The following is a 129,114-nucleotide window of genomic DNA, read 5'->3' on the forward strand; positions in this document are numbered from 1 at the left end:
TTAGTTCCGCTTTGGGGATAACTCACATCATAGTGACAAATCCCTTGCTGACAAATTCTTAGAACACAAAGCAGGTGGTCACAAGACAAAGGATGGAATGTTGAAGATTCTTGATACTTGAAATTGCCTCCTCTTAATGGAAAGCAATTTACACATCCATTACTTTGAACCCATGTTAAATTGTTATATGTATCCACCATTAAGTGAGAAAAGTATGGTCATGAGCCGATGAAAGTCTAAGAAATATAATAGTTATAGGCAGTGTGTTGAAGAGAAGGTTGCATTTCGTTAAGGTTAGGCTTTGTTGGTGCAAACGTCGCATTAACTTAAGTTGAAGAAATCACGGATCTTAAATAAAGAAAATGAGCTTTGGATAGTTCAACAAGTCTATGATATCTTTCTTCAAGAGTGAGGTTCTTCGAAAAGTATGCAGAATCAATGGAGTCAACTAGGATGAGTTTCACATGAAAATCATAGGTTTTAGCAAGGATAGAAGAAATAAACATGCAAATGAGAATGGGCAATGTTGCCTGATAGGAAATTGGTATATGAAAGGAGGTTCTAGGAGCCATTTGAATTTTTTTTTTAATGAAAGAAGACTGCCAGAGCTTGTATATTTATATGGTTGATTGTCAAATATATTTTTGCAATATCTGCATTTAGTGGACTTTTTGATGTTGTAGAAATGGTAAGATAATAATTGAAATCTGATGCAGAATCATGTTATTTATTTATTTATTTTTTGTCATTATCACTGACACTAAGAGAGATCAAATAGTCATTCCAAAAATTGTAACAAGTGGATCAAACTTTACTTTTGACTGACCACTTTTAAAATCTAAACTTTTATTCAAAACTTTTCTTTTTCTTAAAAAGCACTTTAGCCAAATGTAATGGATTATGGCTAAGTTATAATGCAGAGTCAAGAACAGTATAACATGTATTTACAGATTTAATAATAAAAACATTTTAATATATACATATATTGTATTTACATGGATCGATTGAACCATTCAAATTTGACATTAAGAGATTAAAGCATGTTGTCTGATTATAAAAACCCCAGTTCCAAACTTGAAAAAAAAAACTAAATATAGTCTCTTCTCTTTGTCTCTAAATCTGAACCTGCAAACCCTTCAAAAAAGTCAATTAAATTCACATGATTTTATGCTTCAATTAGTCTATATCTCTTATATTTTTCTTTTGAAAAAACAAAAAAAAATAATTTCGCATTGGCTCTAGATGTAACCCGCTTGTAACTCTTTAGGCAAATTTTTTTACCAACTTAATTTCAAGACAAAGCCAGCTTGTTTTGTTGTTAACGCTGAAGGTGAGATCTATGTTGTTGTTGCTGTTCTTTTATCCTTTTGAAATATTTGCTAATACTGATTTCTTGGGGCTCTAGGAACCTTGACTTTGATTTTGTTTTATGGTTTCTTCTAAATGAGATTGCAAAGGAACAATTATAATGAAATAACATTTAATACAATATTTCAGGCAAGATAAAGATGGTCGTGCTCATGGTATATTATAATGAGACAAATTTATATAAATTTATTAATTGTAACGACATTGGTCTGGTGCGAAAGACACTCTTCTTGCTGCAACATCAAACAAGAAGTAGTGATTTGCTTGTTGAAAGGCCCTCAGTACGCTTGGTTCATCGGCATGGTTGACAGACATTATTAGCATGCATAATCCTTCAGCATAACTGAAGAAAAGATTGTTTGGCCCTATGATAAGGCTATCTCCTTCAAAATGAAATGTTATGGATGGTAAGGGATAGTTTCTGCCTCGTTGAGGAGGATGAGTATCAGTATAGCAAAGCTTAACATGATAATTTGGCATCGATCGCCAACCGTAACGCCATTGAAAATATTAAACCATTTCTTCCCTTAGAGTCACATATGTAGATGTAGCAAGATAAGTTTGAGGACTTCCAGAATCCATACCAAACCCGTCTGTGCCATTTGGATTCAACTGAAAAACTGCAGGATTTATGTTCAGTCTCCTTCCTTCAATACTAATTCCCAACATATTCACATAGTATAGAGCTGATCTTCGCAGCATCATCCGTGTACTCTGAACCCTGCTTAAAAGATCTCCTCTAAAGATTGCATTGTTGCCAAAACATATGTATGTATATGTTCTGTTTGGTTCTTTCCAAGATGGTAGACAGTAGGCAAACCGTAATCCTGTATATTGCCTTAGTTGGTTCAGAATGGATCTTGGTCCATAGCCTAAACCCATTATCTCTGCTGTCACATTGTTAGGTGTCTCATCTCCAAATGAAATATTTCTATCATCAAAACCGCATCCGAATACAGCAGGAAACCTTTCAGAGGTTTTAGTACCACTTGAGAATATAAATGTGTCATGCGCAAACCAACCCCTAGTGCCGCTTTCGGGATAACTCACATCATAGTGACAGATCTCCTGCTGGCAAATTTTTGGAATACAAAGTGGGTGATCACAAGACAAAGGATGGAATATTGAAGATTCTCGATACTTGAAATTACCTCCCCTTAATGGAAAGCAATTTACTCATCCATCACCTTGAATCCATGTTAAATCGCTACTTGCATCCACCAATAAGTGAGGAGGGTATGCTTGTGAGCCAATGAAAACCTGAGTAATATAATAGTTATAGTTAGTACGTTGAAGAGAATATTGCATTTCATTAAGGCTAGGCTTCATTGGCCCAAATGTCGCATTGACTTGAGTTGTAGAAATCATGGATCTTAGATGAAGAAGATGAGTTTTGGATAGTTCAATAAGTTTATGATACCTTTCTTCAAAAGTGAGGTTCTCGGAAAAGTATGCAGAATCAATGGAGTCAATTGGGATGACCTTCACATGAAAATCATTGGTTTTATCAAGGATAGAAGAAATAAGCATGCCAATGAGAATGGGCAATGTTGCCTAATAGGAGATTGTTATATGAAAGGAGGTTTTAGGAGCCATTTAATTTTTTTAAATGAAAGAAGACTGCTAGAGCTAGTATATTTATATGGCTGGTTGTAGATTATATTTATGCAATATCTACATTCAGTGGATTTCTTGATTGAAATCTGATGCAGAATCATGTTATTAATTTGTTTTGTCATTATTACTGACACTAAGAGAGATCAAATAGTCCTTCCTAGAACTGTAACAAGTGTATCAAACTTTACTTTTGACTGATCATCTTTAAAATCTAAACTTTTATTCAAAATTTTGCTTTTTCTAGGAAAGTATCTCAGATTTAAGCCAAATGTAATGAATTTTGGCTAAGAATTTATAATGTACAGTCATGGACACTACAACATGTATTTACAGATTTAATAATGAAAACAGTTTAACATATACATATATTATATGTATATCGATTGTTTAAACCATTCAAATTTTGATCTTGAAATCCCCAGTTCCAAACTTGAAATAAAAAATCCAATCAAATTCCCCTTTTTTTTAATCTCTAAATCTGATCCTGCAAACCCTTAAAAAACTATCATTCAATTCACATGATTTTAAGCTTCAAGTAACCTATATCTCATTTTATTTGAAGAAAAAAAAAGTTTTTCCTTCACATTGCTTTCGGACATAACCTGCTTGTAGTTCCTTAGTCAAAATTTTCTGGCAACTTAATTTCAAGACAAAGCCAACCTGTTTTGTTGTTAATGATAAAGGTAAGTCTATACCGTTGTTGCCATTCTTTTTTCCTTTTGAAATATTTTGCTGTATACTGATTTCTTGAGGCTCTAGGAACCTTGACTTGGATTTTGTTCTATGGTTTCTTCTAAATGATATTGCAAAGGAACAATTATAATGAAATAACAGTTAATGCAATATTTCAGACAAGATCAGGACAGTCATGACCATAATGTATTATATTTGTTAATTTTGATTACAATTATCTGGTGCAAAAGTAATTATTCTAGCCCCAACATCAAACAAGAATCATTATTTGCTTGCTGAGATGCCCCTACTAAGTTTAGTCCCGGTTCTGCCATAGGCATTATAACCCAGCACAATCTATCAGAAATTCTTTTAGAACTTTGCCCCAGGAAATAATTATCTCCTTTAAATTGATATGTAATGGATGGTCACGAAAATTTTCTCCATGAAGAAGCTATAACAGAGGTCATTTGGCCCTCTTGGCAGGGGATGAATACCATAATGGTGCTGAACATATCAAATTGTTTATGCTTTCAGAGATCTATATGCAGGTTCAACAAGATAAGTAAAAGAACTTTCGAAATCAGTAAGAAACAAACACAACTTCAAGTAAGATGGCCATTACCTTTTCCTTCTTCATTATTTAGTATCATATAGTTCACATAAGACTATCTATCTTTCACTCTAATCCATTTACTTCATATTTTCTCCTCTTTTGGATTTCAGATTATCATAGAAGAAAATTTAAGAATTCTTAGGCAGATAATAGGTCATGGCAGTGGGATGTCAAAGAGCTTCAACTTTAGTAAATTCAGAAAGTTTAGAACTTTTTTTTTTTTTTCCATTATAAGATTTATAGGAAAGGTAGTGATTATACGGAGTCCTTTCTTTTTGGATGAAGTTGATGATGAAACCAAATTTACAGGAAAAGGGCAATGATAGATCCATAAATAAAGTTTGAAGAAGTGAAGGTTGAAGAAAAGTAAAATATAGAGAGATCAGTTAAAATTTTATGGGTTATATTGATATTTTCAGTATATTTAGACTAATGAACCCAAGGGAGGTCAACTGACCACATTTTAACCCCTTGGGTGCACCACTGAAAAGGGTGATTTCCGTGTTTGAATGTAGTTGATGGTGGAAGCATGAGTTCATCAAGTAGCTGAAACCATGAGTTCTAAAGGCTAGTGTCGGGTGTTACAAAAAGTATGCAATTGAAAAAGATCACTAAACCCATGTATATATGGGAATAATGTAGGTTATAAGTTTTAGTTTCATTGATGCTTGTGACTTCATTATGTAGAATATGTTCTTCTGGTAACTTTTTTGAGTAAGAGCTGAAAGCTTGAATCTTTAACGTACTTTTGACAGTTAAAAATAAGGGTGCAATTATATAGCAAACTTTAGTTCTTTCTCTTCATCTATAGAAAGCCAAAAAAAACATAACCTTTCTGCATTTTTTCTTATCTTTTTCTTTGTACATCCAATTTTTTTCATTATGTTAGAAGACTGCAATAAATCTATATATTTTACATTAATTATTTAACTCCTCTACCCCCAACCAAATAAAAAGGTTCAAAAGTTCAACCAATTGCCTAAAAGGATTTATTATGTCTGGTGTACAACTTTATTGTTCTTCAATGTGACTGTGATGTGAACTGACAAAAGCAGAAGCTTAACATTTTAATCAATCCAAAATGGTATTACTGAAGACATTTTCATCAGCTGTTACAAAAAAAAATTGATAGAGGTCACTACAACATAAACAAACTGTAGATTAGGTACAAAGGAGACATGGGAATAATTAATGTGTCTAATTCTTATGAGGTAGTACATGGAGAAACTGGAACATATTGAATGGAAAACTGATCTGATCAGAAGTTTCAGGAAGAACTATAATCAATACTAGACCAAAATGAATTTGATTTGGGTGGGAAAAGAACAGCTTTATGATTCTGAAACACTTTAAATTAATTAGGGAAGTTATGTCAAACTTTGGTTTAGTGAAACCTCCATTTTATACAATATTGTCTTTGATGAATTTCTAAAGAAAGTAATTACCATAACCTGAAGACAGGAAAAAACACTTAAAGCTCAAAACATAAAAGAAAGCAATCATGGAGAGAATTCATTAAAGGAAAGGAGATTTATTGCAATTGCTTCATGGGAAAGCTTATTTTACAACTGATATCAGAAGCAAGTCATTAACACAGCTTAGGCGTAAGGACAGACAGCTTATTTATATAATACACACACACACACACACACATATATATATAGAGAGAGAGAGAAGAAAACAGGCCCTGATAGACTTACAAGCCATGACATAATAAGATAATTCAAGTATTTAATATTACTTTCACAGTAATGTGCCTTTGTACCTCCTTGCAGCCTCCCTGCTATCAATGGTGTTTGTGAATTTCTCTTCAGGATAAGATGGTGAATTGAAGTTGCCATATCGCCTTGCAGCCTCCCGGCTGTCAATGGTTTCAACATAGTCATCTCTTTTTGGCCCTGGTGATATAGGCACCGAGACCCTGGAATGTGGAGAAGTGGAGGAATATGGAGATGTAGTGGAATATGGAGAAGTGGTGGTTGTAGTAGGTTTGGAAACTTCTTTCAAATACTCCATGGCTGTATTGATGTCAGTTGTCGATTTGGAGAGTGAAGAATCTGGTGGAGATGCCCATCCTGTACGATTTGGCCTTGCCCATCCACCCTCAGTGATTATAGTTGGCTGTGTCATATCACCATTTTTCCTGTGATAGCTATCATATTTCTCATTCCAGTTATCACCATAGCCAGTATCCCCATGATGACCTGTGGTAGGAGTCTGGCGCCAATGCGAAGCACTCAGGGGGGCAGACCTTGGCTGACTAGCCTCAGTTTGCACCTTGGTGAGGAATTCCTCCACCTTTTGTGGGCGATCATGAACAGGCCTTGAAGGCTTTTGCCATATATCCACACCATATCCATAATCAGTTGAAGGCTTATGCCACTTATTCTCACCATAGCTGTAATCAGTTGAAGGCTTCTGATATTTATTCTCATCATAACCGTACTCTTTCACCGGTTCATACTCAAACTTTGTCGGAGAGCTATGTTTGTGGTCACTGAGGAAAGGTGAATGAACCTGCTGCACAACTGTTTCAGTTTTCACAATACTGTAACCTGTACTACTATTGGGATTGAAAACAATAGGATGCTTCCTCCCCTCAGCATCAATAATGACTGGCTTACAGACATGATCTGAGGCATAGCTGTTTGGCTTGCTCCGTGAATCAGTCTGAGGCCCTAAACCATCGTACCTGGAGTACCATCTGTAACTCTGACCATTGCCTAACATTGCTTAGCCTAGAGTAGGAAACTTGTTCTCTATGTAAAGAACTCTGGGACTTCTTTTTCCACATCTCATAGTTGTTACACTTCTCCTTTATATAGAAATATGAAGTCCACTTTCACTTACATGATAAAAGATTTAGATGCATTCATTGCGTGTCTCAGACATATCATACCTTCTGGCATCCTCTTTGAGATTCCCTTTATTTTCTGGAAAACATAGCTGAATGAATCATATTCTGGTTCTTCAAAAGATTGTGACTGCCACTATCTGTTATGACCACACAGCAGATCAAGGGTCATCTTGAAAAGTAACGTAAATTTAAAGCTAATATAATATACACAAATCAGATACAAAGTCAGATATGACAGAAGATAGAAATTACAGTAACCCATGAATTTCATGCATTCATATATCTTCACAAATAATAAAGAAAAATAAGAAATAAAATCATCCTTGGCTACAAAGTTATAATAATGATCCTTTTGCTGCAGGATCTACCAGTAAACTTCTTGACGAACTGAAATATGGTTGTAACTTAATCACATAATAGCACTGGAAGGGGAAAGAAGAACTGGTACTAAAACTTCAGCGGTATCTGACTCTGTCCACAAAACTAGTGGGATCAAGAATCAAGATGGCTGTTCTCCCATGTCACTGTTAATGGCTATAACTTGGCTCAAAATTTCTACTTCACGAAGAGATTCATACAGGGTCATATTCCACCCCTTTTTTCCCCAACATTGATACTCTTACCATTAAATTAAAGTCTGAAGAACTAAATTCTTTCTGGACTGTGACCTCCATTACCTAACTAGTGAATTCCCTCCACTGAAATTGTCTTCTTCATCATTCTCACGATTTGTAATAGAATCAAGAAAAAGTATGCAAGTTGATTTGTCAAATCAGGCTTCAGATTGGTCACTACAAAAAGAAATACGGAAGCACCACAGAAAGCTAATGCAATAAATTATAAAAAATACCGACTGTATCTTCCATGGCTATTCTCTTCCCTAGCTGATCTGAGAGACAATTGCAGTTTCATGTATATAATGTATGACACTTATAATAGTACCTTTACTAGTTTTCAGTCATCAAAAACTTCCCCAGAATCATAGAGGCTACTGCCCACCTTGCTAGCTAATCAGTTTCAATCCCTTTTTTGAGGCAAAAATGGAAATGCTCACAAAGTGTGAAGAGACTACCAATTGATAAGCTGATACTCATGTTCCCAGAATACCGTGGCAGCTACTTCTATATAGACACGGCAATTTTTTTTTTCTATCTTCCATGTATAATGTCCATTTCATGTCTAGGAGAGACCCGGCATTAATTTGTGGTGCATAAAACTGAAAACCAGGGTGGCCTTCACATTGGCCTGACTGTATGTTTTGCTTTTAGTCATAGTACTACCAATCTACAGCACAAATCTGACAAATAGAGAACTCAAACTTCGAAATGTTTATTGCATTACATATAAACATACATATAATGTATTTGGAAAATTGCACTCTAATATTAAGGTAAATGACTAAGCAGATGTAATTCCTTCAAGATTCCACCCCTGATATCAAATTAGTATGTATTGCCTCCATGAAAATGTATAATTGATGTTATAAAAAAGAATATCTTTACAGGATGGTACATATTAGACCTTGAATACAACATTAGAATGAATATAACCTGCAGCACCATGGCTTTCTTGCATATACATGAATATAACTTGCATATACAGAATATCTTTGCAGATGTAATTCCTTCAAGATTCCACCCCTGATATCAAATTAGTATGTATTGCCTCCATGAAAATGCATAGTTGATGTTATAAAAAAGAATATCTTTACAGGATGGTACATATTAGACCTTGAATACAACATTAGAATGAATATAACCTGCAGCACCATGGCTTTCTTGCATATACATGATATTAAACGTCTGATATTCCAAAAAAGAGTGACTTTTGTAACATTAGGACCTTGAAGAATATACCTTGCAAATAATCTCTTTAAAGCTTAAATGTTGGAACATCGCGACCATACATCAGATTATATGTAGTTCTATCAATAATACTTCTGTAAGGATCTTCTTCTCGCTTCTTCAACAAGTAAGCAATATTACGTTCAACTTCAGATTTTACGTGCAAGTACAATTTATTCGCACTTTCTTTGTCACTCAATAATACTTCTCTTCCCTTTGTGTGAATAGGTTTACCAAACAGATAATAGAAGCGGCCAGGAATCTTCGGCAATAGACCTGGAACAAAAAGCGCTTGGTTGGCAACCTCTCCACTAGCTTCATCCCTACAACCAGAGAGCATATTCTTCATCAGTAGAAGTAATCATATGCTTGCAATGTACTTTTTGTGCTGATACAGATCTTTGCAGTCTTGTTTTAAAATTTCTCCTATGGCTGTCTCTTAATTAACCAGAATTTGTACAGATCACCAAATAGGAAACAGAAGGCTTTTTATAGAAAAGTGTAAGCTGTTCTTGAGTAATACAAATTTTGTGATACAATACAGGACAAAAAAATATATATAGCTAAAAGTAACTGATTACCTTATTTTCACAGACTTGCTAATTGTGTCCTTGATATTGTCACTAAGCACAGGGATTTTCATCAAGTCATTGTAATCGAGAACCAACTGCCACAAAGATTATATGCAGGCATAATATTAATTTGAAACACAATATCAAAATATTAATATTATTTATATATATGAATTACTTTATGGTTCATAAGAAAAAACAGGGGAGAGAGGCAGAGGATTAATGTTCGAAAAATCTTAAAGATTCTAAAATTATTCAGATCTACCCAGAAACCACTTCATATACTCATTCTAATCTAAAACAGCTTTTAGATCATTAAGCTACAATTCCTAAAAGAAAACTTTTAAACGAAATTTTCATCGAACAACTAATATATTTTGAAATTTAAAGACTTATCCCTCTTAATTAGTTTTCTTAATCCATTCAGTGACATATCAAACTATTTTCTTCACCTTACAGGAAGGGTTTTTACAAATTCACCTTTGAACTAAATGATTTTTTCCAGATTTTTACTCTTAGGGGTCACTTCTAAAGTAGACGCACTAGATTAATTTTTAACTTTGCAGAAGTCTAAGTTACATCATGCAATTACTGACCTTACACAATATATAGTCACTTAATTCTAATTAAGAAATTGCTCCATTCGTATCCACTTTTGGAATCCTAATTCTAAGACACTAGGTTACATTAAATACAGAAATTCAGTCCTTGCATTATATAAAGAATTTGAAAATATAAAAATAAGAACAGCTACAGAAAATGTGGAAGATAAGCTACAACCAGAATAAATACCAATCAGATTCAAAACTATATTTCAACATTAGTGAAAGACTCTTATTTAAATTTAAGAATTAGTTAGTGATAAGAGCGCAGGCTTACTTCCGCTATGTCATCTTCTCCTACGGCCCCAAAGGGTACAATTGTGGCCTCAAATCGTGTTGCCATTCTCACAAATTCTTGGTGATCAGGCCAAAATAGTTTATATTGTTCACCCTGGCAAATGCAGCACTAGAACTGTGAGGAACCAATACATAAAAAAGCCAATATATTATAAAAAAAGGACATTTTACCTATAAGCGCAAATAATCTATTGCATAAGTCCATACACAACCATATTACTAGGATCATTCAGCGTGAGGTTAAATGAGATACCATAAAGACGGTTGGAATTTCCTACACTGTTTTTGTATATTTAGTACACATCATTTCAAACTTTGCAGCTGCAATGCAGAAATTTTAAGGTATACTACAATGAAATCTCTAGTTTTTGTCCCCAGAGTGTTGCACCAATTTTAAATTGCCCCATGGAAAATGAAAAAAGATTTAATTATAAATGAATGGAAGGAACTAGACACACCTTGTAGTGAAGAGCCTCACGTGCACCACCAGGATAAAGCAAAACGTGTGAGTTTTTCGATAACAATTTAAACAGATTTCTACCAGTGACAGGTACAGCTCCCATAACTTTTAACCAATCAGTCAGAGAAAATTCATTAGATGAATCCTCAAGCCTTCCCAAAAATAACTCTGGATGAGCCATGCCATAAACCATAGTATTCTTCTCTCTCAAGAATTGTTCAACCAGTGGATAAAGTTCAAGTCCCATCAGCATGTGGTAACCAACTAATAAAACAGGACCTTCATTTGGAATCCCAGCAAGGCCTTTGACTATCTTTCCATCCTCTAATGTTGAGAACGTCACTGCACTAGCAGCAACATTAAATAATCTGCAATTCATGTGATTGTAATATCAGCTTCAGCCTCAGCTGCAGTAAAATGAGCAACAAATTGCAACTCAAATAGGCTAGTCTGAGTTGGCATCAACTGAGGTCCAGACATGAATAGGAAACTTAAGGGATTGCCTAATTTGATGGGGTAGAAAATCATCAAAAAAGAACATTTACATTATTGCAGCAACCAAGTCTCAGTCAATGTTACCACAACCAAGGATCAGGTTTCATTAAGTGGAAAATGAAGAAAATATGAATCCACCACATCTTTAGAACAAAAGTTTAATGTGCTCGTAAAAAGATTTGAGAAAAACAAATTTAACAGGGGTTTTTTGTGAGCCCAAATTTTTAACTATCATTCAAATTTAACATATTCATGGTAGAGCATGAGTAAGGTGTAGCTCAGTCTCTAGCAGCATCAGTTGATAAGATGCCTAAACGCAAATATGGTTCATGCATTGGAACAAGGCAGATTAAATCCATCAAAGAACACTGAAAAATATTATGTAAATAAGAATATGTTGCAAAGTGCTGTGATGAATTACCCAACTACTTGATCAAATGCATAATTGAATTCTGTCCTACTAGGAGGCAGAAAATCCAAGATGGAATCTATCTTCTTCGAACGACGGTATTTGCAGGTACCTTTTATGATAGTTAGTAAACTTAGGCTATCTTCCTGTAATATCACAACACAGAAGTCAGCTGTACTTGTAGTCCCTAGGAAAAACATTAGTAGGCGTAATATTTTCTTTTCACCGAATAAAACATTTACAAACATAAATGTGACTAAGGATACAAAATTGGTGCAACAAATGTGATTATATTCTGTAGCCACAGTGTCACATCAAGGGAAAAAAATCAAGGAACATTAAAAGCATAAACTTAGAGACCATAAAGTTTTTCATTTTCATTGTCCTGGAGCATATGGTGCAACAGTTAACAGACATTGCATGTATGATGGATTTGTCCTTTACTAAACTCCATCACAAAGTAGACCAATTTGTGTTTGGTTTTGACTTCTGCAAACTTGGTTATTGCAGCATTTGAAATAAGATTGCAACTGACAAAATAATAAAGCTATGATGTTAAAATTTATTTTGGTATTCTTTTATCCAAGAGATAATCTGTTAGGACCTAGGGGAGGGGGACACATGTCATAATTCTAGAGAATGTAGGGAGTTATTTTACTAGACTGAGTGCATAAGAAAGGGAATGGAGAGGAAATTGGAGGCAGGCAGAAATTAGGGAAACACTTGACAAGAGAGAGTGGCTGGCCTCATGAAAGCCAGACCAGGAGATGGGGAATTTGTGTCTCACTTTTGTAAGGAAAAGTTATTGCTCATACTGATTGTAAACAGTGGCTGAAATCAATATAGCATAGCCTATTTTTTCTCATTTCCATTGCTAATCTTGTGATTAATTTCTGTTTACTTCGTTTGTTGTTGAACTAGGCTGGGTGTCCTATCATAATCCAACACCAAAAATCCAATCAAGTTATATTTATGAAAAAAAAAGTCCTTTGAAAATTTAAATAAATTGATATTAGAGCTAGTTCCATACAGTTTTGGTCATTTAAAAGAAAGAGGATTAAGGACTGAGAACACCAAAACGCACTTAACAAACCAAAAAAAGAGAGAGAGAGTGAGACAATTAAAGTATAAGTATGTGATTAAAATCCAGTCCATCAGATAATGCAACCAATGACAATAGTAAAACAGGTGTAGTTGACCATTGTTTAAAGGACATATGTTGCCAATGTGCACCATAGGTTGCTGACTAGAATAGAAATCCATAACAACGAAAATGCATCTATTAAGTTACAGTATAATTGACCAATATAATTATAAGTATATAAAAATCATACTAAATTTGATTAAGATAGTAATTAAGTCAAACAATCTAAGATAAAGCTTAAAATGAAGCAGCACAACAAAATCTAACAGTACAGACTTACACTTCTCTAACCTACCATTAAAAGGGTGTGTCCATTGTCCTTGAAGTGACGAATTATGCAATTTTGCAAAGAACTCCTGAGGCGTTTTGCTTCATCTCCACTAGGAAGCATATTATCCTTCCCACTAAATAAAGCAAACACTCAACTTTAAAATACATCAAGAAGCTTATTTTGTTTAAAGAGATATACAAAGACACATAAACAAGCAAAATTATTTTTTGTTTTTCCAGATGCTTTATGTACTCCCTGTGAAGCTTATTTAAGATGGTTTTAAGCATTTAGTATCAGAAAACATCATAAACTCAATAGCAATAGCAATGTAACATGTATGATCTTCACAAAAAGTAATGACTTCATGCAACAATGATGCATTCTAAGTCCCAAACAAGATCAATAAATTAATGAAAGCACACAAAATACTAATTAATACTTCCAGCTTTTGCTCATGACTAACACTAGTTTGTTGGTTGGCCAATATGGGAAAATAAACTTTTGCCCTTAAATCCCAGTCATGATATGACTCCAAAATTCCTATTGGCTGCCATTCCTAAGTCAACTAAGGCTCAAAGTACTGTATAGTTCATGTTCACCAAGAACAGAATATTCAAAATATCTAATGACAGAATTAGACTTACCGATACAAAACACAATTGATAAAGTATTGGAGTTAAAAGGCAAAAACAAAGCTATGGATAATTTATGCCCAGCAAACTATAAGAAAAACCACGTTAACTCTTGAGAAAATAAACCTGGCAAGCACTAATACTTCAGCTTTGACAGCATGGAGCCGTGAATTTGCATATGCAGATGCTGATTTAAGCAACTTCAACCTCCAAAGAAGAGTATCCTTTGGTATAATATTAGTCATACCCTGAAAAATATTAAGTGAAAAAAAAAAAAAAAAGAAAGGATGTAAATAAGAATGTAGATGAATATATAGCCCTCAAAGGATACATCAGCAACTTCTCAGTCTGGAAATAAGACTAAAAAGAGATTTCAAAGGTCCAAAACATAGAAAAACCATTCATCAATTACTTGCAGTAGTGTATTCCTGAACTGTAATCGGTTAATACTACCAAATTACACTATGTACTTCATTTTTGTATGTATGAGGTTTCTTTTTTGGGAGAGGGTGGGTGCCGTTTATTAATGCATACTTCATTTTACATTTATTCCTTCCCATAACTTACAAAAAAGCAGCAAAGCATTCTAAAGGGGCACATCTGAATCACAATATTGCATATGTTTGATTTGTACAAGCAAAATGTATAAATTCTGCATTAGTTTGAACTTGAATTTTTTCCTTTTCATACAATCAGAAAAATTGTAGCCAAAAAGGGTTAATGAGGTGGCACTCTTAACCCAACTGCAGCATTAGCTATCCTTGTTTGAACATAATATTAACAATAACTAATCATTATAGATAGGAGGAACATAAATGATATGTTATTAATTCAAAAAGTCGATGTCTAGCCTAAATTTTCTTTCATTCAACACTTTTACAGGTTAAAAAAAAATGTTGGCAGCTATATATTGTAGAACCAAAATAAAAAAAAGTTTTTCATGTCCATAATCAGCTATATATTGAAGAACATCAGTCATCGGAGACTGTAGCAAGGACAGCACAACTCAAAAACAACTGAAACAAGAATACAAAAACCAATTCAAGTATAAAAGAATTTTTTATTTATAAAAGCAAAGTATTTAACACGTGCAAGAGCAAGCATGTCTTACAGAAAGACGTGGCAGTAAAGCAGTAAGGTTGGCAGACAATTGTTGAGATCTTAGTCTAGGAGGAAGCCTGTTGTCAATATTAACCATTGCCATCTTAGTTGGTTCTCCTGATGTAGAAATTGGAGAAATGTCTGAGAAGAATTTCAATTTTTCATAGGTGTAACAAGAACAATCACAAACTGCAACATGTGACAACTGATAATCACATGTATATCAAAACATCATTACCCATGATAGAGCTAAGAAGATATGGGACTGCAACATATAACTCATCAGGCAAAGCCTCTAAGATAGGGAACAAGGGTTGAAGCTGTGATCTGCCAAATGAAGTAGCTAAAATGGAAAGGCTAAGTATGTCAGTATTTATTGTAGTATCAAACATATACTTCAAAATAATAAAAATCAAAATTGGAAAACAGACCTGGGTTGACAAGTATGAGGACCAAGTCAATGTTTGGATTACGCGCAGCAACTGCTAGTGCTAAGCATCCTCCAAAGGAATCCCCCACCAAATAGATTGGTTTATTGGGAGATGAGGCATGTTCAAGCCTCACAGTTTTTTCAACAAATTGAAGCAATCCTTCATACAATAAATACCGTTAAGTTATTGATAAATCAAAGTATGCTATAAGTACAAAAGAATACACATAAGTTTTGATAAATCAAAGTGTGCTATAAGTATAAAATAAAATCACCAGATGGACGTGACATTTTAATTGGAATCAGAAGATATTCAATTACTGAATACAATTTCCAGGAAAGATAATAACATATCATAATTTTAGAAATCTTAAGAATATGTTGTGCAATGACCCTGTTTAATAGCCATGAACTCAGGTAACTACAGATCCAACTAGCCAACAATTTCAAATCAAATCACATTCTCACTTGCCAGCTATTTATAATAAATAAAATAAGATATATCATTCCCAAAAAAACTGAAAATTACAAAAGGCCAATAATATTTCATTTTTCCAGGTTCGTTGCGGTGTTCTTTCATTCCAAAGCAACTTATTGCACAAAATTCACTAACACAGTCTAAAATTCAACTTCTACTGATCAAATTGATGCACTTACTAAGTTGCAATAACTAAACACAGTATACTGTTAATAAAAGATAATTTCACAGGCTTTGGAAACTAAAGACCTTCAAATGGTGTTCGATCAGAAACGGGAATGTGGAGGCACCGAACTTCGAAGGCTCTGCATTCCAGAAATAACATCAAAATGAGAAATACAGGCTTATAAATGCCTGAAAAATGCCGATGCTAAATATGACTTTCAAGCACTTTGATATAACTATAGTATAACAAAAAATTGTCAGGAGGAATCATTTTGAGCAACAGAGATCTAATTTCCTCAATGTAACTTCGTTATTTATGCAATGGGAAATTGTAATTTAATTTACTTTCTCGATGTTGTCTATGCAAAATTAAATGGATTGAAAACGTTTGTCAACATCTTTCCCTTCAGAAGAACTTAAAACAATGAACATAAGTTTAGTTTTTATCATTTTGCCCAGCATTCAAAGCCAAACCCTCTGAAAATTTTATCAAGGAAATGATTCCAACGATAACAGAAGGGATTTAACTTAATCCAAAGTGGAATGGAACCATGTTTTATAATAATATAATATATGAGTAGGACCATCACCACAAAACTGACCATTTCCCAACGTGTGACGCTGAACCTGACCTTGTATCCAGATTTTAGAACAATATCTAAAATTTTGTGTTTCTACTTAAAATGAATAAATCTATAAGTTGCTAATCAAAAGGTCAACAGAAATATTCACACGGTCACTCTACCTATAAGACAGCAGAACAAAACTTACTTCCCAAGAGGTCTCTGGTGCAAAATAAGGCCTAACCCAAGCCCATCAAGTCCTGCATACATCAGGATATACAAATGCAAACATTCTTAGGATTGCATATATTCTACCATACTGTGATGTATTAAATTAAAGCAATAAATATGTTTTCTAGATTCAAGCCATCTTATGTCTTTTCATGCAAAAGACACATCAAAATTGAATAACAGGAGCTAAGCACCATTAATGGCAGCAACAATTACCAGGAAGAAACAGAAGAGTTGGAGAATCCTTCAATGGAGGCCCGCAGTCAACAGGACAGAACCACCGGGGTGGCCCTCCATCAGGCTTAATTATCTCTTTAGCTTCATCAAGATAATCTTTGACACTCTTAGTGCCATATCCATCCTCCCAAAGCACTGCTAAATCTTCTGAAACAGTGTCTTTAACCAACTTTTTCTCCTCAACTCTAGTCTTTATCCTCCCATTTCCTGAATGAACCAGGGCTCCATATTTCACTTTATCCCTAATTACGGAAGCACCATTCACAACTGATGAGTCATCATCACCTAAACTCTGAGCTCTCACTCTAAAACAAGGCTTATACACTGATTTTATTCCATGACTAGGTGATATCCTGAAAGTAACAACTGATGCCATGGTTTGTACTAGCAATGACATCAAAAGTTTGACAATTTTTCAAAATTTACCAACTGAACGACTTAAAAGCAGCCACTTTCAAGCTCTAGAAACTGATAAATAGGTCAAACTAAACTAAATTTTAGAAACTGTTCCCCAACTCACTCTAACAGAAACAATCACACCCTTTATGCTTTTACAGAAGTAATAACAACAAATATTCAATAAACATGAAAACCAAAGCAAACCCAGAGACCACAATACAACAACTAAATCTAAGAAAACCCCAGAAGGGAGAATGGAAAAAATATCTCCACAAACACACTTATATAGAGTTCTTATCAAAAATATCATTACTTAAATTAATATTCACTAAACCTTTTAAATAAAGAATAATGAGAAAAAAAATTTTCCAAGCAGAAAAAAACAATGAAAAAAGAAATAAAAAAAATAAATGAGTCAAGTAAAAGGCATTTTGGAATTTAGTAGAGCAGTTTGATGAGTGGCCTAGACATCTCCATTGTATCTAGTAAAGCAGAGGCCACACTTACCTAACCTTGACAAGTGGGTTAGCCGCGCAGTTTGCAGCGGTAAAAATTTGGTTTTTCTTGGTGGGTCAAGTGGGTGAAGAGCTGTCTTTTTACGGAAAAGAAACGGCTGGTGATTAGGGAAGAAACAGTGAAACAATAGAAAGTGATGGGCAATAATGGAGCGAGAAAGGTTCAAAGTTGCGTAATTAATACAACTATTGCATGGATTATATGCTATAAATGGCAGACAAGAAAGAACTGTATAGAATTCCAAAGATCTCTGTCCAAACTCCAAAGTCCAACAGCTTTCTTAACTACTTAAAACGACTAATGCTTTTTTCAACCTAATTTTATTTTTATATCTATCCAATACTAGATTTCAAACTTGATCAATCATAAATCCAAGAGACTTCATATATTATTCTTATAATTTGTTAGAATGTATTATCTTTTTTTGAGTGGTTTTATAATTGCAAGTGTTATTATGTAGTTATTCAAAGACAAATTTGACAGTAAATTTAATAAATAATGAATTATACTCTTAATCAACTATTTTGAGATGGATTTATGGCCCACTTTTCCATGAGTGTGAAATGAAATATTTATGGAAAAAGAAAGTGTGGGGAAGGCTGAAATGCATAGAATAAGCCCAGTAGAAACTAGTGGGGGGCCTGCATCTTTACTTGGATTTTGTCAGCATTTAACCAAAGTCTTAGAAATCAATGGCTTTCTTGGATGGCTTCATAGACGAATTATGTATATACTTCAAAGTGGCGCTATGTATCACCACTAAAAACAAAAATCAATTGTGAATGAACCCAGAAAGATTCTGGAGGTGACAATCCAATCCACCCACTTATTTTATCTAAAAGACTAACTTATCCTAAATTATTACTTTTAAGCTTTTTATTTGAATACGCTCTATAATGTGTTTAAAGAAGATGATAATAAAGTTTATTTGGGAATTCATAAATAAATAATTCATTATCATATTTCAAATCTCATTTTCAAACAGATAAAAATTTAAAATATAATTGAGGGTATTTTAGTCTTTTAGGTGAAAATGGGATGAATTAGTCACTTTTCAAAAACCTTGGATGTCTTTGTAGTTAACTCAGACCTCAACAGCCAAAAATTTTTATCTCTTTGAAAGATATAAGAAGTCATATTCATCAAAGCTTAAGAAAGAAAACAGGGACTTAAATGAATATAACAAAACACAGGGTGGCTCACAATTTGACGGAGATTTGCTTGTTGCCAATCAGTCCTACTCCTTTGAAGTGACCCCCCTAACCAATTTATTCTAAGTTTTTAGGTATGATTTTATGGCCCCTAAAAGATGGACGATTTTCTAAGAGAAGTGAAAATTTCAAATATTAAACAATTTCACATGAGCAAACTTAGTCATAATTTCCCAGATGATTATGAATGAGTGAATAACAAACAAGAAGCACAAAAAATTACTTTGTATTTTCTCTGGGAGGCAAGCGATTATTCAAAACACAATCAAGACACCAACAGGGGAAGTCCTTATCATCTTTAGTTCCATCCAAGTAGGTAATTTTTTTTCTCCATGGACCTCTTTGAGAACCCTCGGTAATTATTGATGGCAGGGAAATGGTTGAAAATTCAAATGGAGGATAGACGATGGAGTCATTTTCAGCATTAACATTCACCTCAATTCTTGATTGGGTAAGGGTTCTAGTAGTGATATCCTTGCCAGACAAAACATTCCCATTAGCAGAAGCTTGTGAAGCCACATTGTGCCTTCTTATGGCCAGCCAATGAGGCAATAAACCTTTTAAGTGTTTCACAAGCCAGACCAACCTGTGGATTGCACAAGTCAATGAAACAAGACTACTTCAACTCTAAATAGATTACAAACTTTTAGAAACTTTTTAAGTATTCTTTCAAGATAACTGAAAAATCTATATGATTAAAATTATCAAATCTAACTAATTCCAATAATAAGGGGAAGATTCTAGCAAGTTCAGGAACTATTGGAAGTTAACACTACACTTTTCTACTCAAGTTTATTTAGTAGCTGTACACACCTCTACATAATTGGTTACACACGACTTCAAATATGTGGTGCTGACCTTTGTTTGTTGACAAATATTAAGAAGCTACAGTTTCCCCCCTTACTATTACAATAAATTTGATTAAAAACAAGTATGTTTATTGTTCTGTGTATTGCCTGCTGCCATGGTCAACAAGATAGATGTTTACCTTATCATCCTCAGGTCTTCCAGCAATTTGAAGGGCTGCTGAATACATCTGTGCAGAGAAGCATTCTGGTGTGTCTAAATGAACAGACAAACTTCCAAGCCTAGTATCCACAGTGAACCATGCAGGAATAATTACCAGAAGCAAAAGGGGAAATCAACAGTGAGATTCAACATACACTTAAAAATAATATGCCTTTGACTGTTTAAAATTTCATGCTGCACTATTCCTGGGGTTCCAGAGTTGTAAAAGTTGGTTCTTTATAAACAGGAACCCATGAGAAGTTCAAACCAACAGTACCCAATAATCAAAGTGTGTTACATAATAATCATAAGAAATTCTCATCCAGGAAAAAACTGAATATTGGAAGGAAAAGCAATTCAGCCAGCACTTAAGGGGAATCAAATATGAGAAAATAGATGTTTATGAATCAACTATCAATCAACACGATAGCCATTTGAAACACTAAAACTATCCATGAGTCCAATTAATCTTCAGCAATCAACCCAAAAATGCACCATCAGTGATGGAAAATCCACAGGACGTACAACTTCAAAACTGGGATTTCTACTGGGAACACAAGAAATGACAACATGCAACAGCAACCATTGCACAATTAACAGAATAGTATACAATTACTTACAGGGCTAGATCCTTCCAAGGAAACCCTTGCCCTTGAAAATGACAAATTTCCAGCTAAGAATGAACCACCTTTTTGAAAGACCTTTTGAGGATTATGTCCTTCAGCTGGCCACGTATGAACCAAAGAATCAGTTGTTGCAGCCTGTATATTATCATCATGCAATGCTAATTGCAGAATGGGGTGTTCCCCTGTGCAAAGCAGAAGCGACTCTCTTGATGCCAAGTGTCAAGTATAACTGAGGAAAAATGCACAATTGAGTACCAAAGCTATACACTAGAAATTGATTAAAAAAAAAAAAATGAGGGATGATTTGCTTTTATAATGTCTTTTCACAAGTAAAGACACTTACAGAGAGGTCTCTCCCACTACCATAAACATGATTAAATGTTGGGGAGCTTGCAAGTGCCCAAACAAAATCTGTATGCACAGCATAAGAATGCACACATCGCTGTTGACCAAGATCCCATAACCTATGGAAATAATCCACACCAAGTAAAGAAAATTTTTTATGCAATTCCGTAATTGGGATAACATCAAAGCAACAAAAATGACAACCTACCTGATCATAGAGTCAAAAGATCCCGATAAGCAAAACCTGCAAGAATGAAAAGTAAATAAATAATTAGTCAATTATCAAACAAAACCCATTAAGCAATAACCCATAATCTTATTTCAAGAACAATACAAGAAAATTCTAACATTAAGTGGCATTGCCCATCAGCAACCCCTCTCTCATGTTACAACATGCATATGGAGTATATTATCAGCTCTTTGAAGATACTATTTGTGACAAAAAAGATCATATTACAATGAAATTCTGACCAGAACACCATCAAGTAAAACAGATATCATGTAGCCTATTCAGCCAACCTGCCAGTAGAATCTAGAAGCAGAGCTCTATGTACATTTAATGTATTTGGAAAATTGCACTCTAATATTAAGGTGAAGGACTCTTCAAATGATTGACGGTTAAGCAGATGTAATTCCTTCAAGATTCCACCCCTGATATCAAATTGTTATGTATTGCCTCCATGGAAATGTATAATTGATAAAATAAAAAAAGAGTATCTTTACAAGGTGGTACATTTTAGACCTTTAATACAACAGTAGGATGAACATAACCTGCAGCACCAAGGCTTTCTTGCATATACATGATATTATACATGTCTAATATTCCAAAAATGAATGACTTTTGTAACATTAGGACCTTGAAAAATATATCTTGCAAATGATCTCTTTAGAGCTTAAATGTTGGAACATCACGACCATACATCAAATTATATGCAGTTCTATCAATAATACTTCTATAAGGATCCTCTTCTCGCTTCTTCAACAAGTAGGAAAGATTACGTTCAACTTCAGATTTTATGTGCAAGTACAATTTGTTTGCGCTTTCTTTGTCCCTTAATAACACTTCTCTTCCCTTTGTGTGAATGGGTCTACCAAACAGAAAATAAAAGCGGCCAGGAATCTTCGGCAATAGGCCCGGAACAAAAATCGCTTGGTTGGCAACCTCTCCACTAATTTCATCCCTACAATCAGATAGCATATTCTTCATCAGTAGAAGAATCATATTCTTGCAATGTACTTTATGTGCTGCTGCAGATCATTGCAGTCTTGTTTTAAAACTTCTCCTATAGCTGTGTCTTAAGTAACTAGAATTCTTACTATTCTCCAAAAAGGAAACAGAAGGCTTTTTACAGAAAAGTGTAAGCTGTTCTTGAGTAATACAAATTTTGTGGTACAATACACGACAATGAAATAAATATTGCTAAAAGTAATTGATTACCTTACTTTCACAGACTGGTTATTTAAGTCCCTGATATTGTCACTAAGCACAGGGATTTTCATCAAGTCATTATAATCGAGAACCAACTGCCACAAAGATTAAATGCAAGCATAATGCTAATTTGAAACACATAATCAAAATATTAATATTATATATATATATATATATATATATATATATATATATATATATATATATATATGAATTACTTTATGGTTCATAAGAAAAAGGAGGGGAGAGAGGTAGAGGATTAAAGTTTGAAAAATCTTAAAGATTCAAAAATCATTCAGATCTACCAAGAAACAAACTTCATATACTACTTCTAATCTAAAAAATCTTTTAGATCATTAAGATAATATTCCTAAAAGGAAACTTTAAAATGAAATTTTGCTCAAACAACTATAATATTTTGAAATTTAAAGACGTATGCCTCTTAATTAGTTTTCTTAAACTATTCAATTACATATCGAAGTATTTTCTTCACTTTACAGGGGGTTTTTACAAATTCATCTCTGCACTAAATTAATTTTTTTCAGATTTTCCTCTTAAAGGTCAATTTTAAAGTAGACGTACTAAATTATATTTTAACTTTGCAAAAGTCTAAATTACATCATGCAATTACTGGCCTTACACAATATACAATCCCTGAATTCTAATTAAGATATTTCCCCATTCAAATCCAATTTTGGAATCCTAATTTTAAGAAACTAGGTTACATCACATCCAGAAATTCAGTTCTTGCATATTATAAAGAATTTGAAAATATAAAAATAAGAAAAGTGGCAGAAAATACGGGGGTGCAAAGCTACCACCGGACTAAATACCAATCAAAACCATATTTCAGCATCAGTGAAAGACTCCCTTATTGAAATTAAAGCATTAATTAGTTATACGGGCACAGGCTTACTTCCACTATGTCATCTTCTCCTATGACCCCAAAAGGTACAATTGTGGCTCCAAATCGTGCTGCCATTCTCACAAATTCTTGGTGATTAGGCCAAAATAGTTTATATTGTTCACCCTGGCAAATGCAGCACTACAACTGTGAGGAACCAATAAATACAAAAATCCAATATATTATAAATAAAGGACATTTTACCTACAGGTGCAAGTTATCTATTACATAAGCTTATACACGATCATATTATTAGTAGGATCATTGAGTGTGAAGTTAAATGAGATACCAGAAAGAAGATTAGAATTTCCTACACTGTTCTCATATATCGAGTACACATCATTTCAAACTTTGCAGCTGCAATGCAGAAATTTTAAGGAATACTACTACGAAATCTCTAGTTTTTGTCCCCACTGTGTAGCACCGACTTTATATTGCCCCATGGAAAATGAAATAAGATTTAATTATAAACGAATGGAAGGAACTAGACACACCTTGTAGTGGAGAGCCTCACGTATACCACCAGGATAAAGAAGAATGTGTGATTTTTTTGATAACAAATTAAACAGATTTCTACCAGTGACAGGTACAGCTATCATAACTTTTAACCAATCAATCAGAGAAAATTCATAAGATGGATCCTCAAGCCTTCCCAAAAAAATCTCTGGATGAGCCATGCCATAAAACCTAATATTTTTCTCTCTGAAGAATTGTTCAATCAGTGGATAAAGTTCAAGACCCAACAGCATGTGGTAACCAATTAATAAAACAGGACCTTCATTTGGAATCCCAGCAAGGCCTTTCACTATCTTTCCATCTTCCAATGTTGAGAACATCACTGCACTAGCAGCAGCATTTAATAACCTGCAAATCATATGATTGTAATATTAGCTTCAGCCCCAGCTGCAGTAAAATGAGCAAAAAATTGCAACTCAAGTGAGCTAGTTTGTGATGGCATCAACTGAAGTCCAGACATGAATAGGAAATTTAAGATACTGCCTAATTTGATTCATACCTATCTAGTTAATTATCAACTTGTAATTCATAAAGAAGTGGACATGTCCATAAGAGATTGGTATCCTCAATTTCAATATTTACCATTAATGGTGAGGACAAGTTAAAGCCATACAGACTGATTCAATGTCCACAGAATTTTGCTGGTTTTCGTAATTTACATAGAAACTTGTGATAATATTTTGGATATGAAAGATGAATGCAGAGGAGAGACAAGGTAGAATGTATACATTGATCACATATACCAAATCTCTAAGGAGCCAACTTTCTTCTACACTACAATGTTCTCAAAGATAGGGTAGAAAATCATCAAAAAATAAAATAAAATAACATTTTTGCAGCAACCAGGTCTTTGTCAATGTTACCACAACCAAGGATCAGGTTTCATTTAAGTGAAAAAATGAAGAAAATATGAATCTACGACATCTTTATAAAAAGGTTTAATGTGCTCTTAGAAAGATTTTCAGAAAAACAAATTTAAAAAGGGTTCTTTGTGAACCCAAATTTGTAACTATCATTCAAATTTAACATATTCGTGCTTGAGCATGAGTAAAGTGTAGTTCAGTCTCTAGCAGGATTAGTTGATAAGATGCCTAAATGGAAATATGTTCATGGATTGGGACAAGGCAGATTAAATCCATCAAAACACACTGAAAAATATAAAATAAATAAGAATATGTTGCAAAGTGCTGCGATGAATTACCCAACTACTTGATCAAATAGATAATTGAATTCCGTCCTACTAGGAGGCAGAAAATCCAAGATAGGATCTATCTTCCTGGAACGACGGTATTTGTAGGTACCTTTTATAATAGTTAGTAAACTTAAGTTATTTTCCTGTAATGTCACAACAACAAAAAAGTTAGTTATAATAACACTCCCTAAGAAAAATATTAGTAGGCATTATATTTTCTTTGCACCAAATAAAACATTTACAAACAAAAATGCGGCTAAGCATGCATAATTGGTGCTACAAATGTGATTATATTTTGTAGCCACAGAGTTACATCTGTGAAAAAAATAACGGAACATTAAAAGCATATACTAAGAGACCATAAAGTTTTTCAATGTGCTGGAGCATATGTGGTGCAATAGTTAACAGGCATTGCATGTATGATGGATTTGTTCATTACTAAACTCCATCACAAAGTAGACCAATTTGTATTTGGTTTTGCCATCTGCATTGAACTTGGTTATTGCAGCATTCAAAATGAGATGACAAAATGATAAAAAGCTATGATGTTAAAATTTCTATTGGTATTCTTGTATCCAAGAGATAATCTGTCAAGACCTAGGGAGAGGGGCACATGTCATAATTCTAGACGATGTAGGGAGATATTTTACTAGAGTGTATAAAAAAGGGAATGGAGAGGAAATTGGAGGCAGGTGGAAATTAGGGAAACATTTGACAAGGGAGAGTGGCTGGCCTCTTGAAAGCCAGACCAGGGGATGGGGGATTTTGTGTCTCTCTTTTGCAAGGAAAAGCTGTTGCTCATACTGGTAATAAACAGTGGCTGAAATTAATATAACATAGCCTATTTTTTCTCATTTCCATTGCTAATCTTGCAATTATTTTCTGTTTACCATTGTTTGTTGTTGAACGAAAATCTAATTAAGTTGTATTTATGAAAAAAAATTCATTTGAATTTTTGAATAAATTGACATTAGAGTTAGTTCCAAACAGTTTTGGTCATTTAAAAGAAACAGGACGGAGGACTGAGAACACCAAAATGTACTTAACAAACCAAAAAAAAAAAGAGAGAGAGAGAAAGAAGTACATGTTTGTGATTAAAATCCATCCATTAGACAAGGCAACAAATGACAATGGTAAAACAAGTGTAGTTGCCCATAGTTTAACAGACAAATATTGCCAATGTGTACCATCGATAGCTGACTAGAATAAAAATCAGTTTCAATGATAACATACTTGCCGAGTTATAGTATAATTGACAGATATAAATATAAGTATATAAAAACCATACTAAATTTGGTCAAGAAACCCATTTAGTCAAAAAATCTAAAATAAAGCTTAAAATGGAGCAGCACAACCAAATCTAATAGTATAGATCTAACCTACCAATAGAAGGGTGTGCCCATTGTCCTTGAATAAACGAATTGTGCAATTCTGCAAAGAACTCTTGAGGCGTTTTGCTTCATCTCCACTAGGAAATATATTATCCTTGCCACTAAATAAAGCAAATGGTCAACTTTAAAATTCATCGAAAAGCTTTATTTGTTTAAAGAGACATATAAAGACACATCAACAAGATTATTTTCATCAAGAAGCTTAATCAAGATGGTTTTAAGCATTTAATATCAGCAAACGTCATAGACTTAATCCCAATAGCAACGTAACGTGTATGATCTTCACAAAAAGTAATGACTTCATGCAATAATGATGCATTCTAAGTCCCAAACAAGATCAAGAAGTTAATGAAAGCACACAAAATGCTAATTAATACTTCCAGCTTTTGCTCATGACTATAATGCTTGTTCGTTGGTTGGACAATATGGAAAAAGAAATTTGCCCTTAAATCCCCATCATAATATGACTCCAAAATTCCTATCAGCTGCCATTCCTAGGTCAACTAAGGCTCAAAGTTACTGTATAGTTCATGTTCTTTGAGAACAGACAACTCAAAATATCTAATGACAGCATTAGACTTACAGATACAAACACAATTGATAAAGTGCTCAGCAAACTATAAGAAAAACCATTGAGAAAATAAGGACCTGGCAAGCACTAATACTTCAGCTTTAACAGCATGGAGACGTGAATTAGCATATGCAGAAGCTGATTTAAGCAACTTCAACTTCCAAAGAAGAGTATCCTTTGGTATAATATTAGCCATACCCTGAAAAATATTAAATGTCAGCAACTTGTCAGTCTGGAAATAAGATTTAACAAAGATTTCAAGGGTCCAAAACATTGAAAAACCATTCATCATTACTTGCAGTAGTGTCTTTTTGAATTGTAATTGGTAATACTACCACATTACTCTATGCACTTCATTTTTGTATGTATTAGGTTTCTTTTTTGGGAGAGGGTCGGTCTCATTTACTAGCGCGTACTTCATTGTACATTTCATTCTTTCTCATAACTTACAAAATAGCAGCCAGGAGTTCTAAAGGGGCACATCTGGAATACAATAATGCATGTGTTTGAATTGCACAAGCAAAAGGTTAAAATCTGCATAAGTTTGAACTTGAATTTTTTTCTTTTTCATAAATTGGAAAAATTGGAGCCAAATAGGATTAGTGGGGTGGGTAGGTGGCACTTCTAACCCAACTGCAGCATTAGGTAGCCTAGTTTGAACAGAACATTTGCAATAATTATTCATTATAGATAGGATAAACAGAAGTAATATGTTATTAATTCAAAAACTCACCATCTATCTTGAATTTTCTTTCATTCAATGCTTTTACAAGTTAAATAAAATGTTGGGAGTGATACATTGTTGAACCAAAAGAAAAGGTTTTCATGACTATAAATCAGCTATATATGGTAGAACTTCAGTCAATAGAGAATGTAGAATGGATAACACAAAACAACACAAAAACAACTGAAATTAGAATGCAAAAGCCAATTTAAGTATAAAAGAATTGTATATCAATAAAAACAAAGCATATAACATGTGCAAGAGCAAGCATCTCTTACAGAAAGATGTGGCAGTAAAGCAGTGAGGTTGGCAGACAATTGTTGAGATCTCAGTATAGGAGGGAGCCTTTTGTCAATATTAACCATTGCCATCTTAGTTGGTTCTCCTGATGTAGAAATTGGAGAAATGTCTGAGAAGATTTTCAATTTTTCATGGCTGTAACAAGAACAATCAAAAACTCCAACATGTGGCAACTGATAATCACATGTACAACAAAACATCATTACCCATGGTAAAGCTAAGAAGATATGGGACTGTAACATATAACTCATCAGGCAAAGCCTCTAAGATAGGGAACAAGAGCTGAAGCTGTGATCTGCCAAATGAAGTAGCTAAAATGGAAAGGCTAAGTATGTCAGTATGTATTGTAGTATCAAACACATATACTTCAAAACAATAAAAATCAAAATTGGAAAACAGACCTGGGTTGACAAGTATGAGGACCAAGTCAATGTTTGGATTACGAGCAGCAACTGCTAGTGCTAAGCATCCTCCAAGGGAATCCCCCACCAAATAAATTGGTTTATTGGGAGATGATGCATGCTCAAGCCTCACAGTTTTTTCAACAAATTGAAGCAATCCTTCATACAATAAATACCGTTAAGTTATTGATACGTCAAAGTATGCTATAAGTAAATGAAAGAAATCACCAGATGGACATCACATCTTAATTGGAGTCAGAAGACATTCAATTACTGAATATAATTTCAGGAAAGATAATAACATATCACAATTTCAGAAATCTTAAGTATATGTTGTGTAATGACCCTGTTTAATAGCCACGAATTCAGGAAACTACAGATCTAACTAGCCAACAATTTCATATCAAATCACATTCTCAGTTACCAGCCATTTATATAAATAAAATAAGATATATCATTCCCAAAAATACTGAAAATTACAAAAGGCCGATAATATATATATTTTTCCAGGTTCATTGCCATGTTCTTTCACTCCAAAGCAACTTATTGCACAAAATTCACTAACACAGTCTAAAATTTGCAAGTTCTATTGATCAAATTGATGCACTCACTAAGTTGTAATAACTAAACAAAGTATACTACTAATAAAAAATAATTTCACAGACTTTGGGAACTAGAGACCTTCAAATGGTGTTTGATCGGAAACAGGAATGTGGAGGCACTGAACTTCGAAGGCTCTGCATTCCAGATATAAAATCTAAATGAGAAATACAGGCTTGACTAATAGCAATGCTAAATATGACTTTCAAGCACTTTGATATGTGAGGGGAATCATTTTGAGCAACAGAGATCTAATTTCCTCAATTTAAATTCTTTATTTATGAAATAGGAAACTGTTAATTAATTTACTTTCCTGATGTCGTCTATGCAAAATTAAATGGATTAAAAACGCTTGTCAACAACTTTCTTTCCAGGAGAACTTAAAACAATGCACATAAGTTTAGTTTTTATCATTTTGGCCAGCAATCAAAGCCAAACTCTCTTAAAATTTTAATCAAGGAAATGATTCCAACAATAACAGAAGGGCTTTAACTTATTCCAAAGTAGAATGAAACCATGTTTTATAATATATAATAACCAAAAGGACTTATTCCCACCCAAGGTTTATTTTTTTCCTAAGTTTTCACTCATTATTTTTCAAAAACTCAAATATTCATCCGTCAGTTGATAAGTCTATTAGTCTTAAGGGTTAGGTAAAATCGTCATTTAATCAGTAATATTAAAAAATAAAATAAAATTTTATCTCATTTTCTCCCCTAAATTATAAAAATTAACAATTTTCCCCATGTCAAGTTTTAAAAGTAACATTTTCCCCCTTTGGGATTAATTTTCATTCTCCGATTGCTCCCTCCCGACACTTTCTTTTTCTTTGGCAATCTCTCTCTCCCTATCATTTCCCCCGACTAGCCATGCAACATCAAGAGACAAACCAAGGTCTTCATGTCTTGACGTTGCACGATCGACCAAAGGGAGAGATAGACCACTGAAGGGAGAGAGAGACAACCGGAGATGACACCAGAGGGAGAGGCCAGAGAATAAAAAATAAACTCTAAGGGGGAAATATTACTTTTTAAAACTTAGTCAGAGAAAAAATTATTAATTTTTAGGATCTAGGAGAAAAAAGGAATCAAAATTTTAAAACTAACGGATTTGGTTAACGTTAACAACTAACAAATAGGTATTTGGGTTTTTGAAAGATATGGATGAGAACTCAAAGAAAAAAGTAAACTTTGAGTGGGAATAATAAGTCTTTTGGCCCATATAATATAATATAATATATAAGTTGGACCATCACCACAAAACTGACCCTACATTTCCACATACGCTATGCTGAACCTGACCTTATATACAGATTTCAGAATAATATCTAAAATTTTGTGTTTCCACTTTATAAGAATAAATCTGGAACTTGCTAATCGAAGGTAAACAGAAATATTCACACAGTCATCCTACTTATAAGACAGCATAACAAAACTTACTTCCCAAGAGGTCTGTGGTGCAAAACAAGGCCTAACCCAAGCCCATCGATTCCTGCATACATTAGCATATACAAGTGCAAACATTCTTAGGCATGCATATATTTTACCGGCACTGTACAACTTACTGCAATATATTAAATTAAAGGAATAAACATGATTTCTAGATTCTAGCCATCTTATGTCTTTTCATACAAATGACACATCACAATTGAATACCGGGAGCTAGCAACCATTAATGGCAGCAAACATTACCGGGAAGAAACAGAAGAGTTGGAGAATCCTCCAATGGAGGCCCGCAGTCAACAGGACAGAACCACCGGGGTGGACCTCCATCAGGCTTAATTATCTCTTTAGCTTCATCAAGATAATCCGTGACACTCTTAGTGCCATATCCATCCTCCCAAAGCAGCGCTAAATCTTCTGAAACAGTATCTTTCACAGCTCTAGTCTTTGTCCTCCCATCTCCTGAATGAACCAAGGCTCCATATTTCACTTTATCCCTAATTACAGAAGCACCATTCGCCGCAACCGATTCAGATGACAGAACTGATGAATCACCATCACCTAAACTCCGAGCTTTCACTCTAAAATTAGGCTTATACACTGAATTTATTCTATAATTAGGTGACATTCTGAATGTAACAACTGATGCCATGGTATGTACTAGCGATGACATCAAAAGGTTCTACAATTTTTCAAAATTCACCAACTGAACTTCTTAAAAGCAGCCGCTTTCAAGCTCTAGACACTGATAAGAGCTCAAACTAAACTAAATTCTGGAAACTCTTCCCCAACTCACTCTAACAGAAACAATCACACCCTTAATGCTTTCACAAAAGAAATAACAACAAATATACACTAAACATGAAAACCAAAACAAACCCAGAGACCACAATACAACAACTAAAACTGAGAAAACCCCAGAAAGCAGAATGGAAACAATATCTCCATAAACAAACTTTTATAGAGTTCTTATCACAAATATCATTACTAATATCAATATTCACTTAACCCCTCAAGTAAAAAATAATGAGAAGCAAATTTTTCCAAGCATAGAAAAAAGAACAAAAAAGGAAAGAAAAGTACAAAATGAGTCAAGTAAATGACATTTTGGAATTTAGTAGAGCAATTTGATGAGTGGCCTAGACATCTCCATTGTATCTTGCAAAGCAGAGACCACACTTACCTAAACTTGGTAAGTGCTTGTATAAAGGTTATATGCTATAAATGGCAGACGAGAAAGAAACAAGCTGTATAAGGTTCCAAAGATTTGTGTCCAAACTCCAGAGTCCAACAGCTTTCTTAACTACTTGGAAAAACGACTCATGTTTTTTCAACTCAATTTTATTTTTATTTCTTTTCCATTCTAAATTACAAAGCTGATCAACCTCGAATCCAAGAATTGTATGAAACTTTAAAATATTATTCTTCCAATTTGTTAGTTGGTATTATATTTCTGAGTGGTTTTATATTTGCTAATGTTATTATGTAGTATTCAATATTTTCATTTTCTCTCGAAGTTTCGAATATCAAATTGGATATATATATAGTATCATTATGCGATATAATAATACATTATTACAGTTGAGTACTCAAAATAAGGCATACATAATTTTATTATTTATCCAAAAGACAAATTTGACAGTAAAATTTAACAAATTATCAACTATATTCTTAATGAAACAAGAAATGATATATTATTTTTATATAAATCAATAGTCTAGTTTCATGTGATTTTACGGTTAAAATATATATGTTAACAAGATATTGATAGTATGAAAATAAAGACGATGAATATCATATTAGAAGAAATACTTTCTAAAAATATGTTTTTAAATTACTTTTTATAGAATAAAATTTTACGTATAAATAAATTATATAAACTATTTTGAGATATTTATAAGAGTGATTGTGAGATATTAGCAACAACGTTGAGAGAGATTGATTATCTACTTTTTTCTGAGTGTGAAATGAAATATTTATGGAAGAAAGAAGTGTGGGGGAAGGCTGAAAATGCATTTGATAAGCCAAGCAGAAACTAGTGCAGGGCCTGGATCTTTTCTTGGCTTTTGTCAACACTGAACCAAATTAAACTAAAGTCTTGAAATGAATGGCTTTCTTGGATAGCTTCAAAGATGTATTATGCATATACTTCTAAGTGGCACTATATATCATTACTAGAAACGAAAATGAATGTTGAATATACCCAGAAAGATTCTGAAAATGACAATCCACCCACTTAAATTATCAAAAAGGCTAAATTATCCCAAGTTGTTAGTGTTAAGCTTTTTGGTTGAGTATGCTCTATAATGTGTTTAGTGAAGATGATAATAAACTTTATTTGGGACTTCATAAAAATAAATAAATAAATAATTCATTGTCATATTTCAAATCTCATTTTCAAACATATGAAAATTTAAAAATTTAAAATAATAATCTAGGGTGTTTTAGTCTTTTAGCTGAAAATGGAATGAATTTGTCACTTTTCAAAAGCCTTGGATGTATTTGTAGATTATTATTTTAAACCTTAACAACCAAAAATTTTAATCTCCTTAAAGATGTAGATTCTTCCATATGGCCAACGGGTGATAATATCAAAAGTCATATTCATCAAAGCTTTACAAAAGAAAACAGGGACTTAATTGAAAATAACAAAGCACATGGGTTGAGAATAAGGACAATCTAAATTTATTGGTATTGAGACATAAAATTTGGCTTTAGCTTGAAGAAAGGTAGACCAAGATCACTAGGATGCACTAATATATTGGGGGGCTGAAGTAAGTGTTGAAAAAAAACAGGGTGGCTCAAAATTTGAGTGAAGTTTGTCTTGTTACCAAACAGTCTTATTCGTTTGAAGCGACAGAAAACCAATTTATTTTAAGTTTTTACGTCTCCTTTAATGGCCCCAAAAAGATGAACAACTTTCTACAAGAAGTAAAAGTTCTACGTTTAGAGATTTCTTATATTTTGTAGGGGCATTTATTATTCTTTAAGAGGCTTTTCTGATAGACTTCTTCCCTGGAAGTTAGAGATTTAGCTGTTTCTCAAGGCATAAAACGTTTAAAACTTAAAAACTTCACCAACTCCTAAAGGACTTACAAAACTTGGCCATCTCTCAAGCTTGAAGAGTAGTAAAGACTCAATTGTCATGGTTGTCTTTATGATCCAATTAAGTCATGTTAAAATAAAATGACAATTTCATCCATTAGGTTCAGCTTAAGTAACACTTTTGTAAAAGTTTTTGTAATTTTTTGGTCCCTGTCACTAGCAATCCTCAGGTACCAAAAGTTACCAAAGACATACTCACTCAGGGACCAGATTGTCATTAGCCCTTTCTATGAGAAACTACAAATCATACACTTCCCTTACCATTATTTTCAGAACAAAATAATTTCCCTTTCATATTACATTAAAGCGAGAGCTTCATATTTTCCAACCATCACTGGATCTTATTGCAATCAATACCACTACGGAAAAAATTTAGATATTTATATATGATTATAAATATGTAAATGGACTAATTCAACACAAATGATATGAGTCTTATTGCCCAAAAAAAAAAAAAACTACTGGGGAAAAAAATGAATAAGAATATAAACCATGATTAACAGGGTTCCCATGACCCGGCATCGTATTCCACAATGCAAATCTACAAGCTTTCATCATCATCGCTCTAATATGATGATCCTCAGGAAAGTATTATTGCTATCCTAGAATTTTTTTCTCCAATCTATTCCCACATGCATATTCACTGTATAACAACTTTGCCAAGTCCATCAAAAGCTTGCATGTCATCCAGACAAAAATTAAAAAATTTTCACAATATCACCCCGCCTAACTAGGAAAATGAATGACCGGATCTTGGCAGGTTCCAGTAATGCCCCTAGACTCAGCAATCATTTCGTTTTTACCAAATTTACAAGGAGCCACTCACTAGATCACTTCAGATCATCAAAGGCAACCAGAAGAATCATTTAAATAACCCAGCATTTTACACCAGCATAAGGCCTCTGTCATATGAATAATCGAGCCTGCACTGACAATTATCAATAGCACAAACATTAAACATGGCAACCTAATATGAAATTAGCATGAACTCAGCACAGTCAAATTAGCAAACTTTGAAACCAACTGAATATGCAAAATTGTCTTTGAATTGGTTGGGTGGACTCAAGAATCCAATAGAAACTGAAATACACACACCTTCATCTTTCAATCATATGGAGTCACTTTCCCTGGATAACTCTGTAATTAAGAACCAAGTCCTCAGGTTTCTTCCATACATATGCCCTCACAGTAGCTAAACTCATCTCTGAAGATAATACCTGGAAATGTGGCTAAAATGGTTTAATCTTCATTGAAAGAGAAACAACTAGTCATATAGATAAAACGACAATGGATAGCATAAATATGACATTAAGAACAGCAGCAGTTTAAGCTAAAACAATGATTTCTCAGCCTACGGATATACAGGACTAGGAGAACTGTATCCAGTTGCAAGCTTCTTTCTCATTTTACTTAATGTATTGCTATCTTAAGTAAAGCCTCAGCACCACAAATCCAGGACTAAAGAAAAAATTGATAAAGCTTAAAATTATTCAACATCAAATATATAATTTACTTGCCTGATTATTGCACAAGATCTCTATTGAAGGTTTATTTTTTTGCCATGGCTTCAAACCAGATTGGAACGAATCTCCCACTGCTGAATGCTGTAATGGACCTCCAGCAAGACCAGGAAATTTTCCATCAGAATTTACACCATCTGATGGTTTGTCAAAAACCATCTTCTCCACGACATAATTAACAACCTACATTAACATAGCAGTAAAGCCAAGATGGTCATGGTCCCAGTAAAAATAACATGATGGTACAAGGGAATAGACAAATAACTTAACAAATCAGGGCATTATTTTATTTGATAATCCTTCAAGTTAAAGAATACTCCAAAACCTAATAGTAGAATATTAACAATTATGATATAAATAAGAACTTGTTCAAGCTTCACATGCAGTAGAACCATTTTATTACATGCTTGGAATTATTACACGTAGCCAAGCAGCCTCTCTGCTTCCTGGAGAATACCATTCTGCGTCATTTCTACTTAAGTTCCTCCATAGAATATCACATGTTGGGAGAGATAATATCAGGGGAAAAAGAAATAATTATGTTATAGCCAAAATAGACCAGCTCATCCACAACGATTGCCATAATAGGTTTAAGAACAAAATTAACACAATTCTTTTAAATATTAAATGAAAAAAGAGTAAGTAGCATATTTTCTCAGATAACAATGCAATGATAACACATACTTATGAAGCAGCAGTGTTGAAGAAAGTAAGAAACAAATAAAACTCGAAGCAAGTGCACTTACTTATCTTACAAGAAAGCCACATAAAAGTTTCTAGACTGTAAATGCCCCAATTTGAAACTAATTTACCTTGTGTATTCTCAATATTCGAGGTGCACTTAGTTTCCCCTGGCTCAGGACCTGCACAGCTGTACCTTCACATGGATGCAGGTAAAAGCTACACCTGAATAATCAAACACAAACTTTTACTAGAGGCAGAAGACCATGCTTAACCATAAACTGCTGATAAACAATATACAATAGCATGGTCACTAAGGTATCCTAATAGTCTAATTCCTTCTAGTAGCAGCAGAAGTCAAATCTTTCATGGCACAAAGAGTATGCATGTTGTCATCTATGACTTGTATTTACACGTTGTTGTCAGAGTCACAAAAGCAAACAAGGAGTCCATGACAGCAAATACAAAGTAGCCCTTCAGAAAGAAAGCTATACAACTATGTATGAGTAACTAGTATTACATTGAGTTCAATGTTTCCTTATAATAAAAAAATTCAAACGTGTAAGGAATCTCTGACTATCTAATCATTATGGACATGAAACTAGTCCTTACAACATAACCCTCCAAAAAAAGAATTAATTTGACAATCCCATCACAATTGAGCTGAATAAAAGGAAAGAGAACAAACTAAATGTCCCTTGAAGACTGCAACCACAATTTCACAGGACCAAACTTTATCATAATTTTCCAGATGAATATGAATGAGTGAATAACAAACAACAAGCACAAAAAATTACTTGGTATTTTCTCTGGGAGGCAAGCGATTATTCAAAACACAATCAAGACACCAATAAGGGAAGTCCTTATCATCTTCAGTTCCATCTAAGTCGGTAATTTTTTTTCTCCATGGACCTCCTTGAGAACCCTCAGTAATTATTGATGGCGGGGAAATGGTTGAAAATTCAAATGGAGGATAGACCATGGAATCATTTTCAGCATTAACATCCACCTCAATTCTTGAATGGGTAAAGCTTCTAGTAGTGATATCCTTGCCAGACAAAACATCCCCATTAGCAGAAGCTTGTGAACCCACTTTGTGCCTTCTTTTGGCCAGCCAATGAACCAATAAACCTTTAAGTGTTTCACGAGCCAGATTAACCTGTGGATTGCACAAGTCAATGAAACAAGACCACTTCAAACTCTAAATATATTACAAACATTCAAGATAACTGAAAAATCTATTCGATTAAAATTATCAAATCTAACTCATTCCAATATTAAGGGGGAGATTCTAGTAAGTTCAGGAACTATTGGAAGTTGACACTACACTTTTTTTTTAAGTTTATTTAGTAGCTGTACACTCCTCTACAAAATTGGTTACGCACGACATCAAAAATGTGGTGTTGACCTTTGTTCATTGACAAATCTAAAGGAGATACAGTATACCCCCTTATTATTACAATAAATTTGATTAAAAACAAGTATATTTATTGTTGTTTGTGTATTGCCTGAAGCCATTGTCAACAAGATAGATGTTTACCTTATCATCCTCAGGTTTTCCAGCAATTTGAAGGTCTGCTGAATACATCTCTGCAGAGAAGCATTGTGGTGTGTCTAAATGAATGGACAAACTTCCGAGCCTGGTATCCACAGTGAACCATGCAGGAATGCTTACCTGGAGCACAAAGGGAAATCAACAGTAAGATTCAACATATACTTAAAAAACTATGAGATAATTTCCCAGGAAAACACATTGCACCATAAAAGCAACATACTAAACATACCATCTCAAATAACTGTTCCTTTTTCTCCTCAAACGATACCTACAAAAATTATCACACATCAATGTAGCAGCAATACCACATACCAACAATCAGATAGTTCTAGTGAGACAAAAGAAAATAACGGAAAAATAAGAAGAAAATCTCCTGGTTACCTTTCCATAGTCCTCAACCACAATGCCTCGGGTGATTTCCCATAGCTTTACTGAACCAGCAGTATCCTATCAAATAGGCACAACATATCAGTTAGAGAAAAACCTAAATGCCACAGCTAGACTTTTAATTGAATATACAATATTCACCTTAGTCAAGACATGCCTTCGGTTGTTTAAAATTTCATGCTGCACTATTCCTGGGGTTCCAGGAATTGTAAAAGTTGGTTCTTTATAAACAGGAACCTATGAAAAGTTCAAACCAACAGTACCCAATAATCAAAGTGTGTTACATAATAATCATAAGAAATTCTCATCCAAGCAAAAACTGAATATTGAGAGGAAAAGCAATTCAGCCAGCACTTAAGGTGGATTGAATATGAAAAAACAGATGTTTATGAATCAACTATCAATCAACACAATAACCATTTGAGACACTAAAACTATCCCTGAGTCCAATTAATCCTCAGCTATCAACCCAAAAATGCACCATCAGTGATGGAAAATCCATGGGACGTACAACTTCAAAACTGGGATTTCTACTGGGAACACAAGAAATGACAACATGCAACAGCAACAATTGCACAATTAACAGACAAGTATACAATTACTTACCAGGGTAGATCCTTCCAAGGAAACCCTTGCCCTTGAAAATGACAAATTTCCAGCTAAGAATGAACCACCTCTTTGAAAGACTTGTTGAGGATTACGTCCTTCAGCCGGCCACCTATGAACCGATGAATCAGTCGTTGCAGCCCATATATTATCATCATGCAATGCTAATTGCAGAATGGGGTGTTCCCCTGTGCAAAGCAGAAGAGACTCTCTTGTTGCCAAGTCTGTCAAGTATAACTGAGGAAAAATGCACAATTGAGTACCAAAGCTATACACTAGAAACTGATTAAAAAACATGAGGGAAGATTTGCTTTTATAATGTCTTTTTACAAATAAAGACACTTACAGAGAGGTCTCTCCCACCACTATAAACATGATTAAATGTTGGGGTGCTTGCAAGTGCCCAAACAGAATCTGTATGCACAGCATAAGAATGCACACATCGCTGTTGACCAAGATCCCATAACCTATGGACATAATCCACATCAATTAAAGAAAATTTCTTATGCAAATAAAGCAACAAAAATGACAACCTACCTGATCATAGAGTCAGAGGATCCCGATAAGCAAAACCTGCAAGAATGAAAAGCAAATAAATAGAAACTCAATTATCAAACAAAACCCATTAAACAATAACCTATAATCTTATTTCAAGAGCAATACAAAAAAATTCTAACATTAAGCAGCATTGCCCATCAGCAACCCCCCTCTCATGTAACAACATGCATATGAAGTATATTATCAGCTCTTTGAAGATACTTGATGAATTTGAGACAAATATGATCAAATTACAATGAAATTCAGACCAGACCACTATCCAAGTAAAACAGATATCATGTAGCCAATGACTCTATGCAGCCAACCTGCCAGTAGAATCTAGAAGCAGAGCTCTAATGTTATCCGTATGCCCTCTTAGCTTCATAGTCTTCGAACCAGTTCTTGGGTCCCAAACACGAACAACCTAGAGGAAGCATGAAAACTAGATAAAATTTATCTCACTTACAAACATGACAACATCAGAATGCAAAAATGAAAATTATAATTAACTATACCTTCTCAGTTCCACCAGAGACAAGAAGAGTTCCACTATCATTCATAGCCAACGCATAGACAGACTCCTTATGGCCTTTTGCAGCAACAGGTACATATCCATGTGACTGACTTGTGTGCACAGAAATGCTGTTGCTCGAACTAATAGTTCGCAAACTTGTTATTGGTAAAGAATTCCCAAAACCATTGACACCATTTGAACAATCTTCTTCCATTGCATCACTTGGTTTTGAAAGTGGAGTAGCTGTAGCTTCAATATCCCATATGAAAACCTCCCCACCAAGACCACCAGAAGCAACAATATTGCTCTAAAATGCACGATACTAAAATAGGATCAGGAAAATGGCTTTGATAAATTAGCAATTTTTGCAAATAAATTGAATTAAAGCTTATACAGCAAGATTTCACTGACAGGAACCTTTCATCAAAGAAGTTAATAATACCCACGAAATTCGACATAGACATTACATTTTTTTCTGCCGCTGCGAGACAAGTAACATAGTCAGAGTGCTGACGCAGAGTCCTGGTACAAGTTCCATCAGAAAAGCAATTCCATGTCTGGAATATCTCAACCCAAAACACAACAAACTAATCAAAAAAAATTACAAAGATGGCAGACTACAAGAGCATCAAAATTTATGAATATCAACAAACCTTGAGGGTAGTATCTGAAGAGCAGGAAACAAGTGTATTATCACCTGCAAGTACAGCATCATTAACCTGCACAACCACAGACATTCAGCACGTGTTAAAGGAGGGCTAGCAGTTTATGCATTCAAATTAATAAGCATCAACCAAAACCCTGACTTATCATGCATAATGAAGAATTAGAACTAAATAGTAATAATCAAAAAAGGGTACCCAATCAACATGTGACTCCAAAGTAGCAGAGCAGCTAGCAGCATCTTCAGCCAGTGTCCATCTCTTTAATGTGCCATCTCGGCTTCCCGTGAATAGGTAATCGCAGCCATCAGTTGCCGATGCCTTTGATACAGCCAAACAGTTTATGCCAGCACAATGCTGGAAGATGAACATTCCCAACATATCAACATAAGGATCTATAAGGTCAATTACAACCTCTTTCCAGTAAAGACAAAGAAGCTCAAGGTTGAGAAGAAGGCAACAACTATAATAAACAATAAGCATGACACATGAATATGACTGATTTCAAAATATGGATGGGTCTCATAATTGAACTTCCAGTTATCTTCCCAGCATAAGAATAAAAAGCAAAAAATAAAAATAAAAACATAACTCAACTTGATTAAAAAAACTGCTCAAAAAATTTACTTTCTTATTGACCAACAACAACGTGATGTTAGAGTTTTATAGTGAATACATCATTAATTAATAAACTCAGAATTTTAGTAAGTACTCAACTTAATGATGCTCAAAATTAATCCTTAGTAAAAATGAATATAGCATCAATATCTTAACTATACAGAGATGGAGGTGTGTCTCACAAAATGGCAATCTGGCAAAAGAGAAAACAATAAACTTCAAAATTAATAAAAAAATCACTTCACCTTCGTGTGATCAGCATCATTTATCACATATGTCAACCTCCTCTCTTTACGGGGCCGAGTAGAATTGGTGTTGTTACTCGCACTACCCACCCGGTGCATCGCAATTCCTTAAACAAAAATAAATAAAAAATATGTCAATAACCAATCACATAAAAATTCATTTCAGCTGAGAAAATTAAGAATCAATATTTATGGTTTATCACTAGAACAACATACCCATCATAACCATGATGGTAACAAACATATAAATTATAAGGTCATGTGTCATCCTATATTTACTTCCACCATAAAGACGATCAACATCAATGAATTGTTAAATCATACTGCCAATGGCACTACTGGCAGTTTAACTTTAATCTTTCATTTATAACCACAATTTTGTTTCAGTACAGAAACAGTCTGGAATCAGCAACAAATGCATCCCCGTGCAGTGATTAAGAATACGGATTCTTTATCTTTCAGTCCTTTCACGCTAACTTCATAAGCTAAATCCAAATGAAAACCCTAAGCAAGAAAACAAAACATGCTAAAACAGATTGAAGCCATGTTGACCAAAATGCCCAGTAGAATAATCGTTACATAAAAATAAATAAATAACCAGAAGATGTAGTGAGAGACGTCAATCAGTAACCATCTAAAATCCCACTTAATTTGTCACTAAAAAAAAATGAAACGACAACCATGATAGCCACTATTATCGTCATCAACATGATTGAGGAAACTGCAAATCGAAACCCTAAAATTAGTGAGAAAACGAAAGGAATTAACGAACCTAATGCGAGGCAATGAAATCAAGTGAGAGCAATATATTGAATGATCGCTGAAAATTCAGTCATTCAAAAAATAATACCAACAATACAAACAAATTAAACAAAGAAATTAAAAATAAAAAGCTTACCAGTGTCGTGATATGTCAATCGAGGAACAAAATTCAAATATAAACCCTATAAATTGATATGTACTGATACGCTTGTGTGGGGGAGAAAGAAAAGAGATTGAAGACTACAAAAAAAAAAAAAAAATGAAAATGAAAATAAAAACAGATTGAAGAACTGAACGGGAAAGTAAAAAGTCAAAAGCCTCTCTTATCATGAAAAAATGATATTTAATGAAAATAAATAAAAAGGCCTCATCTATCTGTCCTTAGCACAGGGGAACGACGCCGTTTTTGCTTTTTAAAAAAATAAATGTATTGAATTTCTGACTTTTTCATCATATGTTTTTATTTTATTTGTAGTTGAAGCCTTGATCTAAGAGTTATAATTGATTATTTCGGTTTTCTCCCTTATATTTATTGAATTAAATGATAAAAAATTTTGATATTTTAAAAATAATTAAAAACAAAAACAAAATCAATAATTTACTACTTTTAATAATACTTAGTTTACATATAAATATCAAATTTTAAACTTATCTAGTTTAATAAGTATGAGATATATAACTGAATCTTGAATTTATTGATTTCTTTTAAATCTATCTCAGATAGATAATATTTTGTCAAAATATATAATATGATAAATTAATATTATGTATTCATAATTTGCCCTTTTGGGGCAACTTAATTTATTTTTATAACTTTAATATTGACATTATGGCATATGGTAGGTACCACATGGGGCATGCACGAAACAAACTTAAAAACACAATTATTTTTGATTAATTATGATTTATTTTAAGGGATTTGTAGCTTTTAAGAAGCAAATAAAGATTATAATCAAATAAATAGTATAGAGTATGAAGGATTTAATGTAACTTATCCCATTAATTACCAAATTAAATGAGAAGATAAGATTTGTTGGAAAAAAGGAAAATATCAAGCTCTAATGTGTAAGAAAGTTTGAAGGGTCAAACAAAAAAGCATCATAAATTACATCGAAAGGCCGGTTTGAAGATGTGGGCGGATTTATACTTGGGGAGGTAAAAAAGTTGTGATGAAATTTCACCTAATAAGCAAGCATAGTAGAAATAAACCCAACTATAGTTAATTTTTTCCTTTTTTTTCACCTCTCTTTTACTTCTCTTTATAGTCAATGGGTTGATAAGAAAAAAAAAAAAAGTTGAAAATGAATTGGAGGGATTTCAATTTTCTTTTTTAATGAATTGGTTGAGGTATTTTCTACCTCAATAATTTTTAATTAACAATATTTTTTTTAATTCAAAATACAATTTTATTCTCTAATATTATATACTTTATTGACAAACTGATATTGTAAAGTTGTATGTTTGATATATCATTTATTTAAATTTGTTTAAATTGTCTCTTTAAAGACATAATATAAAATATTTTATTTAAATTATTTATAATTTAAAATAATTCAATCATATTAAAATATATTTACGAATGGAGAAAGAGAGAGTTATAGACTATTTCAATTTAATTTTTTTTATCTTAATATATACAACCGATAAAACTTTTAAAATTTTCATAATATTAATGTATTTTATTGTTATTCAAGATTTGACCCACTAAATTTGATTTTTGATACTAGGTTTTAAAAGAAATTTGTCTATAACTTAAAGTTTAACATTTGATAAATCTTTAAATCTGTTTCAATAAGATTAAAATTCATCATTTTAAATAATGATGCATGTTTATTGTTTGCACAAGTCTTTCTTTTAAGTATTTAAAATATTAATTTTACCCTTAAATTAATAATCTTATTTATCGATTAACTCATCATTTTCTTATTATAGTTAGTGAATTAATTGGATCATTTTTTTTTTAGAATCTATCCAAATTTTGTGGGTTTTTTCTTTTTTTTTGTGTAAAAGGGTTTTCATCTATTGGTCGAAATCTATGTCATCAGCACAAGAAGTTGGAATATATTTTTTTTATTACGATTACATGATTATATTGAGACATGTATCACATTTAGTCATGGGCACTAACTTTATTTTTTGATAAATCCGATTTCAATGACGGTCAAGATTTTTTTCTAAGAGAATATTTCGGTAAGTACCATGAGAAAATTGACGGTTGATAATGACCAACCAATATTCTGGAATGCATCAAAAGAAATTTAAAAAGAAAAGTGAAGAAAGTACTATTTAAAAAAAAAAAGAAGATGGAAATTGCTTTAAGAATAAGAAGGTTCCACTGGACTTCTTAACTTTTTGCAAACCAATGGACCATAAATAATATAAACTTCAATTGTATTTTAAAATCCAACGGCCCAAAAAAGGCTCTCCACCCGCCATCTTACAGTTTTTACCGTTGACGGCAAGTCATCAGATTCCCTGTAAAACCGTTAAAAAAAATTAAAAGACAAGACCACTGTAAACTGTTCTCTCACCAATAGATTTTCACCACATCAGCGTCTCATCAAACAACGTGCCTCCCGTATTTGTTATACATATAGAACAATTTTTTAATTTTAAATTTAATTTCCCATAATTATGGTATGATTTTTAAAGATTTCGTGTCTATGCCTTTCAATTTAGTTTTTATTATTTGATTTTATAATATTAAAATTAAATATTAATAAAAATAATTTTTTATTTTATTATAACGGTTAAATATAATAATATATTTCAGGATCTAACCAAAATTTAAAAATACATTTGGACCAAACAATTATAATGACCCTACAAAATCTTATTTCAGAAACAAAATTCTTCTCAGGTAAACAAAAAAAATTCTTTTGTTAAGTATTAAAATGAGCCAAAAAATTAGGCAAAAGCACGTTGAACAAGCTGTTCGGTATAGTGCACGTGCAGTGCAGATGTTCAAAGTTCCAATTTACTTCCAGTCAAAGTTATTCCCAAAAAAAGAAAATTAAAAAACATAGGCAGATAATAATTAAAAAAAAAACTTACGCTATTCCATGAAAAGCACAGAACAAAACTTTTAAATCCACTTCTGCCCCTCCGCTCCTCCCGCTCCCTCTGAAAAAAATTGAACTTTGCAGTCCAACTTTAGATCTGGACCAACCATTTTATGGGAATCTTGCTATTTTATTTAATTATCGAATGAAAGTATTGGTTAAGTACGTTGTAGTCCCTGATCTTTAGCGTATAAACGATCGGACAAAATCTGGAGGTAACACCTAACCCTCATCAGTTAATGACTGTTTTATATATTTTTTTAACAAGTCTAAAATAATCCAAATCTTTTTTTTTTCTTGGTAAGAATAATCCAAATCTTGTTTTCGTAGAAAAACATTAGAATTATATAAAAAAAAAATGTCAACTGACTAGCAAATGGCTGTGATGTTAAAAATTTATAATGATTATGTTAATTATAAGAAAATAAAAAATTAATAAATTAATAATACTTTAAACACTAACTATTGTTAATTATAAGAAAAAAGAAAAAAGTATTTGGATATTGGTATTTTAGACTATAAATAAAAAATTATTAAATTAAATCAAAGTTAATAAAAATGATAGAATAATTAAACTTTCAAAGAAAAAATTTAAATTCAAACATATACAAGGCTTATAAAACCCCTATTTTATCGGATAAAGTAGTTATGAATCAGATTATTATACTCTAAATTCACCCATCTAACTAATTTGGATGGAATTTCTAGTTAAAAAAATCAAGTAGTGGAGGGCTAATATGGATTTAGTTGTCACATTTAGAGTTTACGGGATCTGATTGTACTTTTACAAAACTTTAGGGATTAAAAAAGTATGAAACGAATATACGAAAGCAATCAATTGTGTACATCAGCTTTCACCTCCTAATAATCAGAGTCCAAAGAGTGTTCAATCATTGAAACTATTTCCAACCCATATTGTTTCCTCTCCTCTCCTCTCCTCTCCTCTCCTCTTCTCTTCTAGGTTTCCAAAATCTTTATAGGGTTTTTGAATTATCTTTACTCCTTTTTGACTTCTTGATCCTCATAAAAAGTCTACATGTTTTTCTAGTATTTTTCTTTGTTTTATGTTCCTGTTACTGTTCAATGATCTTTGCTTGTAGCTTCATTTTTACTACATCTCTGTTGTTGTTAATGTTCTTCTTTTAAGGTTCTATATTTATGCGGTTCTGTTGAACGGAAGAAGCAATAGCTTGCTGCCAGCTTCATATTCTAATTTGGGAGAGTGTTTGGTGTTTGCTTTGTGTCAACATTTTGTTCTTTGAAAGGGGTGAGTTGGAGTTACTTTTATTAGCTTCTGAATGTTCATTTCAACTGAGGAAGAGCAGATCTCTTTGCATTTAGAGGATCCAAATGGGTCATTGCAGTTGAAGTCATCTCCAATGGGATCAAACCCTGATTCTCTTGTTGGGTTGCCACCTGTTTCTGATGTGTCTGATTCTTCGCCACCCCTTCCTTCCATTTACACTGATGTCAATGTTGTTCCTGAGCATCAAAAGAACGAGCTTGAAAGATCAATATCCAATCTTGAAGGTAGATTTTTTACCTACCATTTGCAGGAAAATGTGGTCCATAGGTCATTGTCTTTATCTAAGCAATGCAAAATGTCAGTTCAATTATGAAGTTGCAACAAATTTTGACATGTTGCTAATAATAAATATGGCTTCTATTATTAAATGAAATATAATTTCTATTGAATTGATTGTGTAGGAGAAATCTCACAATTAAGGTTGAAGAAGAGGTCGTTGGATGAGAAGAGAAGAGAAGCACTGAACCAGATTTTGGACATTAAAGGTACTACGATTGTTGTTGGTTTAATTATGCCTGAGACTTTAACTTTTTCTTAGTCCTTGTCTTAAAAATTGATTTTAATTTGCAGGTAGTATTAGAGTATTTTGTCGAGTCAGATCGTTTCAGTTGCCAGATAGAAGAATCCGTGAACCTATATTGATAGGGTTGGAGAAGATTGCCATTAGATCAGCTGGAATCAAGAAAGAATTCAGCTTTGATAAGGTGTTTAATCAAGAAGCTAGTCAAGGTTAGCATCTTTCATGTGCTTCATTCCAGTTTTAATTGCATATGTTTTATGTATCTGGCTCTCTAAGAGACCTTATTCTGCTTAAATCTCTGTAGAGGATGTTTTTGTTGAGGTTGAACCGATTCTTAGATCTGCACTTGATGGGCACAATGTATGTGTATTGGCTTATGGTCAGACTGGTACTGGAAAGACATATACAATGGTCAGTGCTTAAAATTTAGATGGTGCTGTTCTTGAATTCATATGGTTGAAACTTCAATTATTTTGCATATAATCTGCTGGGGCATGGTGATTTACAGGATGGCACCGGTGACCAGCTTGGAATTGTTCCTCGAGCTCTTGAAGAGCTTTTTCGTCAAGCCTCTTTTGATAATACAACTTCTGTTAGTTTTTCGATGAGCATGTTGGAGGTTTACATGGGTAACCTCAGAGACCTACTAGCTCCAAAACCAGTGTGTAAAGCATATGAAACTGTTACAAAATGGTAATTTTTTTCCCTCAATGCCCCCTTCAATTAGAGGTTTTTGAAGTCAAATGAAGGTGCACTAAATTTGCTTAAGGTGATTCGGGTAACTTTACTGCAGCAATCTCAACATTCAAACAGATTCAAAGGGAATGGTAGAAGTAGAAGGCCTGACAGAGGTGCCCATCCCAGATTTTGCAAAAGCCCGATGTTGGTACAACAAGGGAAGGCGAGTTAGATCAACGTCATGGACTAATGTTAATGAGGCATCCAGCAGGTCACACTGGTGGGTTTCAGGTCAAGTTCGATTTTGAATTTTGTCAATGAATTATTTGTTTTGATAATTACTTTATCTGTTTAGTTCATATATCTAGCTTAACGAGGATCACCATTTTCCGCCATTGGGAAGCTTTGGAAGCTAAACAAGAAGTAAGCAAAATTTGGTTGGTTGATCTTGGAGGCAGTGAGCGAGTTCTAAAAACAGGAGCCACAGGGCAAACACTCGATGAGGGCAGAGCTATTAATCTCTCTCTTTCTGCATTGGCTGATGTTATTGCAGCTTTAAGAAGAAAGAGAGGCCACGTTCCTTACAGGTAAGTTCTTAGTTGGTATTAGCTTTCATATCCCTTCCCTTTTCTAAACAAGACGAAGTGGGATGAGTTTACAAGTTAGGTAAGCTGTTGGGGAAACTCTCTTTAGTTATTGCTTGTTTTCTAATTCAACTTTAATTTCTTTGGTTGCAGAAATAGCAAGTTAACTCAGATTCTCAAAGACTCCTTGGGTAACAGCTCATTCTTTTTCCTTTTGGCTGTGAACTCTACTTTTGTGACAAACCCTGAATTATTTGTATTTTGACACTGCAAAATAAAGGATTATCCATCAACATTAGATTGCATTTGAAAGGAGTTTACATGGATCTATATGAAATATTTCTCTTTTTTGTTTCTATAGTGTTGGCTTCATCGTCACTGTGGATTTGTACTCTTTCTCATTACAATACTAAAGTAAACACTGTGGAAATAATCTCGCATTACGATACTGTGAAGCCATTTCAATATTTGGTAATGCTTCTCAATCCAATTTTTCTGTAGGTGATGGTTCAAAGGTGTTGATGCTAGTTCATGTAAGCCCTTGTGAAGAAGATGTGGGTGAGACAATTTGCTCCTTGAGCTTTGCAAAGCGAGCAAGAGGGATAGAGTCTAACAGAGAGCTACCAGAGGTACCAATCTTGAATTTCATCGTAATAGTTGGTATGCTATGCATTTAAAATTTGCAATGAATTTTGATACCTTTTCATTGTTTACAGGACTTGAAAAAGCTAAGGGAGAAAAAAATGGCACAGCTTGAGGAGGAGATGCGAGAAGCTGATGTTGAATGTCAGAAAGTCAGGAATCAAATTCAAGGGGTTGAGTTCCTACTGAGTGAAAAGAAAAAGCTTTTGTCAACCACTTATCAGCCTCTTGAAGCTGAAGATGTGACCCCTTTGAGTCCTAAAGAAAATCTCAAGGAAGCAGTTGCAACCCTGAAAGTATCTGATAAAATCATCAGAAGAAATACAGGCAATTCTCTCCCTCGGTTCATGACGTCTACTGTAGCAAGTCGACAAAGACAAAGTGCAGCAGAAAGGGACATTGGTACAAAGTCAAGAAGTTTGAGAACCATGTCAAGAAGTTCAGCACTATTCTCAGGTTCTCAATCTCTTAGCTTAATGGATTCTCGTTTAAAAGTAATCTTACGCAGTTCAAACAAAAAACCAAGACACACAGAAACAAATGCCCAAGCCACAGAGAGTCCAAGAAGCACTATCTTGGATTCGAAGACAACTTCCATGCCTCGAAGCAAGATGGTCACTTCTTCAGATCCAAACTTAAGAGTTAAACTCAGTCACCACCGAAGAAGGATGTCTGATTTTACCTAATGGCGAAACAATTTTGCTTGCCGAAAGGTGTGGTGTTAGTTTTCTTTGTCTTGCATTGTTTTTTCTTGCTTTCACTTGGGGTTGGGGATTAATTGTTCATGCTTTGATATGGTGGAGTTTTAGGAGTTTATATTCAAGTTTGTGATGATAAAGGGTTGATTTTCTTAGGCATGTTGGGATCTGTAAATTATGGTTTTGGCTTGTTTACATGATCCCATTAGAAAACAATGGTTTGTTTAGGTAAAATTTGTGACTGTTAACACTTCATTAACATGTTGCTGCTGTTGTAACCAAAAGGGTTTTTGTAACCAGTTATTAGTAAAAGTTCTTGAAGATTTCGGTCTTCTGGTGAGATGAGTACATGTATTCATGTACTAGAGGCTGTTCTGTAGCTTTCATCTTTCATATTAATCACTTGTTAGCCAACATTCCATCAAAGGTTTATTTAATTCCATCAAGAGTTCAATATAAGAGAAAAATGATTTTACTTTGAATCTATAATAAATAATTTAAAAGAATTATTAAAAAATTATTGATAAAATAAATAATATTATAAAAAGATAAATATTATCAATAATAAAATAAACTATCAATGATAAATTATCAAATCAATCTCAATATAAAATATTGAATTGAATCTCTCTTATTTGAGCTGAATAATAAATTTCAGCCAAACTGATTCGGATCGGATATATTTCTAATTCAAGCTCGGATCTAGTAGAATCCTCTCTCCACTCTTTGATCTCATCGAAAAAAAAAAAAAAAAAAGAGAAGGAACCAATCAAACGATGCTCGCCAACGACACAAAATTAATTTAAAAAAAAAAATACAAAACCCCCCTCGAGTCCAGCCCAGCGCGATACGACTGACGACACCAGCAAGCTCAGTCGAAACAGATAATCATCCTTCAAATTCATCAACGGGTCACCTCGCTTCTCCTCCGATCGAAACCAAACCAGAGCTCTAACTAGGCATACAAAAATGGCGTTAACGCAACAGAAGGGAATTGTAATAACCGTACCGGTTCTCATTCTCACGCTTTCCGTCGCGGCCATCTTCTTGTTCTTCCTTCTCTCCTCTCTCTCAACTTGCAACTGCCCTATCTCCGCCGCCTCAAACGCCGCTGTTTCTTCTTCCTCTGACGTGCCGCCGACGGATTATGGCTCTGGAGATCGGATATCGCCGACGAAAGACGATATTGAGTGGGTGAAGGATCAGATCTCTCGAAATGGACTTCATATGCAAGATAATGTGTTGAGGAAAGGTATCAATCCTCGCACTAGAGCTCAGCAACTTGAAGATCTCATCCAGTGAGTCTCAGTTTTATGGACTAGATTTTTTTACTAATTTGTAATTTAATTTTTAGTTAATTGATTACAGTTTTCCTTAGATTTAAAGAAATATATATATTTTGAATTTTTTAGTATATAAATGCTTAAATTGAAAGCTTTTTAGTTCATTTTAGTGAAACAGAAGTTTTCTATATCCTATTTGCTCGCCAGCATAGCAATTATAAATTTAGTCCTTTTGGTATGATTGTGAAGTGATTTGTGTGATTGTGTTTCAGATTCAAAGGCATATCACATTATGAAGAGCCTGAAGCGTACAACCACACAGCCCTCCCGTGCCCAGGTGAGCTCCTTGTGGAGGAGCATCACAGCAACTATGGGGAGCCCTGGGCGGGTGGGCGAGATGTGTTTGAGTTCCTTGCTGAGTCAAGTCACTTGACACCCAATTCACTTGTTCTTGAGATTGGATGTGGCACACTTCGAGTTGGCCTGCATTTTATTCGGTATCTAAGTCCAGAGCACTTTCATTGCCTTGAGAGGGATGAGCTCTCTTTGATGGCTGCGTTCAGATATGAACTTCCTTCTCAAGGTCTTTTAAATAAGAGGCCTTTGATTGTGCGAGGCGAGGATATGGATTTTACCAAGTTTGGTTCAAGAGTTGTGTATGATTTGATATATGCTAGTGCTGTGTTTCTCCACATGCCTGACAAACTTGTGTGGGTTGGACTGGAGAGGTTAGCGAATAAGTTGAAACCTTATGATGGGCGAATCTTTGTGTCGCATAACATAAAGTTTTGTTCTAGATTAGGAGGGGAGGAGTGCACGAAGAGGCTTAGAAGCTTGGGACTTGAATATGTTGTGAAGCATACACATGATAGCTTGCTTTTTAATCACTATGAGATCTGGTTTGAGTTTAGGCGGTCCAAGGCTTAGGGTTTCTTCGGCACTGCCATTTTGGGTTTAATTCGTTGTAATACTGAATTAACAGGTGAAGTTATAGCTTAAGCTGCCTCTCCACAAGTGTTGCGTTGCTTCTGATAATTCCCCCAGTGTTTTGGAAGGTTAACTTATGAGCTGTTGATAGATGGGGTGTGTAAGAGTTGATGATATCAAAGATTTTTATCAAAGTGGTCATCAATTTGTGTGCAACTCGTGATATTCTTTGTACTTTTCATTGAAAAGGATCTTGTGTAACTTAGAACTTTCAAGATTCAATACCGAATTGCTAAGGTGGGAGAGGTTCATGTTATTTATGACTGTCAAATTATGTAGTTTTGCATTCGAAATGCTGGTAGCACAACAAAATTTCTTTTGAGCAAACACTGTAAAGTAGGACGAAATCATAATGTGAATATATTTTTCATTGCACTTGGAGAAAACTTGAATATCTTGTCTTGAATGGTCATGATATTTTTGGTTTTTGTGCATTAACATTCCTCTTTGTTCAGAAACCAGTTGAAGAGCTTTAGCATTACTGGAATGTGATGCTGAGAGGATTCTAGAATCAAAGTTTTGTTATGTGCTAGTGTTGATATTTCCTTCTGTGATAACTTGAATGACCAGAACCTCGACCTGGGTGGCTTGACGTGCTGCTCAAGTCTTTGTGTTTTAAATCCTGGCTCTGTAGCCTTCATTTAAAGCACAGTAAAAGAGTCAGCGACTCACTGGAATATCGTTTTGTGTCTATTTCAAGTGGACAGAAGCCACTTAGAATGAAGTATTTGGTGAGCGTTCACTATAAAAGTACCTCAACAGTGTTCTTATTGTTAAAAAAAACCCCAATGGCACTCTGTAGAATCTTTTTCAAACATTTGTAAGTGGCTTAGGCTGAATACCCATTACCAAAAACACTCTGTAAAGCCATTTTCAAATATTTGTGCGAGGGAATTGAGGCTAAATACCCCCAGACAGTTTCTGTAAAGCCATTACCAAAACATTTGTAGTCGTAAGTAATTGAGGCGAATTATCCTAAAACACTTTCTGCACACCCATTTTCAAAAATATGTTAGTTAAAAAGCCCAAAAACATTCGTCTGTCAGAAGTGGGATTTGAACCCACGCCCTCTTTCGAAGACCAGAACTTGAGTCTGGCGCCTTAGACCACTCGGCCATCCTGACTCTTTACTGTTTAATAAGTTTTGAATCCATCATTAATTAAATAGAAGAGTTTCAAGATGGTCATCTCGTACTAACCTGAAAGGCTGAATGAAGCCCCTTAAAACACCCTACGGAAAGTGAACCTGATGACCATCTTCATCTCCAAACCTAAAACTTCACAATGCACTTCTCACGAATCTTGAGACACATTTATCAAAACCTCACCAAATTCTATCACAGCAACGTTCAGTCTTTGTCACGTTGCCACTTAAAATCTCATGGAAAGACACCGTCAAAGGCGTCTTCACCGGGAAGAAGTCATCCTCAGAAGACCCCAATATCACCTCTCAGTCTTTCTCTCTCCTTCGTAAATTCCCGTCATTCTTTGACTTATCTTAGAGAAAAAAAGGTGAACTTATGATAGTTTTGTTGTGAAAGTTTATTGATTTTGTTTGTTGAGTTTGCTGATGGGTTAAATAATGCAAGAAAGTTGGGTACTTCTAAGAATTACATATTGGGTAGAAGCAGTGAAGCCACGTTTGCTAATGCCTTTGAGAAACAGGAAGCCATTCTTCGGTATCTCGGTGATTTGATCCCAAAGGAGAGGTTTTTTTTTTAAATGATTTATTTACCGTAAAATACATATTGTACTCAGTCATTGTGTATTTTGGAGTTAGAGTCAATACCACTATGTAGTCTATTACAAATATGATTAAGCAGAAATGCAATGGTAATAAGAAGTTGTAATAACTCACACCAAACTAACTTTAATATTGAACTGAGAAGTTGTATTGAATAACAACCCTGGTTGTAACAAATTTGACACATCAAAATCAATTTAGCAATGTCTTATGTGGCGAAATCTGAACACATTCCCTCCTAGTATACCAGCTTCCATACTGCCTCACATACACTGCCCACATTTTGTGCTACAGAACGTCAGAATTCTCTTTCGATTATAATTTTACCTAGCAATTTTCGCACGTTTGGTGTTGCATATCATAAGCTGTGGATATCCATGTTAGAAACTTGGCATTGTGGTATGGATAGTGAATTTGAATCCTGGTTTGTCAATTTTCTGTGTCTTTTTCTAAATGTGACATGCATAGATACACTTATTGCATATGGTTGAGTGTCCTAATTATGGGTTTAGGTTTCTTGGTTTGTAGAAAATCCAAAGCAGTCAAAAGCTGTGAAGCAGTGTAATGCACAATAACTGATCTGAGAATGCCCTTGCTAATCTTACATGGGCTAAAGAATGTAGAGAATTTAAAGGCAGAAGGGAAACCAATGCCCAAGAGCAAGGCTGAGGTACCATAGCTTGCACTTCGCTTGGGTTCCTATATTTGTAAAATTGGCTTCCTGATAATGGATTCAAGAAATATTTTCTGGCATGGATGGTTCAATTGATTCCAAAGATGCCTCACTCTATTAATTATTTGAAGTTTTATCTCTGTTAAAAATATGTTTTGAAGCCTTATCTAGGCCGTCTATCAACATGTATAGCAAATCCTAGATCTATTGTAATGATCCTTATGTGAAGATGAACCTGTTAAATGATTTGCTGTGTGCAGTAGTTGGTTTTTTATTTTGTCTTGTTCAATGTTCATACAACTACTTTAATGCTTTTACCTTATTTGTGGGTATGAAGTGGTTTATGGTTTATGTTATGGCATTTAATGGTCTGAACTTGTTTATTAATTGCTAAAATCTCTGCATAAATTAAAATAATGGTTCTCAATTTTTTTAGGAATTCTTTCTAGAGCAGAATATTGGAAATTTTATTTACTGTAATTTGCATTCTTGTAGATTCAAAAGATGATGGGGTCAACTCCACTAGATGTTGCCAGGTCCAATTTGTCTAAGAGTGGGTGGATCAGTAGATATGCGCTCTGTCCTTGTGGTTCCAAGAAGAGATATTAACAGTAATTTTGCTACTCTGATTTTGGATCTACTATCTTCTGTAAATGCAAGAAAAACTCAAAAAACCAAAAGCTCCTTGTTTTTATAGCATTTTCTGATGATTAGATTCTGATGGAATATTGCTATTATAGAATGAATAAAGCCAAAATGGAATTACTATTTTAATCTCTTCTAATCTTTATGTCAATCTGCAAAATCATATATTCTGTGTACAAAGCTATGCAAATCTATACACCTTACCCGATCATATGAAAACTACTGAAGTAGCCAATTTTTTTGATAAAGGGGTAAATGAAACTAGGTGATGAAAATTTGATTTTTAGCTGAACTTTCAGAAGTGCAGAAAAAAAATGCATTCTTGATGTTTCCAACCAAAATATATGCTTAATTCTCAAAGATATGTCAAGTTAGTGAAAATGCTGAGTAGGTGAGCTTGTTCTTTCTTAACTCGGGTTACTTCCTGAGCAGTCCCGTCACCAAGATACCCACCTGTTAATCAACAAGTGAGTGCTCCATATTGTTAATTGTGCATTCTTTCGGCGAACCAAAGACTTTCACAAAGAAATTTTGTTGTCTCATCCCCATTACAGATGTACCTTGACAATTGAGATAAACATGAATCTCCATGTTATGCTCCAAAATACAAAGTATAAGACTTGAATCTAACATTATAAATTATGAGCTTCTAGTATAACATTTATATGGTTGTGGGCTCTCTAATTTTAATAACTAAATTTTGAAGTGTGGTTCTCTGAAGATTCATATAATTTAATATCAAAGTTATCATCAAGTCTTCTAGTGGGTTTTTCAATCTCAATAGCTAACTTTTGAAATGAGTTTTTCTCAAGGGTTATATCACTCCAATACTCAATATCTTGCCATGCACTTTCTGCGTGATTAAATATGTTTAGTTGTAGTGGTTATGCCACTTTGGAGACTTGACTTTCAGGAGTAATTTAACATCCTATACTCATAGTGATAGAATCGTTTTGTTGGAAATTATTTCCAAAGAATTTATGTTCTGTACCTTAACATTTAAGCTACCCGGAAAAACATAACCCAAGCCAGGTAAAATAGAAAGTGGAGAGCTTGAGAAATTGTTTTGTGTTTTCTCATTGCAGGTCTAATAAAATATTTTAAACATATCTAAGTTGGATAGGGTTCTGCAAGTTTCTTTTCTAAAAGATTAAAGATCTCCATATCTAAACCTTTACCAGACTATTCGTCTATAAAGAAGTAATATATTTTTCTAAATTGACTCCAAAGTCTCCAACCAAGAATAAAATTGATTAACATCATTAGTTTAATATGGCCATTATGTAAAACTGCCTAAATTCTGCATCATAGAGCATGGCATATACATTCTCTTCTTTTATGCAATTAAGAACAAAAAAGAAAACATAAATTATCATGGGAAGGTTCTTCCACTGCTATATAAAGCCACAGAACAGATCAGATCATAGCATATAAAAACTATAGTAGTACTATTAAAATATGGCTAAACTTTCTGGTATATGCTTCTTATTGCTTGTTCTCATTGTCTTCACAGGTGGTATATGTATAACTCTGATGTTCTTTTTAGTTCTACTTGGAATGATTTCTTCTGTGTTTCTATGCTTTGTTAATTATCATGTGTTTAGCATATCGACCTTTTCAATTCATTGAGCCAGTCTTTAATGGTGATTTTAAATTTGCAGATGAGATATTGGTGCCTGTGGCAGATGCAAAAGACTGCAACAAGGTGTGGAACTGTAAAGGCGGCACACGTTGCTGGAATGACTGTAAAAACCGTTACAATGGCACGGGGCTCTGTGATTTATATACTGCACCTGGTGTTCCTAAACAATGCTTTTGTGCCTACAAGTGTTGATAATCATCTCAAGTCTTCATCAACATCTACTTAATTATATATATTAATCTAGCTAAATAACCAACTTTCTTGTGAATTATGTTTCTATATGGTTTGATGTATTGATACAAGTTATGAATGTAGTAGCTGTGTCTGTTGTAACATTAAACTCAGTCATTCTGTAAAATAATGTTGCTATGCAGTTTGCAGATTATACATGTTTGGAATTTATCCTGATTCCTAAGATACCATGATTAACATTTAAGAGATTACAAGATCTTCATGAACAAAATAGATTGGTTCGGTTTGAGATTTTGTCAAACCGGTTTTTTTTAAATTTAGTTTGAAAATTTTTCTTCATCGAACCAAACCAAACCAAAAACACTCTATCTCAGTTTGGAGTTTAAATAAATTGTTAAACATGCTTCTCATTAATGACACAAATCTACTTCCCACTTATGCTTTAAACATTCTGATTTACTTTGGTAATACAAAACTACAATTATTAACCTTCCAGAAGGAATCCCACCATTAATTTACTTGAATTGACTTTATGGACATTTCTACTCCTATAAATACAGGCACTCACTGAACCAGCATGTACAGAATTAACCATTTGCATAATTCTAAATATGGCGAAGCTTCAGCTATCGTCCTCTTGCTTTTCCTAATCAGCTTCACTTGTGGTACATCCCTTTTTTTCGTCCAAATTACTTAAAATTTCTTATTAAAAAAAAAACAAGTTCAAACTATAAAACCCAAATGAGCCGTTTGAAATTCATAGATTAGTTTGATTTGGGTTAAAAAGCAATTTGGTTTGGATTAGAAAATTCAAAAAAAAAGAACTCTGATTTGAGTTATAGTTTGAACAGTTTTTAAATTGAATCAAATTGTAAATTGTTATATATATATATATATATATATATACATATATATATATATATATATATATATATTTGATATATTTGACTTGAGATTTTGTTAAACCGGTTTTTTTAGTCTGGTTTGAAAATTTGTTTAAATCGAATCAAATTGAACTATACATATCCTATATTTAAGATGCAAGTGTGTGTGTATATATAATTAAACTATGTGTATATATTTTTGGTACATAAATAAATACACACATAAATATGTCATAATATATTTGTTGATTTTGAATTAATTATAAAATAACACTAAATTATATGATAACATACACACACACACACACATATATATTTGTGTTTTAAAAGTGTCTGTATAACATTGCTTATATATGTGTGTGTGTGTGAGAGAGAGTCTATGTTTTATCACATGAAGATGCATTCATAAGTGTGTCTATTTGTGTATTAAAAGTGTTTTATATATGTAGAGGACTTATTCCCACCCAAGGTTTGTTGAATTCCCAAATTGGTATTCGCTAAACATTGAAATGTCAAAGTTTCATTTGTGGTATTAAAATTAACAGAATTAGTTAATTTCAAAGGTAAAATTATTATTTAATCAGTAATATATTAAAAATACTTTATTTCATTTTTCTCTCATGATTTAAAAAGCTAACAAATTTCTCTTATAATTAAACTTTAAAAAATTTTATTTTCCCCTTGTTAGGTTTCCATTTTTTTGATGAAATTTCTCTGGCATTTTCTCTCTCTAATGATTGGACTCGCCCTTCTCCCTCCTCTCTCTCTTCTCTAGACCTCCTCCTTTTTTAGCGTCTTCATCAATGGTGGATCTAGGAGAGATTGTGCTAGGAGGGAGACCGTCAATAGCATAGAAAAAAAGGTTACAATTAGATTCCAATTGTCGAAGAAGGATGGGTTGAAAATGAAAGCTAGGAGGGGAATGTGATTTTTCAAAACTTAATTCTAAGAGAAATTGTTAGTTTTTTAAACTAAGAGGGGAAATTGATATAAACTTTTGCATTTTTTAATATTAATGGTTAAATAACGATTTTACCCGTAAAACTAAGGAATTTTGTTAATTTTAATAGTCCACAAATGACAGTTTGACTTTTCAATATTTAATGGATATTAATTTGAGAATTCAACAAACCTTGGATAGGAATAAGTCTTTTAGCCTCTATAAATGAAAAACAAATTTCTTTGTTAATACACAAATGGGTACACATATAAATGTGTCATCATGTGATATGTTTAAGTATAAATAAAAAGTTGTTAATGAGAAACAAATTTATTTGTTAATACACAAATGAATACACGTATAAATTAGGGGTGTTCAAAATTATCCAGTAACCGAATCGAACCTATTTTTAAACCGAAAATCGAACCGAAAAATAGGTTATTTGAAAAATCGGTTAGGATACCGGTTCAAAAATATATATAAATCGAATTTTCAATTCGGTTACTGGTTTGCCTAATTTTGAAACCGGTTAACCGGGCCAAACCGGTTTTTAAAAAATTGAGTAAAAAATTGAATATATTTCCAAAAAATTAGAAAAAAATAATAAAATATGGTAATTTTTTAAAATTCGGCTCAAAAATCGGTTAACTGAAATTTCGGTTCGGTTTAAAATCGGTTAATCTTTAAATCGATTCAGTTTTGGTTCATGATTTTTTCCAAACCGAAAATTCGGTTTGGTTCAAAATATTGGCAAAGCGGTTCGGTTAACCGGTTTTGAACACCCTTAGTATAAATATGTCATCATGTGATATGTTTAAGCATAAATAGAAAGTTGTTAAAAATAGCTTTCTATTTATACTTAAACATATCACATGATGACACATTCATACGTGTATTCATTTATATATTAACAAAAAATTCTGTTTACAGTTAATGAGACAAAACAACTTTCCATTTAAGCTTAAATAGTGTCATTAGTTCTTTCCACTTATACTTAAACATTCATTTTCTTACTAATAGTATAAAACTACAATTATCAACTTTTCCAAAGGAATCCTATCATTTGCTTGAACAGACTTTTTTGGATAATTTTAAACAACTTTCTATTTATACTTAAACATATTGCATGATGACACATTTATACGTATACCCATTTGCGTATTAACAAAAAAATATATTTCTAGTTAATGAGACAAAACAACTTTCCATTTAAGCTTAAACAGTGTCATTAGTTCTTTTCACTTATACTTAAACATTCATTTACTTACCAATAGTATAAAACTACAATTATCAACCTTTCCAAAAAGAATCCTACCATTTGCTTGAATAGATTTTTTTGGACAATTTTAAATAGCTTTCTATTTATACTAAAACATATCACATGATGACACATTTATACGTGTATCCATTTGTGTATTAACAAAAAAATCCGTTTCTGATTAATAAGACAAAACATCTTTCCATTTATGCTTAAATAGTGTCATTAGTTCTTTCCACTTATACTTCAACATTCATTTACTTGCTATTATTATAAAACTACAATTATCAACCTTTCCAAAAGGAATTCTACCATTTGCTTTGAATAGACTTTTCTGGACAATTTTACTCCTATAAATACAGGCACTCACTGAACCAGCATTTACAGAATTAACCATTTGTATAATCCTAACTATGGCAAAGCTTTCTGCAATCATCTTCTTGCTTTTCCTCATCAGCCTCACCTGTGGTACATCCCTGTTCATTTCTCCTATTTACTTAAGCTTATTACTTCTTCATGAATCTCTTCTGTTTTAAGCCAACTGGTTTTTACTTCTTTATTATGTAATGTAGCTGTTTTTATTATTATTTTTAAATATATAGTCACCTCAAATCATATCTCAAAATTGGGTGCACATAGTTTACTCTAATGAAAAAGAAAAGAACAGACAATAATGCGTTTACAATGACTTAACTTTGCAGATGAAACTCTGGTGCCCATGGCTGAAGCAAAAAAGTGCAACGACGCCTGGGATTGCCGCGGTGAAGATCGATGCAGGGATGACTGTACAAAGCGTCACAATGGCGAAGGGATATGTGATTTATTCACCGCACCCGGCGTCCCTAAGCAATGTTTCTGTGTCTACAACTGTTGATCATGCATCAACAGAATATCTCCTTATTAAATGCAGTACTTTGTGTAATAAGAAGTTTAAATAAGCCTATCTGACACAGATATATTGGGATGGATTTGATGAAGACATTACTGACAGTAGCTGACATGGGGACTATTAGTTATGATTTTCTGCCATATCCATCCAAAGAAATCTCTGCCCATTAATGTCACAAATGTGTTTTATATGTATGCCTCAACTTCCTATTAATAATATGACAATCAGAGTGTTAAGTCTCTGTCAATGCCTCTTTCAAACTATAAACAGCTAGCTTACTTCTCTGTATTCCAAACATGGCAAAGCTCAGTTTTCTGTATTTTTTCGCTTCTCCTCCTAGTCTGAATGTTGCATCGGCAGGATTGATATAACTTATGAATGCTAGATTGAAGAAGCCAACATGCTGAGAAAATGTCTAAAACAACATACTTTGTTGTTTTTTTATGTAAACTAAATTTTGTTTGACTTTTTTATTAAATGTTTGACTATTTGAATTTGGTAATTTTAATATAAATGAGTTTTAATATTAAGGGGATATTTGGTTAGGAGGGCTTAAAAATTATTTTGGTAATATATTTTTTATTATTTATATTATTTTATTTGATTTATAAATAATAAGAGATTTTGCTAATTTTTTATTACCCTTGAGGATGTTGTAGGTAATATAAAATATACCACTTTCATTTTAGTTATTAAAAAATTAATAAGAAAATTTTGATTTTATTATAATTATATATTTATTTATTAATTTTTTAGGAAAAAAATAATCATATTTTCAATTAATATAACAAATAATATAAAAATATTTAAAAATAATTATATCTAAAGGTATTTAAGTAAAATAATATACTAATATTATTTTATTATTTTTAACCTATTATACTAATTATTCATAACTACCAAATTTTATTAAACATATTAATAATTTATATTCAATAATTTTTAAAATAGTTTATTTTTACGATTATTTTTTAATTTTAATAATAAAACATTTTCCGAACTAAAGACCTCTTAATTGAGTTTTGTTTAATCTGGATAAATTTTGATTATTTAGGTAGATTTTATGGGTCTATTAATCTTTATTGTTCTTTCCGTTTGAATATTGAATTGGATAAGAGATTTCCTCGGATACAAAGATATGCACACTTCTATTGATGTACAATTGGGGGCTGCTACAAATGCCACAACCTTCCGGCTAAATTACTATCGATTTTGAATCCCAAATTTTACATAAATATTGTAGTTTCATATATATGAGATGAAGTATAAACAAGTCCTACTGGATTAAGAGGTCAAGGAAGCTTGACTCGATTGCATTTAATAATATAATTTATTTTTTAATTTAAAATTATTTAATTATATAATAATGTATTATTTATATATTTAAATTATATAAAAATATTAAATACGTGTTACTTTATTTTATTGGTAAAAATTATTTGTCAAGCAGCCAAAAACATACCTTCTAATCAAAAGTAATCAATCATGAACTTCAGACATCAAGTCTCCATCTTGTTTGGTGTAAGAATTAACCTTCGGCCAATTAAATTGACTCATACAAGTGTGCACATATCACTATCTTGGTCTCGCATGCACACTATTGAATTGACCTTTCAGAACCCAGTAAGATCTTGCCACGTTGCCAGATGCCCCAAAAATCTTCGCACAGAAAAAGTTTTTCAGTACAGAAACTAGTCGGCTAAGACAATTTCCCTTCTCTCGTAAGTTTCAAACATGTAAAGCCAGTTCTTCAGTGCTTAACTGTCCATATAAATTTCATAGCAAAAGTATGGTCAAGTCCTTTAAAAAGCATATACATAATTAGAAGAGTCATCTTTTCTTTCACTTTCACTTTCACTGTCTTCTGCATTTTTATTTTGAAACTTCGAAGTTCTTTCACTATATATACTGAGATCACTCAAATAGGTTCTCGTAGTTTCATCTCTATCTCATTAAAGTTCTCAAATTCTTACTGCCCGTTTCGGGTTTTGAGGTTTTCAACAAAGGTATGTTCTTGAAATCCATTTTGTGGATTTTCTGTGTAATTTAGATTGTACTTAACCGTATTATATTTTGTTATTTTTATCCCCATTTGTTCTATCTTGTTTGTAATCGTGTTCTCTTGTTCCGGTTTATAGTAATAATAATCACGAGCTTGTTCAACTTTTTGCCGATTCTACTTGGACGTCTGTTACATATTGCAATCATTGAACAATTTGTCATTTATATGCTGTTTATGGTATTGTTTTATATGGATTCTTATAGAAATTCTTGTTATGGTAAAATGGTTCAATACTATTCCTGGTTGTTTATCATCATGTATTAATTTGAAAGCTTTTTCTTTTATTAATGTCCATTTTAATGGGGTTAATGAACTTCACTATTTCAAGATAACTTTTTTTAGCAGTTTTTGTTGTTTTTGGCTATGACATTTATTTACTGATGTAACATAAGCTGCAGTGTAGATTCTATATTTTGATGACCTACCAGTCCTGTAAATATGGAACCATCCCTTTTGTTGTTAATTTGATTAATAGAAGGGATATTTGAAGACTAATGTCATGTACCAATTATGTTGCTGGGTACTTTGTATCGAATGTAAGCTGTATTTACTTTTCTTGTGTTTGTTTGGAATTTCAGGGTTTCATTTTATTCATATCAGTTTAATCATGAGCAAAGTCAATAGAGATAGTTGGGATGATGAATGCTCTGTCATAGGAGATAAAGGAGAGATCGGATTTATTGATTTTGAGGATGATCAATCAGTCTTAAGTTATGATGCAGATGGAGAGGGTCCAGTTATTATATCCATTCCATTTCAATTTATTCAAGGGAAACCTCAATCTATTTTAATAGGAGAAACTTCAAGGTGTTCAATAACTATAAGGAACAGTACTAGTGACCCTATAGATATTTGGGGAATTAAAATATTTTGCTCCAATCCTGCAGACTCTTTTACCTTATCTCTTATGGAACCATTGTCGGCCTCAGAAAATACTCGAGGCTTTTTGGAGGGATTTTCTATCGAGGACAGAGTGCTTCAACCTCTTCAGACTTTAACAATTTGGTTATCCTGCAAACCCAAGGATGTGGGTTTGCACACAACTGTGGTGCACTTTGATATAGGAGATGATAGGATCGAACGTGTGGTATTTCTATTGGCAGAAGACAAAATCTCTCAATCTCTGGCTTCTAATAAACCATATGCAAGACAACCTAGAAAGAAGCAATTTGCTGTTAATCAATATGTTGTCTCCTCACGTCCAGCTAGGGCAACGAAGCAAGGTTTCAAGTCTAGGCTCCCAGAATATCCAATCCCAAAGGATGTTCGAGAGTTGCTGATGAATAAGCAAGTCCCTGAAGTCATAGCACAAAGTTTAGTGGGGAAGAACTATGTTGATTTCTTCAATACATTGCTGATCATGGAAGAGCTATATTTGGAGGTAATTGTTAATGCTTGATCAGTTAATTAAGTATTCCAAACAGATTGTTGATTGTTTGGATCTAAAATTGGTTACTTTTGTTTCAGGAACAAATGCAGGCCCATAATATGGAGTCTGTAAGAATGAGGAGAAAAGGGGCTCAATTCCTGGCTCTTGAAGTCCCTGGGTTGGCTGAGAGGAGGCCTTCACTTGTACATGGAGATTATGTTTTTGTGAAGCTTTCTGCTGGCAGCTCATGTGATGAAATCGTGTATCAGGTCTGTTCCTTGTTTTAAATGAATTATATTTTCTCTCAAAAGATTTGGTGCATCTTGCAGTGCATGAAACGTCAAGGAAATTTGATGCTGATGCATGTTAGTACCATGGATGATGCAAGCTGAAATATTTGATGTTTTGTGTACTTCCTAATCTGTACAGTGAAAATAACGTTTCTGTTTGAATAATTTCTGCCACACTGATTTTATTGTTTGAGTGGTATTATAAATATAATTTAGATCCTAAACTAAAGGAAAGAAATAGGAAACAAACAAAAAGCAAGTATGCAATCAATACAAATATTGTACAATCCTAAATTTAAAAAAAAAAAAATTTACAATCAGGGTGAAGCCTTCCAAACTGGGGGCTAATCTCCAACATGTAGCTTTAGAGCATGGAGAATTGACGTGAACAAGCACATTTATTACGGATATTTGTAATTGAGTGCAGTGTGGCACATGCACTTCATACAGTGTATTCTCTTAACTATGTTTTCAATTATGTTTCGTAATTATGAATGTATCAATAGAAGTGGCATTTTTTGGATGGAGAACTATTATATTTTTGAGTTCATCTTATTTCTCCCCTGATGAATAGCTGATTATATTTTCTTTCATATAATAACCTTGATTAGTATATCCTTGGGAATGCATTGATGCTAGCACTCAGTTTTGAATATTTTAATCTCTCTTTCAAATTTTAACTTGTGTTTTTCAGGGTTACATCCACCGTGTTGAAGCTGATGAAGTGCTTCTGAATTTTGCGCAAGAAGTCCATGCTAGTCACAGAAATGAGAGTTTATACGATGTCAAGTTCTCATATAATAGGATAACCATGAGGAGGTTGTATCAAGCTGTTGAAGCTGCAGAAAATTTAGAATCTGATCTTCTCTTTCCAGAAAATTCAACCAAAAGGAGATTGGTTAAAGCTAATCCTTTTGTGCCATTTACAAGTCTGAATGAAGAGCAGATGCGTTCTGTTGAAATAATTCTTGGTTGCAAAGGTGCTCCTCCGTATGTAATTTACGGGCCTCCTGGTACGGGCAAAACTATGACTTTGGTGGAAGCAATCTTGCAAGTTTATGCCACAAAAAAGAATGGTCGGATTCTTATATGTGCGGCTTCAAACAGCGCTGCAGATCATATATTAGAGAGGCTCTTGGGTAATGAGACGATTAAAGTGAAAGAGACTGAGATATTTAGGCTTAATGCTACAAGCCGTGATTACGAGGATATTTCTCCTGATTATATTCGCTTTTGCTATTTTGAGGAATCCGTTTTCAAATGTCCTCCGCTTCAGGCATTGAACCGTTACAGGATCATCATTTCTACTTACATGAGTTCAGCTCTACTTACTGCAGAAGGTATCAGGCGAGGTCATTTTTCTCATATCTTCTTAGATGAGGCTGGCCAAGCTTCAGAGCCAGAAAGCATGATTCCTATAGCCAACCTTTGTCGTAGAGAAACAGTTGTTGTTCTTGCAGGAGATCCAAAGCAACTAGGTCCTGTCATATATTCTAAAGATGCTGAGGTTTCTGGATTAGGAAAATCTTATCTTCAAAGGCTTTTTGAGTGTGAGTTTTACCATAATGAGGATGAAGGTTATGTGAAAAAGTTAGTGAGAAATTATCGGTGTCATCCAGCGATTCTAGACCTCCCATCAAAGCTTTTCTATAGGGGAGACTTACTTGCATGTAAAGAAGATACCTCTTCCTCCATTAGCGCTAAGGTGGACTTCCTTCCTAATAAAGAATTTCCTATACTGTTCTTTGGCATTCAAGGCTGTGATGAGAGAGAAGGTAACAATCCGTCTTGGTTTAACCGATTTGAGGCTAGCAAGGTTGTTGATATCATCAATAAGCTGAGAGAAAGTACTAGTCTCTGTGAAGCAGATATTGGGGTTATAACACCGTATCGCCAGCAGGTTCTCAAGATCAGAAAAGTACTTGAAACTTGGGACATGCCAGATGTTAGAGTTGGGAGTGTTGAACAATTTCAGGGACAAGAGAAAGAGGTTATTATTGTATCGACTGTCAGGTCAACAGTTAAACACAATCAGTTTGACAGAACTTACTGTCTAGGATTTCTTAGCAATCCAAGGAGATTCAATGTTGCAATTACCCGTGCCAAATCACTGCTTATCATTATCGGGAATCCACACATAGTCTGTCAGGTATTTCCTTGTATTTTGCTGATTACTTTCCCAACTGATGTATTTTGCTTTACTGAATTCTGTGCTGAACCATCTTTTGTCGAATATCAAACAATTGATTTAATGTTCTCAATGATATCATCATTAAAGGATGTTAGAAATATGTTAAAACATCTTATTAGAATTAAAGCTGTAGCAAATGTATAAAACTAGTACATACTTTTCAATATCTCATGGAATAAGTGTTCATCTTTCTTGGCTTCAAGCGACAAATGACAATTGAGTAGGCTTAAGATACTAATGATTTGTGTTCTGCAGGATCCATACTGGGACAAACTTTTATGGTATTGTTGTGACAATAACTCTTATCAAGGCTGCCCTCTTCCCGAACGACCAAACTATGCAGATGATATGCTGATACCAGAAGTGAACTTAAATAATGAATTTGAAACAGGGGAATGGGGCCAATCATATAAAGCAGAAGAGATACCAGAAATTCCACAGCCGGTAACTGATGAAGCCGAGTGGTCAGATGGTTGGAAGTAAAATTTCCTAACTTGTTGCAGTGTGGATTTTCCTTTTTTCATAGTCAAGATGTAGCATCTTTAGAGTTACGATCTACATTACAGGGAAACTTTACGGTGAATACTAAATTTATTAATGGTAGATTGCCTTGTAATTGTGGCCATTTTGTTGAATAATATGTAAAATGGTTTGTTATAATTTCAGAATCATGATGAAACTTTTGTGCTGAAAATAGAGGAAGGATAAGTTTAGAGAAAGCGTCCCACATCGATAGAATAGAAAAAGAGGGACATGAGGTGCAAATATAAAAGGAAAGATATAAGCAACAAAAAACATACTTACCTGGACGGGGTCAATGGGTGATCAGGAAGGCCCATGGCCTAGGCTGGTGACCTCCATTGCACTTAGGAGGTGCACCCGCCTAAGGTCTGCCCAAGTGGCAGAGCCTACGTCATAATTTGTGGCAGAGGGGGCCTGCGTTCGCGCGGCCCCTACCAAACCTGAGTTAAACTTATTGCAGTTCTGTTTATTAGATGGGCTTGCCTTTTTAAGCTTCGTTAAGCTTACTTAGGTCAGATACGTGGGTTTGATTTAACAGTCAATTGGATCGGACGGGCTTGTCATTTTACACGGCCTATTGTCAATTTATTGAGGCCTCTATAATGACGTACTTCAGTCGTTTCTTTTAATTTTCTGCAGAAACTGTCAAATCAAAGAAGGTTAGCTCACTAAACAGTAATCGTTCGAAAACGAAAAAATAGCAGAACAACATTTTGTCTTGTAATCGGCATTGAAATTATATACATTACAAAGTTGACATTTCAGACATGTTATGTACACCGCACTGTACAAGACCGTAGCTGAACTTTGAGCCGGAGCAATACATACATTTAGTAGACACAAACCACTGGCCTACAAGAGGGTTTTTTTCCTATACTTTCTCCTGTTTCTCTTCTGTTTTTAACAATTCTATACTATTCTCATTCGGTAGAAAGAAGCAGAATGTCTCTTTATTCACAATTGACAAACAGAGACTTTTCAAGGGGTAGAATTTACTGAAATTTCTTGCGGAAGAGGCGAGCTTGGCTGGTCCATATGTGCTGGTATGACAAGTCGCTGCAAGGGCTTCAATGCATCTGTCAGTTGTTTAAATGAAGGACGCAAGTTTGGTTCACTAGGGAAACAAGAAGAAAAGAGTAAATTAAACTATAATCATTGCATTCAATGAACAATATTTCTAAGGCTGTTTATATATATATATTTTCTCATACGTTTGCCAGCATTCCCAGATTATCCTTGCAACCAATGGATCAACTTCCTTGGGTATATCAAGGCGACGGTTCTGGAAACCAACTGCACCCACTACTTGCATTGGGTTCATTCCACTCCAAGGCAATCTCAGAGTTGCAAGCTCCCACAGAATCACCCCAAAACTATAGATATCACACCTGTACATTCACAACACAAGATAAATTAACGTTAGATGGTGGCAAAAGTTCAGGTAAGCTACATGCGACTTAACTTTTAGAGCTACAAGTAGCTCTTCAAGGGTAGCAACCAAAAAGAATTGTGCCCAGCTTCATGTATTATGGACCATTTTGTTATTGCTGTGTTAGGTCTCACTTATATGTATAAGCAAGAAGAAAGGGGAACAAATGCAAAGAAGAGGGATGTTGGGCACAAGCGGCAGAAGCTGGAACTGACAAGTGGCAGCTATACGACAAAAGAAAAAGTAGCAGACAAGCAGCAAGGGAGCTGGACCACAAGGATATTCAAAGGAGATGTGGCAAGCAAAGAAAAAGCAGGCAGTTGTAAAGAGGAGAAAAAGACTGGGAAAGGAAGTGGTAAGGAATTAAGTAAAAATTGTATAGACTAGAAAGTAGGGGGAGAAAGCCAGCCTTTCAAATGCTGGGCATGGGAAGGGAAATTCATGTACTGTTCTATTGGGTCGCAGAACTGACTTGGTTTTGAGTTGTATTGGTGTGGTAATCAATAGATTATTTGGTTGATATCAATTGTGTCTTGTGTTGCTCGTGGTTGGTTGTGTGTTGTATTGAGTGGTGCAGGAGTGATCATGGGTGACCATTGGGAAGCTTAGTTGAGTGAGGAGAAATTTCAGCAGGCCTCCTGGTAGATAACACCATGCAAAAGCAGCATGCCAGAGATGGAATTCACAATAACAGATTTCCACTGAAATTGTTGAATGAAAATTGGTGGTAGCATAGACCAAGCACTTTAGGCCCATCTTTCACGAGAGAGGTTAACAATGTTTGTTTGGAAACTCCCCTAACCCATCTAAATAAATGCTCGACAGTAAAGAAATTTGCCTACTCAGAATGGATTTAAAATCTTAAAGGCTTTGTTAAGATTAATTTTCCAGGGGTAAGATAAAAGAAACTAACTATTCATATATTCCAAGGATTTCGTATCATCCTATCTAAAAGTAAATAGAAGAAAAGACAATTGACTCATGCAGTCCAAGTAAAAGAATATACTAAGTGAAGCTAAAAATGCCTAACTGACGTCTAGCAACTTACTTTTCATTAGAAGGCTCATTGCGAAGAACTTCTGGTGCCATCCACTCCGGCTGAAAAATCAAAGATGTTTAAATCAGAAATATATGCAAGGATCACAAGAAATGCCGCATATTAACCTTGATGCATAAAAGGAAGTAACTATAATACTGAAGAGTACTGGCAGATTCTCACCGTTCCTGCAGTTGACTTGGATGACAAGAAGGTGTTGTGCTTCAAGCGTGACAATCCAAAGTCACAAACCTGCAAGTTTAAATACTTCAGTCTGTCAAAATGTGTGCTGAAAATTATTTGATTTCAAATTGGTTTTGACTCTGTTAAGATCCCAAGTGCAAGGTATGGGACTTGGATCCCACATTGGAAAGTATGGGCAACTAGTGTGGGGTTTATATGGCCTTGGGCTCTCCCATCTCAATAGCTAGCTTTTGAGGTGTGGTTCTCCTAAGGTTCGTATCAGACTCCCACATTAAGTGGTCCAAACATTGATATGTAACAGAGAAAAAAGGCTACTAATAACAATCCCAAGGTGAACACACCAATCTCCATCCATATGGTATCTATTAGAACAAAAGGCTTTAACAAAATTATCAAGCTAAACTCATCAACCAGATTCTGACATTATTTACCAATCCACAGGCCAAAATGCAGTTTGACTTCCATTCTAAACATGCCAAGCAAAAATGGACTACTTAACTACAAGCACAAACTTAGGTAGGTGTAATACTACAGTTATAATATCATCCCACCTTAAACTAGCTGGGAAAGACATTAAAGAATTATAAGATTTGAAAATTTTTAGTTAAATAACAAAACAGTGAAATAGTATGTTTGAATGATTTTACATCAATTTTTTCATCTCTATTTACTGTGATAGCACAAAACAGAACGAGAATAGTAATAAAAGAAACAGAGAGGTGTTCCAAAAAAAAAAAAAAAGCATACATACCTTGACATTCCAGTTTTTATCAACCAAGAGATTTGGTGACTTCAAATCTCTATGAACAATGGTTGGCATGCTGGTATGTAAGCAGTTCATACCCCTTGCCTGCACAATAATAAGAGATTCATAGTCTTACACATATTCAACACCGATTCACATGGATGTTGAGTCAGTTAAATCTCATACCACATCAAGAGCCATCTTTATTCTACGCTTTTCATCAAGTTGACATTGAGGACGATGTAGAATCCTAAATAAGCTTCCTCTGGAAAATGACAATTCATTCACAAAACTTAAAATTTTGACATGAAATATGTATAATCATGTATATTGCACATAAATATAAACAAACACCAGAAAGTCAGAAAACTGTAAGCATCACAAGTTGGATTCTTGCTGGCCAGCAAAAAAAACATCCAGTAAGAAGATGATCACAAAATGAAGACACAGAATTATACCTTGGAAGAAATTCAGTAATGATAGAGAGATTTGGGGGACGAGTAACAGCGCCCATAAAAAGCACCACATTTGGATGACGCAATCTAAGCATTATTTTCACCTACAATATGGAAAGATTAGTTCCAGGGACAGTGATTCTACACCGACAAAGTTAACAACCACAACCCTGGACACACATATACCTTTACTTTTTATTTCTACAAATGTAAAGCATAGAGCAAAAGGAGAAATACTTCAATGCTTACTTCTCTTTTAAACTCTGCCAAAGCGGCGCCTGAGAAATCCTGGTCCAAGAACTTCTTCACCGCAACCTCCTATTGTTCAACAACAATTAAACTGCCTTTAAATTAAGAATTTCTTTATTTGTTTCAACATTTTTTAAGAATCTCCTACTTTTGTATTAAAAAAGTAACAATACCCCACCATAATGCTTGTGTCAGATCAATTAATATAGATGATCATACCAAACATCAACAGCCTTATGATGATACTACAACATCAAGAATGTAAAGATGTATATAAAAAAAAGAGCAGCGCGGGTTATTCACGAAATGAGTATTCACTTTAATTTCACAAAGCTTCACTTATTCCGCAAAATACATTAAGAAATCTGGAAAAAAAAAAGACTAGCCAAATTCAAGCTAAACCATGAATTTGTATAGACCAATTGATATAGCAGTTATTAAGAAATCCCAAATCTACATTGTTTTCATTTGGAAAACAACAAAAACAAATAATCTATACAATATACAGAAAAATGGTATATAGAACTAACCGTGCCTTTCCAATCAGCATGGTAGACCTCTCCATATGAACCTATTCACACCCAAAAAGAAAAAAAACATGAATAACAAAGAAATAGAGAACTCCTAGAAATTTTAATACCAAAGTGGATGGTGATACAAATGTAATTGACCACCATGACAGCTCCTAAAAACTAAAATAACTGAAGCTGCACTAAAAGAGCAATCAGAATGATATAAATCTCTCAACTCAGACCAAACAAATCACTAATATATTTTTAAGATTAATGACTAAGGCAATATTACAATATAACATATGCAAACATAAGAACCCAAAGGTGTACCTAGTCCAATCCTTTCACCAAGAACCAAGTCTTCCCATTGAATTTCACATTCACTAACATCTACATCGTCAAATATCTGATCAACCCTGTTTGTCCTGGATTCAAGAGATGAGCTTGGATTTTCTAAATCCTTCAGTTTCAGATTGGTCCCCATAAACCTGTCATGTGTGCACATTCTACGGTTATGGAAACCAATTTCATTGTTTTCATGTTCTTGGAATAAGTTTGATACATCTCTTTGCATGTCCTCTGCATTCCTAGGATTTTCTTCCGTAGATTTAGTGCTCATATCTTCAAACAAAGTTGGCCCATTTAACTGGCTCGGGGTAGAAGCCACTAATGGGCCACTAACACACAAAGCAGTGCTGGCATCACTATTGTTACTGTACAAATTCAAATCACTAGAGGAGTTGAAACCATGTGGATAGATCTTTTCTGATGTACTTGAACTGGTGGAAACTGATGATGACAGATTATAATTATTTGGGTCACGGTTAATTTTTGGTAAGATGCCCTCCTTATAATTGTAATCTTTTCTTTTAGGTACTTCATTGTATGGATGTTGATTCTTCCGCATCATTGGTACTGGGGGTCGACCAGAGATAGGGTTATTTTTCTGTCTCTGAAACTCTTCAACTCTACTATCTACAGGCTTGTTTCGGAAGGACGTTTTTGCAGTTCCTTTTATGTGGAATGGGTTAAGATCAGCAAAAAGGTTTTTAGAGTCCTCCTGACCATTTTGACCATATGGAACAATGTTGACGTTCATCCTTGTCCCATCACCAACTGCATTGGACCCACGACCCCCTTTATATAGGGAAGTTCCTATGGCTGATGAGGAAAGATGATCCAATTGATTAGGAGTCACTCTATTAGATACTGTAGAAGAACTAGCACCAGTTTCATTACTGGGAGCAGAGAATGCAGGCAAGGATTCTGCCTTTTTAGAACTGGACCCTCTGTCCATGGGTGAACTACTGTCCCCTGCAGAGTTTTGGCCACTGCCTTCGCCAAGTAATGGCTTTGGCTCTGAGTAGGCAAGTCCAGAGTCATTTGAGGGCAGCAGAACAGGAATTTTACTTATGTTGGGGTTGTATGGTTTAAAGGCAGTATCCTTTGCACTTAAAATATCAGCAGGTATAAGTATCCCAGGAGCTGCCATGAGATCAACCAAACACTCCCTGATGGGAAAAAAAAAATTTAGGACGTGCAGAAGTATTAAAGTAACATAAAAGTAAAGCAAATAGAGTCCATGTATCTGCATAAGTTAGTTTTACATAGGAGTGGTACTTTTCCAGAAGTGGCAAGCAAGTTTTGGTTGCTTTATGTGATTTGAAATATTTTTATTTCAAATAGAGCGGTTTGAGCCTTTGTCATACTTGTGAAACCCTTTAATTAATTACCTATCCAAAAAAAAAATTTATTTCTTGACAGAGAGGGAGAAGGACAAACAAAACACAGAAATAATATAGATGCGTAGAAAGGCACATCTACAAAGAAATAATCATGCAAAGAAGGAATCTAAAATAGCATATAAGTGCCAGAAAAAGTTGATTGGCAATTATCTTACATCATTACAGTTGTTCAACATACTCAAACTAATTGGGAACTGGAAGGGATGGGAAATGAGGCATAAAATGAGAAATAAAACATGGCACAAAAGAGTTGTAGCTAGCTGCTAATTTGAGCAGTGAATATGGGAAGGCAAAGAGAATAGTGGCCACAGGAAAAAAAATATTATTGTATAAATGATTTAAATGCATACTAGGAGATATAATTTCATGCAAGGATAGGCTCATGCTGGCTGCAGAAATTTCGAAAATGAACTGAAATTCTTTTAATAAGTAAAATGTGGAAACACGTAAGTTCAGCTTAAGTCTGGTCTTCAATATCATTAATACCAACATAACAACAAAGATATGCCAAAGAGGTGGAAAATTATTTAAAAAACTAAAATATGAGAACTCTTTAAACTGTTCTAAACTTGAAGGTATAAGGAGCTCAAGCCAAACCTTTCATCCTCAAGCTTTATTATGTTGACAGCATCATCCTCTACACCAGTGTAATGACTTCCTTTTACAAGTCTACAAGGTAACTTGACACTGTCAGCCAACACCTACATCCAGTCAAAGATAAAAGTTAAATATATAAAAATTCACACATCCCACACAACGTAGGAAAATGATAACTAAATAACATTATCATATATTTGATAGGATCCAGCAATTCAAAAATGTATTGAGATAAAATATGTAATCCCACTGCAGAGGCAAAAACACTCTGCAAAAGACCTTTATCATGTCCATTCACCAGAATCACATACTAACATTATCTGGCTACAAAATTCCAGAAATAATATGTAAAATATGCTAGGTATTAGAAAGAAAAAAATATCACATACTATGAATAGCTCATATCAGTGTTGGCTTTAAGTTCTAATAACAAGGAAAGATCATGACGACTAAATTAAATATCACCTAAATAAAATAGCTACCTTAAATAGCAAAGCGCGGTGTCGAGAGAGGCCGATATTTATGGAGCCAATAGGCAATACACTTGTTTGAAGAGATCTCCTCAACTCTGTGCTTCTTTCCATCCACCTGGCCAACATTACATTAGCATCCTTTACAGGCCCACCCATATGCCCTGTGACAAGGTCAGCAAGTCTCTGTACCAGAAGACCAACATCAGTTGCAGGCAAATCTAATGCAATACATTGTGCAACTTGAACTAACTCTTCCAAGGCATGATCGATTTTTTGATTGACAATTACAACTTCAAATCCAGAACTCCCAAGACTTGCTTCAAGATGTGCTAGAGATGGTATTTTCCCTTGTGTTGCTGGACCAGTGGAGAGACCAAATACATCATAAAACCCATCCACCACCTTCTCCTCATAGTCAAGAACATTGTACTCCTGGTGAAACAAAAACAAACTGCAAGTCATACAGAAAAGAACTACAAGAACATTATTATTATAATTCTGATAGTTCCACACACATGTAGAAGAGAAGCAAGCATCCATTTAAAGATGTCCGTAATAAAGTTAAAAATTAGATATGCCAATTGAAGCGAGCGAGTGCAGATTTCTTTGGCAATAGCAACATGCCTCCAAACCATAAGGAAATAATGGTATATAGTGCCACAGCTAGTTCTTTGAAATCAATGATAATTAATCCTTTTCTATTGTGAGTCTTCATTTCACAACACAAAGTTCAGAAAAATTCTCTAAAATTCAATTCTGAAGAAAAATTCCAGTCAACAAGATTCTACTAAACAACAATGAAATAAGCCAAGATTATTTCATAACATAAGGAAAAAATAGTTGTTTTCTGGATATTTAACCATGTATCAGAGAGTACAATGACACTTTCCTAAGCCATTGGAAAGAAATTTAAACACCAAATTCAAGCTCCTTCTCTACATTTGACCACATGTGAAACTCTACAATAGTTCAATTTGCCACATTTTCTTCAAGTACATATTCAATGTCAAGTTCATTCTGAACATCTACAGAGCACAAAGACACGATGTAAATAAAATTGACTGTAGTTCAACAATTAGCGAAAATTGTCATCCCACAATAAAACCTAAATCAAGTTCGTGAACAAAATTGTTTCCCATCAATATTAAAGAAAACAACGGAATTCACCATTAAGCTTAAAATAACATTTACCCAATACTGCCTTGACAAAACCTCCGCAGCCACGTCAGCCTTATTACTTCCAATATCACCCCTTCGATTATTGTTATTATTATTCAAACTCAACATAGACGTCGCCTGAATCAGATCCTTCTCCGAAAAATCCTCAGTGTTTGACACGCTGATCGCCATGGCCAGCTGCAATTGAAACTCCTCCTCTGATAACATGTAGTCAGTCACACTAGAATTCGACACCAGAACTGGCGAAGACAGCGGCGATGATGTCGACGGACTTGGTGGAGCCGCGCTTGATGACATCCGGCTCTGATCATTAGAGCACGATGTTGAAATTAGGGTTTCGTTCGTTCGATTCGGATCGTGGTTGCTGCCTATATGCAGCTTCTTGAAAATGTGTTTCATCTCTCTCAGTCCCTCACTGTAACTTCACTCTCTAGATTTTCTTACAGCTTCTTGCGATTTTCCCTCACCTTTTCCCGATTTTCTCACTATTTTGTTAAGACGTTGAAAGGTCAATCGAGAGAAAAGTATTAGGGAGGGAAAAAGCTTCACCCGGCCGGTATAAAACTACACAGTTTGGCGGGTATTCGAATAGTCTTCAACTTTCTGTTAATTACAAAAATGCCATCAATACTGAAACGCGCCAGTTTTGACTAAACGGCACGCACTAATGAGAATGCAACAAGGTGGCCAATGAAGTGGCAAGAGGTAGCATACGTGGCAGAAAGGGTCCACGCAATGGTGACAGGTAAGATTGCCAGGGGCATGTATGTTTAATCGCTTGGATTGACAAGTGAGATTTTAAATCAATTCGACCATATTCAAAATATGTTATTATCATTAAAAACATATATATTTTAAAAGGTTAATATACGTATAATTTAAAAGATTAATAATAATTTAAATATATGACGTTACAACAAGAGTTCATACAAATGTGACAACTGAGGTTGCCAAGGGTGTGTTTGTGTTTATCACTTGAATTTGCAAGTGAGATTTTAAACCTACTCGACCATATTTCGATATATATAATTATCATTAAAGATATCTGTATTTTAAAAGGTTAATACATATGTAGTTTAGAAGGTTTTTAGTAGTTTAAATTTGTAATGTGGCAACAAGGGTTCATGCAATGGTGACAATTAAGATTGTCAAGGGTGTGTTTGTGTTGTTCTATTGAATTAACAAGTGAGATTTTAAACCTATTCAACCATGTTTGAATCGTATAATCATCACCAAAAATGTATATCTTTTAAAAGGTTAAAACAAATTTGATTTAGAGGATTAATAATAGTTTAAATTATTGACAAGAAGATTTATACTTGCCGATAAGATTTCGCATAATTGGTAAGGTAAATGTGTAATCTTAAATATCTATTTTTGTTTATTTGACAATTTTTTAAATAATAAGAAGATAATAATAATAATAAAGGGATATTTAATTAAAAATAATTAAAGAATACTCTAATAATCTATCTTTTATTATAGATGAAAAAAAAATAATTGGGAGAGAGAGCAATGAGATTAGAGATGACAAAGTTTGTTATCTTAGATGAGAAAAAAAACTCTTAGGAAAAAATAATCACTTTTTAAATTTTAGATAAAAAATTATTAAAATTTTAAATTAATAAAAATAAGATTAATTTTTAATTTTTAAAAATATTTTTCGATAATAATATTTTTAATCTTAATTATAATTATAAATTTTAATAAAAATTAAATTTTAAAAAATTAACAGTTGAAAATGTGTTTGGCCTTAGTTTTATTATGGCTTGGCCATTGATTACAAATGTAGACTCAATGCCTCTAACGTAGAATCATATGTCTTGATATTGTTGGGTCCTTCTCTGATTTCTCCCGAAACTATGATAGGACACTCCTTAACCCCCTTTGCTAATCATCCCATCATTAAACTTCCGTTATTAATCACTCCGAAAGAATCCTGCTGGCGTAGCCTCATCCTCTCTCTGCATCTTCACTCTCTCGGGACTGTTTGATACCTGTGATATTTCGTTCATATTTCCATATCTGCATGTGTAAACCTGGAGACACAGAATGGACCCTCTGTAAGTTTAATAATTCACCCACTGGCTGGTGAGTGCCTCGGAATGTGGAATATATACATTGATGGAGTCTTCCACTGTTGTTTCGCCCGGCGCTCCATATATGTATGCCTTCAACATTCGATTAAAGGAATGAAAAATCCATCAATATCCTCCCATTGGAGAAGTATTCTTACAACAGAAAGCTTCCTTCATCACGTCGGATGGAGATCTCGTATTGGCACATTATCTCGTAAAGGTAAAACGATGGCGAATTCTCTAGTTGGTAGATCGGTCGCAGTCTCACAGATGAAGCGGCGTCAAGTTTGTAGGTGGGCTAATACGTCGTCGTTTCTCAATCCTTTATCGTCTCTAGCCGTTCCGATGGAAGAAGGCAGTGATCAGAAAAGAAAAAACTAATCCAGATTATTCTACTTAATTATCGCAATTAAGTGATTTGTATTAGACGAGAAACTTGTTAATCAAAGTTTATCATCTTAATGTAATTTTAGTAGATACTAGGCACAAATGCAAATCGTCCCATTTCTTTTTTATTGAATAAGTTGACAAGACTATGTATTAATAAGTATAAAAAACTAAAACGGTATTCTACCCAACAATTCCTCACTCTATCTTCAACCACACGCCGGAGCTGGGAATTTGGGCATGCACCACAAACAACAAATAGTACCCCGGAGGAGCAATCTCAGCCGTCGACGGGGCCACAACGTCAACATAATACATAGCAAACCCGACCCGTGAAACACCGAGCTTATTCATCACCACCATCCTCTGATTCATTGCAAAAGAATGCGTTGTAAACGATGGTGCAATGATCCTCACTGATACAACATTCCCTGACAAGAAATTCCGGACGATGAAGTTCACTCTAAATGGCTGCCTGTGCCTCACTGTTTGATCCACCTGCAAGATTCTCGGCCGCAACGACGAGTATGCAAATGATAAATACGGCGGAGAGAAAGCCTCTAAGCTTAAGTCGGTTGGGTAAAGTACATTGGTGAAGTTGTAATAGATTTGTGGATTGCTGCCGCCTATTAAAACACGGCCATCAGGGAGGAGAATAGCTGAGGAATGGTACAATCTCGGCCGCACGGCCGGTGACATGATTGAGAATCTCAAGCTACTTTCAAGCACTGATGGACGGTAGATGATCGGCCGGGTTGCTGGGTCCCGTGCATTGTTCCATCCAGCAGTACCTCGTTCGGCGCCGTTGATTATAATCACATCACCGGTGGGGAGAATCAACATGTCACTCATAACTCTCGGCGTTGGCATTTCTTCCATTTCCCAAGTAGGGCTTTCATGGGAAACCTTAAGCCTCCCACAAGTGGAAACTGCAGGTACAAAGTCATGTCGTATTGCTCGTCTATAAGAATCCTTTGATGCGCCACCGCACACCATGATCTCTGCTTCAACATTGCTGCCGTTGTGATTATCATCTAAAGGAAGCAACACGGATGATCCTGTGCTTGGATAATTACGGGGATCACCTCCAGTGATCTCCGGGAACTCTCTAAGCACACGATTTTGCTTGTAATCTAGCACTATTGATCTTGTATTTGCAAAAAGGAACAAATTTCCGTCTGGTAAAAGGTGGACAAAAGGGTACAAATTGTTCTCAGCATAATCTGTAGTCTCAATCAAGAAACGTAGAAGAAATGGAGCTTGAGGATTCCGGGGGTAAAACTCATAACTGTATTCTCTTCTCCCTCCAATAATGATTAAGCTACCATCAGGTAAGATATGGTTACTGCTATACCATCTACGTCTAAATAAGTATTCAGGAAATTCAAGCCAATCACAATTTTCATGGTCAAAACATGGGGAGATTGTACGGACAACATGGTCACCATCATTGAAGCCTCCGGTCTGGACTAGTGTTCCATCAGGTATAACAGAGCCAGAGGAGCACCAAACGTCCGTTTGAACCATAAGGGGGCGGAGGCCATTGGTGATGGCATCATAGAGAATGGAGTGTGCAGTGCAGTCATGTATAAGGGCTTGTTCCCGTGAGTCGTATCGGCAAAGGCCGCCAGGGAGAGAAATGTTGGAGGGGCCGAAATCGGTGCGATCATAGATGATCACCTTGTTGTTATGGAGGAGTTGCATGTGCATTGCTACAATGCCTGTGCTTTCATGCAGGAGTGTCCATTGACCTTGAAGGGCAGAGATTGAAGGGAAGAATTGGGGTGAAATTGGGGAGATGAAAATGAAGAATAAGAGTGAAAAGAAGAGGAGTTTGATGATATTGGTGAGCATTTTGAGTGGAACAGGGACAAAGTTTTGGAGGGCTGCAGTTGGGTAATTTGCAAAGCAGGTGGGTTGATGATTGTGAGAGTGGGAGTTGGTGAGTTTAAGGTTGATGAACTATATATTAGCTAATTTAGATAATATTACTGTTAGGAGAAGAGGAAATTGGGAGTTGAATCTTTGAGGGGATCATGGAGTTTTGCAGTCAATAAGCATGCACTTAATGAGTTTGCCATAAGCTCAAGAATTGTGATAGAATTATTTGCCCAATTTCCTGCAGAAATAAGGCTCACTTTCCCGGCAAGGTTAGAAAAGGTGCTCCCCTAGTTTTGAGTATTTAGTTATTTAAATAATGTGTTATCGCATAATTAAGTGTTATTGTATTCTTAAAAGCAAAGGATTTTTTTTCACTAAAATTTTAATATAATCTAAAAAATATACTCACACCAATTGAAACCCTTAAATATATATTTATGAACTAACTTCTATTAGAATTTTTTATTAGAGTGAAGAGTAAAATCATTATTTTATTATTAAACTCTAAAACTTAAACATTTCTATCAATTTCCCCTCTTAATTTAAAAAATTACAAATTCCCCTTTAAATTGAACTTTGAAAAATAACATTTTTTTTTTAAAGTTTTTTTTTTCTATCTCCGACGACTAGATGTCGTTTTCATCGTCAACCGACGTTCCTACCATCTTTTTCTCCAACAGTCGACATTCATAGGACCAATTTCATCGAAAGAAGATGAACCGTCTTCATTCGATCAACGGATCGACATCGCAAGATTTTTCTAATGTTGATCCATCGACCAAATGAAGACGATTTGTCTTCATCCGATAAAACCAATTAGGTGGGAACATTGGTTGGGGGAGAAGAAGATGGTGGAATGGTCAACCGACAACAAGAATGGCAACCAATCATCGGAGATGAAAGAAATTACCCTTAGGAGGAAATGCAGTTTTTTAAAGTTTAATAATTGGGAGGGGGGATTGTTAGTTTTCCAAATTAAAAGAGAAAATAATATAAATATTTAGGATTTAGAGTTAGAATGATAATTTTATTCTTGCCTCTAACGGAAAATTATAATAGAAATTAGTCTATGAATGAGTGTTTAAATTATTCATTTGCCGTAAGTATGTTTTTGAGATTATGGTAAAATTTGGGTGGGAATACTCCTTTAACTTATTTTTAATTTAAAATCATTAAATCACTTAAAAATTGGAGGCACAATTAATTGTTTCTCTTCTAATGGGAATGACATGGTAAATATCACTAATGTTTTTGAGAAATGTTATGCAAATACATTTTTGAATACATAAATAAGTACATATATAATAAATCATCACGTGATTAAATGTTAATTTATATTTAATTTAAAATTACTCTGTCACTTGATGACACATATTAAGTATATATTAATTTATATACTCAAAATAGATACAAATAAATTATACATACTTATCTTTATAAATTAATGTGACACCTTATGATTGAATGAGATTATTTATTTTTTCTCAGATACTAACACATTCAATTATATAAATAAGTTTGTACAATTTATTTATACATGTAACATTACTTCTAATGCATTTGTTTCTGGTAACAGTAATTAATTTGATTTGAAACAAAGTTCCATATAAGTTCTTTTTGGGAGGTTAAATTTTTTATGGTTTCTGTTTTCTATTGTCAGATTAACTTATAGATCATTGCTGCCAAACACTGATTCTCAATAATTTCTGAGTAATTGCAAGGAAACAAGAGGGGAAATATAATCCTTTCAAGAAAATTTATATATAAAAAATTAGACACACAATCTGATGCTGTATTATGGGTTCATGTACAAAGAAATCTATACTGCGCCACATTGACTACAAAACTGGGCTATGTTTAGGTAACGGAAAGATAAATAGCAAACAACCCAAAATGCCTTAAGAACCAGCCAAAAAAACGTGAGGGGATCTACTTGATTATATAGTGTTCCCAAGAGATAAAAGGGAATGAGCGAGGTTCAACCTAATTCTTTTTGCCCTTGCTGCCCCGTCTAGATGAAACTACTGTCCATCCATCTTCTGCAGCTGTCTCCCTCAATGGTGTATCACCAGTTGGTGTGTTTGATGAACTCGGTTTTGCCACAGATTGTGGTGTATCCAACATCATATCTGCCGTATCATCACCTTCATCAGAGCTATCATCGTCCTCATCATTCAGAGCCTGGGTAGAAGGTATACAACCAGAAGAGTGTTAATTGATGCAAATTCAGTAGTTTGTTAAAATAAAAAATAAAAAAATTGACTGAAAACAATAGTAATTCTCAGAAACACTTAAGAAAACAGAAATCAATTAGAATTCCTTCTAAAACTCAACAATGCTAAAGCATATTAAGCTATTGACTATCCTCCACAAACAAAAATAAGTAATGAGATAAAGCATCCAAGCAGGGGAGGAGAAACCAGAGGCCAATCAATCAAAGAGATCAAGTGATACATTATGAACTGAAATTCACAGTTTGAGGCTTCAATGTCACTACACATCTTCATTCCATAAAAGAGATCTTAAATAACAACCTTGAATTGACTCACAGTCACTCCTATGAACACACCTTAGTGAAAAATTATTGTGTCATAAGTAATCATATAAACATTGCCATCTAAAAGAGCAGGCCACCACAAATTAATTATCCATTGGAACTTTCTTATCCTATCATCAAGTTAACAACACTAAAAGTTACAACCGTAAAAAGAAAAGTTAGAGACCTCAAACTAACCAGACATGGCCGATAAAAAAAATTATGTTTGGAAAAAGGTTTAAGCTTTAATCACCTGTTTGACATGAGAACAAGCTGCCATTTGAGAACTACTTGCTCTCAGATCTAGAATAGACTGATAATTACCCTCCAAGCATTCTTCATGCATGATAAACAATTTTTCTGCCACCTGTAAAGATTAACAGAAAGTGCACAACCATTATATATAACTTCCTATACAACGTAACACACTGCACATGATCAGAAGCATAAGCAATGAATAGACATGGTCAATGCACAAGCAGATACATATTTAAAAGGTACAAGATCATTACATTCCCTAAAACTATATTCAAAAGGTACAAGATCATTATGCTCCTAAAACTACAAATCTAATACAGAAATGTCCAGGAAATCTATCAGAGCTATATACTCAACTTTTTAAAACCAAATATGTTTGATTAAGTAAGCAATGAAACACCAGAAACATTCACAACCATCATTCATAATAATACTACTAAGAATTAGAACAAATGCAAAATAGGAATAATTGCAAGTGAAAACAAGTTTGTGAAGAGCATAATATAGACAGGCCCCAACAAATTTTAGTTTTTTAGGAACTACTATAACTTGCTCGCACATCCAGTGAAAAACTGTACAACCTTCAAAGACGGCAAATAAGTAACCAACAAAACTGGAACTACTCAAATCATAATTCCCGCAGAATGAGGTTGCTAAATGTGAAATTACAGAGCTATTAAGTACAAAATAGATTAAAAGAGAACACATACCTCCTCAATGCTGCCATCTTCAGCCATGGTGTTGAGCGAAAGCATAGTTTCATCAAGGATGTTCTCAAGGTCATCAACATATAGTGTCTCTGACATGGAACAAGAAAACCATGATGAGAAAAAATAAATGAAAACTAAACAACTCACAAAAATTATACTATAATGATCAATGGAAGGCCAGGTCAATCCAGCATCAATGGAAATATTGTTCAACAGAACAATAATTTATCATTATATACAAATAATAACACGCAAAACCCGTCAATGTATGTTAGCTTTCAGTAATTTCCAAGCAAACTGTGCTAGGAAGCTAATTCCAGTAATAAATATTTCGAAAAATTCTTAGATTTAAATTTAATGCCAACAAAATTCATTCAAATCAAAAGCTGCAACTTTTAATTGTCAAGTTCAGCAATCAACCTTTCGACTGAGCAAACCAGGAGTATACATCTGAGCAAAGCTGGTCGGCGATGGCACGCGAGCCGCGACCACCCCACTCGTTCTCCACGGCCATTTGAAGAGCCGACCATCGGGACATTATTAAAGATATCCCTTCCTTGAATAAGGCCACCGATTCTTCCGGTAGAGGCGGTGGAGGTCCATTGCTAGCTGCCATATTCGCAGTGGTTATGTCCGTATCTGAGGTTCACTCTGAAGCTGCTCTTGTGTTTTGGTGTCGTGCGTAAAACCCTAGCTGGAGTGACTCGGCCGGCAATATAAAAGAAAGGATTTGTTTGGATTCGAGTATTAGTGTATTTGACTTCGAGTACACTACTAACACCCAAACTTTTTTTCTATGTAAACCGTAATAAAACTGAAAAATTCCAATATTACACTTAATTTTTTTAGCTTCCAAATACATCCCAACTAATTTCATGCTCTTTTTTTTATATAATTAAGTAAATAAATAATATATTATCATCGATAATTTAAAATTATTAAATTATATAATAATATATTATTTAAATATCTAATTAATAATTCAAAGTTACAAAAAAAATTATACTATATTTATGATTTTTTAAAGTATTGCATAATTCTTTAACATGTGGGTTTTTGGTATTAAAAAAAAAGTTAAATAGTACATTTTTAAAATTTTATATAATACTTTTAAAAAATTTATATTATATTCACCATTTCTCAAGGGGTTAAATAGTAATACTATCTTTTACATTTTATGTCCAGTCAAAACTTGGAAAATTCTGTTAACCTCTTTCTACTTTTTATTTATAGCAAAACCCTATTTTCTTCAATCTCCAATATATTTTAAGCTTTATTTTTTTTCATAATTGAATATCAATTGAAAAAAACTATCATATTATGTAATTAATTAATTCTCTCTTGTGATCAAATTTTTCATCTGTTATTTGGTGTCAAATTTTCTCAGGCAGGCATGTGGCTTGTATGGATGTGCATGCATGCAAAGAATAGACAAGTGATCATGTATCCACTATATGAATCTCATGCAAGCCAAGCACTGAGTATTAGTCGTCATATCGGGTTTGAACTTATTATTTTCTCTTTTTATAAATCATTGAATTCAATCCTAAATTTAGGCTCAATCTCTTTTATACTAAATCAAGTTTAAGTTTGAATTTAAATCCACCTTTACCTACACCTCGCCTAGACCTACTTGTACATGTCAACTGCAAATGAGCTAAAGTATTAAACCCACAATTGACAACATTACAAAAACATCAAGAGTTTTTTGTATTAGAGGTTTAGTATAACCCGAAATCGGGCTGGAGGCATCCTTTTAGATAACATATGATATGGAGCAATGTTATCACTATTAAATAAATTATTAGGTATATAAATAATATCATCATATAATTAAATATTATTTTATCCTTACTTTAAAATCATTTTATTATATGATGGTATATCATCTATATGTTAAATTATATAATTAAAAATATATACATATAATTTTATTGATCACTAATATATCAGTGGCAATTGTACTTGGTTTGGGGGAGTTTGACGGTTACCAATTTACCATTGAGGATGTCAATCAACAGTATCTAGGTTTTCAGAAATTTCCTAAAATGAGATGAGTACATGATTCACTTCAAAATCTTAAACTGGGTTTCACCTGTGATTGTCCATGGGTGGAATATTTTTCCTGCAGTTGTTGGAATACATTAGCCCAAAAGGTACGTTTGGTTAAAGGTTTTTAAGATTACCTTAGTAATCTATCTTTTATTCCCTTGTTTGGTTTGCCAGTAATAAAAGATTACAGTTATCTTCTATTTCCAATGCTGACATGACAGGTAATATAAATAGTAATCTGATTACCACTTTCACCTTAGGTATTTAAAGATTATTGAGGTAATCTTAAGTTTATTATAGAAAAATTATTATTTATTAATTTTTTGAGATAAAAATAAATTTATTTTTAATTAATATGACAAATAATATAAAAAATATTTAAAAATAATTATATTTAAGAGCATTTAAGTAAAATATTTTACTAGTAATCTTTTATTATCTTTAATCAAACACAATAATTATTTATACCTATCAAATTTTATCAAACATAATAATCATTTATACCCAGTAATATTCTAAGTAATCTATCTTCAAAATAATCTTTCTATTTTAGTAATCAAACATTACCCAAACCAAACGCCCCGTAATAGTTCCTAGTAAATGATATTTTTGCCTATATAAGGAGCTATCAAGTGTTCTTTGTACTGCCGGTTTGTCTAACTTCGAACAATGGATGAGACCCAGATCATCAAAGCTTGCACGCTTTTAACGATTCTGCGACATTTATAAACAATTCAACAAGTACATTTAGGAAGAGCTTTGGCAGAACCAGAACTCATACTTCAATGAAGCAGTCAATTAGAACTTCAAACTCGTTTATCCAGTTCATAAATGTCTATGAAATATTCAAAAGTAAATGTCAACAATATCTTTCATTGCAAATCAACGGCAATTTTCTACATGTTTTTACACCAAGTGTGGCATTAGAAGAATCAAAATTGGCACACACTCTAATTCACAAATTTGTCACCCCCAAGAAATTTATGAATACAACAGATGATTTTTTCCTAAAATGTACAAACTAATAAATAACAGAACACCAAAATATGGAGGACGGGAAAAATTCCTCATCTTAAGCGTTTATAAACAACAGTTCCAAGGATACAGCTCAGTAAAAAATGTCGTTAAGAAGCATTCTTCTGTACATCAACAGCTGTGCTAATCTTTTCAAGTGTCAGTTCTTTGCTGACAAGTCTAAGCACAATTTGCACCAGGTCTCTTACTCCAGCTTCCCTGTCTCACAAGGATCAGAATATAAATATGTATCAAGAAAGCATAGTCTCACATCACTTCTTCCATAATTTGTGTTTATTGAGAAATTGCCTAGTAACGAAGGATTATGTCCAACAAGTATAGGTGAATTTTGAATCAGGCAAACCACTTTGTTTCTTTTTCAAAGACCGAAAAAAAAGGAAGCAATATCTTCTTTTCAAAATAATTAGGAAACCTAGTTCAATAATATATGCTACCTGTAATTTCTGTTTCAGATTTACAACAGTTACATGCCAAATAATTTTTCCTGGTCGTACTAATAGAAACATATATCTTTCTTTAATACTTACGCTAAGGGGCCTTACTATAGTGTCCCTTTTCGAATGCAAATTACCACATTCTTAAGCATAGGATGATAACAAAATTTTAACCAGTAGAGATGTTAAACTCACACTAAAATTACATTTATTCTTCTAATATGAATCTGAAAAGTTATATGTTTTTAGTTAGAAACCATCCAGGGATAGGCAGAAACAATTAAAGAAATGACTCGCATGGTATGTCAACCATTACAACATTGCATATAAGATTCTATTCTATATACTAACAGAATCTAATGTAATTTTTTCTCAGAAAAGTTATTAACTAACCTTGAAACAACAAGCTCACAAAAGGAGGGAAATAGAACTATCAAATGTGGACGTTTGTCTTTGTTCTCTTCCATTGCCAGAGCACCTTTCAACGAGGGATGTAAAGGCAGTATAGATGCAGTATCCAAATGAATTTTTAAGCGAGCCAATTCTTGAAGAACAAAAATTATTTCTTCAAGCCTTGCTGCTGGTAGTCGACGTTCTCCTGCAGGAGTAGGCAGGGAGGTAAGCAATGATATCATTGGAGCCGAAATGAACTTAAAGATAACATCAATATATTGACAATCCACTTGTAGAATACAAAAACCACATACCCAAGTAATTCTCATCAGCTAGAAATTTGTTTAAGATGTAGTCACATCTACTCACTAGTACCATTATTGCAATTTTGCTGACTTCAGCTCTTGTGAAGTTCCAATCATTAGCTTCATTGTCGAAACTGAAAAACGAGTCATCAATAAGTCAAATCTTCAGAACAACCAGATTGTGTATACATATGTTTGTAGAAAACAAAAGATGCTAATCCACTACAGAAGTATGCACATTAAAACGTTCAAAAAGCATGAAAGATGATTAACATTACGAGCGGTAGTTGCACTCAGGGTTCCTAGAAATAAATAAAACTTGGTCATGCTATCTTCACTCATGCAATATAATGAAGTCGTTGGGTAAACCATTATAAATGTTCGGACTAGGTGTATGTTAGGATTTATATGTAAATCACAGCATGCAATTAAGTTACCTGCACAAGGAAAATAACTTCTCTAAGCATGTCAAGGAAAATTTGCTACAATGGACAGGCATAAGTTCCACAGTCTCAACAGGCAAAGAGCATGTTCGTGATGCACATCGGTCTATGGTGGAAACTAGCCTTTGCAGAATCTATAGTAATTAACACAATTAGAAAAACAATAAAACGAATAGTTATTGGGTAAGAAACACTAGTTTAGTCGGATTAATAACTGGCTTACATCAAAAGGTGCATCAATTGGTGACTTGAGAACCTTATCACCCAGAATGTCTAATATGGACATCTCCAAGGATTCATCAGCCTTAAGAGCCTCAGCAGAGAGAGAATTGGAAGGAAGAGCACGACCACAATGACCCACCAAGAATATTTCATAGACATCAGCAATTTCTTTCCAAACACGCAATCTTGCTGGTCTACTAACTTTTAAGTCTTGTCCACGGTTGACAGCAATTTTGCCAACATCATCCACAAGAATACGGTTGAAGCCTTCAACAGCTAATCTCCAAAATGAACTATCTGGATTGTCCCTTCTTGTTGTCATACACCTAGATAATTAGCTTGACCATGTCACTAAATGGTGTAAATTTTGAAGTCATAAAATAGAAATGCACTGATGATAATCAAGTGCATCTTAACTCTGTTTTTCCCCTTGATTACCTAAAATCGAAGTCTTATACACTAAACCGTCCACAATACATTATATGCAATGCAGTAATTGCTATCAAGGACAGATGTTCACATCATTCGTCCACAACCTATCCACTGATAACTATATGTTCCACCACATGAAAGAATAATACATGCTGTTTTTAAAAGATGTCAGACAACCCACCCCCGTGCCCCCTTCCATGGGGTCGGTTAATTCTAACCGTAAATGAACTGCAGAATATAACCAATTCTTTTCAGCATCTTAATCACATTCCAAATATTACATTTTGAGCATTTTCCCAAATAATTACTCTACTAATATGGCATGTATTTTCATGCCTTCTCAGAAATTGATTATAGAATAGACACCATGGTTGCAATGGTACCTTCCAAGGCTTTGAACAATTTCTGGAAATATGATACACTTTTCCACAGCAGGGGCCCGTAGGAAAAGATCAACCAGCACAGGAATAAGCTTTTCTGCAAACAAGTGACTTCGAATGCCTTCTGGTGCAGTTGAAATCAATTCAGAACTCCTAGATGAAGCTTGAGCATTGTTTGGGGAGATTGGAGCATTACCGTTAGGCGTATTATACTTTGTCCTCGCATGATCTGTAGAAACAGTATAAAATATCAAGCTTCACACTTTTTGAAGGTACAACCACAAGTTGGCTGAAAATATACAAAGATGTTTGTATACCTGGAATACTGTCGCTAGTACCAGGTTGCTCTGCCTCATTTTCCTTGTTTTGAAAAGAAGAATCTGATTTTGGAAGATATTGCAAAAGCTCTCTAAGAAGGATGAGCCACATTGAAGAAAGTTGCTCAGTTGGACTTAGAAGAGGAAAAATTTCTAGTATAGTACGTAGTACTGGTGGAACATTTCCCTGGAGAAAAAGAAACAGAAATTATGCGAATGAACTTAATCTAAACAGATTGTAAGACAAATTTCCTTAACCCAAAAAGGGAAGTAGAAGATGAATACATATTTTATTTCCATAAAATAATCATTATCCTGATTTCTCCTATAAAAAATTTTCATGATTGCAGTACAGTGTCAACAGGACAAACAAAATGTGATTTTTCCATAATTCTGCCTAAGATGCATAACAATCCCAGTACCTCAAAAATTATAAGATGGAAGGACCATAAATGATTGCTCATGAAAACTTATCAAGCATTTCCAAGGAAAATAAGGTAATGTGCAACAGCTCCTATCTCAATAGAGGCTGTCAGTTGATGCTTATCAGTAAACATTGCCCACATATATATGTTAGATTGAAAATCGTTTAGGTATTCCTGACATAAACTAAGCTAACTATTAAAAAAAGTCATATACTTTCTCTGTTTTTATGGATAATGCATAAAATTTTCAATTTAGTGTAGCAATGGTTGGTAATTGGAGAAAAAGGTAAATAAACAGTGGATGGTACCATATGTAGAATACTTAATTTTTTTTTTTTAAAGAAATTAGAAAGGCAAAAGAAAGGCAGTTTGATTTTTAACTTACAAATTCAGTTTCATAGTTTTCATTGGTTATCATTGTCTGCTTGACAGCCAAGTCAATGATTGCTAGCAACTGTGTGTACATGTTATCATCAAACATCCTTTGAGCTTGTAAATATAGTTCTCCTGGAAGTTCAAACAAAAACAGAAAAACATAATTATGCCATGAAAGAGGTTAAAAAATGCAGTACTATACTCAACAATGTTGTTCAGTGTTTCATCAATTACATCATAGACTGACCAAGGACCTAGAAAATGCCAGGTATGGAATATTGCTATCCACATCACAGTTTCATGCATTAACATAACCGTGCTTAATATGTAAAACCACTTAAAACTTCCTAAACTGACCCATCTTGAAATAAAGCATTACCTAGACCATGCAAAATCTCCTGTTTCACCTTGGCTGCTGTATTATCACTGCAGTTTGGTGACTTCTGAAGAGCAAACTCATAAACACCAAGTACTGACTTAAGGTAAGCCATTGGCAAATTTCCCTGATGCATCAAAATTATTTTTGAAGTTAGAAAATAGCTAATGTATTAAACATGTTAAGTATTGATTAAAGGTAATCCAATGAGTTTTCCGCAATAAGCAATTTAATTGGTCTACATGTGATCAAACAGATATTACTCTGCAGAGAAAAATCAGCTATTATAACAGTCAAGGCAAGTTGTGGAAATTACTTTGGCAGAATGAGAAAGAACAGTTGTCTGTAGACAGTTTATTGCCGCAAGAGAAACTTCTTTACTACCATTTAAAATGCTATTTTTCACAAAAATAAGTAAAGATTCCCATCCTGCACAAAGTATATTAAATAATGTAACTGGTGATTGATGAGAAAAACAAATTATATAATTGATGGAAGAAAAAATATTTAGACATATCGATATTCAATTTAGGGCATACCTGACCAGAAGTTGTTTAAGTTTCTAAGAAAAGGAAAGAAAGACCGTAATAAACGTGCTATTCCACCAAGGACAAGGACAAGTGTCTCATCCCACTGTTTCTGAGCAGTGTTACGGCTGAAATCACATCATGAAAATAAAAATTCTTGTACAATAAAATTATTAAATCAGATAAAGGAACTAAAATTCCAGACATCAATTTTGAAAAATAAAAAACTAGAAAAATTGAATATCTGATATTTTCAATTGCGCCTTGAATATCTGATATTTTCAATTGCGCCCCCCCTTTCAAGAAAAAAGACAGAAGAAACCACCTGTGGTGTATAAGCATGTGAAAAGATTTTCCTCCCCGAGTCCCAAGTTCTTTCCCTTGCCATTCATCTTTTGAAGAGGTTGCAGCCTATATGTATACAGTTCAAAGCCCATCAAAATAAGCAACAAAAAAATCCAGTTGATGCATATATTATTAGCTTACTTTACCATATGTGAAGCACGATCTAATGCAGGAAAGACATAATTCCAAAGACAATCCTCCCACATGCTTTTTGAAAGTTTTTGCCCATGACTTCCTAGAGTTTGAAAAAGTGTTCTGATAGCTGAATTCCTGACCTGAATCATAGAATATATGCAGCAATTATTGTAGCCTGCTTGATGGAGGGCTCCAAAAATATAAGGTGAAAAGTAATAAAGAATAAAAAATGGTTCTCTACAGAAGCAATCACAAGACTTACTAAGACTGTATCTAATTATATTTTCAGAAATAATAATTAACAAGAATAACAACATGATCAAAATTTTATGAACAAGCAACAATGTCTTATATATTTAAATGTCCAGGAGAATCATCTTGTTGTAGTAAACTACTACTAGTAATGCTATCATACCTCCGGCCTCTCATCAGCACCAAGCTTCTGAAGTAACGAGAAAACAGAGAATAGCAACTTGTCGCAGTCTACTACACTTATCAGGGGAGTTTGGCCATTCACTTCATTGTGTCTGTTAAATATCTGCTCTTCCCTCTTTTCACCATCCATTTGTTTTGGAGTAGAAAGTAAATCTAGATTTCCTGCAGTGTTGTTGCAGAGAATTAAACCTGATTGTAACTCGTCAGAGTTCACTGTGAAGGTGTTTAAGAGCTAATAGTTTTAAAGTGGCAAGTTAACCTGCTTCCTTTTCCTCACAAGGCCCACTAAGAAGCCCCTTCGCGATAAAATCTGTTGCAGTCCACAAGAGACCTACTGCCGTCAAACTTATATTCAACTCGGTCTTTTGAGCACTGTATGCTCCAGTAACATCCACGCATCTGCAAGTGTCATCTCATTATTGGTATGTTGTAACATTGGGAAACGGTGAACAGAGTTGTTCATGTTGCAATGATTAAGATTTATTGAATATCATGGACACTGTTAAAAGAGTTAGTTGTCAAGATGGTATCAGTTTAACATTATCTTGAACTGTATAACAATAAGCTATCACCCACATCAAATTTGTTTCATCTAGGCAAAATTATATTTTTCAGGTAAAATTAGATAGGACACAAAACTGCACAATATGCATTTATTTTCTTTATATCAGACGAGCAAACTTCAAAAAATGAAAAAAATAAACAAATGGTTTAAAATTGAGAAAATTGTATGTTTTGCATCCAAATTGCAAGCAAGAGATATTGTTTTCAAATTCCCCTGTTACATGGAGCAAGAGATGTTTTTGTTTAGATTTATGTGATAAGCACATTAATTAGATTCAACCATGTGCATGTCAGATGTGTTGGAGTTTATATATTATCATCAGGTCTTTTCTATAAGCTATACTAAATGAAGCCCATTAGGTATAAGAATGAATGGAGACATGTATGCAATAGACAAATTGTTAGAGAAAGAAAAACCACACAGCATGGGTACTAAAAAGTACATCCATGATGCACACAAAACATAATCTAAACATAAAAGTACATCCATTATACATACAAAGCATAATGTCAGGAGACATAATAATATAGGTGCTCAAAAGCTGTTATATCTGAGGTCTTACACGTGGAGGCAGTCTGTGGGTATGCTGGAAAGACCATCATTCATGATGACACGAAGGCTCTACAGCAGAACAGTCAGGTCAGATTGGATTTACAAAACAGACCCAACCAATATATGTAACCATAAGATAGAGGAGGAGAAAGGGTAAATTCTGTATTTCCAGAGAAAATCTCAGTAAGGTCTTACTGACCTGGAATCCCAAGGTGACAAGTTCCTTCTCTGATGCATCTGCAACAGACCTAAAAGAAAGAAAAGAAATAAGGAGACTAAGAAAAATACACCATGGGTAGTCATGCCTCAACCTCCCCACTCTTGCAAGCAAAAACCTGTAAAAAAATATGACTTTGTGAACAACAAACCTCAACATTTCAAGTATATTTGACCAACTATAGTGCAATTTTTCTCCACATCTCTGCAGGGAAAAAGGAGAAGAAATATTGTGAGTGCAGGTTGAGAATCAAGATATAAAAATGAAATTGATATAAAATAAGTTCATATTACCTCCAAAATATGCAGAAGAATTTTCAAGGTTCCAGCTCGGACATCAGTGCTTTGAGTAGAAAAATAAAGAACCATTAGTGGAGATATAACAGCACACTCAAGTGATCTCAAGTCTGCCTGCCTAGTTTCAACCTACAGAGAGAGAGCAGAATCAACACCTATTCTCAAAAGTATATGGGGTTCCCATTCAAAAAATGAAAAATGTGAAAGTTCTCACTTCTTTAGAAGGGCCATGAGATGGTGCATTATTCTGGAACTGTTCCGAACCTAACACTGCACATATTGATTGATCTAGTGCATCAAGTGCTATATTTCGTAAATGCTGATTAGAATTATCAGCAAGCTGCATCATTTTACTCTGATGTCAAGGAAAATTAAAAGGTACTGGCATTTTCCATAATGGTATAAATATTGATTATGATCACCTCAAGAAAGTGGCCAGCAACTTCATCCCACAAAGGCTCTACCCCTGCAATTGGAGGATTGCACAATGAAGCAAACAAGAAAATATTAACTCGGGCCATAACGAGCTTATATGACATTATACTCAACCTATATATAATAACGTATAGAAATACTAAACTTCAATTATATTTCGATGAACTTCTAAACAATCATCCACACAACATACTGTGAAGATTATTGACAAGGACAGATATCATTCTTTCCACTGAAAAGCTGATGCTTCCAATTTTTTGGGTTGACGTTGGTCCAGAACTACTTGAAATTGAAACCATGCATTGATGTGACAGCTGCCGTAGTGCAGAGAGTAGGGATTTAACAGCAGATATGTGCATCAATGCTGAGCTCTCAAACAGCTTCACAGACCAACAACACTAAGGTTAGAACATTAAGCTCAACTTGGAGTATGACACATGCAAATTTTAAAGCAAAAAATAAAGAACATGAAACATGCAAATACTGTCAAAACACATTTGGCAAATTCTTTGAAAAGTTAATTCTGAGAGAGGGTTCCAAAACATTAAAGTGAAAAATTCCTTCTTAACATAAGGCAACAACACAGGGAAGACATTATATTTAGCTTTGTTCTGAAAGGATTTGCAAAAGCATAAAAAAACTACTATTGTTTGATACTAAACAATAGTAAAACTGCTTTGACTACCTGAGAATTCAAAGAAGAGAGAATATTGAAGTCGCTGTAATGGCCAGATGATTCCCGTGTAAGCTTCACTGTGGAGACTTCCTATAGATATAAAAAAATATATAAATATGTAGACTTTTATGACAATACTATAAAAAGCCAGTCCAGTTTCCTCAATTGTATGTTTGCAAATAACATGCATACAATCTTTACAAGGGAGTAATCATTCTAGTAAGGATAGATCTAATCCAATCCACATAACATTCTTTTGGGAAGCTGTTTCTAGAAATTACCTGTGTGGTGGCATGTGGAGAATGGATAGCTCGGTCCAGAGCAGCCAATGTTTCCAATACCTATGTTTATTTGCAATATTGTAAGTGCTGTACTTGGTCTACTTCTGAGAAAATTATTAAGAGTAGACAAACATACCAAAACCCAAGATGGACCCAATACATTGTGCAATCGATGAGCAATATTAAAGAGAGTCCTTAAGGCCTGATTTGCAATAATAATCAGAATTACACATCTTAATAGTTAGACAGCATACATCCAGAATAAATCCATTCCAATATGTAAAAAAATAGCAGGATATGATTAGAACACCAAACTAATACCTGCACATTTTTGGGAGTAAGGACAATGTTATCCTTCTGATCTACCAATGCCTCAGATCGTTTTGGCCCAGGAGATTGCGACAAACTACTGAAATCTCAAGTTTAAGCCAGAATTCAGCATATTTAAAGCTATAAATTTTTAAATTTCAATAACCCAGGAAGGAAACAAATTCTTAGAGAAATAGAAAACTTCCACAACATGTTTTCACAGGGCGTTGTTTAGCATAATACCTTCTTCTGTCTGCTTCATTGGAAAAACTGATAGTAAATTTGCAAAGGGAAGCCAAGTATGAGTTTAAAGGTTCTACAGCATGGAGAACCCCACATGCCTATCGAAAAGTTATAGAAACAATCATCAGCCATAAAAGGTATTCAAAGCATTCAGTAGCATATAAAAAACAAAGCTAAAATTGCAAAATCAGTAGTCATTATCCACAACATGAAGAAAATAAATAATTTACTTTTAACAGCCAAATAAAAATATCCATATCAGTCGGGATATTAATTTCCATTGAGTTGAGTTTGGTGATATAAATACAAAAAAAAAAAAAAAAAATTGGCAGTTATTATCATAGTCTGAATCAATGTCAAGATTTTTGTCACCTGAGTGAATGCCTGATATCCCTTTAATATCTCCAGTATAATAGCCTCTCCTTGTGACCTACCAAGTTGACTCCAGGTCAGATAGAATTTTATGTATGTGTGCAGGTGTGTGAGCAAGCAAGTACAACATCACATGAAAAAAAAAACTCTACAAACCTTGACAAAATAAGAGATAAAGCATCTAGTATGGTCAACCACAAAGAATCAACCATTGAGATGCAAAGAACTGCAGTCTTTCCAGTGCAGTTAGGCATAGGATCATAATCACATCTAGGGGATTCAAGCTGCACCAAACAAAAAAAAAAGCCCAAAGAGATTTGACTAAAAGCACACTAAAATATGATATTTTAACTAAAGAATTAAAGAAAGGAAGAGTATGCATATACCTCCCCTGCATCAACTGCTTCATCTGTCAATGTAGCTACAGTGAAGACGACACCCAACAAACCTTCAATTGCTAAAGTTATTGCATGGGCCTCACTAGCAACCAAGACCGCAGCATTGGATGCATCATTATCAAGGCTCCACTCAATCCCTGAAGGAATAACATGGTGTAAATTTCTATGGTCATCAAGAATTGAGTTCGACTCCAAAAAATATGGAAATGGTTGACAATTTGTGCATTACAATACAAAAAAGAAGAAGATTCCATGGTACAATATCCTGCAGATTTAGTTTTTTTCTCTTTTTTTTCTAAAATAATTTCTGTGTCCTATTCATGGACAATTAATAAAGGTAACAGACTAGTGAAAGTAAAATAATAAAAAGACCTGCAGTTATAAACTAAGTCCAGAAAATTCATGAAAAAATTACCTTTGGCTTTGCTACTAAACATCCCAGCAACAGCTGCCAGGCTCTCCTCACTGGTCTCTTGAAACTGATAAATTGAACATTTTTATTTCATAAGAAAAAAAGAATGTACAATAATAAAAGATGTCAGAAGTTTTAGAAATATAAAGAAGACTAGACATCTTCAAATCGAATCAACAAACTTTAGGGTAAGAAAAGAAGACAAATATACAGGAAACAGCAGATGAATTTAACACTAGATCAGACAGGGAAATAAAATGACACTCAAATGTATTTATTTGGTTGCAATTTTCAATCTTCACAAAAAAATAATGTTTTGTTGAGCAGCAGTTGCTCAAGTGCAAAACGTTTGTTCACAAATTATAAAATTACAACTAACTACTCATCCAAGAGATGAAAAATTCTCTCTACCAACATAGTTTCACTTTTTCCTTTTTTAATTTTTCCAAAGGGAATAGTTGTCTCTGCCCCCTGAAGTCTAACCATCATGCAATATATGATCTAAAAGGAAAACAGAAAGACAAACCTTACACAATAAATAAAAATAAAACCTGATGAAAGAGGCATCTTAGGACCACATGGAGCACTAAATCTTCAAACAAGGAAAACACTAACAGCTAGCATACAAGGAACAAGATCCTAAAAGATCAGAATCCACCAAGACTGGCAGTCTAGAAAGTGTTTTCAGAGAGGAACAAGAACACCAAAACCTATTAAGAAGAAAGGACATGTCATATTGGAAAATACAATATCACAACCAACAACATCATAAATATGTCATCAAGCTCTGAACTTTTGGATACAGGTTAGAACAACAATGAAATTTTAAACACTAAAATGCTGATCATATTTTTAAAATGAAGAAACTGTAAAACACGCAATAATATAGTGCCTCTACAAAAGGACTATAAATTATGACCCATTACTAAGTTAAGGATGTGTGAAGCACAAACACACACTGCTAAATCTATATCAACCTTTGCCAAAGCAAACAAACAAAAAACAATAAGACTAGAAGAAATGAATATAAGCAGAAACATAACTTCAACCTGTACACTTGAAACAACTCGAGCAAGAGCTTTGACCATACCCTCCACAACATTTGTGTTCTTGGGATGCCTACAAGGTAGATGGAAAACATTTTTAAACATCTGATAACTACATCACAAAAGTTAACTTCATTTAAGAATGAAGAATTTAATCAAAGCCAGATTTGATCAGGGGATTAGAAAACTGCAGCAGCAATGAAATAACAAATAAAACCAAACTCTTCAAGTCTGAGTGCAACATAATTTTATATATATAACCATAAATTTAGGTGATAAGAAAATACAGATCACCCATCATATCCTCTATAATATTAAGTATATGGTGCATTCACATCATCAAAATCCTCCAATTCATAATTTAAAAGTAACTTTACCTTGTCTCAGATGTATTTTTTACTATACTATCTAAATTCAAATTTTTTAAGTCTTGACACACTATGTAGCTCTTAAGAAGTCATATCCAGATTTCTATAAGTTCAAGTTGCTTCTGAAGCTTCTTAATTTAACCTTGTTTGGGTAACAATTAAAGCAAAAACGAATTTCTATCTCTTCCACAAGGACAGTCTAAACCTGATGCCATTGCAACCCTTAATAATTTCAGTTTTCTTTAAGTTAAATTTAGATGGCCTTTCAGAGAAGATACTTGGAGCTGAACTGTTAAGATGACTGTAAAATAAGCAGGTCTGGGAAAGAGTATAAGGATTAGAAAATCCAGACTACCACTCAACAAGCTTTAGTTCTTATGCTGCTGACCATGCTACATCAGCTCAGGTATTTCTCTAGTAATGCAGAAACTATTTACAAGTTTGTGAAATAACTTATTTCTAAGGCTAAAACTTTCTACCCTTTTATATCACCCGAATCAAATAACTGTTTGAAGCAGAATTGTCCTAACAAAAAGAGTAAATGTCCATAAGCTGGTTAGACGATGTTGTAATTGGTAAATACTCAAAATTTCTTTTTCATTTTGTTCCTCTAATGTAATGAAGCACAAAGTTGTTTGCCTAAGAGAGAGGGAAAACTTTACAAGAAAATCTGCAACATATGGTAAAAAAGTAAAGGTGCATTCCAGAGCCAGGCAAGCTTACATATCAAAGTTCTGAAAAAGAATCCGCAATGTTCGTGCCTCCACACAAAATCCCTGAAAAGTTCCACTGACTCTAATTTCACATAAAAAATTGGAAACTAGAACTGATATTTCTAGGGAAGCTACTAAATAATCACTACTAGTTATCTATGAACAATAATGAAGAACAGTTAAGATAGCAGCAATTAAATTATTCAGATTACCCTTAAGATCTCAAGAACTAGAATGCGATGCCACAACGGCAGATCAAGAGAAGTGACCTTCACTAACATACTAAGGAAAACCTGCATAAGAAAATGACCGTTGTTGAATTAGTAATGGACTAACACATGAAGCAGCATTACATCGAACAGAACAGGGATAAAAGTCCCAAAATTATATCCTGATCCAAAACTGTAAGATTTAAAATCAATAATGAACAATAAATGTGGCTCTATAATATAGTATCAGAAACTTGTCAATAGACAAAGCAAATGCCACATTATATAGATATAAGCTACCCATTATATTTGATTCTGAAGTTTAGCAAATTTGGAGGCAGAACTATTGTTCAAAAGAGTAGTATGTATACATGCATGCATATAACATAAAACAACCAATTTTCCTTGTTGCAATTATCTCCTTCTGCAGATGCTATCTTGTTTTACTGCTTTTCACCATATTCTACAGAAAACAGTATACTAAGATCATAATCTGCTCAGCAGTGGAGGAAATTTCTATCAATATCCCCTAATTGTTGGACAATGTAAAAGAGGAGAAGAACCATACTCTAACTATGAGGACAAAAAAAAAACCAGCACAAAGAATGTTCATGTTCATTTTTTTGGAACAACAAAGCCCTCTCTTTCCAAACCTCCTGAATCTTTCATTGTCTCCACAGAAACAGGCCAAAAAAATTAACTAGGTCACATCACACAGATGCCAGAGCATGCCATCTAATTTCCTTTATGTCCCAATGTTAATTAGAGCCCTTAACAAAGTTCATAAATCATGTCAGTAGAGAATGCATAAAGCATAGACCACCACATTTTCATATAAGTGTCCATGTTGGAGATAAATCTATGGCAAAAGCTTTCTCAATTAAGAAACATCTAGAAATGTAGCATAAAAATTCAAGCAATTTTAGTTAAGTAGGGGCCACAATGCAACTTAAAAGACAGGTAAAGTCAGTCTGAATTCACATCATGACCTTCTTCTCCTTTGAAGGGGCGGGAAAGAAAAGAAACATGTTAGAAAAAAGCCCACACTCAAACCAGACAATGTCAGCAAGAATATAAACAAAATAATGTTATTTATCAAGTTTCTAAATACATATATATATAAAGAAAAAAGGATGCTAGAGAATGAGCTATGATATAGCATCGATGGAAAAAACAAGATCACATAGAAAAACAATATCATTTACAATAATTTACAGAAAAATAAAAAAACACCATTTTCAATAATTTAGAGAAATAATACAATTTCTAGAATCTTTAATGAAGCAAACAACTTTCAAGCTTAAGGACTAAATGACAAAACCAAAATAATAAATTCAGAAGTATTTCAAGTAATGCATTTGTATTTTTTTTTTTTTTTTTGTCTAATACCGCATCAAATGTCAATTCAAGGGTGAAAGTACAAAGACAAGTAAACATACCTCACATTCAGTAATAAGTGATGAACTGTAAAGCCTGATAATATGAGCAACTGACCGCAAGACCAGGCGTCGAAAATAAGGCTCCCCTGCTTCCCCTTCAATCTAAAGAAAATTAAATACAACATAGCTTGTAGAATGCACATATAAAACCCAATGAGTTTTAGAGGTAATCTGCATTACACATTAATCAATAAGTTACCTCAGCATTGGTCCTCAGTGAAGTCATTATAAGAGAACAAATCTGGTGACGTAGAACCTGTTGAATTTCCACAGAAACTTTACAACTATAAAAGTTTTGCTAGCTTGCTTATACAAAATGTAAAAGAACAGACATAGTCACAAATATATGCAATCACCTGTTCGTAGGAGACTAACATTCTGAAAACAAACACATAACTCGAGAGAATGAACCTGCCAAATGCAAGCATTGAGAAATATGTATATATTCCTTGAACACCATATTTGAATTAGGCAGCAGAAAACGTAAAAAGAACAAATGTAATCCTTGAATTTCTCCTGTTATGGCATTAATAACAAAACACAATCACCCAGATAGTCTGTGTTGTGAGATAAAGTAGCTACAGCTAATTTAATTCAAAAATAAAAGTGTATCCAAACCTACAAGTCTATAAAGCCTTTCATAATGGGAAGGAGTTTTGGGCAATTTTTTTTAAATTTTAATCGGGGAGGATTTTATATCTATTGCAAGTATCACAGGTTTTTTTGGCCTTTCTTTGTATGGGTAAATGGTCTTCCTCATAAATTTTTCTTCAATGTGGTATGCCAGTCCATACTTGCATCTTCTTCTTTGGATCATGACTAATGCAACATCTTTAGTCTCATATCAAAAAATTGAATTAAAGAAGATAAAGAAAGAAGCAAACAAAATATGCAAGAAAAATTAGTTAAGGAAACATGATTTTATGATGATTATACCTCTTTAGTTTCCCCATAGCCATTTTTCTGGCAAGTGTCCTATTTTTGAAATCATTATTATAAGAAACTATAGAATTTCTATTAATCATAAAAATGAAATGATGTTTACCTAAATGGGCTAGGAGACAACTATCAGAAACTTAAGGGGCTAAGTGCCCAATCCAAAGACATTCAAGAGCCATTTAGAACTCCCATTTGAACCAGCACCTCAATAACAAAAATCATGTCTACACAAATTAATAAGTACTCCTTCCCATTTAAGATTATAAAAGAAAAAAGACAATTCTTGAAACTCCTTCCCGAATTTCTGTCACAATCTCTTCCATAGGCAAAGGACAAGTAAATTTAGAGTAAAATTTAAAGGATAAAAGGATTTCTCACTCAAGTATATCCAGCACAAATGTCCGTTGAAGAGAATTGACACGTAACCAAGTTGCCTGTAAGGTAAAAGCAACATATTATTGGTCAAAAAGAAATAGAAGGGAAAACCATGGGCTTGTTTGGTATAGAAGTTAAATAGAGTTTTTTGTTTCCAGTAACAAGAGATACAAGAAATCATATGAATATGTGTTTGATTGAAATGGGGCAGAATATTTATTAAAACAATTTTCACATACAATCCTAGAAACTAATGTTAAAATCAGAAAACAAAAAAGTCATTCTCAGTTTTTGTAGCTTTTAACCCAAAAAATGGATTTTGAAACATATATCAAACACATTTTCAAATATTAAAATTATTAAGATACAACCAAATTTTTTTGAATTGTATCTTAGACTCTTTAAATTGTTTTCTCATTACAAACCAAGCATGCGTAAACAACTCAAAATTATCCATGAAAATGAAATAAAAACTAATATCCAGATAAAATCATTTAATAGTTTCAATTTAGAACATACAGATCCACCTGCAGCAAGAGCTGTCAGGTCTTCAAGCAATCGAAGCCCAATCTTTCCAGCATTTGTCAGGGGCTCCCTCATCAATGATGACCCCCCAGAAGTACATTCATGATCCAATGACCTGTTTAAGCTTAAGTAAGATAAATGGATGTACTTGATTGCATATCATTGAGGCAAACTATAAATTTTAAACATATAGTAAAATATTATACTAATATAGTCATGCACAAAAGTCTGTTAAATATAGGCAGGCACATATTAAAAATCTGAAATATCGAGACACACAAATGCACAAAAGTTGAAGGATAGACTCAGAAAAATCATACTCTGAATGATTCATACTGCGATTAACATCGCCAGTAACTGAACTAGTTCGAGAGAGATGACCTCCAAAACCAAACTTCCCCACAGGAAGAGACTCAACTTGAACCACATGATCAAAAATCAAGGCTACTGCTTGTCTGAAGGTAGCTGCAGCAGTACTGGAATAATTGTGAAAGAGGTTAGAGTAAGGTAAATCTCTATAAAGATGCCAAAGATGATATAATATGCAATATTAAAAGAAACAGTCAATTAAGTACACAGTAATCCAAGAATTTAACTTACTTCCGCACACTGTCAGAAGATCTGCTGTTTTCAAGAAGCTGGAGACAGATACCAAGCGCTTGAGCCATATTGTCCTAAGATTAATAGAATGGGAAACAGAACAAGTCAACAAAACTTGAAACAAGAAGTAAATTCCAAAGCAAGATGGAACAGGAAATGTAATTGCGTAATCAGTATGCTTCAATTATTTAGGGCAGATATGCACCTAGCAAAGCAACATCTCATTGGATGCTCATGAAAAGGAACAAACAAGGAATTTTTAAATGTTAACAATGTTGAGCTACTCTTTCCCATTATATAATGCCCTCACAACTAGATTGGGAAGACTGTCATCCCAGGTTCATCTCGTAGACAATAGAGGAAATGCCATCTGCCACCTTAGTGCAGCATTTGCCAAATCAAATTGGCTATGTAACTAATGTGAATGACATGGTTTTAGATGCCAGGAAATGCCAAAAAAATTATACAAGATTCTACAAGTCTAAATGCTACAAGCCTCAACCATCCTTTCTTTCTTTATTTTTTAATAATGAATAAATTATGCTATATATCTAGCTACTTTCTACTTCCAGGATATTCATCATAAATCATCTTGCCAGTAAACTGCCACCTTTGTGTTGCTCAAAATCTTTCCCATGATCCACAAATCGATTTGAGATTCGAGAACTCTAGTTTAACCATATGGCTAACAATCACAAATAAATCAAATATGCTGCAAGACATTCCAAGTAGCTAGCACTTTCTGCACTTAGTTTTAATAACCTTAACTCCAATCTTCTCATAGGCTACTATAACAGCAAAACATTTAGCAGAAAATTTACACAAAAGGAAAATAAAATTATGATCAATAGATACCTCATCTTCAGGAAGTAAACGTGATTGAAATATTATCAATATTGTCTGCAAAGTCTTCAGTTGAACACTCTCATCTGCCATGTCAGCATGCTGCAAGGAAGAGATTACATGTAAGATTTAGAGAGCAGCTGCCTAAACTTCAATAAGTAATAAAATTGTCATGACAGAGATGCAAGCACGACTTATTCTATAAGAAACGGGACAAAATTTTATATAGATGGAAAGAGTATATTACATTAGAGCGTAAAGGCTGGAAATCTCTAATTAAACTCAAAACTTAGCATAAATTATATAACATACAGAAAAAAAAAGTAAGAAACTTACATTTTTTAACGTAGACAAGATCTCCTTTAGAGCGGACTGAGAAACCGCATCATGAGATATAAGTTTTTGTATACAAGAAAGTCCAATAACACTAAGTTTCACAGATCTAACTTCACAAGCCATTAAGAAAATCCGCAGTATATCTTCATTCTGCGCTAGCTCACTTGGACTCGACACTGATCGAAGCTGCAATGTTATATAAACCACGAGAAACACACCATACAACGTCACATTGACATTTAAATTACACCACCACCGAAATTTCATTCCATTTAAAAAGTAAATCTAAAATCAGCCAACTTAGTCACGTAAATGTATTCAGGTGAAACAAAAGTGGGCAATTCAGTGAAATTTAAAAAGAAAAAAGTGAATTGAGACCTTTAATATAGCGTGTTCTGCACCGTCCTTGACGGCTGGATAGCGACGGCGAGCTTCGGCAGAGAGAGCGCGAAGATCAGATTCCAGAACGGCCATCAAAGCCATGGCTGAAGTTGAAGCCCTCTCAGATCTAGGTGAGGGAGAGAGAAATGTCGAGTTGGATATTGGGCCGAGCGCGCGAGGGAGAGGAAGGAGATCCGCTGGGAGATGGGAGGATGCGAGGGGCACGTGACATGCAACAACATGTGTGAAATGAGAGACGAGGGCATTGATGGGTGGGCTCATGGGTTATGGGCTTGCAGCCCAATATTTTGAGTTGGGCTTCTTTTATTTCAATGGCAATACAATTTTCTTCTTAAATTTTAACCCTTCTAAATCTTTTCCAAAACTCTATTTAAATATTTTTTAAAAATAAATTTTAATTATGATAATATTTTTTTAAATAAAAAATTTGATACCATTTTACTGCTTTTGCTGGTAGACATACTATCCTAAATACACCTCGGTTAATTATTCTTATTACCAAAATACCCTTGAATATACTCATCTTGCTGGTAGATATGATATTTATATAAATGAGTGATTAATATTAATTATTTAGATTAACTTTTAAATTAGAATGTGGAAAATTAAAGGATTATGATGACTTATTGTTGGCGAGTAGAAGTAATTTTTATTATTACTAGCAAGAATAATGAGAAGAGTGAGGCTGACACTAGCCATTTGGCCGAATCAGACACAAACTTTCCATTCGGCCGAGTCCCTTAGAATCAACCAATTAGGAAGTATTTATAATTTTACCAATACCAAACAGGGTGAGGGAAATTTTGAAGGAAAAGGAGAATGCTTAGCTTCCAGGCTACCAAAATAGATTTCTATTAGAACAATGCTGACAAATACCGTGGATTGATACAAAAGCCAGCAGCGTCCACCTTTATTATGGACAGTGCCAGCCGCGACAAAAGTTGCAGAAACAATTTGTAGACCTCTAATAGATCCAATCTTATTTTGTATCAACGTGTTTGTTCTAGGTCACAACACAAAGATTGTCCTTGTTTCAGGCAGCGGAGATCGAAGGGTAAGCAGTAGCTTCTACACTTGAGTAGCATCTCGGTCAATGGTGATTGATTCTGCTTCATGCCTAACGGAGTCAAACAGCACTGTAGATAGATAACGCTCTCCAGCACTGGGGAAAACAACCTGCACAGATAGCCAAAGAAATGGCAAGATTATGCAGTTTCATTAGTACAGATTATGAACTAAGCAATGCATTTTTGCCATTAGCACAAACCCAAAAAGGACTCAATGTAATTTTGCTTCCGTTTTTAGTTTCACGGGAGGGATTAAATGTAAAATGACAGTGCATTTAAGTGTGCAGTATGTCCGAGTGGTCAGTTTAACCATGTTGAAGGGATTCTGAACTTCAGTTTTAACTAAGCAACATATTACTAAATCTGATATACCATATGTTGGCTTATATCAGCGAGGATGCATAAACTTACAACAAAGAGCTTCCCAGCATTTTCAGGCCTCTTTGCCAACCGAATAGCAACAGCTGCTGCAGCACCGGATGATATCCCAACCTGCACCAAAGAAAGATATCACTGTCAGCATAAAAATGAGACGACCCGCAAAACAGTTTCATAACTTAAAGCAATCTTAAAATTGGAATATACCAGTAAACCTTCTTTCTGAGCAATCAGCTTAGCTGTTTCAATAGCTTCCTCACTTGATACCTAAAAAGTAGAACAGCAACAATAAAAGTCAATGGAATAGAATATATCTACCCTGCAGTTGTGGTTACATTAGATAAAATTATAGGTATTGCCACAGAAACAAAGTAGCATCTGTAAATTAACATTTTATGTTTATAAGAATTAGAAAAAGATATATTCCAGACTGCTTATTCTGTTCTATTATTCCAAGTGTTTCATCACAAGAGGACTTGATTTTTTCTTAATAATGTATCAAGAAAGCACAACCATCAGTCTTTATTCTTTTAAAAAGTCCTCATCCTTTGCTATCAGAAAAACAGGTATTTTCAAAAACACCAACAATTGCTCATTTTTCATGAATCATACTCAGAACAGTCTATACCAAGAGCCAAAAAGTTAAAAACAAATCCATAAAACCATCTTGAATATTTTGTAGGATCTATATAGGCTATGAAACTAAAAATAACTGAAAGTGAGATAAATTATACAAGACCATTTTTCAAAACTTAAACAAAATGAGCCCTCAAAATCCCAACCCAATTTCTGCCACCTTCATACCCAGAATCTACTTCTTTATCTAAATCCTGCCATTTTTCAGTCACAAGAAACTGGAGAGTAGAGACCTTTATAATTACTTTTCACGTATGATGGAATCTAAATGAAGGTGTTTTCTCTCTCAAAAAAATAAAAAGAACATAAACTTAGCACCAGCAGAGAAACTTTTACGTGCCAAAGCAAATAACCTACAATTTAGTTAAAGACTTACAGTTATAACTTCATCAAGTATGTTGACATCCAAAGTATCAGGGATGATACCAGCACCTATACCCTGGATCAGATGCTTGCCTATGACATACAACACACAATGTAGACCATTAGGAAATTATTATAAGAATATTGCTCCACTCAGAAACGTGTAGATCAAAGGCAATAAGAGTTGTTTTGAAATTTAAGACACAAGAGCTAGGCCTCTTGTTTTTGCAGTTAATGTGTGACCCATTTGTTGCACAAGTTCTAGCATGTTACAGTTGGAGCCCAGTGACATGTCAACCTTTGAAGGTACAATGTTTACCACTTGATATTCCAAGAGAAATAATATTCAAACCAATGAAGACCAAAAGTCGAGCACACGCACAATGTGCTAATTCAATATCTTCAAAACCACATAAAATATAAATCCAACAAATGAGCAAGAATGCAACAGTCCACTTCTGCAAATATGAAGCACCATCATCTACCAGTGCAGAAGAGAAGAGGGAAACTAGACATGAGAACAAACAAATAAAGTTAATTCACCTAGTGGTCCTCCACTCAAGATTGCGTTTTCAGATGGTTCTACTCCATAAACCTAAACATGAATAATGAAAGCATACGATTAGCACAAAATAATCAAACATTTTTTCACTTGCTATCTTGTACAGACGCACACAGGGCTTCAAATGATTTCCTCAAGAAAACCTTAATATTTGGGTTCTTTTCTTTCAGGAATTGCCCAGCACCAGATATTGTACCACCGGTCCCTATCCCTGCAATAAGGGCATCAACTTTCTCTCCCGAGTCTTTCCATATCTCTGGTCCAGTGGTTTCATAATGAATCTGCACAAATGATGATGAATGCATTCAGAAGTCCTTGTGAAATAGAAACCTACAATTTTTAACAAAAAATAATACTACCTTAGGATTGGCAGGATTTTCAAATTGCCGAAGCATATAACCATTTGGTGTGTTATCTAGTATCTCATCAGCTTTTTTCAAAATCCCCTCAAAGCCTATTGTTGGATTAACAAGATGTATCTCAGCTCCAAAAGCTCGCAGGACAATTCTTCTCTCAATACTGTACGTTGAAGGCATTATAATGATTATTTTGTAGCCTCTTGCTGCTGCAATGGAGGCCAATCCGATGCCAGTGTTACCACTGGTAATCTCTATGAGGACAGTCTTCATCCACAATGGAAATTGGTTAGTTCAGATATAAACAGCACTATTATGTTTATGCCACTAAGGTTTCACTGAGGTTTAACCAAAAGTGATATAACATCAGAGAAAAAAAAGTTTGAGCCAATGATGCTAAACAAATAATGTAACTGTGCATAAGTTTAAGCAGTGGCATGAAATTCATTCACACAGTTGGCTGAAAATGATTATAATTAACAATGGAGTATTTCACAGCATACCTTTCCTGGCATAATTAAGCCCTTGTCCTCTGCATCTTTGATCATACTAAATGCAATCCTTTATGCCAAACATTGAAAACCAAATGAAGTTCATGTATTGATTTGCTCGTTGGTATGACAAAAATTTCAATAAACTAAGTCACAGAAATGGAAATAACTTAAATACCTATCTTTGACACTAGCACAGGGTTCCATTGTCTCAAGCTTGGCAGCAATACGGGCTACACAACCATCGACAACATTGTTGAGATATACCATTGGTGTATTGCCTATCAACTGAACAAGCCCATTCACACCCACATCAGAAACAAGATTACTGTAACAAAGGATAAAACACACCATGGAAACTAAAGCTATTGTGCAGAGGAATTACCTCAGTAACATCTTTCTTGATAGCGCACTTGTTCTCCATGAAGCTACTTTATCAAACACTACAAAACATCGGTACAGTATAAAATTTATTTGGGCAGAGTTCGGTACTGTCTAAACATCAAGACTTCCAAAAATGGATTATGACACAACTCTTGTCTACACCTTACAAAAGGAATCAATTCAGTAAGTCCACAGGAAAGTTATTAAGGAAAAATACCGAATAATCTTTAGAAGATCCCCAATAAAGGAATCACTCAAATAATGCGGAATTCATAACAATAACCAAGTCAGAGAAACAAAACCTCTCACAACTGATGGTTTCCAAAAGACTTGTGTGTATGATTCAGAATCATAGAAATAAAGCTAAGGTTAACATTCCAATACCCATCATTATTTTCAACCCGCAAGTAGTGGAAACAATAAGGATATACAGGATTTTAAGCAAATTATCAAGTGGCAAACCATATCATACCAGAAATACAGTACCCAAAAATGGTCAACTACCCAGAACAAGAAACAATGCAAATAAACAAAGTTTGGCCAAAAAATAAAAGAAATATCAAACACCAACACCCCTTTACAAGAAGAATGCTTACAATTGCAGCTTACCCGGTGAACTAATCGAGTCTAAAAATGAAAGAGAGTTTGGTCAAAGGAAATTCTTCTCAGGACACAAGTACAAGTCCATAGTGGATATCATCTGACCTCGGGAGTGGTAACGATTAATGAATTATTTTCTCCATCTCTGTTTCTTTTCAAAGGCGGTCATTAATATTCTGGACTTTAGTATTTAAATCTTCTCGTTGACTGAAACTTCGGATAACGTTAGAAAGGGAGAAACACTATTTCACCCCCAACTTTTGATGCGCTTTCAAAATGTCACCCATGATAGATGAAACTCTACTTTTTCTACCCATGAGCCGTTAATATGGATGATATATGTTTGCATAAGGGTAAAATTTTATTAGATGAAATGACAAAAATACCTCTCAATTTAATCTGTCAAATTCATCACAAAATTATTGTGAGAGTTTTCATTCACCCCCCTTAGGTTTTAGAAACTAACATTTCACCTTATCTAAAGTTTTTAAACTTTAAAACTAACATTTTCACCCCCAAATCTAGGGTTTCTATATTTTTCAAAATGCAACCGCCCCCCATAACTTTCAAAACTAGCGGTTTCACCCCCATTCTTCAACTTCATCTCCTGACGTCTTCTTCGGCGTCGTCACCGGCCTCCTTCTTCTCCTGGTGCGATGACGGTGATGCGAAGAAGAGATTTTCATCTCCTCGTCGCTCCACCCAGATGACGAAGGACGACGCTTCGTCGTCCTTGGTCGCTCGTTGCATTGTCCAGACGCGACGACGAAGGACAACGAAGCATCATCCTTCGTCTGTTCTTCTAGATTGGACGATGTTTCGTCGTCCAGATCTAGGCTACGAAGGGTCATCCTTCGTCGTCCTCTGTAGTTGGAGATGGTAGATCAGTCGAATGAGTAGGCTATCGATGGTGGCTGGAGAAAGAAACAAACCCTAGAGGTGAAATCTAAACTTTTTAAACTTTGAGGATGAGTTAGTTATTAATTTTTAAAACTTGAAGGGGAAAACGGTAAAATTTTAAAGTTTTACTTTTTTTTAGTAAAATGATGATTTTGCCCCTATCCCTAACTGAAAAATTGGACAGCGATTTGGTCATAGATGAAAAAAATAAATTTTCATCTACTGTAAATGACATTTTGAAAATACATCAAAAGTTGGGTGGAAAATATTCCTTCTCCCCGTTAGAAAATTGATGGGCTGTTTGTGTTTTTGACTCAATCCACTTGTACTTGATTAAAGGTGACATGTAGAAACTTGGTGATCATACCCATCACATATATCGACAATTTAAATATTTTATTTAATAGCTAATTCGTTGTCATAATTGGATAGTTTCATCTTTTGTTATCCTTTTTTATTATATCAACAATGGAAATATATGTATTGTTATTATGTAATTATTTATGCCTAGACAATATGATTTCTTTTTTTTTTATATATATTCTTATTCTTAATATGAGTTGTTTATCCATATGTACCTGAGGAACCTGTCAATACCTCTTGATAATTGGTGTTGTCCAACCAATAATTCTTAAGGAATGAGTCCAAATTTCACACACTTAACAAAGTCAAAATATTGCAACTCCACCTATGTCAATTGTGTAAGAATGGACAAACAGTATCATCTAACAAATTGGTGTCTTGAGCATGCTAGAATTATTGTAGTTTTCACCTAAGGAACATAAAATTCATATATGAAAGGATTTTTTTTGCAATGATCTTAAAAGTTCTACTTCTTCTTGTATTGTGTAAATCAAGAAACCATAACAAATGCAGTTTTCTTTCTTCAGTTTTTATGAACACAATCTTTTTTAGATAATTCGAACTCAATATCATGAAAACTAACTATATCTTGCAAACATAATACGGACATCAAAACCTCTGAACAGTCCCAAACTATTTTTCTTGGAATTAGATTATTAAAAGTATCTGTTTTCCTCTGAAGAGTTATAGAGTCTTATCCAGAAGTCAGACTTGTTCGAAAATCTCTCTCTTGAGTGACGTTGATTCCAATAAGACAAAGCCATTTTTTAAGGGAAAAAATCCAAAACAAGTTTCCGTAATCCCACATCTATAAGATACGAAGTAACAAGTCAAAGCTTAAGGGTACAAATAAAGCGCTCAGCCCACCTTCGCAACATACTTACCTGGGCGGGGTCAATGGGCAATCAGGAAGACCCATGGCCTAGGGTGGTGGCTTTCATTGCACTTGGGAGGTGCACCAACCTAAGGTCTGTCCAAGCGGCAGAGCCTACGTCATAATTTGTAGTAGTGGGGGCCTGCGTTCGCGCGGCCTCTGCCAAATTCAAGTCAAGTTTCATATGATGCAACGTCGTTTGTGTAATTGCTATCAAGCAAACCTTATATGTATCATTAATTCAGGAAAGTTGCAAATTAAATTTATCATCTTTTAGTTCACATTTACGGGATGTCATAAATTGCGATTGTTTAGTAATATGGTCATATTTACAGCCTCACCTCTAATTAGGCTCAAAAGTTGATGTACTTCCATTTGAAATCAAATCAAACTAGAATAAAAAAATTTATTTTATTTTTTAAATTGAGTCGAATAAGAGGTGTTTGATATGAATTCATAGTTTGAATTAGTATTTTGAGTATATAGCTCAATTTAGTTCGAATTTGTGATTTTGATTAATTTAAATCGGTAGTTTGAATTCTTGACTTAGTTCACCTCAAATTCATGATTTTAATTGATGATTTAATATATTTAGGTAAAATAATGTCATTTTATCAATGAGTTATGAAATCGAATTACGAATATGATTTTATTTGAATCAAAGTCAAATTATCTTTAATTTTAGCTCAACAAATTCGAATTAAATTTTAACAAAACTATTTTTCATTCAAATTGGCTTAAACCGAAGCGTGTTTGGGTTTGGCCTAGATAAGGTAATACAACCACTGTGACTATTAGTGTCAGCAATGCATAATTGACTAATACTAATTTAGTTAGGTTCAAATTCGAGAAAGAGTAATATTATGTATACATATTTTTTATACATAAATAATATGTACTCATGTGATTGAGTTTTATTTTATTTTTAATTAAAAATTATCTAACATAATAACACATTATTTATGTATATAAATTTAAGAAAGAATAATACTATGTATATATATATATTTTATATACAAATAATATATTATCATATAATTAAAATTTATTTTATTTTTAATTTAAAATTATTTAATTATATAATAATACTAAATTATATAATAAAAATTTATATATATAAATTTAGTCGCCCGAGAAATGTAAGTTAGATAAACCAATACCAGGTTGACCATAAATTTTAGCATTTAAACTGATTCAGTTTGTTGTTGATACCTGAAAAACCAAATAAGTTATTAGCCCCACGACAATTTGTACGTATAAATTTATTTGTCAGAGAAATGTAAGTTAGATATGCTAATACCAGTTTGACCATAAATTTTGGCATTTAAACTGATTCAGTTTGTTATCGATATGTGAAAAACCAAATAAGTAATTAGCCCCAAGCGGGTAGATACCGTTCGGTTGGATGAGGAACACCACGTGATAACCGCGTTATCGGCCAAGAATCCAAAACAGAAAAGGCAAAAGCTCCATACGTGTCTCAACCCCTTCGGTCGAGTCAACAAAACCCATCCACGGCTTGCTCACATCCACTTGCGGCACAAGGGGGGTCCTTTTTTTCACTCTATATATATATCTTGAGATTTCCTTGCGCTCTAACGATGTGGGACTTTTAAAATCCATACATTGTAAAATCTATGGATAAACCAACCGCTAGAATTTAACAAAGTGTTTAAATTCTAATTAACATTAGTCTGAGTTCTGAAAACGAAAATTTGTATACTTAGCAGAGCAATGTTAAAGCCCCATGAACAGGTTAGCAATCAAGTGATTTCATCTAGACGTTGGAGTAAAGTTCAGCTGTTCATCACCATTCTTCCTTGACATGTAATTATGTGCAGGAAACACAATCGACAAAGTCCAAAAATAACTGAATTAAAATTAAAACTCATATCCTAGAATCTGATCATTTTAGCTCAATGCAAAACAAATGTTGAATCTTCTAGTTCAAATATACAGGATGTAATATGGTTTGTGAAAATCTCAATGAATGGGCATATTTTCAGCCTCACTAATAATGCAGTCAAATATCCTAATTTCATCAATAATTGCCATTCTAGCAGGAAATTTCATAAGTTCTTCTAGATCAAATTTCCAAGATGTAAGTGTAACACCCCAGGTCCAATAACCCGGCCCACTGTCAAGATATTGTCCACTTTGGACACACAGTCCATCATGGGTTTGCTTTTGGGCTTTGCAACCCAAAACGCGTCTTAACAGTTAAGGAGCTCACAGGCTATTTAACCAATTCAATTCTCCCACCACTAACCAATGTGGGATCCAAAGACAGAGCACACACAGACCCAGCATCTCTCCCGTGCTTTGTCGATGTGGGATTCGCCTAAGGGTATCACATACACCCCCCCTTACGGGACTCAGCGTCCTCGCTGAGGTTTGCCCCACCATCGATCAAGAGGACACGTGGAGCTGCTCTGATACCATTTGTAACACCCCAGGTCCAATAACCCGGCCCACTGTCAAGATATTGTCCACTTTGGACACACAGTCCATCATGAGTTTGCTTCTGGGCTTTGCAACCCAAAACGCGTCTTAACAGTTAAGGAGCTCACAGGCTATTTAACCAATTCAATTCTCCCACCACTAACCAATGTGGGATCCAAAGACAGAACACACACAGACCCAACATCTCTCCCGTGCTTTGTCGATGTGGGATTCGCCTAAGGGTATCACAGTAAGGGACTGTGTAGTGCTTCCACAACTGTTCAGTTAGGGTCCTGGCGAGGCTGCAACAGCGACAGCATGGAGTTGAGAGTGGAAGTGGGAACTAGAGACCGAGAGAGTGAAGACTTGAGAGTTTTGGGATTTTAAGAGAAAATTAGTCCCTACTTTCCAGTTTTCCAGTTTTTTTAAGAACCCTACCTTCCATGGCATGATTAAGCCACTATCCTGTCCCACTTTGATCTTACTATGCAACCCTTCATGCCAAACAGTTAAAACCAAATATATGTGGATACCAACTTTAGGATTTACATGATCATGCAAAGCAGAAAAACATCAGTTGGGGAAAATTTTATATATGTATATACCTGTCTTTGCCATTGGAGCAAGGCTCCATCAATTCTAGCTTGGCAGTGATTAGGGCAACTATACACCACATGCATGGTTGAGATATTATACAACTGGCATATTGTGATCGGCTGAACATTGCAGATGAGATTACAGTAATTGAAGAGACATGGAAAGAAAGAAAGCACAAAAGGCGTCACAGTTTCACTTTCTGATCAGCCAAGCCAAAATGATAATGACACGTACCATAACAACTGCAATTTTCTTTCTTTCTTCCTTCTCATGAACACAATTTTTTTTCTTTTTGGGATGATAATACGTCAATAAATGTTCATGTTATCTGCTCTATTTATGATAATCAAACTGTGCTGTTGAAAGATAATGCTCCCTAGAACTGAAGAAGATTGTCTGCGTGAACAAGCAAGCAAAAATAAAAGGCTCAGTTAATAGAGTTGGATTTTAAGCATGAACTGCAAATTCTTCCATAGTTGATATCTTGAATATGAGAGTACATAAAACTATTGAATATTGGCAGAGAGTGAGAGAGACTCGTTAAGAATAAATATCCCACACCGAAGCAGTACAAAGCAATAGTTTAACCGTGGCATGTATAATTAGAAGAGCAAATCAGCATGTAAACATACTTACCTGGACGGGGTCAATGGGCTATCAAGACGGCTCATGGCCTAGGAAGGTGGCCTCCATTGCACTTGGGAGGTGCACCCACCTAAGGTCTCCCCAAGTGGGAGAGCCTACGTCATAATTTGTGGTTGCGGGGGCCTGCGTTCGCGCGGCCCCTGTCAAATCGATACTCTAATTCTTATTGTCTCGCACATTTTTGGCAAAATTTTATCTTAAGATGTTTATAAAATTTTGACGGGATATGTGTTTTGCAGAGAAGTAGGTATATTTTCAACTTTTAAAAGTTCTTTTAGGAAAATATTTTGATGGATGGAAACATATAAAATGCCAAAATTCCAGAAATAAATGCGATAGCTGAGTGTATAAGGTCCTAAATTAGGCAAACACAATGGAATATACCACTATGGAACCAATTGTTGCTGTTATTCTTCTTCTCAGCTCGTTCGGTAACCCAAACTTGGGAAAGAAATAAAGAGAAAAGAGACCCTTATAGAGAATGTGTAAAAATTCCATATAATAGAGTCCACCATTTATCCAACTTGCTGCTTCAACATAATTATTTTTTTATTAATTTACAATTGTTTCTGTAGTGGGGAATGATCTATTTGTTATTGAGTCGCCGTCTTTGATAAGAGATTTTAGATGTGACTGTTGAAAAAATTGATTTTATACGTTTTACAGTGTTAAATTCTATGGAACTAAGAATTAAATAATCAGTCATTTCTGGAAGTGGAAGTAGAATATGAGTTCAAATTACTTATATATCAGTTTTCGACATGGTCTCCAACTTCACTCTGATTTGATATCTTACTGCAAAACAATGGAAAAACAAGTTGTTGTGAGGTTGTACCATACCATGCGCGCATTGCTAGCCTTCTGAAACTCTAAATCAGAGTTTAAACTGATCAAACTTAACAACATTTAGTTCTCTAGGCTCTTTGCAAACAGCTTCTACCAACAAAAATTTCCCATACTTGGTTTTTATTTTCTAAAGGGTGCATAATATTACTACACTTGCGGAAAAAAATACTTCATAATATAAAATTTTGGTCGTTTGAGTTTTGAAGCCTGATGTTACTCGGACTTGCCAAAGCAGTTAAATAATAATTTAGTTTGACGACATCTATCAAGCTTGAGTCCCACACTGACAAGTCAGAAGAGCGGAGTACAAGATCGCAAGTTTAAATAAGAAGCACAAAACACAAAGCGACATACTTACCTGGACGGGGTCAATGGGCGATCAAGAAGACTCATGGCCTAGGGTGGTGGCCTCCATTGCACTTGGGAGGGGCACCACCCTAAGGTCTCCCCAAGTGGGAGAGCCTACGTCATAATTTGTTGTAGAGGGGGCCTGCGTTCGCGCGGCCCCTGTCCAATGCTAAAATCATGAACCTTTATAACGCACTCTTTTCGTCAATAGTTCTTTTATTCTTGTTTAGTTGCTTGGTGTCTTTTGTTTATTATTTTGGTTCATAAGTTTGCTGATTTTTCTGTTTAGTAGTATGGTGGTTTGGAGTTAGCCAGGAATGCTGAAAAAATTTTGCACAAATTGTATCACCTAAGCATTGATACCGTCCCAACAGCCTTGAAAGAAGGCTCACTAACCATTAGGACTTGGTGTGCTATGTGGATTCTTACGAAAAGTTAAGCCTTGTGAATTTCCTCTTTCGTGGAAATAGAAGTTACAGACGAATGATCAGCCTCTATGACAAGACTAGGAATAATCTAATCTTCTAAATGAGTCAGTGGAGAAGTAGTGCCAAGAGAAGAGTAAAGGTTCTTGCAATAATAAACAATATGGTTCACAATCAAGGATGAATCACTTGACTATTACTAAATTTCAGGCAAGGGATACCTGATTTCGCAGCTCTAATAATGAAAAAATCTGGTGCTGCGATCCCCATCTTTCAACCATGATAAACTGACGAGTCCTTATCTTTGTGCCAGTTCTCTCATTGGGAATCTACACATATCATCACACGTATTTATATGCTGTGGTGTGTTATTTAGTATCTCCTCAGATTTTTTATGAGTCCTTTAAAATCCCAAGGCCAATGATACAACTACCCATATAAGTCTTCTCCAAAAGCTAGCTTGGAGATAGATTCTTTTCTCAATACATTCACAGAACTCAGTAGAAGGATAACTTTGTAACACGATACTTTCTTTTTATATGATAATATGTAACAGTATAAGGATGCTTTCTTTTTATGATGATAATACGTCAAGTTTTCATGCTCTCTAGAACTAGGGGAGATTGTCTGCATGAACAAGCAAGCAAAGATAAAAGGCTTAGTTAATAGAGTTGGATTGTAAGCATGAACTGTAAATTCTTCCATAGTATCTCGAGTATGGGAGAACATAAAAATATCGAAAATAGGCATAGTGAGAGAGACCTGTTAGCTAGGCTCAGTGACGAGGGCTTGCAACCAGGTGGGGCACCAAGCTGGTTGAAAGAGAGACTTGTTAAGAATATCCCACACCGAAAAAATACAAAGCAATACTTCATCCCTGACAGGTATAAGTTGAAGAGCAAATCATCAATTAAGTATACTTACCTGGACGGGGTCAATGGGTGATCAGCAAGGCCCATGGCTTAGGAAGGTGGTCTCTATTGCACTTAGGTGGTGCACCCTTCTAAGGTCTGCCCAACAGGCAGAGCCTACGTCATAATTTGTGGCAGTGGGGGCCTGCGTTCGCGCGGCCCTGTCAATTCAAAACTTAAATCGTTTTATAGAAGATTGAAAATGACAATTTACGAATTTGTATGGATATTAAAGCGTCGCTGACCAATATATTACAACGTGTAAATTGTATTTTCATGGGCCATTTCTTTGATTCTAAATTTTTCATGTGTATAATTTCGCATTATTGATAGTATATACAAATAATAATGTGCTGTAGATATTCTGCTTAAACATAATAGTTTAGTTAAAGTGTGTAACCACATCCACACTGCTCAAACTCTCTTTCCACATCGGAATTCCACGGTGGTGTAACTGCAAGTGAGAAATATAAAATAGAAATGCGGAACCTGTAAAACTTACCTGGATGGGTGGTGATCAGGGCGATCTATGGCCGAGGGTGGTGGCCCCCATTGCACTTGGGAGGCACCACGCTAAGGTCTCCTCAAGCAGGCAGGAGAGCCTACGTCATAATTTGTGGTAGTGGGGGCATGTGTTTGTGCAGCCCCTACCCAATTAAGGATTTAAATTTTTTATTCCTCAGTTACATGTTTTCCAGGGATCAGTTTTTATGTAAAATGTCAGACAGAGATAGTGGGTACCAGAGAACCTACGGTGTTTTTAACTATTGAAATGTCCAGATCAAAGGTAATTCTTCTCAAAAGCCCGTTCAATAACCCGAGCTTGGGAAAGAAATAAAGAGACATGAGACCCTTTATAGAGAATGTGGTAAAAAATTCATATTAGAGTCTGATCACCATGTACTATGATAGATGGTAGCTCCTCTACCCCTAATGGGCTGCTTCGAGATTGGAAAGTAACTGAATTTTTTTCTCTTTTAATTTCCAGTATTTTCTGTATTGGGAAATGATCTGTTTGTCATTGAGCAGCCATCTTTGATAGGAGATCGTAGATATGATTGTTTAAGACTAGAGAACTGAGGTATGATTGTTTAAAAATGGTGATTTGAAATATGATTACTCAATAAATGGATTTTATACGTTTCAAAGTGTTAACTTCTGCGATTGAAATGGTTTGATCTAGCCTCTCTACAAATAGCAAGGAAAACTTCTTGTAATTAGTTTTTTTTTTCCCTAGATGGTGCATAATATTATTACAGTCGCTGAAAAAAATTACCTAAGTTTTGGTCATTTGAGTTTTGAAGCCTGATATTTCTAAACTCGGACGTGCCAAAGCAGTTAAATAATAATATTTTAGTTTTATTGGATGCCAAGCTTGAGTCCCACATTGACAAGTCGGTAGAGCAGAGTACAAGGTCGCAAGTTTAAATAAGAAGCACAAAACACAGAGGAACATACTTACCTGGACGGGGTCAATGGGCGATCAAGAAAGCTCATGGCCTAGGTTGGTGGCTTTCATTGCACTTAGGAGGTGCACCAGCCTAAGGTCTCCCCAAGTGGGAGAGCCTACGTCATAATTTGTGGTAGTGGGGGCCTGCGTTCGCGCGGCCCCTATCAAATTTCTCTATCAAGTTTTTGTAAGTCCTTTTGTCTGTCCTTACGCGTGTTGGTGATTTGGTGTATTCAATTAATTATAGTTTTAGATACAGTTGTCTTTCAGGATATTAATTAATTTATAGTTGTAATCACGAGTCAACGCATGAATTTCACCTACCCAGCAAAATCATTCACCCACCCAGCCAACCCGCAAATTACTTGCCCGCCAAGCAAAGTCATTCTCTCACCCAGCCAACCCATAAATTACTCACCCGCCCAGCAAACCTGTACGGCAAAACCCAGCCAAGGAAAGATCACCCATCCACTCAGCCAACCTATAGAAGTCACCCAACCAAAAAGAAAACTCCCATCATCGCCAAGTTGCTGTTACTGACATTGTCCAGTCGTCGACAACAACGTTTCATCTCTTTGGACAGACTCCACCGGCGGGTTTTCATCATTTTTACAAATCTCAAACTTAAACACCTAAAACATGTCAAATAATGTGAGTATTAGTTTAAAATTTTGAAGATTTGCTTATTTTGTTAGGTTGATTTGGGTTTTCTTAAATTTGACTTTATTAGATTAAAATTGAGTTTTCTTAAATTTGATTTTATTATAATGAAATAATTTTTTACTTGGTAAAAATAATTCATATAAGTTGAAAAAAATATTGAGATATATGATTTGGTATAGATCTGTTGAGATAATATTTTTTGACAAAATTTCTAGATTGTGATTAGCCAAATGTTGGCTGAATAGTTGACTGGACAACCAACTATCTAGCCAATTAATTTTAAATTTTAAAATTTTTTAAAACTGATTGATCAGATAATTGACTAACTAACTAACTAATTTTTCATATTTAAAAATTAGTTGATCAACCAACCAATTTTTAATTAAATGAAATTAGTTGATCGAGTGGTTGCCCAACCAATCAATTTTCTTTAAAAAAATTAAGTTGGCGGCCAACCAATTCCTTAAATAAAAAATTGGTTGGCCACCAATTCTTTATTCGTTCAACCAATTTTAAATTATTAATTACTAAAATTTTAAATTGTTTTTTACTTTATTTTTTTACTATTTTTATAATTTTAATTCTTTTTTTTATAACTTTGTTTTATGATTTAATTTTTAAAATTAATGTTTTATTTCCTTGTTTCAGAAATTCTCTATGAATGAGCGGGACGGTGAGTATAAGTTTCACCTTGCACACAAATTTCGAGGCCAAATGAGTGTTTGAGCAAACCTAGATGCAATTACAAAGATACAATCTAGTATCAATATGAGCCAACGAGAAATTTATAAAAGAACATGTTTTAGGCAAATTTTAAGCATGTGAGAACATCAAAATAGCTTTATACTTATGCACTATGTTATTCCATCTAATTAACCGCATAGATCATAAAAGAGAGTTATAGTTTCGAGTAAATGATATTGATATTCAGTTTAGCCCAATGGAGTTTGCATTGGTGACAAGGCTAATTTTTGGTGATAATACAGATGTGTCATCATACGTACACATTTCAAAGGTCCCTCGATTGAGGCAACAATACTTTTGAGGTATGTATCAATTAATTATGCTGATCTAAAAGCAGCAAATGTGGCACGTTGCTAGAGCGATGATGATGAGGATGGGGTGAAGCTAGTCATATTGTATTTTGCACATAATGCTCTATTAGGGGGCAGACATTAAGAAGGTAATCTAAGATCGGTTTGTACATTTAGTAGACGACATTGATACATTTAGTAGGTACTCGTGGGAGACCATTGTGTGGAATGCAACAACAGATTCAATGTAGCAAGCGATACACATGAGATACGAGCACATGATGAATAATTATCCATCATTCCTTGTTGTACCCTCATATCTAAATTATCTGATAATGAGGTATGCAATGGATTTCCAGGTAATCATGTTATTTACTTGCTAAGGAATTTTTTTCATCACGTGATCATACTTGTTAACCTTAATATTTGGTGAAAATATAGTTCTAGATTTACAAGGCATTAAGTAACCTCGAGAATTTTATTGAAAACATCGGAATTGATCAGGGCCCTCAGATGTTAAAATGGAGGACCTTGAGAATCCCAACATAGGAACATGAATCAATGATTATGGATGCTCTTCCTGTAAGGATTCATTTAAAAAATCTCATAGTTGTTTGAATCATTAATTATATTTTTGAAACCAAATCTGCTTTATTTCACTTAACAAGATGTTATCTCCTCTGTGTTGCTTCCAACCCCATTAGAGCAAGAGACAGAATGGTTTATTAAAGTGGTGTCATGGATGGGTGAGGAGGAAGATTACAAGACTATAGAGAAGGCTAATGCTGCACCTAGCCATCAGTTCCACCCTGTGGGGCTAGTCTGCAGTTTCCTTGGGTGTCTCCACCCATAAGATCCTTGATTTATCCATATATTTAAAATGCCTCTTTTGCATTGGCTCTGCCAATGAGCCCAAAATTAGCACAACAATTTACAAGCCCTCACATTTCCCCTCATGTTTACACCTTACCAGCTCAGCAATTTATGAGTCTGCACATTTTGTCATACGTTCATGTATCATTAGCACAACAAGTTCCCTACATGCAATACCCTAGTTATTCCCCGACACGACATTCATTTGCTAGGCTATTCGTGAGTTGTGTTCATGGACCGTTTGTAGCAAATACTAGTTGAGCAAACCACAATTATGCAAAGTCACATGGACCAAAAATTGTTGACCATCGTGGACCAAGTCAATCATATGTAGCTAGAGTTGGATAAAATATATATCGAATGAACATGCATTTGAAAGTCATCGAGTCATCCTATCACTCTACCCCTACAGAAGAATAGGTTCATTTCACATGTTATATTAACGTTTTGACTAATATTCAATGTTCACTTGAAATTATTGATATTATAACTTTATAGGAAGAGGACCTTTCCAAGGACAAAACCGAAGAGGAGCCACCAACCACTGAAGAACCCCTTCCAGAGGAGGCAACAAGTAGGGAAGGTGTTACATCTATTATAAAAACAACGTTTGGTCGAGTTGTTAAGAAAAAGAAACACAAAGCAAGCCTATTCACAAACCTGACAAAAACCGTGAAGGAACAAAGCCCCTCAAGATGATTCAACTACATTAATACATCTGTTTGATGCCTCGTGGTACAAGGATTTTCATGATTGGTACAACATTGTTAGTAACGTATTCTCGTTGGGTCAAATGAAAAAAGTTGGGTTCTGACGTAAATTGATGACCTTGAATGGTATGTTGATAAACAATGTACAACTTTTCTTAAACTTCTATACCATCTAATATAGGGTTGGACTCAAACCGAGCCTGTTCGAGCTCGAGCTCTGCTCAAACGAGCCAGCCCTATACGAGCTTGAGTTACTCGCCAAAATTTTCAATTAAAATTTTTGATATAAAACGACGTTGTTTTGACTAATATGTATTAAGATGACGTCGTTTCAATAACGAAAAATGAGTCAAGCCGAATTCGAATAGAGTTTAAGCTTGACTTTCACGAGCTCAGCTATATGTAAACCGAGCCGAGCTCAACCAGCCCTAATCTAATATATAATGATTGTTTTCTATAAACTGATCAAGTGACATGTTTTCCTTTCCAACATATCATATTGATAGTTACTTATATATCTTGAGGCGGGCATATAAGGATCAAAATTGGACAACTGTTTCTACATCTTTTGTTGCATATATTGTTTCGCAAGTACGAGAATTTTTTGAGATAGGGTCCAATTGTGAGTGGTCACCTTTTTTCATCAATCAAATAAATGGTATTTCTAAATTTGGAATTAACCTATACTTTTGCCCATGGAGCACGATTAATAAGAAACAATACATAATTTTTAGTTATATTATATTGGCTTTCATAACATCATTAAACAAATTATTGTATCATTGTGTGTATCAGGTGTACTTTCCCATATGCATTAAAAATGAGCATTGGGTTTATGGTGAGTTTAATTTGCAAGAATGGTCACTGACAGTGTATGATTTTGTCGATTACACAAAAGATGTTATGAAATTTAAAGAGTGGATGTGACCATTTAAGACATTGTCGTATATGATGAATGCTAGTGGGTATTGGGAGAAATTGGATTGTACTCCACGGAAAGATGAGTTAGTCATCACACATCATAAGACCAACGTTTTGAAGAAAAAACCTGGATCAATAGATTACGGTGTCGTTATGCTTCATATTATCAAATGTCTTACGCTAAGATGTCTTCTTAACTTTAGTGTAAAATATTTTGCAACTATGAGGAGTCGGATGGCCACAAGTATATTCAATAGGCGTGTAATACGTAAGCCTTTTTTATTTCTAAATTAATATTTATGTTGGAATTAATATTTTTTATGTGTTCCTTTGTGTTAATTAAATATAGGGAAAAAGACTATTTTCCACCTAATTTTAGCTCAATCTCAAACTTATATCCACGAGAGATGAAAAGCTCAAACTCTTACTTATAATCAAACTTCTGTTAATTTTTTCTGTTAAAGGGAGGGATAAAATAGTTATTTTATTGTTTATATTAAAAATTATAAAGTTTATTATCTCTTAAGGTTTTAGAAACTAATATTTCACCTTTACCTAAAGTTTTTAAACTTTGAAAAGTAACATTTTTACCCCCAAACCTACAGTTTTCATAATTTTTAAAACTCAGACACCCCTTATAACTTTCAAAAATAGTAGTTTCATTCTCATTTTTTAACTTTATCTTTCAACGTCGTCTCTGACATTGTCTCTAATCTCTTCCTTCTTTTGGTGCGATGGCATCGCACAATACGATAAAGAGAATAAGATCTCTTCATCTCACGATAGTGCAATAAAGAGATCTCTCTTCGTCGCACAACCCAAATGATGAAGGACAACGCTTCATCATCCTTCGTTCCTTATCGTATCATCCAGACGTGATGATAAAACATCGTCCTTTGTCTGTTCTCCTAGATCTGGATAACATTTTGTCGTCTAGATCTAGGCGAAGAAGATTCATCTTTTATCGTCTTTTATTGTGGAAGAAGAAAGATCAGTGAAAAATATCGATCGTTAGTAGTGGTCAGAGAAGGAAGCAAACCCTAAGGGTGAAATCTAAATTTTTCAAACTTGGAGAATAGATTGAAGTGTTAGTTGTTAAAACTTGGAGGGGGCAAATGATAAAATTTTGATGTTTTAAAGTTTCTCGATAAAATGACAATTTTACTTATGTCTCTAACTAAAAATTTGGATGATAGTTTAGTCATGGGTGAGAGTTTAAGCTTTTTATCTTTCGTGGGTGTGACTTTGAAATTGGGTTAAAATATGGGTGGAAAATAGTCCTTTTTCCCTTAAATATATCATGATTGTGCATGGTTTTCATGATTTGAGCTCAATGCATCACCAAAGAGTGTTTTTCACTTATATAATATACAGCTATGTTAATATATCTAGATCGGTATGAATTTTTTCTTATTGTAATATCACTTATAAAATGTACAACTATATTGATATATCATGATTGATATCAATATTTTGTAAGGATAAGGTTTAGGTAAACATCAAATTAATTTACAATAATTTACAAATATGTTTTCATATAATCGTACACATTTAATGACAATTCGAAATAAATGATATTCATTAATATTTCAACGACAAACATGTACTCAATATAAAAAAATACATGAGATTTATAGTTAGATATATAAATGACATACATGAAACAACAAAAATAAATACATTACATTTATATGTCAGCTAAAGGTTGCCTTTTGCATGAAACTCGAGAGAAAGATGCCAAGGTTACAGGTGTTGGACTCCAACATACATTTTTAACATGACCGAGTTCATGGCATCTGTTACAGAAAGGTTGTTGAACGTCTTCACCTTATGAAGGTCTTTTGTGGTGGCTGGATGGTTCACCAAATTGTCGTTGTTGCATTGAGGGTGGGCGAAGTTAACATATAATTTTAGGATGAACCCATGTGGACTGATCATCGAAAGGATTCACATCTTCGTTGTACATTGCCCGTAGATATTCAGTGGAGTAATACATGCTCACCCATTGATAACAGTCTAATAGATTATTGTAGCATGTAATTGTAGCGATATGTGTACAAGGAATACTTGATAGTTGAAATTTTTTGCAATAGCACGAACATTCCATTAGATCAACATTGTAACGCTTTTGGCGTGTGTTATGAACTTCATATCAGTAGACATTAATTGGTTTGACAACTATGTTTACCGATTTATGGACATGTCCAACAATTTTGTCCTCAACCTATCGTGTTAACGAGTGACTACACACACCTGAAAAAACAACCCAACATGAATAAATATTAATTACTAAATAAGAAGTTGGATAAATGTAATATTTTTCAAATAATGTTTAATTCACCTATCAAATTTCTTTTATTGTAAAACCATTGTTATATTGTGCTATAAATAAACTCCACCAGGATGGTGATTGGCAAACCACGAGTGGTCCTTGCCAAAGCGTTGAATGATTCGGTAATACTGATAGTCATAATGTTGTACCAACACACGTCAAAATTGGCTTGCGCCCATTTATCATATTCGATGTTTGCCAAATATATCGCTGCATTAGAATTTACATGATAAATATACCTTATAACATTATCAAAATCAAAGAGACGATATGTTTTTGCAGCCCTTTGAAACATTCCTTCAATTGATTTTGTATTGAGCACACATGTTACCTTTGATGTGGGGGTTGCAATAACCTTGATAAATATTAAGTAACACGTTCGACACTGACACAATTATTGTTGGGTGTCAATTTAAAATAATCGCAAAGTTCGGAATATCATTGATGCACATATGTAAGTTTGTAAGGAACAATGTCCATGACTCCATATCCTCTTTGCCTCCAATATCGAATGTCAATGGATAAATCCGATTATTGTCATATTTCACAACAACAATAAATAATCTCCCACTGTACCTCCCTTTCTAATATGCAATATTAATGCAAATAATCGGACGACAAAATTGTTGAAACACCCGTGTTGAATACCCTAATGCCATGAAAAAAAACTTAAACCAGTTACCCTCATCTGTATCAATATGTGTGACTGTGTCAAGGTTGCATAACATAAGATTATGACAGTACTCTAGTAAGAGCATGAAAAAAATCTTTTGGATATCCTCTTGATGCATTTAATACCCATGTCTTCCCATGTCATACTTATGTGTACAATATGTCAATCTTATATCTATCTATCATATCCGTAATAATTTCCTTCAGTTGGTAAATACAATCAACCACAAACATTAATGTAAGAATCCTACCAATGCCCAAGCATCAGCCTGTCTATGATAAGATAGTATTTTATCTCTGGGACATATGTATATTTCATCCAAATGATGTAATTGCCACAATTCAGTTCCATCTTTCTTTCTTGCTCGTGCCCGCCATTTACAATGCTCCTTCTGCCTATATCTAATCTCTCACCATTTCGTTGTTGACCGATAAGCTTTGTATTGAAAACCTTACTTTAAAGCAAATTTTGCAAATAGATCTTGTATTTCTTTCTTACCATTATAGTAGCCCATCAATTTGATCCTCGTATCAGGTCATCTTTCAATATTATCAATTTATCTCATTTTCAACATCCACAGCTGTTGTCGAGACTCATTGGAATGAATTAAAGACATTTATATTTATCGGAGATGCTCCATAATCAACCCAATTATGACGTGTCGTGCTAAACTCGCCCCTGACATTATGAAAATTACTTGGACTTATCTTAATGTCTTCTCTACCATGCAACTCAAATTCTTTTTCAAAAACTTCATTCATCTCATTAACATCCATAAAGCTATCAAATTTTTCGTCAGCATCTTCATCCTCATCATCATCATCATCATCATCATTGCGATTATCAAATTTTTCATCCTCTGGGACACTTTGTGCTTGTGTCCAATCATATGTCAAATCATCTTGTAATTGTTCTTCCTTAACTTGCTCTTCATTGAGATTGTCTGTAACATCCCTTCCTAGAAGTATTACCCATCGAAGGAGAATATTACGAATTAATATTCGGAGCGTCTATTTTTTTTCTTTTTTAAAAATACTTTAAAATAAACGCATCATTAAAAGTATTTAGAAAGTATTCCAAGAAAATTGAAAATCTGAAAGCGAACAAAAGATGTTTATACTCATATGAAAACTCATCTGAAAGCATCTGAAAACAGGGAGTAATCATATGCAACTGTACCATAATCTCAAAAAGTCAAAAGTCGAAAAAAACATACCACTGTATGCATGTAATATAAACCAGAGATAACCTGCTCCAGTCAGATCTACCTACGCTGACCTGACCCTACCTCGCAGCTACCTCATCACTTGTACCTGCAATCAGGAAAGAAAAGGGAGTGAGTGATAAGAACACTCAGTAAGAGGAAAGAATCAAGTAAACTATCTTTTTTTTTTTTCCTGTTCTAACTCACTTTTGGGACTCAACCTCATATCCTAACCTCTATAAGAGATTGAGGGGGTAATTTAGTTCACTCTTTACTATTTGGGTCATACTTTGTCCCATCTGGTGTCTATTTAATACTTTCTGGAAGCTAACTATAGGGATTTGACACTTTTCTAAGCTGAAGTTTTTTTTTTCTTTCACTACACTATTTCTGAATCTGAATTGAGTTCTACCCCGAGCGGACCCTATTGGGGGTCTATGTCCTACTACGGACATGTCCTACTGCGGACGTGCACTACTGTGGGCGGTGTAATGTAAAGTGCCCCCTCATAGTTTATAGCATGCATGCGAGTCTTATATCTCACTAATTTTGCTTTCATCTAAATTTATTCATAATTCACCAGACATTACTCTTGGGACGACCCTTGAATCTTGAGTCCCAACCTTTTCTTGCTTTTCTTTCTTTTCTTTTTCTCTTCTTTTTTTTCCTTTCCTTTCCTTTCTTTTCTTTCTCTTCCTTTCCAAACTGTGAAATACTGTTCACACCATGTTCATTTGACAGGGCAGCCTTCTTTTTCATACAATTTCATAGTCCAAACGGTTCCTAATTCATACAAGCTATATATCGTTGAAAAGAGGATTCAAAGAGATTTCTAGCAAGCTATAATAGCACTCATAATTCATTCAATCAGGCAGTCAAAACAGCAGATAAAGTCAGTGGCAAAAACTGCCTCCCCTGTTTATTTGATAAAGCAGTCCTTTCGGTTTATACAATCTTTAACAGTCCAAATGATCTGTAATTCATACAAGCTATATATCATTGGAAAGAGGATTCAAAGAGCTTTCCAACGAGATATAATAGCACTCATAATTCCATAGATAAGGCAGTCAAAACGTTAGATAAACTCAGTGACAAAACTGCCTCCTCTGTTTATTTAGTAAAACAGTCCTTTCGGTTTATACAATCTTTAACAGTCCAAATGATCTCTAATTCATATAAGCTATATATCATTGGAAAGAGGATTCAAAGAGCTTTCCAAAAAGATATAATAGCTCATAATTCATTAGATAAGACAGCCAAAACATGGGACGAACTCAGTGGCAAAAACTGTAAATATCATGCAACTTTCTGCCATGAACAAAATAACACACATAGACATCCCAAATGGCAAAACAACATTCCTCAACTTCAAATTCATCATTTATAATATAGATCCAAAGAACCAAAAGCCTAAAACATGTAACATATCAAGGAGGATACCTCTTACCTTGTTTCAAGCCAAATCTTTGCAAGTTGGTTTCCTCCTCTTTGTTTTGCTTCCTTTATCACCAAGATCACTTT

At 34.3% G+C, this 129,114-nt stretch overlaps 14 protein-coding genes and 8 non-coding genes across 42 annotated transcripts; 11 read left to right on the forward strand and 11 right to left on the reverse strand.

Annotated features, from left to right (window-relative positions):
- Positions 1-1,878: 1,878 nt before the first annotated feature.
- On the reverse strand, positions 1,879-2,898 carry LOC123208663 (protein ASPARTIC PROTEASE IN GUARD CELL 2-like). The gene is made up of 2 exons (XM_044626184.1): positions 2,789-2,898; positions 1,879-2,524 (listed from the first exon to the last, which is right to left on the reverse strand). The coding sequence occupies exons 1-2, from the start codon at positions 2,896-2,898 to the stop codon at positions 1,879-1,881; spliced, it is 756 nt and encodes a 251-aa protein (XP_044482119.1).
- Positions 2,899-5,788: 2,890 nt separating this feature from the next.
- On the reverse strand, positions 5,789-7,165 carry LOC123208174. The gene has a single exon (XM_044625572.1). The coding sequence runs from the start codon at positions 7,001-7,003 to the stop codon at positions 6,017-6,019; it is 987 nt and encodes a 328-aa protein (XP_044481507.1). The 5' UTR covers positions 7,004-7,165; the 3' UTR covers positions 5,789-6,016.
- A 1,397-nt stretch (positions 7,166-8,562) lies between these two features.
- On the reverse strand, positions 8,563-21,826 carry LOC123208130 (acyltransferase-like protein At1g54570, chloroplastic). The gene is made up of 19 exons (XM_044625549.1): positions 21,686-21,826; positions 21,375-21,410; positions 21,165-21,285; positions 20,816-21,050; positions 20,176-20,275; positions 19,411-19,773; positions 17,041-17,303; positions 16,802-16,853; positions 16,115-16,170; positions 15,389-15,547; positions 15,196-15,300; positions 14,968-15,074; positions 13,983-14,104; positions 13,249-13,357; positions 11,822-11,955; positions 10,904-11,273; positions 10,426-10,539; positions 9,556-9,641; positions 8,563-9,297 (listed from the first exon to the last, which is right to left on the reverse strand). The coding sequence occupies exons 5-19, from the start codon at positions 20,181-20,183 to the stop codon at positions 9,003-9,005; spliced, it is 2,343 nt and encodes a 780-aa protein (XP_044481484.1). The 5' UTR covers positions 20,184-20,275; positions 20,816-21,050; positions 21,165-21,285; positions 21,375-21,410; positions 21,686-21,826; the 3' UTR covers positions 8,563-9,002.
- LOC123208144 (acyltransferase-like protein At1g54570, chloroplastic) lies at positions 21,819-31,622 on the reverse strand. 4 transcript variants are annotated; one of them, XM_044625550.1, is made up of 13 exons: positions 30,886-31,614; positions 30,634-30,685; positions 29,276-29,331; positions 28,595-28,753; positions 28,400-28,504; positions 28,172-28,302; positions 27,247-27,368; positions 26,591-26,699; positions 25,217-25,350; positions 23,994-24,363; positions 23,512-23,625; positions 22,605-22,690; positions 21,819-22,347 (listed from the first exon to the last, which is right to left on the reverse strand). In XM_044625550.1, the coding sequence occupies exons 1-13, from the start codon at positions 31,307-31,309 to the stop codon at positions 22,053-22,055; spliced, it is 2,157 nt and encodes a 718-aa protein (XP_044481485.1). In that variant the 5' UTR covers positions 31,310-31,614; the 3' UTR covers positions 21,819-22,052. The 4 variants fall into 4 exon arrangements, with proteins under 4 accessions (XP_044481485.1, XP_044481490.1, XP_044481496.1 ...); XM_044625555.1 differs by having other exon boundaries at positions 28,172-28,278; positions 30,886-31,611; XM_044625561.1 differs by having other exon boundaries at positions 22,216-22,347; positions 22,610-22,690; positions 30,886-31,620.
- Positions 31,623-34,215: 2,593 nt separating this feature from the next.
- LOC123209117 (WD repeat-containing protein 48-like) lies at positions 34,216-42,148 on the reverse strand. 3 transcript variants are annotated; one of them, XM_044626887.1, is made up of 19 exons: positions 41,965-42,148; positions 41,067-41,173; positions 40,402-40,560; positions 40,195-40,260; positions 40,009-40,098; positions 39,543-39,848; positions 39,354-39,451; positions 39,028-39,063; positions 38,837-38,957; positions 38,491-38,727; positions 38,026-38,121; positions 37,879-37,944; positions 37,727-37,765; positions 37,483-37,617; positions 36,740-37,101; positions 36,074-36,167; positions 35,259-35,444; positions 34,837-34,958; positions 34,216-34,664 (listed from the first exon to the last, which is right to left on the reverse strand). In XM_044626887.1, the coding sequence occupies exons 2-18, from the start codon at positions 41,163-41,165 to the stop codon at positions 34,860-34,862; spliced, it is 2,289 nt and encodes a 762-aa protein (XP_044482822.1). In that variant the 5' UTR covers positions 41,166-41,173; positions 41,965-42,148; the 3' UTR covers positions 34,216-34,664; positions 34,837-34,859. The 3 variants fall into 3 exon arrangements, with proteins under 3 accessions (XP_044482822.1, XP_044482820.1, XP_044482819.1); XM_044626885.1 differs by lacking the exon at positions 41,965-42,148 and adding an exon at positions 41,283-41,624; XM_044626884.1 differs by lacking the exon at positions 41,965-42,148 and adding an exon at positions 41,283-41,533 and having other exon boundaries at positions 34,216-34,669.
- Positions 42,149-45,781: 3,633 nt separating this feature from the next.
- LOC123197569 (kinesin-like protein KIN-14U) lies at positions 45,782-49,697 on the forward strand. Its single transcript, XM_044611891.1, has 10 exons — positions 45,782-46,420; positions 46,598-46,681; positions 46,767-46,925; positions 47,021-47,127; positions 47,225-47,409; positions 47,510-47,674; positions 47,763-47,981; positions 48,132-48,169; positions 48,480-48,607; positions 48,695-49,697. Exons 1-10 carry the CDS (start codon positions 46,189-46,191, stop codon positions 49,304-49,306), a joined length of 1,929 nt encoding a protein of 642 aa, XP_044467826.1. The 5' UTR covers positions 45,782-46,188; the 3' UTR covers positions 49,307-49,697.
- A 246-nt stretch (positions 49,698-49,943) lies between these two features.
- LOC123199706 lies at positions 49,944-51,974 on the forward strand. Its single transcript, XM_044614759.1, has 2 exons — positions 49,944-50,616; positions 50,874-51,974. The coding sequence occupies exons 1-2, from the start codon at positions 50,288-50,290 to the stop codon at positions 51,526-51,528; spliced, it is 984 nt and encodes a 327-aa protein (XP_044470694.1). The 5' UTR covers positions 49,944-50,287; the 3' UTR covers positions 51,529-51,974.
- A 362-nt stretch (positions 51,975-52,336) lies between these two features.
- On the forward strand, positions 52,337-56,431 carry LOC123204083. 6 transcript variants are annotated; one of them, XR_006499440.1, is made up of 3 exons: positions 52,749-54,002; positions 54,501-54,616; positions 56,312-56,431. XR_006499440.1 is itself a non-coding variant. In XM_044620632.1 (3 exons), exons 1-3 carry the CDS (start codon positions 52,873-52,875, stop codon positions 54,511-54,513), a joined length of 357 nt encoding a protein of 118 aa, XP_044476567.1. In that variant the 5' UTR covers positions 52,754-52,872; the 3' UTR covers positions 54,514-54,779. The 6 variants fall into 6 exon arrangements, 1 of the variants encoding a protein (XP_044476567.1); XR_006499441.1 differs by lacking the exon at positions 56,312-56,431 and having other exon boundaries at positions 52,751-53,297; positions 53,845-54,002; positions 54,501-54,779; XM_044620632.1 differs by lacking the exon at positions 56,312-56,431 and having other exon boundaries at positions 52,754-53,100; positions 53,182-53,297; positions 54,501-54,779.
- On the reverse strand, positions 52,629-52,712 carry TRNAL-CAA. The gene has a single exon. It is a non-coding gene; the product is annotated as a tRNA-Leu (tRNA).
- A 5,746-nt stretch (positions 56,432-62,177) lies between the features above and the next one.
- Positions 62,178-67,027, forward strand: LOC123205263 (probable RNA helicase SDE3). Its single transcript, XM_044622185.1, has 5 exons — positions 62,178-62,461; positions 63,096-63,898; positions 63,985-64,155; positions 64,871-66,325; positions 66,623-67,027. Exons 2-5 carry the CDS (start codon positions 63,125-63,127, stop codon positions 66,848-66,850), a joined length of 2,628 nt encoding a protein of 875 aa, XP_044478120.1. The 5' UTR covers positions 62,178-62,461; positions 63,096-63,124; the 3' UTR covers positions 66,851-67,027.
- A 136-nt stretch (positions 67,028-67,163) lies between these two features.
- LOC123209851 lies at positions 67,164-67,324 on the forward strand. The gene has a single exon (XR_006501158.1). It is a non-coding gene; the product is annotated as a U1 spliceosomal RNA (small nuclear RNA).
- A 263-nt stretch (positions 67,325-67,587) lies between these two features.
- On the reverse strand, positions 67,588-76,075 carry LOC123205252 (serine/threonine-protein kinase EDR1-like). Its single transcript, XM_044622174.1, has 13 exons — positions 75,526-76,075; positions 74,344-74,766; positions 73,862-73,965; positions 71,850-73,030; positions 71,538-71,578; positions 71,008-71,076; positions 70,762-70,862; positions 70,490-70,568; positions 70,310-70,408; positions 69,538-69,606; positions 69,367-69,416; positions 68,101-68,277; positions 67,588-68,003 (listed from the first exon to the last, which is right to left on the reverse strand). The coding sequence occupies exons 1-13, from the start codon at positions 75,910-75,912 to the stop codon at positions 67,868-67,870; spliced, it is 2,916 nt and encodes a 971-aa protein (XP_044478109.1). The 5' UTR covers positions 75,913-76,075; the 3' UTR covers positions 67,588-67,867.
- Positions 76,076-78,074: 1,999 nt separating this feature from the next.
- Positions 78,075-79,919, reverse strand: LOC123196422 (aldehyde oxidase GLOX). Its single transcript, XM_044610453.1, has one exon. The coding sequence runs from the start codon at positions 79,830-79,832 to the stop codon at positions 78,177-78,179; it is 1,656 nt and encodes a 551-aa protein (XP_044466388.1). The 5' UTR covers positions 79,833-79,919; the 3' UTR covers positions 78,075-78,176.
- Positions 79,920-81,593: 1,674 nt separating this feature from the next.
- LOC123203636 (pre-rRNA-processing protein TSR2 homolog) lies at positions 81,594-84,102 on the reverse strand. Its single transcript, XM_044620081.1, has 4 exons — positions 83,784-84,102; positions 83,364-83,452; positions 82,649-82,762; positions 81,594-82,040 (listed from the first exon to the last, which is right to left on the reverse strand). The coding sequence occupies exons 1-4, from the start codon at positions 83,977-83,979 to the stop codon at positions 81,843-81,845; spliced, it is 597 nt and encodes a 198-aa protein (XP_044476016.1). The 5' UTR covers positions 83,980-84,102; the 3' UTR covers positions 81,594-81,842.
- A 2,166-nt stretch (positions 84,103-86,268) lies between these two features.
- LOC123203590 (protein MON2 homolog) lies at positions 86,269-104,736 on the reverse strand. Of its 8 annotated transcripts, XM_044620054.1 has the most exons (45): positions 104,522-104,736; positions 104,144-104,329; positions 103,820-103,909; positions 102,965-103,038; positions 102,685-102,840; positions 102,359-102,479; positions 101,843-101,898; positions 100,882-100,936; positions 100,725-100,781; positions 100,526-100,627; positions 99,090-99,170; positions 98,888-98,940; positions 97,794-97,869; positions 96,754-96,817; positions 96,327-96,475; positions 96,097-96,224; positions 95,941-95,998; positions 95,569-95,666; positions 95,338-95,425; positions 95,153-95,218; positions 95,017-95,076; positions 94,745-94,825; positions 94,253-94,439; positions 94,047-94,090; positions 93,839-93,964; positions 93,622-93,753; positions 93,480-93,532; positions 93,311-93,359; positions 93,122-93,180; positions 92,254-92,393; positions 91,975-92,156; positions 91,571-91,699; positions 91,405-91,490; positions 91,092-91,207; positions 90,869-90,981; positions 90,556-90,679; positions 90,187-90,308; positions 89,377-89,563; positions 89,256-89,288; positions 89,063-89,183; positions 88,249-88,573; positions 88,020-88,159; positions 87,592-87,716; positions 87,278-87,482; positions 86,269-86,648 (listed from the first exon to the last, which is right to left on the reverse strand). In XM_044620054.1, exons 1-45 carry the CDS (start codon positions 104,624-104,626, stop codon positions 86,540-86,542), a joined length of 4,911 nt encoding a protein of 1,636 aa, XP_044475989.1. In that variant the 5' UTR covers positions 104,627-104,736; the 3' UTR covers positions 86,269-86,539. The 8 variants fall into 8 exon arrangements, 7 of the variants coding, with proteins under 7 accessions (XP_044475989.1, XP_044475982.1, XP_044475978.1 ...); XM_044620047.1 differs by having other exon boundaries at positions 89,063-89,288; positions 95,338-95,422; positions 97,800-97,869; XM_044620043.1 differs by having other exon boundaries at positions 89,063-89,288; positions 97,800-97,869.
- A 645-nt stretch (positions 104,737-105,381) lies between these two features.
- On the reverse strand, positions 105,382-109,553 carry LOC123209701 (cysteine synthase-like). 4 transcript variants are annotated; one of them, XM_044627831.1, is made up of 11 exons: positions 109,392-109,553; positions 108,784-108,854; positions 108,577-108,686; positions 108,411-108,468; positions 107,911-108,174; positions 107,695-107,832; positions 107,533-107,584; positions 107,003-107,082; positions 106,198-106,257; positions 106,024-106,104; positions 105,382-105,721 (listed from the first exon to the last, which is right to left on the reverse strand). In XM_044627831.1, the coding sequence occupies exons 2-11, from the start codon at positions 108,820-108,822 to the stop codon at positions 105,614-105,616; spliced, it is 990 nt and encodes a 329-aa protein (XP_044483766.1). In that variant the 5' UTR covers positions 108,823-108,854; positions 109,392-109,553; the 3' UTR covers positions 105,382-105,613. The 4 variants fall into 4 exon arrangements, with proteins under 4 accessions (XP_044483766.1, XP_044483764.1, XP_044483765.1 ...); XM_044627829.1 differs by having other exon boundaries at positions 108,784-108,938; XM_044627830.1 differs by having other exon boundaries at positions 108,784-108,841; positions 109,379-109,553.
- Positions 109,554-111,521: 1,968 nt separating this feature from the next.
- Positions 111,522-111,682, forward strand: LOC123209830. The gene has a single exon (XR_006501139.1). It is a non-coding gene; the product is annotated as a U1 spliceosomal RNA (small nuclear RNA).
- Positions 111,683-115,186: 3,504 nt separating this feature from the next.
- LOC123209862 lies at positions 115,187-115,347 on the forward strand. The gene has a single exon (XR_006501169.1). It is a non-coding gene; the product is annotated as a U1 spliceosomal RNA (small nuclear RNA).
- A 1,052-nt stretch (positions 115,348-116,399) lies between these two features.
- On the forward strand, positions 116,400-116,560 carry LOC123209828. Its single transcript, XR_006501137.1, has one exon. It is a non-coding gene; the product is annotated as a U1 spliceosomal RNA (small nuclear RNA).
- Positions 116,561-117,738: 1,178 nt separating this feature from the next.
- LOC123209866 lies at positions 117,739-117,899 on the forward strand. Its single transcript, XR_006501172.1, has one exon. It is a non-coding gene; the product is annotated as a U1 spliceosomal RNA (small nuclear RNA).
- Positions 117,900-118,227: 328 nt separating this feature from the next.
- Positions 118,228-118,384, forward strand: LOC123209833. The gene has a single exon (XR_006501141.1). It is a non-coding gene; the product is annotated as a U1 spliceosomal RNA (small nuclear RNA).
- Positions 118,385-119,187: 803 nt separating this feature from the next.
- Positions 119,188-119,348, forward strand: LOC123209839. Its single transcript, XR_006501147.1, has one exon. It is a non-coding gene; the product is annotated as a U1 spliceosomal RNA (small nuclear RNA).
- Positions 119,349-129,114: the final 9,766 nt, after the last annotated feature.

The sequence above is a fragment of the Mangifera indica genome, chromosome 2 (genome assembly GCF_011075055.1).
Source record: "Mangifera indica cultivar Alphonso chromosome 2, CATAS_Mindica_2.1, whole genome shotgun sequence".
Lineage (NCBI taxonomy): Eukaryota > Viridiplantae > Streptophyta > Magnoliopsida > Sapindales > Anacardiaceae > Mangifera > Mangifera indica.

Excerpts from the sequence above, each read along its gene's own strand:
- LOC123208663 (XM_044626184.1), bottom strand. The coding sequence starts at position 2,898 with ATGCTTATTTCTTCTATCCTTGATAAAACCAATGATTTTCATGTGAAG. Across the intron at positions 2,525-2,788 it reads AACCTCACTTTTGAAGAAAG|GGGAGGTAATTTCAAGTATC; the intron begins GTATCATAAACT and ends CTTTCCATTAAG.
- LOC123208174 (XM_044625572.1), bottom strand. The coding sequence starts at position 7,003 with ATGTTAGGCAATGGTCAGAGTTACAGATGGTACTCCAGGTACGATGGT.
- LOC123208130 (XM_044625549.1), bottom strand. Across the intron at positions 16,171-16,801 it reads CACCAGAGACCTCTTGGGAA|AGCCTTCGAAGTTCGGTGCC; the intron begins GTAAGTTTTGTT and ends TCTGGAATGCAG. Across the intron at positions 15,075-15,195 it reads TCTTCTTAGCTCTATCATGG|GAGAACCAACTAAGATGGCA; the intron begins GTAATGATGTTT and ends TTTCTACATCAG.
- LOC123208144 (XM_044625550.1), bottom strand. The coding sequence starts at position 31,309 with ATGTCATCGCTAGTACATACCATGGCATCAGTTGTTACATTCAGAATG. Across the intron at positions 28,505-28,594 it reads CCTCATACTTGTCAACCCAG|CTACTTCATTTGGCAGATCA; the intron begins GTCTGTTTTCCA and ends TTTCCATTTTAG. Across the intron at positions 23,626-23,993 it reads GTGAGGCTCTCCACTACAAG|GGTGAACAATATAAACTATT; the intron begins GTGTGTCTAGTT and ends TGCATTTGCCAG.
- LOC123209117 (XM_044626885.1), bottom strand. The coding sequence starts at position 41,334 with ATGACACATGACCTTATAATTTATATGTTTGTTACCATCATGGTTATG. Across the intron at positions 37,618-37,726 it reads AGGAACAGTTATTTGAGATG|GTAAGCATTCCTGCATGGTT; the intron begins GTATGTTTAGTA and ends TTTGTGCTCCAG. Across the intron at positions 36,168-36,739 it reads CCTCCCAGAGAAAATACCAA|GTGTAGCTTTTACCTGCATC; the intron begins GTAATTTTTTGT and ends TTGATTATTCAG.
- LOC123197569 (XM_044611891.1), top strand. The coding sequence starts at position 46,189 with ATGTTCATTTCAACTGAGGAAGAGCAGATCTCTTTGCATTTAGAGGAT. Across the intron at positions 46,926-47,020 it reads TAATCAAGAAGCTAGTCAAG|AGGATGTTTTTGTTGAGGTT; the intron begins GTTAGCATCTTT and ends AAATCTCTGTAG. Across the intron at positions 47,128-47,224 it reads CTGGAAAGACATATACAATG|GATGGCACCGGTGACCAGCT; the intron begins GTCAGTGCTTAA and ends GGTGATTTACAG.
- LOC123199706 (XM_044614759.1), top strand. The coding sequence starts at position 50,288 with ATGGCGTTAACGCAACAGAAGGGAATTGTAATAACCGTACCGGTTCTC. Across the intron at positions 50,617-50,873 it reads CAACTTGAAGATCTCATCCA|ATTCAAAGGCATATCACATT; the intron begins GTGAGTCTCAGT and ends ATTGTGTTTCAG.
- LOC123204083 (XM_044620632.1), top strand. The coding sequence starts at position 52,873 with ATGCACTTCTCACGAATCTTGAGACACATTTATCAAAACCTCACCAAA. Across the intron at positions 53,101-53,181 it reads CTTATCTTAGAGAAAAAAAG|TTGGGTACTTCTAAGAATTA; the intron begins GTGAACTTATGA and ends AATGCAAGAAAG.
- LOC123205263 (XM_044622185.1), top strand. The coding sequence starts at position 63,125 with ATGAGCAAAGTCAATAGAGATAGTTGGGATGATGAATGCTCTGTCATA. Across the intron at positions 64,156-64,870 it reads GTGATGAAATCGTGTATCAG|GGTTACATCCACCGTGTTGA; the intron begins GTCTGTTCCTTG and ends TGTGTTTTTCAG. Across the intron at positions 66,326-66,622 it reads ATCCACACATAGTCTGTCAG|GATCCATACTGGGACAAACT; the intron begins GTATTTCCTTGT and ends TGTGTTCTGCAG.
- LOC123205252 (XM_044622174.1), bottom strand. The coding sequence starts at position 75,912 with ATGAAACACATTTTCAAGAAGCTGCATATAGGCAGCAACCACGATCCG. Across the intron at positions 71,579-71,849 it reads TGGTGAAAGGATTGGACTAG|GTTCATATGGAGAGGTCTAC; the intron begins GTACACCTTTGG and ends GGGTGTGAATAG. Across the intron at positions 70,569-70,761 it reads ATTACTGAATTTCTTCCAAG|AGGAAGCTTATTTAGGATTC; the intron begins GTATAATTCTGT and ends GTCATTTTCCAG.
- LOC123196422 (XM_044610453.1), bottom strand. The coding sequence starts at position 79,832 with ATGCTCACCAATATCATCAAACTCCTCTTCTTTTCACTCTTATTCTTC.
- LOC123203636 (XM_044620081.1), bottom strand. The coding sequence starts at position 83,979 with ATGGCAGCTAGCAATGGACCTCCACCGCCTCTACCGGAAGAATCGGTG. Across the intron at positions 83,453-83,783 it reads CTGGTTTGCTCAGTCGAAAG|AGACACTATATGTTGATGAC; the intron begins GTTGATTGCTGA and ends GTTCCATGTCAG. Across the intron at positions 82,041-82,648 it reads CTTGTTCTCATGTCAAACAG|GCTCTGAATGATGAGGACGA; the intron begins GTGATTAAAGCT and ends CCTTCTACCCAG.
- LOC123203590 (XM_044620027.1), bottom strand. The coding sequence starts at position 104,626 with ATGGCTTTGATGGCCGTTCTGGAATCTGATCTTCGCGCTCTCTCTGCC. Across the intron at positions 91,700-91,974 it reads GTGCTGATGAGAGGCCGGAG|GTCAGGAATTCAGCTATCAG; the intron begins GTATGATAGCAT and ends TCTATGATTCAG. Across the intron at positions 90,309-90,555 it reads GGAGATTTTGCATGGTCTAG|GAGAACTATATTTACAAGCT; the intron begins GTAATGCTTTAT and ends TTGAACTTCCAG.
- LOC123209701 (XM_044627831.1), bottom strand. The coding sequence starts at position 108,822 with ATGGAGAACAAGTGCGCTATCAAGAAAGATGTTACTGAG. Across the intron at positions 108,687-108,783 it reads TCAAGAAAGATGTTACTGAG|TTGATAGGCAATACACCAAT; the intron begins GTAATTCCTCTG and ends GGGCTTGTTCAG. Across the intron at positions 107,083-107,532 it reads CTTGAGTGGAGGACCACTAG|GCAAGCATCTGATCCAGGGT; the intron begins GTGAATTAACTT and ends TGTATGTCATAG.